The following is a 123,956-nucleotide window of genomic DNA, read 5'->3' as shown; positions in this document are numbered from 1 at the left end:
AATTGGTGCAAAAATTGACATAAAATGAACTTATATACAGATTGATTGCTGTTGTTTAACATGACTCATTATGACTTATATATATATTTTATGAAAATTTGTGACAGAATACTATGTGAGATTTGAAATTTTGTTTACTTTATTGATGGTAAAACAGCATGCAAATTGCTAAAAGGACTTTATTAATTTTAGATTTAAACACCGTTTTTTGTTGGCATTTTGTCTAAATTTGGTGAGGAAGGACCATATGCATTATATCAAAAAACGTTTTATTGCAATATAATTTAACCTTGCAATCCCTTTGTAACACCTTAGATAAAAATTTCTACTTAGGCAAAATTTATTGTCTATTTTTCGCATTTTGTGTCAACCTTTGGCAGGGTTTGCAATAAACTAACTGATTTTAACATATACAATGAGAGAGATTTGTGTTTGACATTGATCAGCTTTTTTGTATATATGTGGCGTTTTGAGTGGTTTAAATTTTATGGGTGAGATGTATGTTGAAATGCTTTTAAAAACTTTTTTCCGAATAATTTTCGCATTTGTCAGATGGTCAGAGCAAGTAATTTTAGTAGATTTAGATTTTAAAAGGCCCCATATATACTGCAGTGGTTGAAAATCTTTAATTTTTTTGGTCATTTATATAATAATGCAGATGTAAGATGCGCACTGCTGTATTGTTTGTTTTTTGATGGACATATATCTGCTACATAAATTAAATGGAATACAGTGGATTCTTCCACGGGAAACAGCTAGTGAGTATTTATTTCTTAAAGTAAAGATGGAAAGGAAATAGTGAAATGCACAGATATTAATATTGCTCTGAAAAAACAATGAACAACAACACCAGAAGTTTTAAAATTTGCTTTTTGTTGTCATTTTGTGAATGAATAGTCAGTGGTAAAATAAGTAGCGACATCGACTGAATTAAAAAAGCATCTAGAATCGTGCTCTTTTCATATTGTTAAGATTCTGAGAAAAATTGTTTAGAAAGATCTTACAAAAAGCCTCTACAATTATTTTGATCCAATTATTTTTTACATTTTATAAACGCAGAAGCAGTACTGATTCTGCACCAAGAGTTATTCCAATGTGAAAAAGACAAGTATTTATTTAATGTTTATATACAAACTAACCATAATGATAGTTCACGACAAAAACATTAGGAGATGATAAAAAAGGTATGAAAAAAAGTTGAGAAAACCAGAGAATAGATAAAAAAAATAAACACAATCCTTTGTGTGAACTTTTAAGTATGTTTAAGAAAAAAGTATTTTAGATAAGTTGAAGTTAAAGTTCTTTGGCGTACTAAAGCAAACGGGATAAATATTAAATAGTACCAGTTATCTTTCTTTACACCGTAAAGCACTTAATTTTCATACAGGTTTACGGCAAAAAAAATTCTATGAAATTCTATTATGAATAAAAGTAAAAAAGTAAATGAGTCATACTTATTACTATGTTTAGAAACAGCATATCGTGATCCAGCTTTTCTGGCATCATCAGTATTGATATAAACGTTTGCCAACATACAAAGTATACCGTTTTGACACTGACAGTCATGGCAAAATCATTTTACCTCTGTCTTTTAAACGCTAATTAAAAAAAACATACAACAAATAAACCAAAATATCAGTTGATAACCAGAGAAGGGCGAAATTCTCTAAGTGTTGGATGGTACACCAAAGATTACAGAAGAAGAAAACCTTTTTGTGTCATCGCAGAATATGTCTTTGAGGAGACAAGCCTTTGACATGGGGATTATCTACAAAAGATCTACAACAGCGAAACGTAAACAACTTCACCAACAAAGATTCGTTGAAATAACATTAAAATTATCTTACAGAAAGCGTCAAATTAAGTTTAAAAAGTTTTGGACATGTCATTGTTTGTTTCTTAAAGTTGTTTTGCTATCTTTGCTATTCTTTTTCATACAACACTTGTTTTAATGAAACCTTATAATATTGTTAGTTTAAGTTTAAATTATTCCTTTTTGACCCCTACACTCCAGTTTTGTAATACCCAAGGATATTATAACAGCAGCAAGGTTTTTATTCTGTAATGGGTGAAAATTTGGACATTCAGACATAGTCTAATTCAAATAATTCACAGGACTGTGTTTTTGATTTATCCTCTCTTTGTTGTAGTAGGAAAAAGTCAGTCTATTCGTGCATTCATCACACGAAGTCGACTCTTGTGCGCATTGTGTTTCGCTCTTGTTTTTCTTTCCGTGGACTCACTCTCCCGATACTTTTTTGTTTGCATTGGCTGGAAAAGTAACGTTTGCTGCGAACCCAGCTTTTGTTTATAAATCAACAGACTTCTTCAGCAAAGAACAATAATGCTGAAACCAGTTAGGCAAAATATTCATACAGCTAGCTAGCAAATGTAATATATACTTTTGACATTGTTAGGAAATGAGTGTAACGTATATATTTTTTAACTACCTGGATATATCTGTGGCTATCCCTAAAGTTAGCCAGCTATGTTTTCGACTTCCCAGTTAGCTATAGATTGGTATAATGCTAATCTTGAAATCAGAAAAGCAGTAAATGCAAACTTGTAAACACAGACAGATCGTGATTGACTAGCTGAAGTGTGTCTGTGTGTGAGGGGAGAAGCAACACTGAAATTTTTTTGGATATAGTCGTTGTTATTATTATTATCGCCGCATAGCAAACCAGTTAAAAGTAAATTCACCGACCTTGATATTTTTCTAAATTCTTTGGCTAGCTGCTTTGTAACTTTTAATGAGCTCTGCATTACATTTATTGAGAGAAATGCAGTACTTGGATAATAATCCATATAATAACTGTTTATTTCGGGCAATACCCTCGAATATTGTGACCTCTGTCACGTACTGCTCTCACAAGCTTGGACAATACTTTGACGTCGGTCAATATTTTCCGGTATTGCTCTCATAAGCAGGGTTAATAGGGTTAATACTAGTGTAATACCGTGCAAAGAATGTTCATAGAGCTTTATTTTTAAATAAATTTTACATGACTAGGTATTAATAAAGCTGACAAGGTGTAATCCATACTGTGGAATATAATGTTTGAACTTTTCAAAAGACAAAAGAAAGGATAACGCTATTTAATCACATGACTCTTGCTCATTGAAGAAGCTCTAGAAGTCTTCTGCAAAAAACGACGTACAAGAAGAAAAATATGGAGTGGACATTGTCTTTTGACACATTTTGAAAAATAAATTTGTGATAATACCAAAGATTCTTCCTGACTTATTATAGCTAAAGAGTTAAAAAAACGTACTTTATGTAATTTTAGGCCATAAAAATTTAGGCCATCGATATTTTAAAATTATTCGTTTTTATCGCATTTAGAATTTCATCAGTGATATGTTTTACTTTGGTGATTTGGTCACAAAAATTGTATATGGTAAATTCGCTTTGTTTTCCTTTTTATTTTCACTTTTCCCTCCAGTATATGTTACAACTAATGTAACTGCATTCCCTAACGCTAACGCAAAAGCCTATTTGTATCATTAATGTTCAAAACATACGGTTAACCTTTGCCTCTGGCTTTGTTACACAAATATTATATCTGAAAGTTGAATTTTGAAATTTAGAAATTGTGAGAAATATTCTGGTTTGTGTCTGGTTATTTATGTCAGCATATACTCTACAGAATACTTGCTTATTTGGCGTGTGACTTTGTGACTTTTGACTCCACCTGTTATTGTTCGACATATGGTAAAGACTTCAAAATCGAAAATACTATAAATCTGGTTAAATAAAAAATGGATTTAAAAAGAAAAAGTGACCAACTATCTCCACTTCCTCGATTTTTACGATTTTAATCAGATATCGAAATACTTAATATTTTCCGGTACTTATTTAATGGTGAAAAACAGAGGTAATTTTTTTAAAAAAATTATAGAATTAAAAATGTGCAATTTTAAGACTCTTAGTTTCACAGCTAATTAAATAACCGCACATTTCTCCTAATTTCAAGGCTTATTGTTTTCCATTGACAAATAAGAAGTAAAGACTTTGACGACATATTCAAAAAATTTAGGGATCGGACTACAAAACAATAAAAACTGCGTGCACGAATATGGCGGATACTAGATTTTATCTGGGATTTTTGGAACATATTATGAAAATACTTTTTGCTTGTGTCAACACTTTTTTGTCGTGACATCATCAAGAGTTGCAATTATTCAACAACTCTGCTTAAAATACAGCTATTTCAGCGTTAAGATTAATTTTGACAATTAGTTTGAATTTTCTAGTAAATACATCGTTGGTTTTGACATATTTTTGAATTTCGTTTTTCTGTATTATCAAATATGCACTACCCTGGAGTTTTCCGTTGTTTAATTCTAATTGCCTTACAGAATTTACTTTAACCTTGCCGCAGCTTAGTCTTTATCGATATGACGTTGTCTAATAAGAAATATTAAGTTACGCAACCAGCAGGTGGCCAATTAGATAAAGATTTTAAATTCCCTTTCTCTTAATTGTAATGGACACAATTCTGATTATTTCACCACTAAATCATGCTTATATATTATTCCTATGGATTTGCACCCTGCTTACGCCATTATACGCCCTTCTTACGTCCAATCACTCAATATTACGTCACAAGGGCGTAAAATACGGTTTTTTATTCATTTTTGATTTTTTGTTATTCATTTTTGATTTTTTAATCCCCTCCATTTTTTTTATAAAATAATAGATGGAACACATCAACTTTTTGGTGAAAAAGTTTAAAAATCTAGACAAAGACATTCTCACTGTTAAATTAATTGTATGTTCACTGAATTAGTCTGTATTTACCCGATAATTTGCCTGTATCATGTAAATAATGCGTGACCGATTAATTACAGGCTTTCCCTGACTGTTAGAGGTCAAGCTACCGCTTGCATAGCTGACTAGTTTAGCTAGGTTTTCAAATTAATATCCTTTCCATTCTTTCCATAAAATAAGTCTTGATAATATTAGCTAGTATTAACCAGATGATTTGAAGGTTGCAGTCAAGCTCTCATTACCAAACCATCTAAAACCTGATGTTGGCTCTAGACAGCCTAGCTACTACAACTACTACCTACTTTCACTCTAAACCATTAAAACATTGTAGCTAAAATATGAATGGAAAAGGATAAAGATAAAACCGAACCGCCAGTCAGCAGGTTCAGAAAATTCATTCCAGCATAAGCCGCAATTTTTTTTTGAATACTTTATACAAGAGTCTTTGGCTTTTCTCATGCTTTCTGCTAAACGCGTGGCCTAAATTGCGCGATACATCTATAAAAAATTTCGATTTTTTCATGATATATTTTCTTTTTAATTAAAGGGATACATAATTCCTTTTCAAAATAATTGTTACGATTTAAAATCATTATGTTCTATTTTTCAAAATTTCTACAGACGTAGCTGACGTGTTGCACGCACGCACAGCCTTTTAGTGGTAACTCGATGCCAAATTAATATAAATATTTCCTGTATGTCCAAACAAAATAATTTATAGCGGACGTGTCCGCTAAATGTCGTTCGATCTTTGTGACTACCCTGAGTGGTTAGCAAAATACGAGGAGATCTTGAACAAGGTGAGTCAGTTGGAGGGGGTTTGGTTCATCAAAACCAGCGTGAAAAAGGGCCGGTACATCAGCACTAAGCTGAAGGAGTGGGAGGGTCAAGTCAGAACCAATTTCTATTCCAAAAAGTACCACGGGAAGGCTGAAAAAATCTCGAGCAATACCTGACAGAGCTCGCTGAAAAGCAGCAACGTGTCGCATATGATGGTGGCCTTATCATTGATTAAGACACGGGAGAAGTACTCGAGATTGTGTAGCCGGCGATCTAGTGTGTTGAACAACACACTAGGGGAGATCTACGAATACGCAGGTGAGGCTTCTAAGTACCGCTGACATACTGTGCAGATTGAAATTTTTCATAAGTTCCTCCTTGGCCTCCTGTCTGCCTTGCGCCACCAGCTGCTGACGTTCTTGCTCATTGATGGAGTCCACGATCTTCTTGATACGTTGTGTGATCTGCTCCTTCAACATCATGTACTTTTGCTTTTCCTGCATGACAAGGCTAAACTCATAATCGCTGATGATGAATCCATTCTCGACAACCCTGCTGATAAGATCGACGACGGAGTTCAACTTAGTCTCTGCCAGCAGCCTGATAGCCTCGTGTTTCTTGGAATTTGCACCCAGTCTTTTCCCAGCGTTTCACAGACCCGCTTGTCCAATTCCCACGGCAATGGTTATACCTCCCATGGCTCCCTCCCAAGCGATCATCCACATCTAACTGAGGGCAAACAAGTCTCAGTCGCTGGTACCAACTGTCGTAGCCTCCCTCGTTAAAGTGCTGTGCCTTCGGGTTATAGGGCAAGCCCACCACCTCCTGCAGCACTCTGTGAATCACGACGACGTATCCCTTTGCCTCGCGGAGTCTACAGATTCCATTTTTTAAAACGAACAGCTTGATCTTGCCTTCTGCTTGAGTATTGATGATCCTTGCGAGATCCTTAGTCCTGTACAGCCTCTTCATGATCTCGATGCGGACTTCCAGAGGTCCTAGCGACTCTGGCGTGGACCCTGCCCTTTATATGGCAAAATTACCGTTTGCGTATAGGTTCAACCACGTAGGTCGAATACTGATGGACATTAGAGCGATCCTCGTTTCCTCCCCTAGGTAGTCCTCGAATGTCGTAGGGTTCTCGATATCTGTGACGTAGAGTTTTCTCATGTTTCTTTAAAAAACGATGAACATTTACTCGTACAACCCGAAGGCAAAGTACGCGCCGAACCACGGGAGATATCTGGAGAGGCTCAAGGGAGATGACCTCTTAGTGCAGGACATCGTTATTGACGCGAAGTGATCCTCGTTCAGTGTGAAATCTCCAGACATCTTTGTCGACTACGAATTCCACTCAGGCACAGCAGTGAAGGAGTGGAACTGCCACCCTTTCAGTCTCTGGTGTACCAAGCTCAATTTTACCGTCTACTGTGCAACTTCTGCTTGTGGCATTACCATGCAGCATTTAACCGCCTCTTTGCCTCTGGTCCGTGCAGTCTACCGCTTCCACGTGTACTTCCAGATCCGCAAAATTCTATCAGAGCTTGACATCTCTCTACCAGGCTCGTCGAGATTTCGATGTTTCAACAAACCCTTCAACAAGCCGAAGTTCCGGCAACTAGCTCGTGAATTTGGGGTAAGTGACAGCGAGCAGGAGTGGAGGAACGAGACTCTCTTCAGCAGCTGGCAAGTTCATCGCTCGGACTACCCTGGTTCAGGCCCTAGCTATCTTGACGAGGATTCTGGGAGTCTCTGGATCATTGAAAAATCCCAGGATCTCACTCGTACAGATCTTGAACAGTTCTCCCAAAGCGTGCGCTTCTATGCTTACCTCATCCTCGAGAGTCAAGTGAACGCAAAATTTGGCATCCTCGGCAACCAAGACAGTGCAATTGATGCTCAAAGCTTGTACCTGACGACCTTTGAGGAGATGATCATTAGACCTAGCGACACGGGCAAGGAGATCGGCAAGTTCCAAGACGTCCTCAAGTACGCGCAGTCCAAGGTCGATTTTAGTGCTGCTCATGGTGTCTATATGATTCCGAGTGACATGAGTCTTCATATCGGAAAAATCTTGAATTTCACGAACAAAATTCTCATCAGCAAGGAGTATTTCAGCATCGGTATAAATCCGAAGATTAACGCCAGCACACGCAGTAGCGAGTCGACGAAACGTCAGCCATCAAGGATAGAAAAGGGTGCAGTCGGCGACTACACCCTTGGAAAGGGTACCATGCGTCAGACGCATGCCCCTGAGAGAGGTAAGCATGATGATCACCTTGCTGCTCAGCATGATGACAACAAAGCTGCCTTGATTACAGCAGGAGTAGGGGTAATCCTCGCCTACATCTAGCTAAAGGGACCCGCGACTTAGTCTAGTGTGTTTTGTCAACATACTAGAGTCTTCGCCACCGCTAGTATCATCGTCTACGATGGTTGCTTCTTCCCCTCCCAACGTACGCGACAACAACAGTAACGACTGCACCGGCAGCCATGTAGAGGTGCTGGACTGCGAATTCAACGACTCTCGCCGCAAATCTAAAGAAGAACAAGACGATCGTGCCGATGATCCCTGGTAACGCTGCACCTGCTTAGCCTGCTAGGTACTCGAGGAACCGTCCGAGGCTTTCTAGCTGCTTCTCTACAAACCCTTTCCCACCTGGGGCACTTCCAGCTGCAGCAGCAGCTTCACCACCTCCCATAACGGCGAGCACGATGGTGGATATGAGTAGGCCAACAGCCGAGATGATGCTCGTTATAGTAATCCCTGCTCTTTAAAGAGAATCTTGAGCTTTTCCACGAGTGACGTGTCATCCCCTGCCATTTTCATCAACGTCTCCTTAATCGCTTTCAGTTGGCTCTGCGTGTTGGATGATAATCAGCCGTGTGCTGTTTGTATGGCATCTTTGTAATCCCGGAGCCGTTCCAGGTCTTCCCAAGCTCGAACCCAGCACCTTTTACCGTGGCGTCGAAAAGGCGCTGGCACAGGCTGGTCACGTGGGCATCAAATGAACCAGATTCTGGTTCATTTTTAATTTATGCAAATTCTGCATATTTATGATTTTGGCGATGGACTGGAAAGATACGTGTTTTCAAGCAGCTGAATGTTTTTGAAAAGTATGAAAAGTTGCCCTCGTTTATTTTGAAACCAAAACAAGTTCAATGTTTCGAGTATTTAGGAGAAGGACACCACGCTATAGCTGTTTTGCCTACAGGGTTTGGTAAATCGTTAATTTATCAACTTTTACCCGACTTTGTTCCAGAACGAAAGGCAGAGGCGATATTGTACTTGTTGTATCTCTTTTAACATCAATTATTCAAGATCAGCTAGTATATTTAACTAAAGTAGGCATTGAATGTGGTTTCTTACAACTCGAAGACCAAGCTAATAGTCAGAAGTACGAACCCTTGTTTGAAGAAGATTTGAATGATGCATCAAATTCTATTTTCAAAATTTCAAAAAGCATTGTTACAGGCAAATGTAAAATTTTATTTGCACATCCAGAGTCTCTGTTATCAGATCAGGGAAGGAAAATATTAAGATCAAAAATTGAGGAAAATGTTGTGGCTTGTGTGATAGGCAAGGCGCATTGTGTGGAATTATGGTAAGTATAGCTAGCTAGCTAGCTAGCAAGCTTTCTTTGTAAACATAACATATCAAAAATCTAGCTACATACATAGCTATTATATATAAAAATAATATGCCTTAAATATAGCAACTAAATATATATAAACAAACTAATAAATATTATATATCCATTTGAAAAAGTTTTACAAACAAAATATGTGTTTATGTATAGCTATAATAATTGAATAATATAAATTTATCACATAATACAGTTAAGCTAAAAAATTGATGAATTACTGTATGTTATATCTAGGGGTGGAGAATTTCGTACAGAATTTCAATACTTATCAGTTTTCCAAGCATTCTTTCCTCACAGTATCATGTTAGCTTTGACTGCAACTGCTTCACCCACAAAATTACGTAATTTTAAAAAAGCTTTGAAAATAGAAAATTGCAAAGTGGTTATGTTCTGCCAAGATTGCGAAAACGGCCTGTTTACAACCTGGACAGCCGGATTATGTACGCATGGTCCAAATATGTTTTTTTGCACTGGTTATGTCTTGATGACCGAATTATGAACGCTGATATAATGGCTGGCCAGGCAGGCTGTGATTGGCATTTTCTTCGAACTTTTGTGAATTAAACATTCTCTGGAAGATAGAACACCCCTAAAAACTAGACATGGCGAAAGAAATAAGTCTCGACGTAATTCTTAGTATAAAGTACTCTTGTAGAAAATACATTTCAACATAATATACATACTTTGAAGCAACTAAATTTCACGGAAGCCACCAGGGCTATTTGCATGTCAGCAGTGATGACGAATGATATAAAAGCGCTCGGCCCGATTATATTTGTTCTATAAGTCTCGAATAATATTTGACTGTCATACATAAGCCGACCGTACTTAATCAGGCCAATGTTCATTATCCGGGCAGAACAGTTATTGCAAATCCAAATCGTAAAAGCATTTTTTTAAAAAACGAAATAAGAATGAGTAATTGCAAAGGTTTAGCAGGATATGAGGATATATTACTACCTATCGCAACAGAGTTAAAGCACAAAAAACAAAACTACCCCTATGACAATTATTTATTTAAATTTAATAAATTTGCAATAAAAATATAGAATATAAAGCATAATAATTTTATTAAACAACTATTTAACAATTTTTATAACTAACCAATGGATGATTATTTGAGAGGAATTTAACCATGGTGTGAAGTTTTTTTGTATTTATTGTTATTAATAGATTTTTAAAATTTGTACGACTTATGTTATTTAATCAATAAATGTATTTTTTACCTGTTTGCTGCAGGCACCTTCAATAATAAGTACTGTATTTATTCTTTGCATTAAGGACAATTCATGCCATCTGTGCTGCATTGAAATTGAGTAAATAAAACACAATTTTATCTGTAGATCATGCTCAATATGTTTTCTGCCTGCTACAGCTGTCAATATGTCTATTAAAAATGGATTATATTGTGTGACTTCTGACCATAAATTACCATCTTTAAAAAACATCATTTCGTCACAATTCTTCAAACAAGTCAAACAAGACAGAGCCACCACTTTTCTTGCACAAGTTTTTTGCATGCAGTGCTTATTTCATCTGTAACAAGTTGCTTAATGGCATCAATTAATTTAGGGCAATTATTTTTTATGGTAGTAATGATAATATCAATTCTCCTTGTTTGTAATGCAGTAATAATTTTATTTTCTTGATCTTCAGTAATGAAGTCGCTTTGAGGTTGTTTTGTTTTGCCAAGTTCTTTAGGAAGTATTTTTGTGTTTGACTTTATGTCTGTTTCATTTGTTATGTTCAGTAAAGGCGTAAATTGACTGGAAACAGTTTTTTTGGGCAGGATAATTTTCATTCTTAATGTTGATTTTTTTTGGTTTTGACTGCTGGTTCGGTGAAAAAGCTGCACATCTTTTTACTGTTGTTTGCTGTTGTAAATGGATTTGTTGTTGTTGAACATTATTCTGGAAGTCAAACATTTTATTGATAAAACTGTCACACTTGGAACAAATAGTTGTAGGCAATGGTTCAAACTCGAAAACGTTTAATCCACATGTTTTGAATATTTTGTGATGTAAGGATTTTTCCTTTCCACTTTTTAAAAAAATTCTGGTCAAGTGATGTGCTGATGTTTCTTCAGCACAAATTCGGCACACTCCTTTGCCACCTTAATAAACTTTTTTAGGCGTAGATGGTAACATCTTCTGCAATGAGAGATGAACAAGAAGAGCACCTGCAACACTTCACTTCTCTCTCAAGCCATATTTATGAATGCATTACCTATGGACTGGCTAGCAACAACACCGACTACGTAAAAAAAAAATATCGTACATTTCAAAGAAATTCTTACTTTAGCTAAGACATCTTAAAAAAGGGGGCGAAAATGAGATTAAAAAGGAGAAATAATGCTTGTAGGCAATGGTTCAAACTCGAAAACGTTTAATCCACATGTTTTGAATATTTTGTGATGTAAGGATTTTTCCTTTCCACTTTTTAAAAAAATTCTGGTCAAGTGATGTGCTGATGTTTCTTCAGCACAAATTCGGCACACTCCTTTGCCACCTTAATAAACTTTTTTAAGCGTAGATGGTAACATCTTCTGCAATGAGAGATGAACAAGAAGAGCACCTGCAACACTTCACTTCTCTCTCAAGCCATATTTATGAATGCATTACCTATGGACTGGCTAGCAACAACACCGACTACGTAAAAAAAAAATATCGTACATTTCAAAGAAATTCTTACTTTAGCTAAGACATCTTAAAAAAGGGGGCGAAAATGAGATTAAAAAGGAAAAATAATGCTTTTTAAGGATTTAAAACCACCACCAACAACGACGCCACATCTTCCGGTGCCATGTTTGTTTATGTATCACTTTTAGGATTTTTGCTGACGCTAGCTAAAAGCGTTGCATAATTAGGGTAATGCCGTGGGCCAATTAGATGCGATACGGTGACCAGCCTGGTTCAGGGCTATTTCGCTAGAACTATCAGAAAGCGCAGCGCCGTTGAGAAGCAAATAGTCCTGGGGACGAGGTTGAGGTCTTCCTTGGCCTTGGCTATATCCCTGTCCTAGATAGCTAGCTGTTCCTCGGATACTCCAGGTGTGTTAGCCTTCTTCTCCTCAAACCCTTCGATCTTTCCTTCTGTTTCGGCTATCTCGCTGTCGTAAAAGATTATTTTGCTTTCCAGCATCTTGAGGTTACCCCTTAGCGTTTGAAGTTCGCGATTGAGGACTCTTCTTTCACGCTCCGTGATCTCATCCCCGCCAAAAGAAGTATCTTCGATAAGGCTCTTCGGGTCATCGAGCACGTTCTGGAGTTGTGGCAACATTTCGATGTCGTCAGCCCTTGCTTCGCGCTGCTTCCAATTGACGAGAATGTTCTGAATCCTCTGGACCAATGCATTGAATTTACCGCCCTTGTTTGGCGTGGTATAGTCGTAGAACAACATGGCTTGCAGGCAGCCCACGTCTAAATCTCTCTGTATCGCTGCAACGGCTCTCAGCTGACCTCTCTTCGTCGTGAGCTTTATTCTATCGTGAAGAAGCTGGTTTCCTTCTGCCTCAAACATTTCGTAATGCCTCTCTTTTGACTTTAGACCCAGCTCCTCACTAAAACGTTCGTAAAGGCTATCAACTTTTGATCTTAGTAGCACCCGCATTGCCTTGCGAGTAGCCTGCCCCGTCGCGGTGCCTTGTGAAGGTGTTATGGGCGTAGTGATGGATCCCGGAATGTCCCCGGTTCTACTAAAAGTTATTCATCATCATTCTGCCCTGGAATATCATCCTCTGACGTAAAGTCGTCGTCGTATGCCGGGTTAATAGACATTTACTGAACAAAAACCAGCTACTAATGAACATGAGTTTTGGAACTAAACTACATCCGCACAAGGAGATTAAAACGATGCTAGCATTGAAGGGTAAGCGACAACGTGTCAAAGTCTCCCATGTCCCTGGTACGATTAACCAGAACGAGGACTTGTATGTCGACGTACTAAACATAGGACAGAAAGATGTTATTTTTCCCAGCTATCTCAAAATCCTCTTCGATCTGGATTTGACTGGAGCAAACACCAAACGCACAATCGTCAGTAACATCGGCAAGGCCCTGGTTAAAAACTTTCGCATCCCTTTGAACGGCCACAAGGTGCAGAACATCTCGGACTACAGAGACCTCTGGCTGCCCAAGTTTGACCGAGAGAACAACCTGGTGCTAGAAAAGATCAACCCCAACGACAGCACCATAAGAGCCCTGCAAGTCAAGGCCAGCGACCATATAGGAAATGATGAGGAAAAGGTGATCGTGGCAGCCTACTAGAAGATTTTGAACTCACCAGAGACTTGCCCTTCTACCAGGCAGACCTACACGACAGGCTGCAGTTCGTACTGCACTTTGCGGCGTACGGTGATCAAAGACCAAGGAACAGCTGCCTCTGAAAGTACCGAAGCTAAACCAGCCGACATTTGCTTGGAATTTGACAAGGTGCACCACGAAGGTCTCCCGAGTGCTATGATGTCGCGCTACCCTACGAGCGGATACTCCGCAGCAAGGTTGTCCCGATGAAAAAAGCCGATACCTCCTATAACCTGCAATTTGATACTCCCGCTAAACCCTTGAAGGGGGGTACTCCTATTGTTCATAGACCCGTCAAAGGTGAAGGCTTATAGTGGCGCCAGTGAGGTGTTCTACAACCCCAAGATAGAGAAGATTTTGATTACGGTGGAAGACGAGCCCAACGAGCTCTACTCACATGCGATGCTGCCGAAAGACCACCTGGAACAGATCGTTGAACTCTTCGGCTCCCACGATAGCGAAGTGACGATCGGCCAGTTTTTCACGGAGCGGTATGTGTTGTTCATCGACTTCCGAGCAACCCCTGACTACACCCTGCACGGTAGTGAGAGACCTCTACAGAGATTGTCAGACGGCATCACGTTGCACATGACTAAAAAAGCTGATGGAAGCGGGGATATCCGCATTTGCTGCAGGATGCCAAATTGAACATTCTGGATCGGTGCTATTATTGCCTCAAATACATGGCAACAATCGGTGTTCTCGTAGCTGGTGCGGCGATTTACGCGCTGGCATTTAGTGGATCTAACTTTCTGTTTAATAAGCTGTCAGGTGATGGAGAAGAGGAGAGGAAGAGGCACGATAAATCGATTGAACAACTTTAAGCAGCTCAGGCCCAGTGGGTGCGTGACAGACAAGCGAAGATAGACTGGTACAATCAGCAGAGAGAGCTTAAACGCCAAGGCGGCGAAAGTTTGAAAGAGCTCGATGAAGGCACGAGAGAGTACTACATTGCGACGATCGAGAAAGGTCCGAAACTCTCCGATTTCTACGTACCCTCGAAGCAACAACAAGACGGCGAGCTAACGTTCATCGTAGGATCCCTGGCCCTCCTTGGTTTTGCAATGTAAGATGGTGGAACGCTTTCCACATATAATAAAACATGTCGAAACATATCGTTACCGAGGAAGAAGCGGAAAAACTAAATCAAATCTATTACACCCCCGAGCAACTCTGGACTGGACGGAAAGCCATCAAACTACTTCCTGAGCAGAGCGGTCTCTCCAAAAAGAAAGTCACTCACTGGATGTCTCGTCAGCTGCTCTGGCTTCGACATATCAAAGGCCCTAAGCGCATCAACTGCACACATTTCACCATCACGAAACCAAACAAAATGAATAAAATTTGACTTGCTGTATATGCCCAATGACAAGCTGTATGGAAACACGTACAAATGCATTTTGACAGGAATCGATATAGCCTCGAGGTATAAAGTGGCGAGACCATTGAGAACCAAAAAGGCTAGCGAAGTCGCGGAGATGGTCAAGGATATATACAAAGCCGGACCTCTCCGATATCCGAAGACCTTCCAGTGCGATAACGGCTCCGAGTTCACGTCGGACGGGACGAAACTGCTAGAGGGCAAGGGGTCGAGATAAAGCGCGCAAATACATAGTACCACCACGGTGTTTGTCGAGAGCTACAACAAGGTGCTCGCTGAGAGACTCTTCAAGCCCCAGGATGCTTAAGAGTTGGTCACTGACGAACAAAGTACCACTTGGGTGAAACACTTGTACATTATCGTCAAGGGGTTGAAGAATACCAAGACCGCCATGAGCGGCATGAAGCCAAGCAAGGCGATCAAGCTAGAGGAGGTCCCACTTATGAAAGGCGAAAAATATCCTGAGGAAAAGCCTCTTCCCGAGGATGGTTCTACCTCTATCTTCTACAACTTGGAGAGGAGCATAGTGACTCTAAAAGACGCGCAACCGACGCCTGGTGGAGCAAAAAGTCGTATAGACTCGATCGTATCGTGACTGGTACCCGTCTCCTGTACTATCTGGCAGGTGGGCCTGATCACAGCTTCGTGTCAGAGGAACTCATGCTTATACCAGAGGATGTTGAACTACCCCTGGAGCATGTAAAACAATGCTAAATTTCTCGGCTTTGTGAGTCACAGGAGTCACAAAGGCTGTGGCGTTCCGCTAGGCGCTGCTGGTTACGCCATGTCGATGTCGAACATTTCCTCGAACAGCTCCTGCGTATCATCGTCGGGTAAACTAAAGTGGTTTCGATGATAATTTTCGGTCCCGAGGGTGTCGTCCCTAAATTGGCACTAGGCATGCACAGCGTTAGGGTCATCGCATGCAGGTTCTCTCACAGTAGTCATCTCAGGATACATGTCCTTTAACGTGCTAAACCTTGTACTAAGCACTCTGCGTTGACAACGTATCATGTAGTGGGGATGTTTACCTTTCTTTCCACGCTCGTTAGGATCGTTCTTGTCAACCACCTGGAGTATCGTATCGTAGAGGTAGCGCTGCGGGACATTTCTTTTTTGCAGCTCACCAATTTTTTCCTCCCTCTCCTGGAGGTCGTCCTCTAGGTTGGCGATGGCCACGTCTTTTTGTTCGAGGTCGTCCTCCAGCACCGCAAGTTGTTGGTACCTGTTTTCGAGGTCATCTTCAAGGAGCGCCAGAGCTTGGTGCTGCTCTTCGATGGCCATGTCCCTGTCTTTGAGTAGTTTGCGCTGCTCCCTGAACTCATATTGCAATTATTCGACGCCTTTTCCGGCCAACCATTTTGTCAAATCTACGGCCCTGGGCTTTCTTGATTTGACGGTAATTTCGAGACTCCCGTCTAAAGTGACGAAGACGTCATGCGGATTTTTCGCCTTGCCAAGGGGTTGGTTACCAATGACCCCTATTTCATGACGCGAAATGGTCGTGATATCTCGATACAACTCCGCAAGTTTCCCAATCCTTAAAAACCTCCCTAGGTCAGCACGCTTGAACATGGGCTGCCCCGGTTGTCTGCCAGGGTCTCGATGGCTCCCGCGGTCACTGCGTTAAATAGGGTAATCGAAGATATTTTCTTGTAGCCTTGGAGCTCAACGAGCATCATCGTCAGCCGGACAATGCCCTCAGGAGGAAGAAATAAAGACCTGGTTCCGTCAGTAGAATTGTGTCTGGTTGTAGGTACTCAGATCCGAGTACCTCTTGGAGATCAGTAATAGCGTGGGTTCTCCGCCTGTGCCTGCCTGATCATGTGTACCTGGTACACCAGATTTGCTGCGTCACTCCAAAATCCTCCAAGACCGAGGGTGCTCAAGTCTGATGCAAAGGCACGCGTGATTGGACTTTATCAGATCAGCTCTGATCGTCTCCAACTCACTGATCAAATTGGTTTCTTCGTCAATCAAGCTCATGCCCGAACGCTCTGATGGGTACCACATGAACAACTGCTTCTTCTGCCTTCTCAGATTCTTCTGCTGGGTCGTGCACGACTGTGTCAATAGCCAAAGACTGTGCTTCTTATGTCTACCTGAAATAGTGAGCTCGAGCAAGGATTGTCGACGCTTGTTGAGAGTCTCGTCGGCTATCATGTCATCGACAATGAAGAGGGTCTCCTCTCCAGTTAGCAATGATCACAGTTTTTTGATCCACTCAAACAGCTGGTCCTTGGGCTCTATCAGGAACACGTACTCATCTTGCCACAGCGAGGATCTCTCGAGGTAGGTTTAGCTCCAACGGATCGTGGGGCAGAGAATGATGATGAAGAGATAGTGGTGCCTGTACTCCTGCTCGAAAAGGTCGAGGATCGCTGAGTCTTGCCGCAGCTTGTCGGCCCGGTGAAGATTGCTTTATGCGGCTCCTTTACAACTAGATCCATTTATCCTTCTTTGTGGAAGGCCGTGATATGTCTAAGAACTTCTTGCCCGTTAGCGCGTAGGCGAACGTGAAGTCAAGATCCACTACGGTCTCGTAGAGCATGCTGAGGAATTCTTTTTGCTGGGGTGTTACGCGCTATAGAGATATCCAGCGCCCCGGAACTTGTGAGTACCTGCGACAGGTTCTTGATCATCTTGTGAAGAACTTTTACCCATGTTCTTCTGTAAGTCGGCCTTGTTCTTGCGATTCCATTCAGCAAGTCTCTTGCCTCGTTTTTCTTGGTTATGACTTGGTTAGTAGACTGGCTCATTTCTTGTAAGTTATGAGACGTACAAAAATCACTTCTTTTTTACATCAAGACGGATAGTTAAGTCCTGGTCCTCAAGGATCTTCAGGGTCTCTTTTATCCATTTGAGTATGGCTTCAGGAGTGTTTAAATCTCTCTCGAACTATCTCAAGAACTCCCTAAACGCCATGGGTTCTTTCTTTGGCGGGGCTATTCCAAGCCTCCTCTCCCTCATCAGCGCCGCTTGTCTGTGCCTCTGGGCAACCCTTCCCGGGTGCTTTTTGTGTACTTCAACAATTTTATCTGTGGCCTCGGGTTGCTGTTGACTGATGATAATACTACACGCGCTGCTCATCTTTTTCTTGCTGTTCATCATCTCGCTTTTCATCTGTATGGGACACATGCTTCACGGAGACGTAGTTAATCGTTTGAGCCGCGACTAACAGAGGAGCTAGAAATTTGCCGAAGGCTGAATAGATAAGTATGCCCATCTCCGCCATGCTTTCCCGGATAATTGGGTCACCCTCTAGGTCTTGTCCTAGACCCTCAGCACTGTCGATTGAAACAAAATTGCCTACGGCCTTGGCGTACATGCTGATCGCGTGTGAGGACAGTGCCTTGGCAGTCTTTTCACCTTTCTCGTGGAGCTCACGTTGAACGTACTCAGCATGTACCTTGTCGATCACCTCAGGTGAGGCCTTGTCAAGGAAGTTCTCGGTGCATTTCTTCGGTAGGAGGTGCTGCTTCCCCTTACGTATCGCGTCTTTCAGGGCTTGACGCTTGTCAACAGCTTCTGCCGGTTTTTGCTCGGGACTTCTGCCGGTGTGTTGACTTCGTTGAATATCTCTGCAATGTCTCGAACCATGTTTATGAGACGTCGGTAACGAAAGAAGCAGAGTAGGATCAAACATATGGTAGTAATATCGCGAGACACAGACATATCTCCATTTTTTTGCTCTCCTTAGCTGCTAGGCGGTAATGGCCTCTAGCGAGTGTTGTGATCTGACCCGGTTGCGCGATCCGTTTGTCGTCTGCTCTGTTTAGTGCCAACATGTTCACGTCCTGAGTGAAGACCTTGTGCCCCTTATTTTGAATACAAACACAGGTCTTGTAGACATCAGCGCCCTCCTCCAGGCAGCGCTGGTAGTCATCGAAGCTGCTGGGTTTCTTCGTAACACACTTGTTCACACCTTTCGCCTTGCGATCCCCACCCTCTGGTGTAAGGCATAAAGTTTTGGTCTCAGGTGTAAAGCATAGAGTTTTGGTCTCAGGGTGATGAACTCGGTCATGATTTTGCCATTTAGTTCATCCTTCATGAGGCCTACTACCTTCTTGTTTTTTCCGATAGGGAGAGGTCTGCCATCACTACAAGCACTCGTATCGAAATGTGCCTCGACATCGTCGGCAATGTCGCGGTAAGAATTCTCTGTTCTGATGTGGTAAACGAAGGCGTCCGTGTCCATGTAGCAGATCTGCAGCTTGCTACCGTACTTGGTCTGCATGTAGTCGTAGTGGAACTTAGACATAACTATATTTCGACATGTCCAAGATGGCCTGACCAATATACACCGGCTTGTTCATCTTCACCTCAGTCTTGCCCATCTCCACGCCCATGAGGTGGCTGCTGATGTAGTTTCCGCCCTTGAAGTTTGGCTTCATGACGAGCTTCGTGTACTTCTCCTCGTTGTTAACCAGCTGGATGTTGTGGTGGTTCCTCAGGTTCTTCATGGTACTGCTAAATACAGACAGGTTCAGGAGCTTATAGAAGTCCTTTTCGAACTCATTTTTGGCGGCGATTCTAAGCCTCATGTTGTGGTCGATGTAGTCTCCTAGCCAGGGCTTTGGGTTAAACTGGATGACTCTGTGCACCTTCTTGAGCTCGCGCCCGTGTTTCAGGGCCTCGTGAAGGGCTCTGATATGCACCACGTACCTACGCTTGTGTTCCAAATTTGGTATCAGTTTCTCGACCTTGTGAACCACGTTGCGCTCCGGTAGGAAGGGTAGCTCGTTATGCTTGTCGTGCAGGCTGGGTAGTCGATGTCAACCTCCAAGATGTACCCGTGCTTGTTGTCAGCGACGACTTTGCGATCCGCTTCTTGGTAAAGGTCTCAACGTTGGACAGCCATTTGAAACCATGCGTGGGCAGGTCTTGACGCATTGCCCAGCCGTACAGATGGTTGGCGTCGAGATACTTCAAGTAGGACGACTCAACCTCCGGATCGTATTAGTCCCCCATGTACTTGTTGTTAGCCTTGGCATACCTGTACACAGCTTGGGTTATGCCTCCTCGGATACTTCTTTCGAACATCACTCCTGATGTCAAGATCCGTGAGGAGCTCCAGCCTGATCTCAGTATACTTCAACGCTCCTTTCCAGGCGAGACCAGGTGCGCTGTAGAAGTTGGCGGGGTCGAGCTTGTAGTTCTCTAGACACACTCTTCGAAAACTCTCGAAGACGTCGGCTAGCAGCAGGACGTCTGTGGTGAGGTACGCATCGTGGTAGTCACCCATGAAAATCTTGGAGAACATTGGTGTGATAAAATTCCAGACTTTTTTCGCGTGCTCGTAGTCGTTGTCGCTAGGCGCCTTCATATTCAACTTGCTGTGGAAGACCTTATTGGGAGGTGGCTCTGTCTCCTTGAATCGTCGCCAGCGATCCATGTATTCATAGGGATAGACGCCTTTTCGAAGAATCAGCCTGAAAAAATCATCCCCGTCGATGAACCATAGATTGCGAAAGGTACCTTGAACTGCTGTTGACCTTGTAGTAGCGCCATTTTTCCCTGTCGCTTGGCATCGTGATCTTGACCCCCTCGTTATCTTTGCAATAGTTATAGTGCTTGTTTCTCGACTCGATTGTTGGAAATGCTTGTAAGCCGTTAAGGCAGATTTGCATTTTTGCCGTATTCTTTGATGTCTCGCTACCCAGGAGCCGTAAGAGATTTTTGACGGCTGTATAATGGGTCTTTTTGTCCTCCGTAAGAAGGAGCAGATTAGCCTGTTTGTCGCATCCATATGTCGATCGGCGCAGGATATTGATCGTCTTCCCCGTCACATTCACCGCAATGTCAGGCTTGTTCTTCTCAAACTTGAAGATATCCTTGATGCTCGTGGGAAACTCGATGTCTTGCCAGTTGTACTGTTCCATGTAGGGTTTCAGCTTACTTATTCTCTGTGGATCTCTGAGTATCTCCTCGTGATGTAGAGCAGCGAAGATGCTCCACTTGCAGCACTTCTTATCCTTGTTTTTCGGGTTAATGATAGCCTTTTGGTGGCTATCCACTTTGGTACTTCGATGTACGAGGAACCCCTCGTCAGCTTGAGCTTGTGATAGTCTACGTCGAGGTGCATGATTCGACTGATCGTACAGCCCCTCTTGGGCAGCGCGGGATTCTCCACATGCGTTTTGATCTGGGCAAACATCGTATTCAGCACCTCGTCCATGATGCTACCCTGGAAGATTGACGTGATGTTGCTATGTAAGACCTTATCTACCTCGATGAACTCGCTGGTGCCCTCCACCGGCTTTTTCTAGAGAATCCAGATGGACCCCATATATCAATCGAGGTCCGTACCTTTTAAGCCGGGGATTCGGAAACTACGGAAGGTCCTGTCGTGAGCTTGCTTGTGCTCTTGTGGTGTGAGGTCTTTCTTTGCCTCTTGTTCAACAGGTTCAGTGCTTTCGGTAGGCTCCTCAGTGTTGTGCCCTTCTTGCGCCTCTTGTTCAGCCTCACCCGTCACGGTCCTCCTAACCCTATCATAAAGAGCAAGGATGCGATTTCTTGCTGATGAGTAGATAGTTTACACCGGCTTTCTAATGCTCTCTGGTACATAGTCCACAAGCCAGTCAGACCACTCTCACATTTTACTCCTGACAACTGGACGAGTCTTTACCATCTCGTTGCGTTCAAAAACATTCATGGTGTCCATTGTGGGGAGCCGAGGCTCAATCTTACTCTTAATAAGACGGGTTTTTGCCATCTCCTAACGCACGAATATATTCAATGCATCTGGTGTAAATGCTTGTGGCCTTGGTCTTGGAGCAGGAACAGGTCGTGTTGGAGCTACGGGTCTTGGGGCAGGAACAGGTAGTGGAGGAGCTACCAGTCTTGGAGCAGGAACAGGTCGTGGTGGTGCCTCCAATAAAGCAACAAGGTCAGCCTTGCGCAGCTTGGAATATCCAGCAAGTCCACGGGTCCTGTTGTAACTGTTTCACGGTGTGTTTATTCATCTTTATTATATGGATTTCTGGTTTCAATCAGCAACATTTCTAGCGCGATCACATCTTTAAGGGAATTCCCCCTACTCAATTGCATTTCTGTTGATGTCAGCAGTTTTTAGTGATGTCATTAGAACCGGGAAATTCCCTCGATAATGCGCATGACTCATTTAAGGGATGATATCAGATTTATCGATTTTTGTCGGAATTGTCGGAATTGCCGGAATTAGGAATTAGGGAATTTCCCTAATTGTCGTTGTCGTCGTCAAATGCGCTAGAACATACATTTTACTATCTCTCTTTTGAATGCTGTTTCGAATTTTGACCTCGAGTGTTAACGAAAGTAATGCTATTGAATTATAGTGTTATAAGAACACTAAACTGAAATTCTTATTTTTTATTTTCATCTAACTTAGATGATTAACAATTACAATGATAACCAATTACCCCGTGCTGTACCAAACATATCGCCCTTAGTCATTGCACTTACATTGGACGAGATTTTGCGGTACAGCCCGGGCTAATCGGTTATTATTGTTTAATAATGAAAATTGGGACCTTGGAATGACGTCTGCTATCGAGTTGTGTCCGCTACAAAGTGTCCTCTACATGGAAGTTTTGTTATGAGAGTTTGACTGTCATTTCATCCGCTCCTGAGAAAAGTGTCCTTTGTAGACATGAAGGATGTAGCCTTTTCAGTTCCTATGCGTACTTCTATCAACGAGGATGCTGCTAAGGGGGTCCCAGCTCCCATTTGAGTTACGAAAATCGTGCAACACAGCAATTAACTAGACAACCGCTTAAGATATTAACCCTATCCTCATGCTGAACGCTAAGCGGAAATTTTTATAGTCCATTGCATGACTCAACTGGAGTTTGAACCCAAGAACTCCCGAACTGGTAACGAATCCTCCACCACAAAGCTAACAGTCGGTACAATGAGTTCATTTGATAGTTCTTTTATATATGGGTGCAATAGCTTTAAAATTTAGCAAGTCTGTATTTATACTTAGGTAGTATTAAACATAAGCAATGTCTATTATTCCACTTCACATTTGCATATGAAATCAAATTATTAAATTGCTTATGTATTGTCATTTTATTGGTCTCGTTATCCTGAGTCTACACTGTAGCAACTCTCGGAACGAACAATTACTTAATCCGCTCCGCCTTCCTTCAAAACTACCGTGAAATTAGAAAGTACTAGTCGTTAGCCCGTTGAAAAATCCACGAGTATGCCTGTCCTTTTTATACCGCATTGCGTACGTCTCGCTACTTACGCAGCTAAGCTACCATATTGCGTGACAGACAGACAGACGTATACAGGTATTATAGTATAGATGATTTGTCGATTAGCCTTTGCCAGACAACTTCTCCCCATTACACAACTTTAATCCCATGATTTAATCTTTCAGTGTTCTTAGATGAGCTCTGACGCGCTTGTGGACATGACTCACACACTCGCCTTTCTTAAGCCAAAAAACTTTTGTATGGGCTATCTGCATAAACTTTGCTATCCCATCCCTCTATGCTTCAAGTAACGCATGCTATTCTAGTTGATAGACCGGTTGAACATCTTCAGCGTACCGGCAGCTTCCATACTACCTGAGCTGCATGTATGATTCATGGAACAGTCACGGATAGATTTCCATTTATTATATTCTGGTGACCCCTTTTTAGGATTCCACCACCGACATGAGCCGCAAACTTTGATCATTATCTTCACATCCACACAATGTACTTGGCAAATGGATGTGATAACACCATTAAGAGATCCTTAACCTCCACGCTGCCATGTTAACTTGTGGTGACTGGTTATACATCATAACTAATGACATGCATTTTCTGTGGAATAGCTTATGTGGCAGCCTTTTTCATAAAATCTTTTGCAATGTCAGAATAACTGTCATGCAGAACAGAATTTGTGGTGCATTTATAACCAAATTTATTCATAGAAGTAAATTTCATAATACCGCAAAAGCATTTTTATCATAATGCGTCCACGACCAATCTCCCGAAAAGCTATTGGAATTCTCATATTTATGTCAAAAGGTTTTCTCTTACTTTCTTGTTTTTGGATTCTTTTACCTTTCTAAACCCTATTATACCTGAGCTTTTTTGGCCATGGTAACCCCGGGGGGCCACAAAGTGCCCGCGGGACATAAATCCTGAACCACTTGTGCTTAAGTGATGAAACTTGTCTCAGTTGGATTATGTCTTAATACAAACTCAATCCAGGTAAGAAAATAATTTGATGACATCATAGGGATTATAAATGACGTCACACATGTGAAAAATGGTCATTCTCTCAATTTTTCAGTACGTTTTAATTTCTCGTGTCTCACTAATGATTCTTGTTGGATTTGTGGATTGAATACCAAAGTATGTGCTTCACATAAAAAAATAATTTTAATGACGTCATTGAGATAAAAAATGACGTCATTTCAGCAAAAAATTTCTTATTTGAACAATGAAGATAAAAAGACTCGTTCTACCAGAAATATTGATGCTCATGTCATTAAACTTGGCAAATATGTAGAACAGGGCATTTAAAGATAATCGAGGCAAGGAAACAATATAATGACGTCATCGGTATCCTAAATGACGCCAATTTGCTAGATCGATATTTCCTTTAAATCTGGTCCGTTTTTTGTCCATAGTAACCATAAATCACCTTAGCAACACCTTGGTAACCACTTAGTAACCAACATACATGTAATAAATATTTATATACCCAATATAACATCTTATGACATTCTTACTTAAAGTCAACGGTTTTCAAAATTCCAAAAAATTTACCTCCGTCCAAAAACCCCCAGTAAAGTTCAAAATTTTTCCAAAAATTTTTTTTATCAGAAGCCCTAATAAAAGATAGGAATAGTCCCAAAATTTTAGCACTTAATAACATGTGTATCCAAAGTTATGCCTAGTTAAAGAGTCCGCGGGGACTTTGTGCACACGCTCGATGGAAAGATTTTGCTCTTCCAACTGATTTACACTGGAGAAACAGTTCGCTCACTCGCAACAGTTGAATTACCAAAAGGTTTTTGCTTGAGCTTCAATTCAAAACATTGGAGCAACGGAGAAGAAACATTTTTTTTGCTAAGAGAAGTAATCGATTCCTATCTTTGTAAAATGAAAGAGGAACTTGGACTGATCAGAAAGCACTTATAATTGGGATGCTGTCAGAGCCCAATCAACTAAAAGAGTATCCAACGAGTTCTAAATATCGTTCAAGTCATGGTGCCCAAAAATATGACTCACCTCCTCCAATCTCTTGATTTAACAACTAATGCATCAATGAAAAAAAATGAAGAAGAAGTCATTTCGCAAGTGTTTACAAACGTTATTATCAAGTAAATCCTTCTAAACCCCGATCGTGACGTGAAAACTATTGAAGTTGATTTTCAACATGCCAAACTCATGAAGAGCATGTACGAGATTTTCCAATTAAAAAAAAGGTCGTAACACTATCACTGGTGGTTGGTAGGCTGCTGGCATAACAGAAACTCTAAAAGCGCCGGAGAAGCAAATAGCCAGATCAACATGGATCCATTTTTGTAAAATTACAAGTTCATATCACACGAAAAAAGTTACTTACTGTTAAAAAAATGTTTTTTCTGCTCAAATTTTTTTTTCTTCTTTTTCTAACATTCGCGTTAATTTAATACATTTTGGAAAATAATCTTGCTCAACTGCGTTGAATTAAATGCCTTTTTCAAAATACTTTCATTAAACCGCGTTAATTTCATGATAGTAAATTTAACTCGCCTTTATTTCATGGAATAAAGTAATTAATTGTGGCTTAACTCGGCGTTTTTACGCCCGGTACTCTGGTTAGTCTGCAATAATACTCGTTGTTCTTTTCGCGGACTCGAAATTCAAAATAATCAGAAAAATATGAAAAACTGTTGTTTTAGGGGGTTGTTTTACCTAACCGCGGTCTGCAGTACAAAGCTCTGTTTAACTTTTAACAAAAAAAACAGCGTCAGATTGGTGTCGGTGATCGGTGGTGGTAACTACTCCATTCGGAGTATTTATTCCACCATCAATATTTTACTCAACCAACAGGCCTATACCGTTCTCAAGCGTAGCTGTTGTTGTTTGAAGGGCACTGTTGCAATAACTTCTGTATGATAGAGACTGCAGGACCATTTTGAAACAGTGCACTCCAATCTTTGATTATTTAACTTTTGATGTGAAGTTTTAATTCAGCATTTTGTATTTCATTGTTTTCTTAACTGTAAAGTAAATATTCAATCACCTTTTTAATTCAAGTATAAATCTTAAACAGATTGGTTTTAAAGTACTGTCAACAAAACATAATGCGAGAAGTATATGATGACGATCTAGCCTTATCAACTTGCTTTGTAAACCTTTTCTTTCTTTGTAATTTTCAATTCTTTTTACTTTAATAATAATAACATTCAACAATCCGATTTTTAACTAAGCTGCACCTTCTGGGTTATTATTAGCTGACTCTGGCTTCAAAGTAAAAGTGGAGAGATTTTTGTTGTAACTAGCTAACCAATTATAAATTAACCACTACCTAGCTACCAAAAATTTCTTAGATGTGTATGAGTTTCTTGTGTTTAAATGTACCTAGCTACCAAAAATCTCTTAAAAAAAAGATTTATTTTTAATTTAACTAAAGTTGACAGAAAGTTATTTTTAAAGGGGAAACTGCATACGCCCGAAAAACACAGATGTGCGACACCGGGTGTCTCTTACGGATATGCTGGTACACTTTTGGTACACTGTTTTTGTTATGACCTGGTTGTAGCCTTTTTTCAGCTAAAGTATGGATATGCGACATGTACTAGAGCGCTCCACCTGGATGTATTACATAATTTACCTGCGCTAAAGCACTCTACCTGTTCTGCAACGCCTGGTCAAGCTGCTAGCAAAGAAATAGACATTCTATCCAAAGCATAGTTCCATGTGTAATAACGTATAATTTCTTAAATAAAAATAAAATAATTTGTTTTTCTTTCTACACAGATTAAATGCAAAAGGAGTTCTTTCCCAAAATGGAATTAAACTTTACGAGAACCAACTAGTTCTGTACTAGCCTTCCAGAAGGCTGGGTATCAAAATCAACTTATAAACACACCGAGGGAAAAGCACAACAATACAAAAATATCTTTTGTTAATAAATATAAATGTTAATATCACTATCAAATATAACTTTTCGTGAACGCCAGAAATGTTGTTAACTGTTGCTGCGCAAAAAAGCATAGTGAATCAGTATCATCTTCCATTTTTTCCTCAGAAAATATACGGTAAAAAAGGTAAAGGTACGGTAAAAAAGTATGAAAAGTTATTGCAAAATTTTACAGACAAATAAGATAAAAAAAAAGGAAAAAATCTGATTGACAGAACTAAGATTCTGGCAAAGTATACCATGTACCTTCTCTCAAGGAGTAAACAAAACACAGCTTCTTTCCCAAGGCTAATTAAGGAGATAAAGTTGAACGAAACACATAATTTGACAAGTTTTGCGTCACTTACATGCCTGTTATTACATTCATGCGAGCGTGTAATTTATATTTATTTTTGTGTTCATAAAATGAGATTACTGTCTTACATTATGCGATTACGGTGCTGCGTTGCTATAGTCGTCAGTGAATTCGAATAATTAAATCAAGAGGTGCTGGGTCATAGGGAAGAAAGTTTGACTTCTTTATTTCCACACATTTTTATTCTTTTTTATTCGCATCAAATTACTTTTAGTAATCTTTTCTACTGAACGTTCGTAGAACACGCTAATACAGTCATTTACAAGTACATAATTTTGAATGATGGTGTTAGAGGCGTCATCTGTTTGAAGAATTATGTAACACTTTGTGAAATATTTAGCGCGGGAAACTAACTAATAACTCAACTCAGTCAGCCCCTAAAATATGTTTTTATTCCGTGTTTTAAGTTGGTCGTTCAAGTTTTTGTATTAAGCACCATAGAATTCGATTACTTTAACTTAGCTGCATTTAAAACAACAATTAAGTCAATAACAAAAACTTTTAAATTGCTCTGCAATTTTTGTTTAATCATCTGTGACGATTCTGTGTTTTTTTTATTTATATGTAAGCTGTGTTATGAGCATGTTAGAAAAAAGATTGAATTAATTTTATGGACGATGACGAGTTTGTGAGAAATATTTCATAACCTTTACTAGAAGTTTATATTTTCCACTATAAGAAAAAGAAAGACGTCGATAGACAGAAAGTGAATTTTTTTTGCAATATGTTTTTTCTGGTATCAGTTAAAGGCTAAGAGATCTAGACATTGGGAGCATGTTTAAGTATAACACCTGTTCAGACAACTGCTCTTTTATTTTATTTAAAGTTTCGTTTCATTACACTTTATTATGCCAGTCTTAGTTGTATTATGTAACGTTTTTAAGGTATTGCCAAGGTAGGTCAGCCATCCATATCGTATTCAAATTATTTTTTATAACCATATTGCTTTTTTATATTTCTGCTGATATGCATTTGAATATAAGGCTGAAAGATGCAAGTTGAAAAATGTACAGTACACTTTTCAACTAGAAATTTGAGAGATCAATTTTAGTCTCGATCGACAATTAAAAATTTTAGAGATATAATATCATTTGCTGCTTTGGAAGTGAAGCACCAACGTACAGATGCGCACGAGGAAATAAATATATTACAGAATTATTAAATTCCAATTAACTCGGACGTTGGACTGACGCAGGGCGTTATAGAGGAGTAGTGTTAAATGAAAAATTTACGGTAAATTTCTAAAAGCAGGGCATAATTTATATTACTGTCACTCTTATGCTAGTGCCAAGCAATAAAAGCTGTGTACCAGTACCTTTTGTTTATAATAAGTTAGAAAGATTAGTATGCAGCATCTGTAACTCTTGACAGGAAAATTTCTTTTAGATGACATAATTAGGAGATAAATTCATTATTAACACCAATAAGATGGCAGATGAGCGGACCCAGACCCATGATGAGCTGACTAAAACACCTTACTTCAAGCTAAGGAAGCGACTCCTGATCGTTGCTTTCTTCTTGAGATTTTTTGTTTGTGGAGCAGAGTACTCAGTCATCCTTCCTACAGCGTTAATATATTTGAAATCATTATCAGCTGGCTATGTCTTTATGGGTTTCGTTGTTGCTGCGTACCCGTTCGCTGCTATGATTTCTTTACCTCTGTTTGGATACCTTTATGACAAAACCAAACGTTTGAAAGAACTGCTTCTTATTTTGAATTCGTTCGAACTTATCGGAAACGTTTTATATGCACTTCCGTACTCAAAATGGCTGCCGGCAGTTGGACGTTTAACAGCTGGAATTGGAGATGGCTTTATTGCATTGACAGTGGGAGAGTTAGCATATCTCTATCCATCCTCTGAGAGGATTGCAATACTGTCGCTTATGGAGTTAGGTCGTGTCTGTGGATTAATATTGGGGCCTGCTGTAAACTTTGCTATCAATAAGAAGACATATATGATCAATGGATGGCTACTGGACAACAAGACTCTGCCTGGAGTTATAATGGCCACGTGTTGGCTTATCATGCAATTTATTACCGTGTGTTGCGTGTTTAATTTAGCGCACGAAATAACAACTAAAAGAAATTTGGAGAAAGAAATGACTGAAAAGGATCTAACAATCTCTGAAGATCAAACGTCAGCTGAATGCAGTGAGGCTACCAGTTTTAAAGACTCATGTATTCCTGATGATAGCCTTCTTTATACTGATAGTTTAGGTGATGCATCTCCAGGCTCTTCGGACGAATCCGATAAAGAGGATAAAGAGCTTCTAAGTCATAATGAATCGTCTGAAAAGAAAGATAGTGATGGTGACAAGAATTCATTATTCAGCGTGTTAAAACAGATTTACGCTTTCGAATTCTTCGTACTATTTTGTGTTGATATTGCATTATGGTATTCGCAAACCATCTTTGAGATTTTATTACCCTACATAACCGAATTCGATTACCATTGGGATCCATTATATACTGGTCTTGTGTACATGGTGGGAGGCGCAGAGCTGATTTTCGTGTTCGGAATTATAATATTTACCTCAAAAAGAGTAAATGACGTCACATGGTTGATATTCGCACTAGTTTTGACTCAACTTTCCATTGGGCTGTTAATATACGAATCAGTATTGACAGATCTTCAGCAGCGTTTCTATTTGTTCATTGGGGTATGCTTTCTAGTATTCGCTACCATACCATTAAATTTAGTGAGCACAAAAAGTCTGCTCACAAAACTTCTTCCGCAAGAAATACAAGGTACTGTACAAGGATTGTACTCGTCAGTATCCAGATTAGCACTAATAGGTGGACCAATTCTTGGCAGTGTTGTGTTTGAAAAGAGAAAACTTTATGGTGCTGTGGCATCTGTTATTTGCTTTTTCACGTTGATCGGACTATTTCTTTCACTGGGAAGGATAGAAAGACGGCGAAAGAATATGGAACGACATTTTTCCAATTCCAAAAACTAATTTTTATTATAAATTATCATTTTTTAATCCATTTTGCGTTTTTATACTTTGTATATGTTACTGATTTAGTTACGGCGATATAAAAACACATAATTTTCTGTCGCAAAATAATTTTACGGTTTGGTATTATTGACTTGTGTTTAAAGCCGGACTTTAACTTAAAAAAAACAACGTATCGTAACGTAACACTTTGGTTTTCAATGATTGGTTCAATAACTAATTCTCAATTTTTCTTAATTATTATAGATCAAGCTTGTCCAATCAAATCAACTGATTACAGCACGATACGCGTATTATTTTTTTAAATTGAAATCCGGCTTAATTTGCGTAATATTTGGGTATTGCTTTTGTGATGTTGTAGTTACAGGGTTAAAGCCTTGATAATAATTGCCCTCCCTTTTAAAATAGAATCCATTACAAGGAAGTTAATAAAGAAATTCGAAATGGTTGTTTATCTGCTGCGTTAATAATTTAGTGCAGCTGATGGAGTTGCATCGAAAGTTTCGCAAAGAAAATGGCAACGTAAAACTCCATTTTTTTCAATCATGCTAACGCTCCTTACAGCATGTTTTTTACCTACATACAAGAGTCCTCCACAAGTTACCCCACTTTTGTTGTTGTAGTGGGCAGCATGAACAAAGAGAGAATGTCCTGAACGTTTGGTAATATTTGTCTACAATTTTAACTGCTTCGTTTTGCAATTTCGCTTTGTAGTAAAAAGGACTACTGAATATAATGAAGATATCAAAATTTTTACTTTGTAATACAAATTTGATGAGAATGGCTCCCAACATATTAAATGCTTTGTTTTTATTGAAATTAGATATGAACACAGAGATGTAAAATAGCCGTTTTGCCGACAGACAGACGTATGTCGATAAAAACTAGTTCATGCTAAACCATGCACGAAATCTTCAAGCAAAAAATAACAAAGAAGATATATTTTTATCGACTGGCGTGCGAATTTCTGCGGATGTTCTCTATTTTTCCTTTTTTTTAATTTTCTGTAGTCTTCTCTATTTTCTCTATGTTAATAGTAGCCATATTTTGTCTGTCTATACTCAAGAAACATGTCGCGCTACGGAACCACGAAATGCGACATTTTATGGGTGGACGAATCCGTGGATTTATCTACGGGCTGCGGAAACACTAAATGCGATATATAAACGACGGACGACCGCGTGGCTTTTTCCACGGGTTGACGACTAGTATATCAATAATACCCGTTGTTTGTTTCTGAGCTATTTTTATAGCCGTAGTGTGTAGGATAACCCGTGAATTTATTACGGGATAACTACTTCTATATAGTAAAAGTATTCGTCCACAAAAAAATCCGTTATGCTTAAACCATGGACGAAATTTCCAAGCTACGTATATAAAATGGGACTTATTTTTATCGAACTTTGCTGAGACGGGCAAATTCCCATGGATTTTAGCACCTTTAGGGCTGTCATACATGTTAGCATATATAAAGGCCCTAAAAACTGTTACTGCTCAGCGCTGGCACACCGTGCTGTCCAGATGGTAGTTGCAGTAAAAAGGGATTGAGTTCCACGACTAGTTTGTAATCGCATTATTTATTGGAAGTAAGGTGGTTAGTATTGTTGAATAACGGTGCAACAATAACCCGATATCGGTACAACAACACATTCACATGACAATCACCTGACGATGAAGAAGTGAGGCGGAGCTAGCTAGCGAGCTAGATATACTATCTTTTGTTATTGACTAACGGCTGCAGTTAAGGGCTTTTTGATGTGGATGGGAAAAGTATTTGGTAATTTTAAATCTAGTTTAACCGTGTTCTTGTATCAAAGCATTTAGGCCTGTAAATTCTGGTAGGTGGTTCGCACAAAGAAACATTTACAGTCGGGTAAACACTTAATTAGGCGACGGTAGGCTAATTAGGGCATACCAACTATTTAGGCGACTCATTGTAGCCTAGTTAGGCCATATGTAACCTAATTAAGACATCACAATATTTAATGGCTTTTCACACATTCCTAAGAAAAAATCGCAAAAAATCTTTGTTTAGAATGGATAGTCTACGCGACCATGATTCCAAAATTGTCACTTGTGCCTCGATATGTTCGCGCAACTAAGAATTTTGTTAAAATGAAATATATAACCTAATTAGGTTAAGTGTCGGCTATTTAGGTAACATTTTCGTCCGCCATATTTATTTTTTCCCTGCGGCGTGAATGGCTGAAATCCATTATTTAAAACAACTAAGACGATAATTGGTCAAAATTATCTGCAAAGTGGACAGATTTGATTCACATAAAAATTGTAGTGCGAAACGAATAATATAATAACGAATTGAATTTATATTGTATAGCTATATCACAAAAAGATTATCGGCGCCATAGATTAGTTGTTATAGCTCTCGTACTCTATGTGCGAGACACATAATATCATGTTTTTGACTATAAACCATCCCTTAGGGGCCGTTGACAAACAGTTTTTGCCTCCGTTAAATAAAATTTTGCCCTCAACTCGTAAAGTGTTTTTTTCCAATGTGAGATCCAATAGAATTATTTCTAAAGCCTATTTTTTGATTGTAAATGGTTGCAATATTTATTTACTTTTCTTAGATGCGCTGGTGGCTGCTTCAAAAATCACCATTATATACAGCATACCTTTTTCTAATGCTCAAAAAACTGAAGCAACATTAAGCTTAGTTTCCAATAGCCTAAATTTTGTTGCACAACATGTTCACAACAGTTGCATAATAGTTACCATTACAGCTTTTTTAAGACACATCTTGTACAACAAAAACGAAACAAGAGATATTGCACAACAAATGTTGTAGAGACATAACAGACAAAAATTATGGATTTTATTTGAAACTTAAAGCAAAGTAACTAAAAAGATTTGCGAAGGAGAGAACGTGTGGCATGTTCAGTTTCATAGTTATTAGGTTTGTTTTGTATTTAATGAATGTTTATTCCCCATACAGATTTTTTGTGTGACTAATTCTTTCAATCTGTGGTCAGTTTTCCTTTTGGTTTCCTTCTGGTTGCGATGGATATTATAAGTGATTATCAGTAGGACTGTCATCAAAATTATGTTATGTTTGAGTCTTCCGAATCTGGCACGGTTTCATTTGGGGACAGTAAAAAACTGTTGAGGCTGTTCAGATCCACATGCTTAATGTGTTGTCCAACTTTCTACTAAACAGACTACTAATGTTAAATAAATTGTCTATTGTTAATTAGTTTTTTAGGTTGATGCTCGCAACTTTAAAGCACTGCCTTCTACAGACATTGCGAACATTAAAAACAATCGATTTAACATGGAAAGGAATTACAGATCAAGTATTGCATAAGCATCCCTTTTAATTGTTTAGAAGAAGTCAACTTGGGTTGAAAAGTCATGCTTTTGAATATGACTTTCATACACTTTAAGGAAAAAATTATTTTATTCTGTTTATTTCTTGCGTCTGCAAATTATTGCCAAAGGGTTTTTGGGTTAATATCAAGAACTGGCCTGTTATTGAAAAAATAATGTGAGGTAGCTTTTAATTTGAGTGATGTAACTGCAAAGAGGCGGATAACTCAAGGCACAGATATTTAAATAGCAATGTGTAAGTGGTGGGCCATCAATATTCTTTAAAATTGATTAAAAATTAAAAGAGAAGGAGCCACCTGTCAGTTGGCTTCTTTATGTTCAATGTAAGGTAACAAATTGCCAAGAACGCCAAAGTAGCTACCCTACCAAACAAGGTCAGGCGTTGCTTCTGTGGTCACAAGTTGATGAAAAATGGTCTTGAAAACCAATAAATTATGCTGTTTCAGTCATAGGAACAAATTTACTAACCAATAATTTGACTGAGTGACTGAATCATTTTTGCAGGGACTTCAGGATGGGAAGATTACATATTTTTGATGACAACCTAGGTGTAGGTCTTTTAAAATAACTTTTTTCAGTATATATATATTAGTTATATATAATATATTAATACTTTGATTTACAATTGTGCTAAACCTTTACACGTCACTTTGAAACTAAAACAGGGTCACCATTATTGTTCACTGAACCCTATTGTTTGACTTGTTTTAAAAGGAGAAATAAACAAACTAGAAAAAAGAAATGTATGTCAAAAGTGATAAATTTTGTTTCTCATGGAGCTAGAAAGTTATTATACGTTATATGATTAGACTTTTACACAACATTGAAAATAAGAATTTTTTTAAGTATATAATTACAATTAATGTGCCTATCATTACAATTAATGTGTCTATCATTACAGTACATACATACTTATTAACATGATATATTATTTGTTAATTTACATATATACAGAATCAAATGGTAAAACTATAGTGATTTAAAAGCAATTGTCCACTCTGGTCTTGCTAAATGTATTGCAGTACATATACCCAACACATATTGTCAATAAAGACAAGTCAGGTAGCTTTCAAGTATGGTTTCAGCCTTCCTACTTATTGATGAAAATAAAAAAGGTTTCTAACTTGAAAAAAAAATTCTGAGGTTTTTTTACCTTTAATAAATGTCTTGCAAGTGGGTCACTATAAATGGTAGTTTTTTGTTAAGATACATTTCACATAAAAATATCACAGAGTACCACATGTTTCTATATTGTGGAAATGCTTATACTGAAAATATCACTTTGAATCTTTTTATTTATGCTATTTCAGCGATTATATAATGGCTTTGATTTTGAGTCGTTACACCTTAAGAAACTGAAAAGTTTATTTCTGTTAGAGATTTAAAAAGAATAAAGCATATGTCTTTAGTTTACACTACATTCCTTTTTTCTTTAAACGTTATATAGATTTAATAAAAAATCGTCATAAAAGTATTTTCCATTATAGCAGTATGTTCCTTCTTATATTGCATTTTTTGTTTATTTTAACTGACTGAATTATTTAATTTTATTTGTAGATACAGAATTAAAAAAAATGAAAATTCAAATTGTTATATTTTTATTTGCCATATGTGCAGAAAGTATTAGTGGTTATGGCAGGAGAACTCCGCTTTTTCCAAAACAGCACAGGAATGTAGAAGCTCCAATTTCATACAAAACGTATTGGTATCCTCAAACTGTAAGTTGTATAAATTTTGTTTACATGTTTTTATACGTAATTTTAACTTGCTTTAAAGTGAATGACAGTAGCATGGAAATAGACCTCTCTGTTAAACTTTATTTTAGCTTGATCACTTCACGTTTTTATATCCTGATCGTCAATTTCCTCAACGATATTTGGTTAATGATCAGTACTTTAAGGAAGGTGCGCCAGTATTTTTTTACACTGGCAATGAAGGGGATATTGCATGGTTTTGCAACAATACAGTAAGTCAGTGCCAAAAAAGACTTTACAGATTTTGTACAATGCTTAAAAATCGATGGCTATTTTTTAAATGAAATGACTCTTCCTAGGGATTTATGTGGGATATTGCTCCGGAATTTAGTGCTATGCTGGTATTCGCAGAACATAGGTATTATGGTGAGTCTCTGCCATTTGGAAAAGATTCATACAAGGTATGTCGTTTGGGTAACTCATATAATAGCCACACGCATTAAGTTCAACAATGTTATTAATTGCAATTTATTACTTGTAGGATTCATTACATCTTGGTTATCTGACTTCTGAGCAAGCGTTGGCTGATTATGCTTCATTGATTGATCACATCAGAGTAAGTCGTCTAATAACTAATAATGCATGTATATAATAGTATTATTCATGCCAACACTTGTATCTAATAAAAACAATAATATCATATCTATTTTTTGCAGAAAACCATCCCAACTACAAAGAGCAGTCCATTTATTGCTTTTGGAGGATCTTATGGAGGTTAGTGTCTGCATTTAATCATTTTATCACAATGTATGCAAACTCTAACAGGATAGGAGATTATAAAAAACTAAGATATAAGAAGATATAAGTGGTATAAGAATTGTTTACTTTATCCAGGTTTTTAAAGCGTTGTACTTCCGTTAATACCTTATTTAGCTGAACTGTAATTTTGCTATCATGCCGTATCGTCAGGTAAAACAAGCTGTGTCCAGACTTTAAGTGTATTATTTTTGTAGGTATGCTGGCAGGTTGGTTTAGAATGAAATATCCTTCAGCTGTTGCTGGGTACGTACGCATCACAGATTTGTGTATTAAAATTGGATCTCGCCATCGCTTCGTTGTCTATCGGTTTTATTAAAGGCTACCATAGTGTTGCGTAATATATTGGTTTTTTGAGTGATTAATTTTAAAAATTTATAGCTAATGCGAAAAATATATAACTTATTTCTTTGCTCGAACCCCCTTTTGTTACTACTGCAGACATGTATTTTAGACACAATTTGAGCTATTTTGAGTTTGAAAAGGGTGGCAAAAATGTAAACAGTAGTTTTTTTGTTGTATAGAGCTATCGCGGCGTCAGCACCTATCTTGGCGTTTCCTGAAATGAATGACTGCGAAGTAAGTCACAAATCTGTGTATTTTGTTGTTGTTTTTGCTTTTCTTTTTGTTGTTGTTGTTATTGTTTTTTGCTATTATATAAAAATTAATATAAATTCCAGGAAAGTAGTTTTAAAAAAATATTTTACCTAAGTTATTCTATCAAATCGCAACTGATGACTTCAAGTTGAGTGGTGGAGAAGCATGTAGTTCTTCTATACGAAAGTCTTGGAATACTATTCTTAATATTGGACAAACTGGTACGTATGCAGTCTCGCAGTTTTTGTGTTAAAAAGTATGCACGAGTTATCTTTTTCTTTTTCTCTTTCATTTTTTGCTTTCAAGACAAAGTTTTCGAATTTTTATTAAATCACGCCTGAGAGTTGATTAATTAGATCTTATTTTATTTCACTTAAATATCATTCTTGCGTAAAAATTGGCATAGTAAACAAACTTACATGCTGAAAATGATAAATTTTTTCCCAATGCAGGCAAAATGGGTAAATATTTTATATTATTATATCCAGTACAATTTTTTGTCCAACTAAGTCAGAAATTAAAGTTAAAGCTCTCTATAATTCGAGTTTTGATAATATTTTTACTTTTTATTTTATTTACAGCTCCTGGTCGAACTGAAATAACAGACTGGTTTAAACTGTGTAAACCCCTGACGAAATTTGACGACGTTTATAAGCTGAATAATTGGCTCAGTGAGGTTTGGGTTAATCTAGCAATGGGTATGTTATGCTGGTTTCTGTTCATTTACCCACATTCTCTATTTACAATTAAACCTCCCCTCGAAACGCGTTTGTTTAATAAAATTTTGTTCTCTGTTTTTTGCGGTCTGTTTTCGAAATCTACAAGTTTTAATATTAAAACTTTCTTTTTGTTCTGTTGCTTTTTAATAATAAAAAGACTTAGTAGAGATCAAATTTTGGTTATTACCATGTGCTATTAAGTCAATAGAAAGTAATCATTGGTTTGTATTATTTATACTTGCCATTTTTAAAACCGATGAAGTCTTTTACTAAAAGTCCACTTTTTTCAAAATATCTCTTTTAATAATTTATACTAATCTTCTAGTTGACTATCCTTACCCCGCAAACTTTCTGGAAGATTTGCCAGCCTGGCCTATCAAGGTAAGTTTTTATACGAAGCGACTTCAACATGCAATCTAGAAAATTTCAATAAATTTGTTTTCGTCCTTTAATAAAATAAGATCAGGTATGATAATAGTTTTTGAAAAATGTTAAATCAAATATTGTGACAGCTGTCATCTCGTAACGAAGCTTTTTCCTCGATCCTTTTTAATGTTTAAGATTTTAATATTTTCGTGAAGCCTGGGATTGATGTATCATATATCAATATAGGTGGTATGCAAACATCTTCAAGATGGAAGTGCGTCAGGAGACCAGCTTGTTCGAAATATAGCAGCTGCAGCAAATGTATACTTTAACTACACTGGTACTGCTACCTGTTTGGATATCAACCAACAAGCTTCTGGAAACCTTGGTGATCAGGGATGGGACTTTCAGGTAATGACTGACATTATTTGCTTAGTTTTAGTTTTGTAAATAATTACTATGTGTTATATTTTCATTGTTATATTTAGGCTTGTACAGAAATGGCGATGCCATTATGTCAAGACGGAGTACGTGATATGTGGTTGCCTTATGAGGTATGTCAAGTCAGCTTTTTATTTGTTTAAAAAATCTCAATTTTGGCTAATAAAACCAGTACCTCGATAATAACAAAACTACCTTGTTTTAACGCAGTGGAATTTTGAGGCATTTGCTGAAGGATGTAAAAAGCAATGGGGTATAACAACACGGAAGTATTGGGCACAGTCTCAATATGGCGGATTTAATATCAACGGTGCAAGCAACATCGTATTCAGGTATAAAGCGGCAATTTAGCTTTTTTACCGTTGCATTTAAAACCATATTCTAAATGAAATTTATAAGTCACTTTCTGATTTAGCAATGGCAAATTAGATCCTTGGTCCGGTTATGGTGTTTTAAATACCACCAATCCACGAATTACAACCGTTTTTATCAAAGACGGAGCACATCATTTGGATCTGAGAAAATTGAATCCACTTGATCCTCAATCGGTCATTGATGCAAGAAATGTGCACAAGAAAAGTATTAGCTCGTGGATTGCCGAATGGCACGAGAGTCACTGAATTACTGAGAAACTTCAACATATTTCACGACTAATCATCACATTCAAATTGTTTTTCATAATAAAAGATCATCCTGAACGAATTTCACATAGCACTTTTTGTAAAAATATCATTATTTAGCTTATATTTATCGCAAATAGTTTTTATTTGTAAATTTTGCAATTTTACGTTAGAAAATAATTTTTGTACTTTTAGCTTCTGTATTTGCATTTAATGAAATCGAATTTTCAATTTGTTCTTGTTTATTTTATGTGTGCAGCAAAACCCTGCGTGTGTTTCGTCTATATAGTAATTATTAGCTGATAAGTGTGGTATATATAATTAAAATTAAAACCTTTGTATCTACACATTTATATTTCTTTTTGACCACTAAACAAATGAAAACCATCTTGTGAGATACCTTAAGTGTACCAATTTTCGCGAGCTAACAAAAATTGCATTACACGAGGATTTAAATTAGCAAATCAATGGTTTTTTGAAAATTTCGCGAGGATTTATTTTCGCGAATTCCCCATTTGGTAATATTTTGCGTGGATTTAATTTCGCGAATTTGGGCGAAATTCGCAAAAATCGCGAAAATTTCTCCTCGCGAAAATTTGTACACTTAGTAGCTTCAGGTTTAAAATGCATCAGGAAAAATTTGAGAGCATTTATCATATAGAAGACCAAAACATGTACTTTCGTCGTAAGGAGAATCTCGACAACAAGTTTGTTGTAATAATCATGGTGAGTAAAATAATATTAACATGACCTTTACATCACGTTACTAAGCTATGAAGGTTTATTCTCGACTATTTAGGAAACCAAACAACTCAAATATGTTTTTTATACATGGTGGTCTATTTTTGGGTTTATACGAATTGACTGTGAATAAAGGAATACGGTGATCTCACGTATCTGATGTTGCGGTAGTAAAAACAGGTTTTTCGTCAATTTTGCGGCAGGAAAAACTTACCACAATCTTTTTTAGATAACTTTATTACTCACATTTATACTGAAAAAAAAATAATAGTAATGAAAAATTAAAATTGGGAATGTTTTAGACCTTTCAATGCCCGATATAAAACGTTTGCAGCAGACAGATTTTGTAAAATTACGCGGTGATTTATTTTCACGGAACGTCAATTTAAATTAATTTGCTGGAATTAAATTTTTAAAATTGTCTGAGAGTAGTGTGTCCTGTGTTTCACTTTTTAAAAGTTGCTGTTGACTTAATGATATTGTCAAAATTTGTTAAGTGAGATTTTATTAATAAATTTGAAAAAAAAAATTGTTTTCAAATCTAATAATTTTGTAAAGTAATAAAATTACCCCTGGGAGAATTTAAAACTCAGAGATTTTCGGTGGAAATGGACAAAAAATGTACTATATTCAAAGATTTAAGAAAAAATGCTACTGTAAGCCATTCTTATCCTAAGAGTTCTGTAAGATTTATCTCAGAGGTCTGGGGATGAGAATGGCTTTGAGTAACATTGCCACAAAGATCATACGTGATCAAAAGAATAAAATCGCATAAAGACCTCTCTATATGAAGCACAAACAAACCTCCCCAGGTCTCATTGTTACAACTGTTTAAGTTGCTAGGTAACAAGTATAATGGCTGATGTAAACGGAGCATCAAATATATTATTACGTACAGTATGTATACACCCGTGAAGCCAATATTTTTTTGTCACATTGAAACATGATAATCGAAATGAGACTCTCTTCATTAAAGATCAGATTATGTCAGATGTGGATAATTAAAGTTAAGAAGGTGAAGAGGATCATAAATAGATTTCTAATTGTCTTGTCTATTTTTTATTTGTTGTATATATCATTGTAATTTTACTTGTCGTTGTAATTCATTACTAATTTTGCAATAACGCATCTCAATTAACTCAAGCCTATTAAATTCAACATGGCGGTTGGTTTTATTGCATAAAAGACTTAAAGGTTGTTAATATTAGAATCTATTGAAATGATCTTTATAATAAATTAATCAACTAAAAATTTGCATTAAAAGTTCTTTTTATATACATTTAGTTGGTTTAATTAAATGCGATTTTTATTTGTGTTGTTAACATGCTGTAAATATATAAACAAATATATTTGTTTGCATTAAATGTAGATGGTGCCTATGAAGTTTTTGTTATTAATTCTGAGATTTAATGAATGGAGGAATTAAAAGTGGTTTGTTTGTTGTTTAAAACATAACAAGTAGATTTCAGACACAAGTTGGCTGAAATAAGTTGTACTTATATGGAAAGCTGTTTATGTTGGTAGAAATATGTTAAAATGGCAAGTATCTACTCCTTCAAGTAAATCTACACCGAAAAGCGACGACTGTGACATTTCGCCATCTGTGACAAATGAAAATTATCGTTTTTCATACGATGCTCGAGATATAGAGAAAATTGTCACGAGTAATCTAAACAACACAAATGATGAAGAAAAAACTCCACGTGGTCGACTGATCTTCCAATTGGAGGACAGCGATGAAGACACATTAGTGGATGAGCAAGAAAAACAGCAACATAACACGCAATTTGATTGGTTAACCGAGAATTTCTTAAACAGTGTTTACCTTGATTGTTCAATTGGAAAGTGCTCTCATGTAGAAAACGCATTAAATGAAGTACGTCAATGGATTCAGGTAATTGTATATGATATACCGCTCTATAATATTAAATTTAAATTGCCTTGCTCCTTCGACAGTGATTCTTATTGGTTAGATCCCGCAATATTACTTCCTGTTTTTCTAGGTCTGCTATAGTATCAGGAATAACAATTGGACGTTACTAAGGCTCTAATATATTGATCCTGTAATCTTGTTTTGCATTATGTGTTACGTTAAAACTAACCGTACTAAAATGTTTACTTTGTAATGTGATAGCAGTCCTGCATGTCTACACCTAAAATCTTATCATGTCACTATATTGTCAACCCCCAAAAAGTCGGACTGTTAAGACGGCTGTTTTCCACTTTACTAAGCAATTAAATGCTTGTTTGGTGTTTTAACAAGACTTGCCATGTCTGTTTCGATTGACTATTTCTTGCTGACTATAAGAATTTCATGGAAATGAAGGATTTTGTTGTTGTTGTTGTTGTTGTTACTTAATAAATAAGTTATCGAAATTTCTGAAACGGTTAGCATTAGTATGGATTGCAGGTTTCACGTACACGTGTAGTATGACAACTCTCACAATATTGGCCAGCTTTCTCCTTGTCAGATCTTTGTCTACCTAAATTGTTGGCCGCAGGAAGAGTCTTTAACACAAACTGTCGCTCCTTATTAACTGACATCAACCTTGAGACGTGCAAAATCAAAACTTTCGAAAACTTCATTCATTTATGAAGCTCATAGAAACCTTTTTTTCGTCTAACATCCGTTACAATACTGTGAGATTACCAGTGATTATAACACCAATTAATACGTTTCAGCATCGTAACATCATTATTGATAAAAAAAATAATGCAAAATATGTGAATAACAAACAGAAAAATTAAATTATTGTGGTAGTGTGGTTTTACACATCAACAAACGGCTCATGTAATCTTCCAGCTGTCATATTTGCTAATGTTTATTCATTTTTGGATTCATGTTTTGTTACATGAGACACCTATAATTATTATTTCGAAAAAAATTGTCATGAAATAATAACTCAGCAAGGGGTGAAAAATATCAAACACCTTTTGAGTTGTCGGTCTCTAGCATAAAAAAGGTATAGGCATTAAAAACAATGTCTAAGTTTTGAATTTTAAAGCTTAATTCCGGATCTGTATTTAAAATTTGCTTTTTGTGCTTTTCTCTTGTACTTCTTTTACCTGTACACTGTGATTATATCTCAATTCATTTTAAGATATTATTGGAGAGCTCAGTATACTTGGAATATTATTACTTTAGTTTGTCTCCATATTGATAAATGCTTGTACTTCCAATCATACACGTGAAGGTGGATCGGGCGGAAATTGTTTCCGAGATATCCAGATATCGAAGTAATCACGTGTAAACAAATTAAACTTTATTGAAAAGAAAGAGAGTGCGAAAAGTGTTTGTAAATTTATATTTCCCCTTTTTTATTAAATTTCCATTTTAATTAAATACTTAATGATTACTTTCCAATGATATAGAAATGAAAAATGTAACAATAATAACGATTTAGGTGTTTTATGTATCATTAATAACAATACAAAAGGAAAAACGATATGCCTCTTTGTTTACATATTTAAGGACATATAAACCTATCCTAATGTAATGGTCAATACTTTTGTGGTTAACCATTTTCTACATCAAGGTTATTTATAGCAATTTTGGTGTTTGTGTTATGAGCAAGACTAAATTGGGTAAGAATAGCATGGATCACAAAGTAACAATAATTGGTTGTCAATTTTATGTAAATATTTTTTTGTGTCGCAGATTTATTTAAAAATATATATATACATTATCAGTTCTTTTTAAAGGCGGACCTAGTGAATTATTCTAAAAGCCATTATACGCCCATTTTAGGTGCATTATTTATAACATCCATCTGTTAAGACTTAGAGGGTTAAGAGTATTAAATTTTGATCCATAGTTAATATCCTAGTATTGCATTCTCTTTTTTACACAATTAACTTATAAAATCCTTTTACAATATTGATTTCTTTAGATGGTTGGTGGTTGTCAGTTTTTAGTTCTGTTTCTGTTTTGTGGTAAAAGTTTTACAACAAAAAATGTCGTTTCGTTTTCATCTTCGCCGGTATGAATTCTGCTTAAGCGTGCAAACATTACATACGGAAACTCATAAAATACATGAGGAAATTTTACTTGTCAAATGTCATCGCTTGAATGGTATTATACAAGTTCTGTGTTTTCGTTTTACTGCGAACTTGACAGTTTGATCAATAACTTCTTTGACGTTTTTGCACTTCTCCAAATCATAATCAAACAGCACGGAGTTTGGTCCGACACTTTCCAGTTTGTGTAAAATCGAACACTGCAAGTATCTTTGAGCTTTAATCTTCTTTGCGAGTCGTTTACTATCACGCACGGGTACGGTCAAATCTCTCTTCAAGAATTTATCTTGAATGGAAATTGTCTCTCGTAGAGGTTTCTTCTCTGTGCCCGACATTTCGTCAATATTAAGCCCCAAAAGAAAATACGGAGTTTTGGGGAAATATTTTTTAATCTCGTCTAAATATTTCGTACGAACGTTATATAAAGTCTTTGAGTTATTCTGATAAAAACACAAGATTATTACGTCAACATCACTCATTCGTCTCTCGTAATCATTGATACGAATTTTATCCATTGGCGATCTGGTCGAGGCAGTTCTTGTAGTTGCGACACGAATGTTTACATCCACTTTTACTTTACTAACAACAGTTGTAACCCCTTTTGTTTCGCATTCCTGTAAAACAAACTTCGTATCTTGTCCTGTTTTAATGTTATAATAAGCACGAACTAAGTGTTCAAAACATAAAGAATGATCACCAAGGATCATAATGGTGACTTCTTCTCTTCTGCCTTCCATGTTAACGAAATGCTCAACAAATGCGATGTGTCTACCACGATCGATTAGCTTCTTGCAATAAACTTTTAATATATTTGTGTACTTAATGAGTTGATGGTTAATCGCCTTGTGCCTTCTATTACTCTCATGCAATCATTTCGGATTAATGTGCTTAGAATAATATGTTGTTTTACCAAGGGTTTATTGAACATACCATACTAATTAAAATGTCACCATAGGTATGCTGCGTCCTAATATTAAGGTATGCTAAACATGTCAGTTTGTCACGAATTCTAACTTCAGTTACGACGTCAGCTAAAATCAGCTTAATTATGATAAACATGATTTTTATACTGATTATTTTACTTACGTCATTTGTAATGTTTTCACAACAATGATAAACCATATCAGGAAGTTTCTTTCTCCTCAGTAAGGGTCACTAAGGGAGTTAGTTTATACAACTTGAGATTTCGTGTTTATATAGTTCCAATCCTAAATAACATTGGGTAAAATCCTTTTATTTAAGTGCGTGGAAACCAGGGGATACGTCAACGATCATATTAGGAATGACAGGCCACATATTTTTTATGTTTTGTACAAATAACGGTTTTATTGGTTGGTGAAGTTACGTCAATATCACGTACTGTGTATCGCCCTTATCAAAATAAAAACCGTTACGAGAATATTCAAAACACTGTCATTTCAACTGTCCTAGAATATTTAATAATAGACAGCTCTAAGCAACAATGACCTGAAAGAACTTTCTGCTGATTCATGCATACCTTGTCGAGGAGTTACTTATTCAATCAAAACAAAAAATTCCCGCTGTTGCTGTTGTTGTTGTTTTACAAGAACACCGAACTTTCCAAAAGCCTTGAGGCGTACATCTGTCTTTCCATGAGCTACAAGACGCTTGCCATTGTGATAAAAAGACTGATCCGAGATTGGCTGCAAACAAACTTTTGTCCGTGCATCAAAGAATAGTTTATTCCAACGAATTAGATCATGCGCTCTATTTATAAACACAATATTCAAATAAGAAATATTTCTCCATTGTTTTCTTTCTTTAAAAGTAAAAAGAAGTCAATATTTTAAAGATTATTAGGGGCAGACCTACAATTTTTGTCACGTTTTGCAATTTTTTCCTCGATGGTCAGACTACACCACAAACTTATGTTAAATTAGGTTTTAACATTGATTTTCTGGATAATAGATTTTCGTATCAAAAAGATTTTTTTGTGAAACTAATTAAGATTGCCGGCACTCCTTTAGAAGAAAAAGTTCGCGTGACGAAAATTATTTATTTGTCGCCCTTTAAGAATGTTTTAATAAAGGTAACTTTAATCCCTTTTTTAAACATTTACTATATTTGGTAACGCAGAAATGTCTTTTTTTAGGGACTTATCTAAAAATACAATGACGGTTAATGCGTGTTAAAGGCTTGTTATCATTTGACTGGATTTTCCGCTATAGCGCATGTACACGAGCTTTTTTAAATGCATACGGTCTTCGATAATTTTTTTTTACAGTGGGCACGTGCTAACAAAAAATATCACAAGCTTTTTGTGTTACAGCGGAAATGGCAGAAAAAAAGAAACGAAGTTTTAGCAATTTTGTCAGCATGTACTGTCAAATTGTCTTAATTTTTTCCGTTTTTATACAAACTGAGAATTGAATTTCACAATTATAAAAATATACTGCAAAAATGGTCACGAGATAACCTTCATATGCAAGTGTATCAATTTGTATATTTTTTAGGTTCTTTAGAAGCTCCCTGAAAGTGACTTCTGTTTCTGCTACTTAAATTAATTTTCAATAAAAATAAAAAGTTGGAAACTGAAAGATAATGGAGTTTCAAGCTTTAATTTATCAACTTAAGAAGCTTTCTTTCCTCTTAGAGAAAACCAAAAATTGGAGTTATTTTGAATTGCTTACTAACTTTAAAATCATTACTTCTTACTGGCTTATTTTTTTCTGAGATAACTCGTCACTACATAAGAATTTATCATATATAACACGTTTGTACTAAAAGCGAAGAAATTTGAATTAGCATGAGCTCTCATACTTAGCCTGAAATGTTTATTATATTGGGCGACATCGATGTTTTCGAAAATCGCTTGTGATTGGTTAGAACTTACGTCCTAGCAACCGTGTTTAAAGTGTAAATATGGTAGCATTAAATGTATAAATAAACACAGAAAAAAGTAAACAAAACGCGAAACAGAAGTGAAACTTAATTTTATCTTTTAAAGAATTTTATGTTGTAGCTACAATAAAAAATGTTTACACGATATTCGATTTAAAAAAAATATTTTTAGTTCGAATGTGCGTTCCATATGGGAATAGTTTCTATAAAGACATGGTTTCTACATCCTGCTTATAATGTTATATTTTTTTGTCGTAAAATGCAGTACCCGGATAATAATCCATCGGGCAATACCTTCGAATATTGACCTCTGTCGCATATTGCCCTCACAAGCTCGGGCAATACTTTGCTTCCGGTCAATATTCTCCAGTATTGCCCTCATAAACAGTTATTATAGAGTTACTGTTAACCGTCGGGATTTTGCAAGCGGGCAATACGGGTTTTTAGGTATTCTGATTGGCTTAGCGCTCCTGACGATGGGTCGTTATGGAGCGTTATTGCTCGTCGTCAAGAAATATGATAGCTTAAATTGTTAACAAGCACAAAAAACAAGTTTCAAAAAGCATTGGAAATGCATAAATCTAACTCCTACAATACATTGATCGATAAAAACATTTTTATAGGATAGAAACAACAAAAATGTTTAACGAAGTTTAACTGTTAAAATAACCAGATTCAGCAACATTCTGTGCTTCTTCAACATGGCTAGTTAATTAGTTACATTGTACATAAAAGAAGATGATTTGACATCCAGTTTTACCAAAAATATTAAATACAGGACGACGAAATTTTAACAAACGATGTCTCCTCTTGTTTTCAGATTCGTTCTTTCGGCTTTTTGGTTATTCAGTCAATTTAAAACTCGATGAAGCACATGTTATTCTTGGCGAGCTAGCTAGCTAGATACTCAAAAACTTTACTTCAATATTCGCTGTAACTAAACTTTAGTTGCACATTCAAATTTACACATTATCGTCACACAACGTAATGTTTTGTTTACAAAATTTTGTTCCATAGGGACTTTTGAATTCTGCATAGAATGTTTGTCTCTAGACAGGACTATTTCGAATTTTGACCTCGAGTGTTAACAAAAGTAGTGCTAGTGAGTTATATTATTATAAGAACACTAAACCAAAATTCTTATTTTTTTATTTATATCTAACTCAGACAATTAACAAATACAATAATAACCGATTACCCCATGCTGTACCAAAAATATCACCCACAATCATAGCACTGACTTCGCAAGCTTGGTCGTCACTTAGACCTTGGGCGATACTTTTCAGGATAGCCCGGGGTGATCGGTTATTATTGTATTATTCTTACATTTTAATCCATTTTATTTTCAGCACCAAGCAAAAAACAAGCATAGGAAAAGGTCAAATTCTGAACAGTAGTTATGGCCACATTCGTTGAAAAAAATCTGTAGATCAAAGGCTTTATCCCTCATAAAAAGCGGCCTTAAAACGTTCAAACTTAACAGATGGTCACTTCTGTCAATAAACATTACTATTAAGGTATTAGCTTTTAATCTGAGTAGCTATCATTATTTTTAGACTGTGTTGGACATTGTTCTTCCAAATGGTGATTTGATAAGTCACCTAAAAGATGGAGTTGTATTGTTACAGTAAGTGTTTTAATGAAAGTATTGATAAATTATTTTTTACTCTGCTATATAAGGTTTGTTGTACTTATTTAGATTTATTAAGAAGATATTTGGAGACAACTATTACACTAGGTTAATGAAGAAAATGCATTTTTCGTCAAAACAGGTATACGATTAGATAACTTCCCTATGTAGGAGTTATCTCCAAAATCTTTAATAGTAGACAAAACAGCATGTTGTACAGTCTCAGATTTTGAGGAAGAATAAGAACAAAGCAAAAACAGCACCAGGCCCAAATGATCGTTTTTAACATTAAAAAACCCGAGATTGAAATTTGAAATAAAATAAGAACAATCCAGAATGTAAATTCTCTAGTAGTTTTCACTCGAACTGCTGACAATTGTTTTTACTTGTGATATCATCTTTTGTCACCTACAATAACTGCTCCAAAATACTCCTCTTAGCTCAATTGAACATAACAAACTATAAAAATAAAATGCTTCACATAAATCTATTAATTTCAGAGAAATTTGAGTAAAAAAGTTTTAACCCTACTTTTCAGAGCCCTAAAAAGTCCAACCTTAATAGGGTTGAATTAGAGCAAAATAAGGCTGAGTTCTGCAGTTGTTTCTTCTTATTAAGAACAAAATAAAAACAAGTGAGCCTGAAAAGAGTCAAAATATAAGAGCAACGAGCCTCAGGTTTACTGGACCTTACAAAAAGAGTTTGTAATGGAGTGATTGATGAAATCAACCTATTTGCAGAAGTTTTATAAATTGAATTCATATTGTAGCATATCCAAACATCTTTACGTTTCGTTTTTTTTTTTTGTGATGCAACGAGCAGTAACGAACTGGAATTAAAACTTTCTATAGGTTATTGAAAAAATGTAGAAGTGTGCTAATCAGCTCAATTTTGATGTGTTTTTTTTTTTAATTGAAACGGTAGTCTAAGAGGCTTAAGTTAAATAAAATTCACATAAGCGCGAACATTAAAATACACATCAGGTTATGTTTTTGTTTTTTTAAACAAATTTTGATTTAAAAGATTCGTGTAGTTTTATTGACAAGAAGTGTTTTCTTATGGTTAACGATGAAAGATACGCTTGTGTGTAGCTATATTAAAAACATTGAATTTTGCATGATATAATCATTGTATTTTATTACTTTTAGCTAGCCTGCAATGTAATCTTTGTGCCTTATTTCTATCTAATTCTTAGAACTTCTTTTTTCCTTCTTTGGTTATTGAAAATAGACTTAGAGTGAAATTACAAGCTTTGTTACACCAGCTCCATGTACTCCGAAGTATTTTAATTAGCAAAGAAAATGATAATGTGCTTCATCATTTTTAACATTTAAGGTTGTAAAATATTCGTTTTTCATAAAAAAAATTATAAATACAAAACCATGTGACGCATATTGAACGTTTTTAACTGGTTCCAAGCATTATGGTTTAATTTCTTTTTTAGTGTGCAGGCTGCTTTCTACCTGGATGTATATGCTCGTTGCCAAATGTAGATTTTGTTTACTTACACCGTATAAGCACTCTCTTGTAGTTGCTTTCAACGTCTGCATATCAGATTACAATGTGTGAAACAATAACACTTTCATTTTTAGGAGAATCTAACAACATTTCGGAAAGTATGCAAGAAAATTGGTTTGACGGAAAATCAACTATTCGATGAAAGCGATTTGGAGTATGTAGCGCGTGTGGTGGAATACAGGTGTTGCACGAATACTAATGTTATTGATTTTTATTTTACTTTGTGTGGATAGATAACGGTGATCTTTGACAGGCCATTAATCATGGATCTTTAATAACTGAGAAGAAGATTCAGAATCAAAATATAAATTTAATACTATTTAAGTTTGCAATTAACGCGCGATAAACGTGTGTCATCCATTATCTTATTTCCAGACGTGAGTTTCAACCAAAACAACTTTATACCGCCACGTGAAAGAACAGTAGCTATTTGAATAATAGATCTAATGATGCTAATTATAAATAGTCCAGCCGACCGGCAACTCCTTGATTGTGGTTTAAAATCTCCTTTCCTCTGTGCGAAAAGAAATAAATTGCTATAATTTGAGAGAAATCAAGTGATAATGAAAAATGAGATATATTACGTAAGAGGAATTAAAATAGGAAACTTGATCAAGCTACATACAAAAATCTTGTGCCTTCAGTAACAGCTCGTCAGTAACCATGTCAGGTAAAATTTATTATCTAGTTACCTTTGAATATTATTTAAATCATCCTTTAACACTTTAAGGTTTAATGAATTCATGTAAATAGTTTGTTATGGGCCGTAAGAAAACACAAGTTGTCACTGTAAAGAGATTACAGGTAAACATGTTCGCGTCAACTAACTGTGGAAGTAAAAACTTGCCTTTACAGAGGTTAAAGATGTATGTTTACTTTGACTCCGAGAAGTTCTATTATATAAATATTATTATTAAATATTATAAATATTATTATTAAATATTATAAATATTATTGATCGTATAGATGATAGAAAATATCTCACACATTTTCTTGTATAGTGTGATCACAGTTGTTAGATTAGTGTTTAATCCTTACACTTAAATATCCTCCTTTTATCAATTTTATGCATCCCGTTTGACTGCAATAAGATGATATGGCCATGCATGATCTGTGTGGGAAAGTGACAATATTGTCCGTGCTGTGATCGAAAGTGTTTACAAAATTTGACTCGATGTGAAGTTAGTGCTTAACTAGATTTTAAAGTTTAAGAAATAATTAGGCATTCAAGGTAATTTGTTAGACAATTTTTAAAACAAAAAAATCATCATATGAAGAGTTTTTATTCTTGCTTGCTTTAGCATTAAAGTTGCTTGTTCACACAAACAGCTAACTGTAAAATCAAGAAGGGATTATCTCACAGACAGATGTATTTACCAGCGAAGTATTAAGTTTTACCAGTAATTGTCTTTAATGGTAACACCTTTAACTTAATAACTTTCTCTATGATGTTTAGTTTATATGAACAAGAATGGAACTTGAGGTTACGTAAGGTAAGTAATAGTCTTCGTGACATTTTTTATAGTTTACAATTAGTTTGTTTCTGCTCTGGAATGCTGTTGTTGTTGTTTTCATTTTTGTTTTGTTTCAAATGTTTTGTAGCTTTTGCTTTAACAAAACCCAAAGACAAAACAAAACCATCCGCTCATATAAGTTATCTTCCTCGTTATAGTGAGTCGTAGACCCAAACTCTGTTCGTTGCTGTGTCACTTTGTTAAAAACTGTTAGGTTCAGTTTTTTTGAATTTTTTTTTTTTTTTTTTGCTAAAAGAAAACCTAAGGGAATTTTAAGCACAGATGACCTTAATAGGTCTTGCTATATAGGTAAGAGCATAAAAAATAGCGTTGATCTTTCCAATGGAAGCATCAGAATATTCTTTACTCGTTCTAAATATGCGATCAAGAAGATTCGTTTGTTTGTAGCGTTTAGTTTTTCAACTGAAGCAATTATTGTGACACACAGGATACTTCAATTCATTTTTAGCTGCATAAAAATTTCCTGATCCAATATTCTCCACTTTCTCGTTCAGGTTGTTATTTTGAAATATATTGAGCATTTAGCCACTTACTTAATTTGTTCTGTTAACATAGTTAAAGTTAGATAGCAACACAAACATTTCCCATCTTTTTCTTTCTGTGTGGAAAAATTGTAGTGCAAACTAATCTTTGTCTAGGTACAAGGCTGATTTTTTTCTTTTTTATATCTATATTGATTTATAATTACATTTTAATGCACTCACATATTGATGCAACCGACTCTCCTCCTTAGAGCTTTTTAATTTGTTTATGAAGGTTTAGAGAATGGAAAGTTTTCCCACGTTTTAGATCCTGCTTGCTTTTTACTGGTTGGCAAAAACATTGAAAGAACTGAAGAAATATGATAGATTCATATCTGGTTTTAATTTTGATTCGTTTTATGGATTGATAAACACAGAAAAACACGAAAATATTATTGTGAGTTCTTTTTATATTAAATATCTTTACACAAATCATGGTTTTGGGCAGAAACTTACCTTTAGATTGGATGTTTGATTCGTTCAGGTCTTAAAGCACAGACACAATTTTATCTTTAAGAGAACTGTGCATGGGATATCACCCTGTCGAATTTCGATTCTGGAATTATAATGAAAGGAACAGTTATTGATATGTTATTTAAGGTTTTCGTGATAAAAGCAACAACAACAACAAACAATTGTGATTTCTATTACTCTCCACCTTTTTTTCTTCAGTGGCTATTATCATGTCATGTAAAATATTGACTAACATAATTGGTACACGGAAAAAGATAGAAATTGTAGCATTTTCAAAGTTCTCTGTAAAGTCAAATATTCGCTTTTTTGCCTAATATGCTTTTATATAATTTTTTTTGTTTTTTTTAGTTTCTTGACGAAAAATCCTTAGAGATGCTTCATAAGCCTTCTCAATACCAAAATTGCTCCTCACTAAAGAAACATAAAAAAGTTGTGAAATTTCATGATCATGTGCTGCAGCATTGTTGTTCTGTTGAAAATATTGCTAAACCGTATTTTCGCATCGTCAGGAAAGATGCTCCACCAAAGGTATTATTTCTTCATCAGTAAAATTTTAAATTATAAAGCAGTTTTATGGCTTTATTATGGATGTACCTTTTAGTCTGAATATAATTGCTTCAAGGAAAAACAACAGAGAGAGGTATTTTTGGAAGAACACATTTAATCTATCTATGCAAAATTAAGAAAAGGAGCGTCTTTTAGCTTGACATTAATTTTAACTATTTGTGGTAACAAAATGATAAGAGTAGAACAGGATTCATTATAAAACCAAGCGTTTTAAGACTACAATCGTGGACAAAAAAATTGACGCAAAATTGTCATTACCCTGCGGCCGACTGGCTGTAAAATCGCTGCGTATACGCGTAGACAAGGTGGATAGCGATCACAGTTTGGTGGTACTCTTTCCGGATTTTCGGGCAATTTTTAGCAATTTTTTAAGCCATCCACGCAAAAACCGGAAAATTTGTTAAATAACTTTTATTTAGCTGTCAGAAACTTCAAACAGAATGCAAAAATTCGCTCTGAACAAAAGTAATTAAATTTTAGGCAGGTAGTGGCATTTTTAAGAAAATTCAAGCTTCTGATGACGTCACAGAAAATGTGCTGACGCAAGCAAAAATTTATTGCTGCCATTTTTTTCCTTTTATGACGTACTATATGTGTGTTAAGTTTGATTCAATTTGAACAACCCTATGAAAAGTTATTGGGGGGGGGGGCGGATTCCCCCCCCCCCCCCGGTCATAGTATGTTCAAGAAAACCCCTGACCGAATAGGGAGAATCCACCGGTATATCAGATAAATTTGTTTGAAATGATTTGAGGACATCATATCGGGTTTGAATTTTATATAATAACCTCATTCAATTACTAATATTTCATTAATGGCCAGGGTCATTTAATTATAGATGAACGAACATCAATAACCAATTATGTGTTGCGTTTTTAGAACACGTTGTCATAGAAATATAACCAAGGTCAGTATTATAGCGGAGAATGCATTAAGTGCCAAAAGTAAATCACGAAACCTTTTGCTAAAATGATTTATTGATAAAAACGAAGAGAAATGGGATAAAAAATCCTCATTTGTAATTAATCCTGCAGCTACGAATGAAAAGGTAATTATGATGATATACAATAGGAATTTATATTGCTTAATTTCTGGCGTTAGTTTCTGAAGGAGGAGAAAGTGATATGTAGCTATGAACAGATAGTTGCGTTAGTGAAGACACGAGCGTAAGAACTGCACATACGCGATGCATATAGAGAAAAATTTCATCGAAAAGTTGTAGCTTTTTTAACCAACAGGTTCGTATTGATTTTGAGGTTTCGCACGTTTATTTTTTGTATTATTATCTGCATTAATGTTTTACAAGAAATAGCCAAGCGATGGGTTTAGTTTTAAATATTTCGTGCACTTCTTAATAAAGTTTAAATTTTAAGGTGTAAGGGATAGATGGGTGTGTCTAATTCAGCATATTCAAAGTTCTATGTATCTAAAATAGCAAAACTATATTTCTGTTTTTTAAAATAAACCTGTTTAATGAGAGTATGGCTTCAGTGTGATCCAAATAGCTACGGATAATTTCTGAGGAATTATCTCTCCTTAAAAAAGAGTCGAGATTAACATTGAAGAAGAGGAGTTAACATGCTAACGTTATTTTGGTAAATTTGAACATTTATTTTTTTGTGTGTCTAACAGGAAAAAATAAAGTATCTTATTCGTAAAAGTTATAATGGCAAGTACTTAATAACTTGCCTCTCTTTGCTTTTAACAAATTCCGGTATTGACCTTATTAAATCTTACAAGATGAATAAAGTACATCGGTCACTCTCCACCGTTGAATACAACTCTTAGCGAATTAGACATCGTGGAAAGTGCATGTTTTAGAAAGCAGTTAAAATGGGAACGGCACCAAACATAAACCATTTCTTTTCTTTAACCAACACTTATAACTCAAGGGTTACCATTTTGAAGAGTGGAGTATTACTTTTTAACTACTCGATAGCCTGTCTCTTACATATCGCATTTCGTGTTTCCGCAATACTACCCAATGTGTTACAAACAGACGGACAACGGGTATTATTAATATAGAAATTCTGCCTGTACTTCTGTCTTTACGTTGTCATAGCAACTGTTGCAGAAGTACTGGTAACTAAGGTTCAAAAAACTCTTCCTATATTTGAATGTTTATACTGTTATAGAGCCATAGTGTTCTTAAATTTAAGGTGATACAGTGCGAAATTCCTTTAAAATCGGCGCCTTATAATCTTAAAAATTTGTATGAAATTTTAACGTGTTTTGTGATTGCTTTTTTAACGAAGGAAAAATAAACGTGCGAATTCTTTGAGTTTATTGAGAAGTATAAATGCTTTCATTCATTTTTTTTATTTCATTTACGCTTTAAAAGAGTATTGCTTTTTAATATCGAATCGATAAGTGTTTGACTGGATTTGAACTTAGTAACATCTAATCTAATGTAGCAGTGTACGAAATGTTATACTAAAGTTGCAGGTTTTATTTTCTGTTTGAACGTATATTTTTTAAATTTTTTAGCTTTGCGTGTTTTAATTTTTATTTGTAAAAACTGCATTTTCTTTGATTGATTGAAATGAAAAAAGATTGTTTACTAACATGTTTAACCTTCACAAATATTTACCATTTCAACATTTTAAATCACCGTTTTACCAATTAACTGCGTTGAATTGGAAATCGCATGAATGAAGATGTGACAAACTACATGAAGTTATAGGCGAATCAAAATTCACAGAGCTTTGCACGATCGTTTTAGTGTCAGCGAAACAGTGTTCATGGATGTGACTTTCCACTCGAAATGTCATCTTATACACAACATTACGAGAATTTTTTTCGCGTTTAGTAATTCAATCCAAGCTTTTAATCACATCTCAAGTCGGAAAGTTATGTGACACATCGTTGTTAGAAAAAATGAGCTATCATGAATCGGTGTTAGGAGGCAAAACATTTAGTTTAGAAGAAAGTGAGCTGTGGTAATGGATGACTCCATAATCATTTTAAAATTAAGTCTAACTAAGTCAAGGAAATCTTAGTTTCAAGGCTCCAAGTTTTGTTGTTAATAAAATCGAGTTAAACGTTCGTTCTAAACTTTGTTGTTTTTGTTTTGTTTTTAAAAGTTGAGTTTTTATAGAATAACATTGTTTTTTTGCCAAATTGTGACGTCAGCTCGGCTTGGGAAGAAGAAATATCATTGAAGATATATGCATCAGATCATCAACATTGACGTTATAATAATAAAAAACTTCACCACGTATTTGCATGCCGTTACTTGTGTTTTTGTTTCATGTTAGATGTGTTTTTGTAGCAGAAATATCTTGAATCTGTTTTTACGCGAGAAAGTAGTTATATATTATATCTCCAAGGCAAAGGCTCTGCCCACCTACCGCAAAGATAATTATATATTCACTTTTTAAGTCAACAAGGAGGAGTTAATTATTAAACCAATCGCTGTGTTCACACATGTTAAAAGATTTAATACACCACCGCAGGGATGTTTGAAGGCATTTATTTTTAGACAGTAATCCTTAAACATGTTCATAGCTTAAGTTTGCTTAACCCAAAGAAATCTGTCTAGATTTGTACGATTATCTGAATTCATTTAAAGATGCTTTATTTACGCTACTTATATTATATTGTGTTATGCTTCTTATATGGTATGCTGAATTAAGTTAATACAATATTTGTCTCTGTGGACTAATAAGAGCATCTTAACATAATTTAATTGTGATTTGGATAAGCAAGCTAATTAACAAGATGTTATTTGTTTGTTTTTGTTCTACATGTTTAGTACAACGAGTTTCTTGCAATGAAGAATGCCACATCACCGACACAGCAGAGCTCTCCACAACGTGTTCAGTTTGTAACATTCTCACCCAGATCTTATCTCTTTCCGGAGAAGGAGGAGGTTAAAGATTTAAACAACAACCACGTGAAAAAGACGCACTTCTTTTCAAGAAGCCCGAAACCTAAAAAAGCAAGTGCCGGCAAGCATATAAACAAAGGTGAATATTTTTAACAACCTTTAAAGTTATCCATGCATTTTAAGACTTTAGTATAAATTTGTAATTAGTCTTCTATGTGTGCCATATACATGATCTCACGCTCAATGTATTTTGTTGTAGGTCACAATCTTCAGTTACCCCTCACACCAGGGGGGACATTAGATGAAGGGTACTCAACGGCAAGTCAAAATGGAGGCACGCCAAGTTCACTGGTGTCACCGACTTTCTCTGTTTCCATAGTACCCTCTCCTAGCACCGCAACATCCCAACACCTATCGCCCAATATCGAGCAATCTTATGAAAACGTGTACGATATAGACCATAGTATTAGCAGGACAGAATCACCTTATTCTACGCTTAGCAGATATGAAGAGAGTAACAATGATCGAGATAAAATGAATAGTATTAACACAAGTAAAATATCATTCCTTGGGCAACATAAAACCGATCGAGACAAAATGAATAATATCAGCACCAGCGCAACATCACTCATCGGCCAACATAAAACTGATCGAAATAAAATGAACAGTGTGAGTAAAAAAGAAATTAAGGAGCTTAATGTTTTGCTGTCGATGTTAGACGAAGAAAAGATTGAAGTCTCAAGTAATACAAGTGATGACAGTTTAGTGCCAGCTTCTCCGATGTCACCTGTCATGCCAGGATTAACTCTGTCTCCTGCTTGTACGCCATTATCCATGACGCCTTTGAAGATCGAAGAAGATCAGTGGAAAAAAGGTTTGTTTGTCTTATAGTTGTCTAAATGTCTTTTCTAAAGTTGGGCCTACTATAAAAGTTGAATTTTTTCATTCGGAATAACACCTTGTAAGGGTTTGACTTAAAGCATGAAAACAACATTTGGCGATTTAAAAAAATAGAGCTTCTCATTTCTACCGTTTGATTGATACATTGTTATCTCTCCTTGGTTACCTCCCTAAAGAGTGTTCATCTTAAAGCTTTTATGCATCAGTTACACAAAGGTATTTATAACTGATTATTGATTCGGCTTCGAGGTTTTCTTTTAAGAATGATTTTGCTACTTGTGCATATTTAAAATAATCATTTTGTTACCTCCTCAATTTTTTTTACAATATTTACATCAGAGATTTTTACTTTAAATCATTGCAAACAATAAACTAAGCTGCAAACTTTCTTTGTAAAAATAAATTTTAAACTACTTAATAGTTTATTTTGATAGCACGTTATTTCAATTGTTTAATGTTTTTCATGCTAAGATGTACAGTATTTGTAAGGTCGTGTTGAAAACATACATTTAAAATGGTAGACATAAGGCGAATGAAACAATTAAAATATCTGTACTTATGTATGCGTAATTATTGTTTGGAAAAGTTTGTTGATTTGTCACCTGGTGGAAGTTACATGTTTCACAAAAGCGTCTCATTCTGGTGCTGTATTTAAGTAATAGTTCCACTATGTATTATTTAAAAAAAAATGTGATAACTTGATTTGATATTGTCTAAAAATGAAACGCGAAATGCAAAATAGTTTTTTTGTGCGGTCAAATTATGATTTCCTTAGCATACTTTATATCGTTTGTTTTTCTTTACTTGTTTTCTATCATATATGATAGAATTTCGGTTGTATTCCTAATCCTTTTCGGAACTGTTGTAGCAGCTTTGTTTCTAACTTCCCTAAAGTTAGCCCGCAGTCAAAAACAAAACTTGCTATCAGCTAGACATAACCAGGAAATAAGGATTTCAAAAAAATCAATTTGAATTTTCTCTTTCCTTTGTAATTTTTCTAATTATTATCAATATACAAGTTCATTAATGCGGAAGGGAGTAGGAAAAGCTTAAGGTGGTGAACGTTCGAGGTAGCAGATACACTTAAGTGGACTGCTAATATAAACAAAAATGTAAGCTTCTTTTACGTTTTAATCAAAATGTAACAGCAATATGATTTGTGTGACTCTGCAAAAGATAAAGGTCCGTCGATACTAAGCGCGTCTCTTTCTCACACATGTTTGGTCATCCTCCGTCACTGGAATATAACCCCTCCACTTATATTCCTATGTAGACGGATCGGAGATGGGTAAATGGGTCTATGCCAATACCCTATTTTTAAAAATTAACTTTAAAAATACTCAAGCTGTTGACATAGCTATCGACTAGTGTAAGCATGCAAGTTTATATTTTGCTGTGTTTTTTCTTGTTTTATTATAAACATAATTTCTTTTCCATTTATCACAGTTGCTCTAAATTAATATAAAATGAAGAATATATTTTTCTGTTTTTTTTTTTTTTTTTACACCTTTACACAAACTACAGGCTAAAAGCTAATATAATCAGCCAAGGACACAAAAAGTTGTAGATATAACTAAAAAAAAGACATAGTTATTTAGTGGAAACTTTAACCAGAATTTTATATTTTTGCTACCGTAAAATAAAGGGCGTAGTTTTTGGGGCACATTTAATAATCGATGTGCTGTATTAAATTTTATTTGCAGAGAGAAAATCTTTGTGCTAGGGCAACTCTCCTCACGCCCAGTCTTCCTCTCTTTCAACTTCACTATCGCCCTTTTTTCTCCTTAAGCTACATAAAGTTACACATTGTAAAACCTTTTCCTTCAATTTGTAAGAAAAAGATCTATGCACTAAAATTAAGCATGAATAGAAAAAAACCGCTGCTACAGCTTTTTCATATAAGTGTCGTGGAAATTCCTATTTACTGCTTTTTGTAAGCTAATAACAGCAATTAAGCCGAATTAGTTTTTTAGTGCCGATATTATAGCCCACTCATTTTGTAATTAAAGATGCTTTATAACGATAGTTAATCTATTGTGGATGTAAATAAATATGTTCTTTTATTCTAGATTCAATTAGTAGTTACTCGACTGGAACGACATTAACAACGAGAAGACGGCGTTCCATTGACTTAGATGACATCGTAAACGAATTACTTTCTGTGGGAAGTGACAAAAACAAGAGTAAAGAGCAGTTTTATGATGCAGAAAAACAATTTAATTTAATCGCAGATAGTACGAACAAGGAAGAAGAGGTATATTTAAAGCCAGCATCTTGTGAAGGTTTAAGCTATACATCGAGCGTTTATTATGAGAGTAGCGAAGAAAGTTGTTCGGGTGATTATGAGATTGTGATTGAAGAAGGCCACGATTCAGGTATTGATGATACCATGCCGGGTATTATGAGAGAAACAGATAAAAAGTCTAAAAAGAAGAAAGAGAAGAACCTAAAACAGGATAAAAAGGAAAATAAAAAACATAAAAACAAAAGTAATGATAAAAATATCGATAAACATAAGCACAAAGAGGAGTCTCGCCGATCAGAATCAGAGTCTAGAACATCTCGTAAACACGACAGAAATGGAGATGCAAGATCTGTGTCTGTTCCAAGAAACAATTATCACCCAAGTCATCATGTCCAGACGAATGGTTCTCGAGATCGGCATCACGAAGAAATTAATGGACGAAACGGTCGAGCAAAGGAGCGCCGGTCTGAACCACCTATGTCTGGCAAACCACCGCTAAATAAAGAAAAACTGGAGAAACGACGATCCGAGCCTATTGTAACTAGTAAATCGAGACGTGGAAATGACATTGATGTTGGCATGGTTGGAGAATATAGAAGACATACAGACGGATCATCAAACTTTAAATATAGCAAAAAAATTGAGAAATTCGTAGAGGGACCAAAAGTTGTTATACCACAACAACAACCAAAATATAATAATGTTCAATTAACACCGAATGAGAATGTTATATTTCAAAGGAATAATTCAGTTCATATTAACCCATCTTCAAAAGAATATGTCTGGGACACGGCAGATGGTAAGCATAGAGTTTATGTCCGATCAAAAGATGAAGATCCAGGACCATTGCCTAGGAAAAAGAAGCTGGAAAAGTATGATCGCAATGTTAGGGACATGGTCAGGGGCGTCAACACAAAGGATCAACTAACAGAACAATTTGGGGTATCACCAGAGATTATAAAAATGCTGCAGGAAGAAGAAAAGTTTTGGCAAAAACAACAAGAACTAAGAAAATGGCGAGAATCGCATGAGAAACAAACAAAGTATCAAAATATGAAATTATCACCAAATAGGGAGAGACGTGAGTATACGCGATTAAAGCAGCATCAATTAAGAACTAGAGAACAACAAAGAGAGGAGGAGGAGAATGAAATGGCAAGAGAAGCAGAAAGATATATGAAAATTAGAGCAGAACAAGAGTTGGTGTTAAAAACATCTCGCGAGAATCTACTACGTGATGACAACGAAGATTACAAACTAAACATAAAGCGTTCAATGCGTGATAAGAATAAAAACCTTTCCGATATCAATACACACTACCAATCACAACATTCACGAAATAGCGACTTTCAACAGCCAAACGTTTCACATAGTATACAGAACACATCTGACATCGATTACCAAAAGACCTTGCATAACCACTCTCCGGTAGATCACAATTCTAACACAAAATACAGAAACGATGGCCAAACGAGATCAAATGATGGTGTTGGATATAAGTATCAACACTCTTACCATTCAGACAATTCAAGATACAACAGCTCTGGTAGTAAGCCAACATCGCCTGAAAGCTTACGTCCAAACAAATGGAGTGGTAGGACTTCATCTCATGAAAGTTCTAGGAACAATAGCATGGGCAGTAAACCACCTTCACTAGACATTACTGATAGTGGCAATGTACACAATGGACGTATGTCAAATGATAAGCGTAATCAAACTTTAAATGTAAATAAAACACATGCAAATAAACCTTCAACAAGACCAGCTTGTTTTTCGGATGATGATGAAGTTTTTTATGAAAGCAGAAGGAAGAGTAACTTCACGCATCAAACTGATCATCGTGGGTACTTCTCAGATCATGAAAGTTTTCGTGATCTTAATTCAGAAAAGACCTATCTAGCACGTCCTCTTATCAGACAAAGAAAAGCTCAGTTACGTTGCACCTCCTGCTGCAAGATGATTAGTGACGAACGCTTAATGCATGTGGACGGACAAAACTTTTACTGGCATTTAAAATGCTTTCTCTGCGTGGTATGCAGAGCTTATTTAAATGATAGACATGCTATACGAGTTCGTATTGTTAATTATGAACTACATTGTCGATTTTGCTTCTCGGCTCAAAACGGTACGTTTTTTTTTTTAATTTTGATGTTTCTTTCTGACTTGAAATTTTTTTATGAAAGCAATTTTTAAACACACAAGTTATAGCTATGTTTATTTTAAGTTTGAATTTGGTCAAGTTTGATTAGAATTCGCCTTGTCTTGCTATTTCTTTTCCACTATAAAGTTAGATGAGGAGGACTACTTAAAAAGTGTTTAGCTCCATCCACATACTATCTATTTCAATTTCTTGAAAAGGCTAGTCCTTCGGCGTGTTAATCCCCTTCATTAATTTTCCTTTTTTTCTTCCATAGGTGAACAGCTCTCCGAGGTATGATGTTGAAGAAAGAAACACTTGAAAATTGTATATATGAAATGTAATATAAAAATAATAGCTTTACTCTAATGTTTTTGTTTGTGTTTAATATTTGTCTCTAAGGTGCTTCACAAGCACGTAATGTCAGTAGTCAGACGTGCTAAAAATTTTTAAGAAAGGAGATCCAAAATGAAGATAAAGGCGTTGTTCAATGCTGTTGTTTCACATACTGTAAAATTTAAATGACAATAAAAAAAGTTGATTCCACTTTCCATAGCTTTTTCTGCCTTGAACTGACCGCATACAAAACTTTCTTAAGGGATAAGGAAGACTTTGAAAATAATTACTTCTACCAATTCGCTGCTAATGGATTCTTGTTTCGTTTCCTGTAAACAAACCTTCGATTAATACTAAAATCATTTTTTTATTTTCCTATAAATTTTATTTGAGAGATATCAATCTTCTAAGTTTGCTTAACGTTTAAGCATCAACATTTTCAAACTCATTAGCTTAAAGCTTGATAATATGAACACTCTCTTTAATGATAACCGTATTCTGTCTGTTAATGCGCTAGGAAAAAAGTCGTGTTTACGCCTGTCTGCCGCCTAAAATGGTACCCAAGTAGCGTAGTTTGAAAAAGACGGGCGAACCCGTGGATTTTCCACGAGTCCTCACTAGCTAGTGTAAAAGGGAAACATAACATTAAGGCTGGCGAAATACTAAAAAAAATCTCTTTTAAATCGAAAGTTGTTAAACATTCCAATATAATTTTGATTTCTTTTTAAGCGCTACAGATCAATTAGTCACGAGCTTAAGCGAAAGCTGAATAAGCAAGACCTAATTAGACTTTCCGCAAAAGATGTTTTCAAAGGAAAACATTAGCTCGCATCCTGAAAACATCTAAGGAGGAGATTATATGTTTTGAATAACCCATAATACTATTTTTACAAATAAATACATACACAATACAGTTGGAATATAAAAATATGTCAAAGTACTAAATACATGAAACCAATATTAAAAACAGAGAAAATTCTAAGCGGTTTCATAATAAGATGTCTGTTCAAGATGCGACAGAGGAGAGACATACCAACAATTATAAGGATACCTCTACACTTTTGCTTGGTAGGGAGGATGACATAAAGCAGAAAGGAAGGTACGAAAAAGAAAGTGTTATACTAAGAACACCTAGTGGAAACAGACTTTATCTTTTCTTTCTCGGTAATTCAAAGAAGGATATATCTGAATACAGCAGTGTAGAAATCTTAGGAGTGGCATGTAAACACGTGTTTTGGGTAGTGTTATGTTCTATTCCAGTTGTCATGTTAATGAGTACCATAGCATTTGCATACTCAAGAATTTCATTTACAAATAATTGCAAAGAAAATACAACATGTTCGTATTATAAATCAGCAGTCTTGTTGTATGGAACTAACGTGTCATGCGCAGTAAGTATTTCAATAAATGTTTGCAAACTTTTGCTGTTGTGTTTTCTTTTTGCGTATTTCATCAAATCTAAGGCAAAGTTCAAACCGTAACATTTGAGAAAAGCTAAAAGTGAATATTTACGCGAAAATTCAATTCAGGTTAATACTGGTAATGGGCGGAATCTCCCCAAATTTTTCTTTTAACTCCAAATAACCCGTAAAATTTTGTATGAGATCCTCATAATCGATAAAATATAATCTTATTTTGCATTATGCTTAGAACTTGTATCTAACAACATAGTCTATTTTATCGAGAGGAATCATCTCTACAACAGCCGGATTTCGTCTTTCTGTTCACGGGAAAAACATCGTGTCACGGAAACACGAAATGCGATATAAAAAGGACGGGCATCCCGTGGATTCTTTCACAGGTGACGGCTAGTTTTATAATTCTTTGGCAAGTGATTAACCTGATTTTCCGATTTTTTCGGATTTTACCTGAAAATCAAGCAAAATGGGCTTTTGGGCATTTTTTAGGCGTACAAATTATGTAAAAACCGAAAGATATGTTAGAGAACTTTTAATTATTAGTCAAACTGTAAACTTCAAACATAAGAAAAACTTCGTCCGAGAGTCAAAGTAATTGGATTTTAAGCAGACAGTGGTTACTTATGATATCACAGAAAAGCGCTGACATAAGCACAAATTACTGCTGTTTTTCTTTCTTTTTATGACATGCTACAACAGTCTATTACAAGTTAAGCAGGGGGGCGCAATCCACCCCTGCTTAGATTTATAGGCCGAAATATTCCAGTATATTCAGGCTAACGCTGACTTTTTGTACAAATCACAGAAAATTGTACATAATAATTTATTAACCTTAGGAAAAATATAAATTATATTGGAGTATTGCAGCAATCAATCCTATTTCCTTGACGGTCATACTTTCGCAAATTCAAAAAAAATTAGCGAACCTTTTTAATCAGATGTCCTCTTTATCCTAAAGTAATCAATTAATTCTTTAAAATAACACTAATTATTCTTAAAGCATTCCGATGTTGTATGTTTTTTTCTCCATATTTCAGCTTATCGACTCTTTAAAGGCAACAGTCTTTGCATCGTGTATTGTTAGAGAAACAGTGGTGTTAAAAAGTAACATTTTAAAGATTATGTTACCAACATTCTTGTTAGTGTTTCTGGCCTATATATTACTATACAACTACTCCATCTCAATTTGGTATTATTATATTGATGTTGGAATCACAGAAACATTATTTTTTACAACCTTTACTCTATCATTTTATCGCATCTCTAAATATCATGATATGAGTTTCTTAAACCTAATAAAAAGGTTTATCGTTCCAATGTTATCTGGAGTTCTTGGAGTTGGGTTTACAGAAATATATTTGAGTAAAAAGTTTGTTGAATCATCAGGATATGAACGTTACGCTATCCGTTTAGTGGTATATCCTTTGCTGGTGGACATCATTTTAAATTTTCAGGAGTATGGAGCACGTCAACTTATGAAAACGGAAGGATTTACTGTTCAAGGATTGGCACATTTTATTTATGGTGCCCAGGTAGCATTTGGTATACTTGGAAGGTATATGACAACGACTTCTGGAAGTTTGACCAACGTTGCTATTGTTTCTGGTCTTATTGCTGTCAAAGACATTATCATGCATCGTGCGTGTCGATTCCAGTGTTGGCTCGGATATTACCTGAGAAGACTGTTTAAATTAAAAGATATAAATGATGATCATGGCACATTTGAAGATTGGTTTTATAATGAAGATTATAGAAATTTTAGATCTTGTATATTAAGCAATGACTTTGTATGTGAATTAGTCAGTAAGTATTTTTAACTTGTAAACACTGTGCGCTTACATCATTACTTGCTAAATACATTCTATGTTGCCATAGCTACGCTAGGTTGGTTAGCTAAAATAAAATGAACCTCGCCTTTATGTGCCCTTTTCCCCTCCTGGGCGGTGCTGAAATCTTGTATACATATTAATCGCGTATTCAGAATGTGTGCTGCACGAAAATTCATCCTACTCATTCAAGCTGGCGCGGTCATAAAAATGCTCATTCCATTTTTAGTAGCTGGCATGACGAATCTAGCTGTTTACCACCAGGAGTTTTTTTCCTGCCTGTTAAATAATTTACCTGCATAAATTAGACAGCATTGGAAAGAGATCATGCTTGTGATCATAATGTTGCAAGTTCAAGTTCCCACTTATGTGTACTTAAAATGTGGTGTTTAACAGCATGTCTAAAGCCATTTATTACTAGTATGCAGCTTGGCATACATCTTGTATGCCAGAAAAGAGCCAATATGTGTATATCTGGCTATAACAAGATTTAGGTTTTGACACAGGATATGATCAAAATGATGGTGTAGGTCATCTGTATCGCTTATGTTATTGATTTTTAGTTTTATAAATTAAGATTTGTGATATTTTATTTTGTAGCTGCGTTTACAGTTCCAGTCCTTGTGGTATCATTCAGACAACATAGAACATTGTTTAATTTTGATTATGACTACCTTGCAGACGATGCAGGGAACATTAACATGGATTTTTTTGTCAAGCAAGAAGCAATACAACTTTTATTCCTGTTTTTGTCATTTATCGCTGTAACATATATCGAAGCAAGATTTAACAGATTGGATTTGAGAATACTTTATCGAAATCATAGCTGGTTGCAAGAAAGTTCGCAATTTGTAATTTACATTTGGGGAGTCTATTTATGTCTGTCATCTGTTCGTTTATTACCAAATTATTTTCAATGCAGCAGCAACGACATATGCCATTGTAATGTCAATATCAACAGAAAACTACACGGCTGTGACGCTTGACGAAAAAAAGTTTCCTAAATAAACAAAAATTAGTAAATATAAGTATAATTATTGTTTTATATTATTCTGTGAATGTGTATTAGCCACTCTTTTAATGCAATATTCATTTAACCTAAAGAATGTTAGAAAGTGATGAAAATTGCCTATGCAAACATTGACCGACAAATAAATAGGCCCACGAAATAAACTCAACAGTTAATCGACTTCAATGAAACGAGTTTTTGTGAAAATAAAATTGTGCAAATTTTTTTACAACAATAACTAGTTGGTCAATTTGAAATTTCCAGAAACTTTGTACCGTCTTCTTTTTTTGGTTTTATCAGCTGACTATCAAGTTTTTCTAAATCAACAAGAAATCGCGGTGATTTGAATATTTCCACCACATAGCGAACGTCCTACTTATTCAGGGTCCGATTAAGCGATTTTTTTTTATTAAAAGGGTTAGCAAGCTGAAGGGACCAGGTAAGAGGGTGCTACTACGGGCATCCTACTTAACAGAGGTCCGAATTAACAAGAGTTTACTGTAGCAGTTATTTAATAAAAAATACGTTGTCGTAGCTATACTTAGCGGCAGTTTAAAGAAAGGCCATAAGATTTTTTGAAAAAAGTGATAAATTTTACTAAAAAAAAAAAAAAAAAATCAATTTATAGGCATGTCAAAAAAATCGCGCTAAGATTGTTGAACTAAATAATAATTGGATAACTATTGACAAGAAAATGTTGACAAGTGATTTCACTAACAAGTTTATAGGTAAAGCTACAATTTACAATCTTCGAAATTTGACCCTCGTTTCTATTATAATACTAGTCAATAAATCCCGTGGAAAAATTGACCTAGGAAGGGGGAAAAATAGAAAGGAGCCATATTTAAATTTGGATGTGGTCAACAGTGTCCCGTTTATATACTTAAAAATTATCCTTAGAATTCTTAACCCATAGCATATATTGTGAGGAGCAGTTGCGGAGATATATACTTTCAAATAATCCACCTACAATACAAAACATTTTTCTTTAGAAATTTTTATACCAGTTTCCTTCATCATATAGATTTTAAATAGCTGATTAAGAAAATGTATAGGATCATATATTTCGCCCCCCCCCCCCTCAATAACTTTTCATAGGATTGTTCAAATTGAATCAAACTTGGCACACTTATAGTACGTCATAAAAGGAACAAAATGGCGGCAATAAATTTTTGCTTGCCTCAGCACATTTTCTGTGACGTTATCAGAAGCTTGAAAATTGTTAAAAATGCCACTATCTGCTTAAAATATAATTACTTTTGTTCTAGAGCGAATTTTTACATTCTGTTTGAAGTTTCTAAAAGCTAAATAAAATGTTTTTAACATATCTTCCGGTTTTTACATGGATCGAATAAAAAAATTGCCAAAAATTGACCGAAAATCCATGTTTTCCCGATTTTCGGGTAAAATTCGACAAAATCGGGAAATCGGATTAGTCACGTGTCAAAATGATTCAAAATGATTCTTCTTGACGAAACAAAGTTGTGTTGCAAGTTTCAAATTCTAAGGATAATCCTAACAGGAGTTATTATATTTTCCCCATTATAGGGATTTCATAGAGATTTTAGGGGTAGTTTCGAGTAATGGCCAATATCAAAGCCTCTGAATGGTATGGGACCTAAAAATTTAGCAATAGATAAATGTTGAAACTCAGTAAGTATCATAGCCATATAAGAAAGCAATCTGGAGTTATTAAAAAAAAGCCGTCAAAGGGGGCGGAATCCGCCCCCCACCCCGGACCGAATAGGGTTAAGTGTAGCTTAAAACCTTAAAAAAAATGATAATTAAGATTTGTATGAAGTTAAGAAAATTGACATAAGCATTAATAAGTTGAAAATTGCGTATACAAGAAGCGAGAGAAAAGTTGCAAAGAGCTGTGAGAGAGATGTTACGGAGTATAGTCATTTAAGAAGCCTGGATACATGAAGCAAAAAAAGCAGTATGGGTACAAAAATACACATTGGTGAACAATAAATGAACACAGGGCCGACGGAAATTTGGCCCACAATGCTTAGGCTGATAAAATAGATTATTGTATTCTTTCAAAAATCATATTAAAGATTCTTTGCAAATCATTTGAAGCAAAATTGAATTTCAATAACAAAGCTATGTATCACATCATATACATTAGCAGATTATTTTCTTATTCACTTTGTTCAACCAAAAATAAGAGCCTTATTGTGTTCGTAATCTCCCAAAGACTTAGGACGCTATTGGAGAAATAAAATTTAGTGAGCGGAGTCATCTTCGGTATTCGTACGTATTTACAATTTACAATTACTCAATATTATGTACTTAATAACATACTCAATATTATCGAGCGCCTGAAGGCGGTCCCACCAGCGGTGGAGGGACTGAAATCTTGACTCACTTCAAACGTCTACCATTTTTTAAATGAGTGGCGAAGAATGATGGAGTTAATTAACCTCATAAAATAAAGCATTATCTCAATCAACTCACGCGTACGCTTGGTCCGATGGAAAAGCGTGTGCAATCACCCTTTTGACCCTTTTTTGCCAAAACCGCGAAATGCAAAATAAGGCTTTCTTCGCGAAAATTGGTAACCGCGAAAGTTTTCAGGTACACAATTTCGCAGAAGAAATTTTCCCGAAATTTCGGGTGTTTGAATATTTAGCACTCGAAAAATCTCGCATATGATAAATGCATACATTCAGAATTTTTTGTACAGCCCGCTGGCGGGTCGCCTACCCACGTGTTTTACACTGCACTAGTATAATTACAACAACAACTCAGGTTAGAACAACAACAATTTTCGTACAGACTTTTCGTCTATACTTCTTAATAATACCACAATTATTCCTAGCTCCTGTACGTTTTTTTAAGTCTTTACTTTGCCGAGATTACACATTTGAGTCTTATACCGATTCCAGGATAAAAACTTCCGGTTATCCCGAGCCAAAGGGGATTGACTTCGTCTATTTCTCCGGAAAAAACCGTATAGATAAGTATAACATTCTATGTCACTCAGCCAGTCATAATATCACTTTTTGAGTAATTTCCTCAATTTATAGGGGAGGGTGGACGGGTCATCTAACCCGTACGAATAGAATTGACTTGTGAGTAAAAATGGGTGGAAAGTTCTGTTTAGGCATGCGCTATCAAGCGCATGTGTATCTTGCCTCGATTACTACGAAAATAAGTTACATAAAGATATATTCCTTAAAGTTCGGAGAATGTGTTGTGTCCTTAATCACCCATAACAGATGATTTTTTTTAGACCACGCTGTGTGAGCAGAGTGAGCTTTTGGTTTCTACATTTAATTGTTATTCGATTTTTTTAACGCGCTTGGTTAGGTTTATGTCTTTAAGCATACTTGGAAACTCGTGCATTTAACCACAAATTTCACACTACATTAACATATGCCTGTTGCTGGAATTTTTTATTGATCAGAATTATATTGAGGGCGTGGTCAAACCCTCTTGGACAGTCAGTTTTTTTCACGCATTGGCACGCTTTAATACGACTTCTTTTGAGCTCTAACTGGACAAAAAACCAAAGAACGGAAAGGTTAGCTACATTTTCTTATGTTCGTTTATAATTTGACTCTGATATTTACTTGCAATTTAACAATTATCGGATTAAGTTCCTATCAATTACCTTATTAGTCGCTAGATAAATTTAACGCAAATGAACTTGGATATAATTAACACCATCTTATTTTTAACTGTGTTCAAATTTCTATTATTGATTTCTATTTCCTGTGGTTTAATCCTTTGTTTCTAGAAAGAACGGTTGTTCTAGCATGTTCTAGCAAGTTTCCATGTGAGGTAACAAATGTCTGAAATTTTTCCCCAGCTACACAACGGCCGGACTTGAGTGCTTTATCGATTGAGCTCCCTATCTTTTTATCCTATTCTCTTCTCATAGCCCTTTGATATAGTTTGTTTAAAAAAGCTCTGAAGACGAGAATCATTTTATCTACAAATCTTATGAGCTTTTAGATCCTAGTTTCCATGTCCTTCCTTAACAATGCGCTATACTTATTGACTTATTTAAAAGTAATTTTTCTAGCTATAAATAGGCCATGAAGTCCTGGGATGACGTTGCTGATTTTAGTTGACGTGTGCGCCACTATCACTCCCTTAGGTTTTGTTTACACGTCGCCAAGAGAAATCATTCCGATATACAGCGTATACGAGGTAAGTAGAAAGACTATTTTAGAAGGTAGTAAGTTATTTCAAGTACGTTAACACATTAAAGTTTGTTTGCATAGTGGTCATTTGATTCAAATCTGCTGCTCACACAATCTCTCAACATTTGAGCGAAATCATTTCGTTTCGTCTATCGAATAGGCTCGGATCCGCGTGAACAAACACCCTATCCAGTACGAAATTGGCTTTGACGTGATCTTGAACAGCAACGTATAAACATGGTCTTAAACGCACTAAAATACGAGGGTTTTTTCGCTTCGCGGAAGAACGCCTAATCGACTTGGTCTCCAAATCTAACTTTAACTAATGTTGACAAAGGAACGATCTCCAAACTAGCCTGATTTTTTATTGTTGTTAAGTTTGTGCTTTCACGCCGTTAAGCTTCTTGTTGTTATTATTATAACTGCACCCACTTTTATCTTTTATCCAGAAGGTAAAAAAAAATAGTCTTATTTTACAACCATTCGTGTTTATTTAAAACTCTGTATTGATAACAATGAAATCACACGCTAGTCTTGCTCTCATCTGAGTCTGTTTTGCTTAAAGTGTGATCAAAGTAACATTCTCCTTGCATGTGATGGGATACTAATTTGCTGTTTAATTGACCTTCATTGTGTCTGTGCAGCTTTAAGGACTGTATAATAAAAAAATTGAACACAAGCTGATAAATAAAAGGCAGTTGTTATCTCTTTCGTTTCTATTACCACAGCTTCAAAATATGGCTTTAATTACATCAACAAAGTCAGGTGATAGAAGGTAAGAACAAAATGGCGACAAAAGCTCTATACATGTTGGTGTATCAACAAATCAAATGATCAAAATGAGGAACATTCGTTCAGACGTTGTTCACTACGAAATACAAACAAACGAGAAGCAGTCTTTCTCTATCCTGCTACTTCATAACAGTCTAAATAAAAAAGAATAAATCGAATAATTTGTCAAATCCTGGAGGCCAAGGGTCAAACATGAATGTTTGGTAGTAATTTAAAAAGTCTGAATGGAAAAGTAGTACACTTGCTGAAGATTATAAATCTTGGAAACGGATTTCTGTTTATTTCTGTTTGTTTCTTGGAGTCTGTTTGTTTCTGTTTGTTTTACTCGTCACTCCTTGATATTATAGAATGCTTACCCAAAATTTTATCTTACCTAAGTAACTCTGAACCCTTTCACAATGTCGTTTATACTTTTTGGTATTTATAATACCCACGTATTTATTGGTCACTTTGTTATGAACTAGTGCCCTTAAGTCTGAATGATGATTTCTGTCATACCAACCTATTTTTTTGTTGTTTTATTTAAATATCCTTTTTCATTAAAGGGCTACTAACAAATTGATTTTTGAACAGGGAAATGGAGTCCTACTTAAAACCATATCAAGAAAATGAGTTAATACTCTCACATTGATTAGCCCCCAATTCTGAAAAAATACATTCGTGGAAATATTTATTACCAACGACAGGCCATGCTTTTGTCTGAAAGGTTTCACGGGCTGAGCGTGAAACATAGCACAAGTAAAGCTTTCCTTCTTACTTAATATTTTCAATATTTTGCTTCTTCATCTCCTATTATCATTAATCCAGATTCTAGAATGTGTGCATCTAGCTGCGGAACATCCCTTACACTGAAAATAATTAAATTTACTTCCTTGAAATAGCTAGGTACACTCTTCAGGACCTATACCGACTAAATATTCTGGTTAGAAATACTTGAGAGCTTTTTAAGAAATTTCAATTTATGTATTTCTTTATTATACAAAAGCAGTACATGAGTTACCTTTTGAAATTCGCAACCTAAACAACTATATGCCAACCAATTAAAATCATGCGTGATGTCCAAATACACAAGTTGTCTTGCCTTCCTTTAAACTCTGGTTTCGCCATCAGTCTGCTTTGTCATGAATCTTCTCCCTTGGGTCCTAAATCCTTCATCTAATGGGCCCTCTGTCCTCCTTTAGGGAACTGGGTCCTTCCTTACGCACCTTGGTTCTAACATCACGAGTTCACGTTTCATTGCATGCAGACTTCCGTATATAAAATTAAGTATGACTTTTTAAGTAGATTACTTCAATTAGAAATAAAATTGGCTAACTGTGTTATTATACGCTCCATAGTAGATTGGTAGATGATATACGAGAAATACATGTAATTTCATTCCAAGGGGATGTGTGGAGAAGATAGCATGCTGTAAACACGTGAATGTATTTCAATAAACGCCGATGTTTGGTTTAAAAACATTAGCAATTTGAGATTGTTAGAAACCTAAACGATAGATTTATTTTTATAAATCTACTGCTTTTTATTTGGGCAAAGGTTATAGGTAGCATAAGTTTGAAACGAGAGAATGTCTGTGCAAGGTGCAACGGAAGAAGAAAACGTACAAAAAGGCAATCATAAAGATAGTTCCACAGTTTTGCTTGGTGGAAAACACGACATAGTTCGAAGGGGCAGGTACGAAAAAGAAAGTATTATACTAAGAACACACAGTGGAAACAGACTTTATCTTTTCTTTCTCGGTAATTCAAAGAAGGATATATCTGAATACAGCAGTGTAGAAATCTTAGGAGTAGCGTTTAAGCACGTGTTTTGGGTAGTGTTATGTTCAATTCCAGTTGTCATGTTAATGAGTACCATAGCATTTGCATACTCAAAAATTTCATTTACAAATAATTGCAAAGAAAATACAACATGTTCGTATTACAAATCAGCAGTCTTGTTGTATGGAACTAACGTGTCATGTGCGGTGAGTGAATTTTGATATTTGCGGAATTCCTTTCATTTTCTACTCTTATATTGTGTTATGAACTTTCGGCTGTAAATCGATCCTAGAAATTGCTTAAAAATCATAATATATTATTTTTTTACTATTATTATCAGTCTTGCTTTTAAGAACCACAGGATAGGAATTACTGTCTCAGGTAATCTTAGATATAAGCACACATTTCCTTGACACTAAAATATTAAGGAAGGTATAGAGTATATATTTATAGAGTGTATACAGATACAGTATATTTCAAAATTACTACGTAGTGGGTTTGCTTTTCCTTTCTAGTTTATTGACTCATTAAAAGCAGTACTTGTGGCATCTTGTATTGTACGAGACATGGTGGTACTGAGAAAGAATATGTTAAAGGTTATGATACCAGTATTTTTATTGGTGCTCCTTCTATACAGCGTATTATATTACTACTCTATATCAATTTGGTATTATTATATTGATGTTGGAATCACAGAAGCATTATTTTTTACAACCTTTACTTTATCTTTTTATCATATCTCTAAATATTACGATATGAGTTTCCTGAACATTGCGAAAAGATTTATTTTTCCAATATTATCTGGTGTGTTAGGAATCGGATTTACAGAAATATATTTAAGTAAGAAATTTGCAGAAGCATCAAGATATGAGAGATATGTCATTCGTTTGGTGATATATCCTTTGCTGGTTGATTTGATTTTAAATTTCCAAGAGTACGGAGCACGTCAATTTTTAAAAACAGAACATTTTACAGTTCATGGGTTATCACACTTCGTTTATGTAGCGCAAGTAGCATTTGGTATACTTGGAAGGTATATGACAACGACTTCTGGAAGTTTGACCAACGTTGCTATTGTTTCTGGTCTTATTGCTGTCAAAGACATTATCATGCATCGTGCGTGTCGATTCCAGTGTTGGCTCGGATATTACCTGAGAAGACTGTTTAAATTGAAAGATATAAATGATGATCATGGCACATTTGAAGATTGGTTTTATAATGAAGATTATAGAAATTTTAGATCTTGTATATTAAACAATGACTTTGTTCATGAATTAATCAGTATGTACTTTATTCGTATATTATCGAAATTACACTTCCCGCGTGCTTCCGGCGTAGTAGTATAAATCAATACCTAGTCTGTTAAAAAATAAGAAGGGAGCAATAAGACTTGCTTAAAAAATCGGCTAATCAAATATCAGCAAATTCTTGTATTTTTAGGTTATCAGACTTTTGTTGCTTTTAATTTGAGAGCTACATATGGTGCTAAAGAACTTAAAGTCCCAAAAAAATAGAAACTAAAAACGATATCATACTAAAACATTTTGCCACTATTCGATAAAATAATGTTAACATAGTCAGCTCTTTAGCAGTGTTAGATAATAAAATGGCCTTCCAATTGGGCTGTTGGTGTAGGCTTTAGTGGCTTGACGAGAGTCGAGCTAATAAGGATTTTAATGTTTATGAAAGCTGAAACAAAAATAATATCTTAATTTTTTTTAAAACAACACTGTCCATCTAAAAAAATTTTTGCACATCGAGACTTGTTTTATATGCAAAATTATTTATTCTTTTAGAGGTATTCACTGCCTTCTTGACGCAAGTAAATACAGAACTTTGTTTTAAATCCAGCCTCTGTATCTTTTCTTGCTTTTTTGTCAAAACAAACGTTCGATTTTACTGATTTTCACAGACTGTTGTTTGTTTAATCATTAAAAAATAAACTGAATAATAAGCGAGGGTTTCATGATTTTAGAAGATTGCAGTTTCGAAGTAGCAAATTTGTATCATTTTTCTTCTTTATCATATCCTTTTAGATGTTTTCTCTATTTTAATGTTGTATGCCAATTGGATATTCTTGTTTAAAATGTCGTGTTAAAAAGTAGAGAACATCGTTATCTTGTGAAAATATATATTTATTTTTAGCTGCATTTACTGTGCCGATGCTTGTGGTATCATTCAGACAACATAGAGCATTGTTTAATTTTGATTACGACTACCTTACGGACGATGCTGGAAATATTAACATGGATTTTTTTTTCAAGCAAGAAGCAATACAACTTTTATTCCTGCTTTTTTCATTTATCGCCATAACATATATCGAAGCAAGATTTAACAGATTGGATTTAAGAATATTGTATCGAGAACGTGATTGGTTGCAAGAAATTTCGCAATTTGTAATATATATATGGGGGATTTACCTGTGTTTGTCATCCGTTCGTTTGCTACCAAATTACTTTCAATGCACCAACAATTATATATGTCATTGTAATGTTGATATTGATAAAAAGACTCGTGGTTGTATTGGATGAATAGTTGACAATTTCTTTTGATGACATTTAACTTGAGTCTTTAGAAAGCTGACATTATGTATTCGCTGCTTTTTTATTGATTCAAATTTTGTAACATTCCAGAAATGTTTTTTCATTTTTTTAGACTTTATTTGATTTAATGAATGGTGAATTAATTTTTTTCTATTTGTTGATAGACATTAAATTTTTGAATGTGTCTGTTTTTCTAGCAGTTCTTATAGAAAAATATATTAACAGAACATAAAGAATTTTTTTTATATTTTTTCTGCACTTTGCTTTTCCAAATTTTGTTAAAAAGGATGTTCCATCCAATAAAAATATTAGGAAGATAAACTACTATTTCCGTTTATTTCATATTAATCCCAAGTTTTTGCCATGTGTGTACATGAACTAAAAAAATAACAGGTTGAATAGAAAGTGGAAAAATTCACTCTATTAAGAGGTTGAACAATGGCTGAGACATATTTGGATAGTCATCAATGATCATTTTGTAAATAATTTTTTTTATGCGTGTGTTTCATGTGTAGCTTAATATAGAAATTATTACTAGGGTTTAAAGGTTTTTTGATGATGTCCTCTGTCCGTCGATTCCGAGCAATTTTGACCCCAGATGGTTCCCAGTTACCCAGGTAGGACTTGAGATCAGTTATGTTTATCTGTTATCTTATATGGCTTCAAGGTTATAAGTGCAATACGCTGAATTCAGTATTGCTTTTTATTTCTTTTTTCAAATCTCGTGAACAAACCTGCATAATTAGGGAGGTGAAAAGCTACGGGGATATATATCTCAATATACAAAAAGATGTTTTTACAAATTTGTTAAGCAGTTTCCTTCACTTTAAAGAGCTTGAAACAAAAACCAAAATATATAGAATCGTATGCATCGGCGATCTTTATTTCGCATCTCGACAGAAGACGATATTTACTAGTTTTTAGGAGGGTTTTTTTTCTCCAACGCGTAGGTAACCAATGACGATGTCTAGTTTTTATAAATAGCCAATCAGCAAGTTTTTCCCGGAATATGAAACATTCTGAAAGCTTTTGTATTCTAAAAGTTTTTTTTATATTTGTTTTTATATGTTTCTACATGTTAAGATAAATACTGTCAGGTTTTTTAGTCCAGTACAAATCTTGAACTAATCTATTTTAATATCTTGGCTACCAACATAGGTTTCGAGAGAGCATTCTAAAAGGTCAACTAGCTAGCTAGCTAACCTTATTATTTAGTTGAGTACAAGAGCCTTTTATTCTAGCCAGCATTATTTATTTTCGTTTTATTTCCACCAGCCTGAGTTTTACTAAGCTGTAGGCTATCTAGCTCTCAACTATCTCTGGATAAAAAGTGAAAGTAGCTACATACAGCTAGCTGCAACACGATTGTCAAATCTTTTTGATACTAAATGCAGTTTGGTACGTACACTTTATACTGTAATATAAAGTATTGGCAAAAGTCTAAAGTTTATTGATTTAATGAGAGAACAGTTTTTGATACTTGGTGTTTATTTTTTATCCGCAATTAATTTGTAACCACATCCTGTAGGATGTGTTTTTATTTACACTGACAACTTTGCAAATGTCACGAAAACTTATTCTGCAAAATAAAAGGCTGTGTTTTTATTTAAACGGAAGTAGCCAAGTTTTTTTAAAAAAAGAGTATTACGCCTATACGCATATGCGACCTGGTTTACCTGTAATGAGCGCTCAGCTCAGTCTCACGATTAATTTTTGAATTTTCCCGAACAATTCTTTCCAAAAATAAAAAAAGTTAGCAAACTGTTTTTGTTAAGACAGGGTCATAGTAAAAACAGTTGGCCAATGTTAAGGGGAAGTTATTTTTTGAAAAATATATTTACCAGAAACTCTAAGGTTATGGGCGCTTCACTTGATTTACGACATACTTCATACCTGTACTAAATTGGTCCACCTGGATATGTGGCACAGTTTACGGATCTTATTAAGTACTCCCCGAGTCGTTTAACGCCGAATCACACAGTTACATGTGGCTTAAGTCGGTGTTTAGATGTCCGGTTCCCCGGCTAGTCCTATATTGATAGCCGTATATTGTCTGTCTATCAAGACAAATTAATTAAATTAAATTGAGATCAGCTTTAACGAAGACTCGCAAATTATAATTGCGGGGGGGGGACTGTTTTAGCTGGATACGTTAAGACAGGATTTGTTTTGTATTTTTATTTAAATCGAAGTAAAGTGATTGCTTTAGATGGACTATGTAATACAAACTGTTGACTGTTCTTTTCTCTTTCAACAGATATAGCAAGGTTTTAAAAAGGGTTACATTCCGTCTGAACTGGCAAAAAATTTTAAGAATCTTTCGCCTGAATGGGCACACTGCATGAGGCACCCAACTATGGCAATAAATTTTTAAACTTTTCTGGGAAATTATTCGAACACAGTATTATTCACAGTAAAGTGTGTTTTTCCTGTTTTCTCTAATGTGTAGATGTTATGGTAAACTGGTACATAAATAGTAGGTTTTAAAAGATTTTTGATGACCTGATGAACCTGTCGAAACGAGAGGTTTGATCCAACTTAGGATAATTGGCCCAATTGTGGTTCCAGGTGCCACCTAGTTAACAAAGTGGGAGTTGATGTCAGTTATTTCTACCTACTTTCAACTTATTATAGTTCAAATTTTTAAGTGCAAAGTCAGGGCTTTAGTTATTTTAAAAACAATCCTAACGTCCAAAGTCATTAAGTAGAAAATCAGACATATTTTGTCGCGTATTTTTAATGTAAAAAAAATATATAAATTTACAAAGCACCTCACAAACACACAGGATTTATTATAGGATGTTCATTACATGGCCTGTGAAGAAATTCACTTAAGCAGAATAATAAGAACAGTTAGCAACGTTAACAACGTTACATACGCAGGTATTTTTTGAGTGATATGGAAGCAATGCTTCTATATAAAGTACTTATCACTAACTTTACCTATGTAAGCAAAAAGAATATTATTACTCTCTAGCCTTCAATAATCGCGGGAGTTGGAATAGCAATACATTATTTCAAAATATTTAAATAGTATAGTTTCAGATTAAAAAAGGACGGATGCTGGAATAGCTGGGAAATTGTTGGAAAAGAACACTATTTTAGATATCTACCCAAAAATATTTTTTTTAAAAAAACGACAATAGAAGAGTGCTATTATCTCGAAATACTGCACTTGAAGCTAAAGAAGGGTTTTTCTCGCCTACAAGGTTATTCAAACTTAACTGTAGTAACGTTAGACGTGAGACATTAGTTATTTTTTTCTTGTTTAGTTTGTGAGAGGTGATTAAGGGAGTACGTAAGCGGACGTTTTCTAAAGGGTATAGTTGCACTCATTTTAAAAGGGTTACCATTCCGACTAACAAACTTCTAAGAAGCAAATGATTTTTCGGCTTTTGCAGGAAGACAAGAAAAGAAAAAAACAAAAAAAATATGTTTTTTTAAATTTTGCAGTTTTTTTCCTAATAAAGGAAGATGGACAACTTTTTTTTGAATTGCTAGCTGTTTATTTTGCACGCTAAATCTAACCTTGGAGAAAGGTTATAATCCTTATTTTATAAGGAAGTTTTTCATTTTGCAAAGTGAAAAAAAATATATTAACTTAGACAACTGGTGTGCTGTTATTCTAAACTTTGGTTCGCTTGAAATATCCTTAACAATTAGCTAGTTTACCCTCAAAGAACGATTTAATGAAATATACTTTGGATGTGCTATTCAACCAAAAATTTAATTTCAAAGTTTATTTAGAGTTTTATATATGTATCAAAACCATCGGTATCAATTACATTACCTGGCATCCAATCTGAAAAACGAACTCTTGCGAAGTAACAAAAGGAAAGTTCCAAAAGAAAAATTATATATTAGATTTTTAAACTTTTGAAATAAGCCTTTTTCAATTTTATGATTAGTCGTAATAGCGGAAAATCAAAAGATTGCATTAAAACGAGGTAATCTTAGATAAAGTTCAGGACACCTATAAAGAGATGTACGTATTACAAAAATTGTATATTTTTACCCATATTAATAATGTATTTATGGCAACTTTAGTATTGGCTAACTAGCAAATACAAGTACCTTCCAGGGGCGGATCTAGGAATTTTTTTTGGTTAGGCAAAATTTCATAGATTTTTTGGCAAAGTAATGTCAAGGGTTGTGGTGTTGTACGAGGTAAATCGGCCGTTTTGTGTTTTTGCTGTAAAAGGAACTAAAATTTTCCCAAAAGTAAGGTTTTTAGTTATTAAGAATCCTTCTAGATTAGAAACGAAAGTTTCTTTATAGCCAAACAAATAACAGTAACCCCCGTAGTTTTACCACTTTATCCTTGTTAAAACATGTGGATGGAAAATGCGTCCGGTTAGCAAATTCGATTTGAAACAGGGTTAGCGTTTCCATAATTTCTTTGAATCACATACTGGTATTAAGTATTTTAGCATCTTTTTTCGTTTTACGCACATAATACGAGAACAAGTAATAAGTTGGGGATTTGCTTCATTTCAAAACATGCAATAAGTCTAATAACTAACAATACAACAAAAAATTACATTACAAGACAATTTTAGGAATAGATAGTCAACAGTAGTGCAACGTAGAAATATTGTTTGGAAAATTATAGTCTGTGTTAAGAACCTGCAAATGCACAAAGAAAACCAGCATATAAAAGAATGAAAGATTTCCAGTTAGACTTACAGTGTAAGATCGCAACATATAATAAACGTGTACAAAAAGTATATAGTAATCACCTCTTCATGAAGTTAATACAGTTTAGCATTAGGGTTACTGGTGTAGTTTTGCACCAATTTCTATTAAGCATTAATTTTAATGCTATGAAATTCCCACAAGAGAAAGGCAGTTTATTAAGCCAGAAAAGAGTTAGAAATTAGAAAAATAACATCAAAACATTTAACATGTCTCATATTATTTACCCTTACATGTCCCTGTCAACTATGTTTAAAAAATATTTTAATACTGTAAAATCTTTAAGAAAGTTTTAGTAACTATAAGCCAATTATGAAGATTCTCATATAAAAAGCAACATATATACAAATCCTACTCATACCCATAAGTTGACATGACATTTGTTAGTTTACAGTCTGTAACAGAACGTTTTTTAACATGCAATTCTTGTTTCGATCTGTATATGTTTTACGTGAAAATCATTTCTATGATTTACTTGAATATTCACAAGTTATTTTGATTGATTTTTTTCACCAACTTTGTGGATTATACCAGATATATATCCATTGTTTACAGTTTTCCAATATTATAAGGATTCAGAACAAATCTTCTGTGTTATTTACTTGAATATTCATCATAGGTACCAGGGTGACATCAAAATACAAGTTATTTTGATTGATTTTTTTCACCTTCTTAGTTCCTCTTATGAAACACAACTTTGTGGATTATACCAGATATATATCTATTGTTTACAGTTTTCCAATATTATAAGGATTCAGAACAAATCTTCTGTGTTATTTACTTGAATATTCATCATAGGTACCAGGGTGACATCAAAATACAAGTTATTTTGATTGATTTTTTTCACCTTCTTAGTTCCTCTTATGAAACACAACTTTGTGGATTATACCAGATATATATCCATTGTTTACAGTTTTCCAATATTATAAGGATTAACAAATCTGTGTTCTTTTAATTGATGGTGATTTTCGTTGTTAGAAGAATATTCATCTTAGGTACCAGGGTGACATCAAAATATCTTATCCTAAAACAAAATTATATACGTTGTATTGCTCAGCAAGATGAGAATAAGAAATATTATAAAACAAACTTGGACTATTCTTAGATTAGGTATTGCTTCATTCTTTTGTTTTTAGCAATTTTATTACAATTAAAAGTAACATGGGAAAGTCAAAGAGATCTTCTCGTGTTCTTAAAAGTTTTAAAATGAGCAGTGGGATGTTGCATATAAAATGCACTGTTTAAAAGTTCCCACAAAGTCAAAGTTCTTAGGGACAATCACAATAAAAAAGTATATGCTAAGCGTATAAATTTGGCGGTGGGACGAGGTAGAATCCTTTGCCGTTTAATTATATCTCATACTGTATACATCGATTTCTTAGAGAACAGAAAGTATTAATAACTTTTAGTGTCTACCTGCTTAGCAGGGACACATGGCCGAGTGCTTATGGTTTCAAGGACTGACAACATTCAAAGATTACCTTTTCTGATTTGATGTTTAGGGGAGGGAAAGGGGATCTGCAGATCTATTAACATTTAGCTTGGACTTTTGCGTTCATGAAAGAGCTGTCCCTTAGTTATCTTACAAGAATGTATTCTCTCCCTAACAGAAACAAAGATACACAGTTGCATAAACGGCTACACAAAGCCTACACGAAGCCAGTGACCCTTAAGACGTTAAAGGAAAAAAACTAACAAAATTCCAACTAATACACATACAGGTAGCTAGTAATACTCTATACCGAATTTAACATACACATCAAAACATCTCTCGACCGCCAAGACAGTGTTGACATAAATTGGCTCAGTTAGCTATCTCGTTTAGCATTGGGCTTTTATGTTTATAAACAATGCATTTGATCAAGGCCAAGTTAAAACCTTTTGTTTTGATAAGAAAAAGATTTAAATTACACGTTTTGTAAGAACATCTGGTGGTTTACCACTTTTAAGAATAGTTCTTGACACAAAAGTGCCTAAAATTCAGGAGCAGCTAAAACTAAAATATTTCAAGTATTACTGAATTTATTGTCTCTTGCAGAGGAAGATAAAGGTTTGGTTTGAGACAACAACACGGCACACGTGGCCAAAATACTTCTCTCCAGCATTTCCAATCCTTTCAATATCTGAAAAGGTTTCCAAATTCAAAACTTCTTTATTTAACTTAGGTGGCATACAATTGCTTTAATATTCTAGACATTTGAAGTGCTCCCTGCAATTGGACCTGATCCAGGTAAACCATGTTGAAAAAGAAACATCCACTCCATGTAACCGTACCCGTGGTCGTTTTAGGCGTTTAAACTTTAAAACCCACGGACGTTTTAGGCGTTTTTTCTTCACATTCCAGAATTTCATTCATTGGAACTTGAAAACCCGCGGACGTTTTAGGCGTTTTTTCTTCCATCTGTGATTTTCATTCATTCGGAACTTTAAAACCCGCGGACGTTTTAGGCGAATAGACATTTTGCCTAAAGATCGCCCCGGGTTTGCTTATTTGAGTAAAATAAAACACGCACGCCGCGCATCGTCATAGTCGAAATCGGCGGATGCCAAAAATAAATTGATAAAAATAATTTAGTTTTTTTTATAGATTATTCTATCTATAGAGAATTTTTTTTCTAGTTCACAAAACTAGGCTTAGGCAATTGCCTAGGCTGCCTAACCCTAGATCCGCCCCTGCCTTCCCTATTCTTCCAAAAATGCTTGCACTTTTTCAGTATAGTTTACTGAATCTGCGACGGAGTTACGTAAAAAAAAAGTTTCACTGCGCATGCCTGACTCAGGGTAAAACCTTTTCTCGTCTTCCCACCGACGCGAAAATGCACATTTTGAGGTTGTGTGTAGAAAGTCTTTGCAATGGAGAAAATAGAAAAGAAAAAACGACAGTAACTTCTTAGATACTTTAAATTTTGTATATTAATTCACACTATTATTCTACCAGTATCTCGAAATGTTTTAGCAGCGTTTTCTCAAGTCTGAGAAGATATTGTTTTTCAAAAAGTTTGTTTTGTGTTTTTATATTTTTCCTCACCAAAAGCAAGCAAACGTGTCCTTAGCCCAGCTTATACCTAGCCAGCTACCAATTTTATTGCTTAAATATATAGTTAAAAAAAATTCATTCAAATTTGTTCTGATCATGCCTCCACAAAAACACTGTATCAAGCTTATTTTTTGTTTTGACTACCAGCTCTATATACTCCATGTTTGAGTCATAAAGCAAGATACGTATGTTTTATTATTTTAGGCCATCAATGACATGGACCCCAGAGCACGATGAGCTCTTGATTCGAGAAATTCTAACTGTGTAGCCTTACAAATATAAACATGATACGCCAAAGCGTGGCAATGTCTGGCACCAAATAGCAGATATATTAAATGATATCGATGATCCCAAATTCAGAGTAAATCAACGAGCTGTCAGGGATAGGTACTCGGCATTAGAGAAGGCATTTAAAAAAAAATTGGCAAGGAGAAAATGCTAGTGGAATTTCACCACCTGAGTTGACAGATCTGGAAATTGCAATTCAAGATATTATCGATAAGTTTAATGATTTATCTATCTAAATTACTGGTTCAGAAAATGCTGATAGTGGAAGAAAATCTGCTGAAGAAATGCGTCAAGTTTAGAAACCTTCACCGAAACGAAAATATGAAATGCTACTTCTGACGATGAAAGCCCAAAAGGAGCATTAAAGCGCCGAGCAAATGCTACTGAAACAATAAGTTTTTTAAAAATAAAATACAGGAGCTTGCAGGACAACGACAACTTATGGCAGATCAGCTAAAGGTATTAACTTTATAAACCAAATTAAAAATTGTCAAAAAGCTGGCTGTATCTGTCTAGTTGTAGTTTTTGTTAGCTAGGGCTCACACTCGCAACTGGGTCATTCATATATATCGTAGCCTTATTCATACAGTAATCAGATTTATAGGTGGGCAAGTGCCCAGATGCTAAAAATAGGATCATAAAAACTCATTTCTAATATCACTCAACTTCAAAAAACATCAAACAGCGCAGTTCGAACACCAACTTAACCTTAAAAATTGCTACGCCTCAATTTTGCATGGGAATAATTTTAATCTTTAAAGTAAAGCTGTGAAAAATAAAATAAAATAATATACTGCGGTTAAAAAAAAACAAATTTAATGGAAAATAACTTTTAAACAAATTTAGTGACTTTAACTGTTTTCGTCAAATATTTTCGGTTAACAATTTTTTCTTATTTCAATGTACCAAAATTACTATGCTATCACAAAATTGTAAAAGTGGACCTTGCCTAAATTTATTCTTGCATTTTACCAAAATTAAGAACACAGTAATACGTGTAACATGCTATTATATATATATATCCCTTCCTAGCTAGTTATTGATTTCCGTCGCCGCTATGCGAAAAGGAATCTTTAAAATCGCCTGATGGGAGATAGATATAATTTTAGATAGAGCGAGACAGCACAGAGCCCGGACTCTGTTAAGTTTTTGTCCAGGCTAAACGCTCGGAAAATTCCATTTTTTCGAAAGCCAATGAAGATGCTTTATTTTAATCTCTGTCAATTAAATGACCAATCTGAACAGATAGTGTACTCTTCGTGTGGCCAGAACATTCCGTGTGCGTCCATGACTAAAAGTGCTTACATTTTGCTGGTCGCCCCTTACTGGTCTTTTTGGTTTGGTCGTATATATGTATATATATTCTATATTATTTTGTCTATTATTTCCAGGAAAGGTCATAGCTTAGATAGGCAGTCCTAGTCCAGGGCTATGGTAGCATTCACTCACCAATATTGAATTGCCGCCAAGGGGAATCGAACCCTGTTCTCCCGCACAAAGTGCCAGAGTTATAACCGCCGAGCTATGGCGCCAATATTACAATAGAGACAATATTTAAACAACCTGGTTTTAATGCAGTTTATGGTAAAATTGTATTCATGTTTCTTATTTTTAAAACGTACTTTCTTTTTCAGGTCAGCTGTTATCAAACCATGCACCACCAGCATTTTCAAAAAATTTTCAACTAGAGAGTAAATTTTGAAGGCCTTAAATACTGAAATGCTAATATGTATTTATTGCTGAATTAATAAACATGAACTACTTCATCATTCAAATTGAGCTCGTTCAGAAGTTATTATATTCGAATCGTCAAGTTTTTACGTAGCAAGATTATTGTATTCTGGAATTTCCAAAATTTTCCCTGTTCACATTTAAAAATATCCAGTTAAAGTTTTAACTGTTATTTTAGAATACTTCATATAGCTATGTAAAATTTTATTTTTTATTTATTGAATTGTATTTTTAAATAGTTGAGAATCGTGATACTCGTGATTTGTTTACCCCATAATTCTCCGTTTTCAACGTCTATTTTAAATTTCAAAATCTTTCAGGCTAATGACGGAAATCTTAAAGCCGCAGGGCTTCTTGTTAATATTTATATACAATAATTTCTAACGAAAAGTCAAAGCCAGTCATTATAATGTTGAAGTGTGTATTTTATTTTCAATCGATTTCATCTGTACTCTTTTTTAAGTAGCTATAGTTAGCTATACTTTGCAAATAGATCCTTTATTAAATGCTCTTCCACGTTAATCCATGTCAAACTTGCAGATCCATATATAGCTAGCTAAGCTATAGATGACTTGCTTAGGTGAATTTTTCTGTTTTTACTTTTTTGGCAGGCAAAATAAAGCAATTCAATTGGCTAATAATTCTTTTTAGAAGATCTGATTGGTTAAAAAACTATTTGCCTGCCGAAAATAATGTAAACAAAGCTTATAACAAGTCATCTATAGCTTACTGTAAAAAAACTTCATTTAAGTCTTTCTATAGCGAGCTGTAATTTTTACTTCTTCTTGCCAAAGTGCACTGATAATAATAGAATAGTGTTTCTTTTTAACCATTACTTTATTCCTCACAACACAAAATGTATGGTATATGTAGCTAGCTTGCAACAGGAAGCTAACCCCTAAAACCAACATCAACAATATGTCCTCTCTATAAAAGTCAGTAATTTAATTTTTCTTCGATTCCAACATCTTACCCATGTCAATATACCACAAAGAGGGTTAGCAACACCATTTAAACGTGTTATTAAAAAGCAAAACGTCAGTTAAATATTAGTTAAAGAAACATCAGGCAGGATTTTGCATTTCTGCCTCTTTTTGCAGCACTAACCAGAATAGTTGTGAAAAACTGACCATGAAAATTATTTGGGCCATCAAGACAAATGAAAACAAGCGAAAAATTTGTCCCTACAAAGCGTTCACTAGCGCCCAGACCTGCGCGGTATGAAACTCCGTAATTGATAATGACACAATTACAATTCCAACAACAACAGTCACAACTGTTTGCAGCTTTAGTAGATAAATTGACAAAATAAACATTAAAAAAATAACTTTATTTTTGCTTTATATTCATGTACAGTGTTTAAAAAGTTATTTATAAACATTGCTATAGTCAAATGATTGTTTCTTTCCTTCACTGAAAATAGTTGAATATGTCAGGAGGGTCAATGACAAAGAAATTTGAGGTAGTGTTTTTGTACAGACAACTATGAGCATTTTTCATCAATGCACAACATATATACATTTTTCCAATGGAGCGAAGACCAATTTTCAGATTCTTTTTGTATTCCAAAAAAGCAAAGTAGTTTATAATACCACCGAACACCCATTCCACAGAAACGCGCACTTGACTCATTGCTTTGTTGTATAATTTTTGGTTCTGATTAAGACCTGTATTACGTCTAAATAGGGCTTGAAGATGAACTCTCAAGGGATATGCAGGGTCCCCAAAAATGCAAAGTGTATTTCCAGCAGGCGAGAAGCTATAAATTTGTGATTGATTAAGCAAGCCTGACTTTGCAAGCATACCAGCGTCTCGTATGGACCAGATAAGTTTGCTATGATTTCATGAGGAGCCACAACTGACTGGAACTTTATAGCGTGAATTCGCTTGTGACCATTATACATAACTCTTTGGTTCTCTTGTGGTCCACATATAGGTCGAACAGTGCCATCCACAAAACCCCAACAGTTTTGAAGTGGTGCACCTTTTCTATGTATGCTATCTGCAAATTTTGAGAGTTCTGTATTTGAGAGCCACGGTTGATTTAATGTAGTGACGAGATGTTAGAAATTTTGACACACATGATCAACAATAAAATTAAATATCACTGAAAGTTGAGGTGTTGGGCGACCAAATCTATTCATGATATCACTATATCTGCATGGGTATGCAAACCTCTTCAAAAAAACACAGAGAGCTTCCATCCAGACACCTTGAGCCCATTGTAACATTTTATTTCGTTGGGTATTTGAAGAGCTTCTGTCAAAATATACAAGTCATTCTTCCAAAATCTAAACTCAGTTCTACATTCATCATCGCTCATAGAATGTAAGTCGAATCGTTCGTAATTCCAGTACGGAAGGTCATAGTTTTTTGTTCTGTTCATATCATATAGTAAAATGCACGTATCTTCATCAATTAAGTTATCACTGTAAGCAAATAAAATAGCTTCACGAACATTTCTCAAGGGAGCCATATTTGTTTACATTATTCCCGCCGTTGTTCGAATTTCAGGATCGTAATGACCGTCAACTAATGCGGAACCGTTATCCCCCAAGACCCTCGATCATTTAATAATCATGTATTTGGTTCCATTATTTACAAATGGTTCTTCTCCATAAAAAAAAAAAAAAAAAGAGAAAAGGTTAAAAGTTATTTGCAAATAAGTTATGATAAATTTATACATATAATAAAATTAATAAAATACTATAAAATCCTACACTTAAGATAAGTCAAGACACATGGTAATTGGAACAGAACGCTGAGAAAAGGCTGAAAACAGGGAGACAAAAGAAAATTAGAACGTGGAAAAAGTAGAAGACAAAAGTGCATAAGTTCGCCAATTAAATTGTAGCTTAAATAAATTGAATAAAATAGACATAAGTAGGCACATGTTGCTAAGTAAATTGGGGTAGTATACACCAGGACGCTAAACCACAAAAGATATATGTAAAATATGATGAAAATTATTCACTTGCTAAAAGTTAACTTGCTGAAATCGATTGAAGAGTTGAAGTACCATTCAACTGATCTCAGCAAGTCGTTAAAGATGAAAATAAAATAGTTATACGTAAGAAAAAGTATCACAATGACAGAAGCCTCGCTAGACCTTTGTCTTTGAAATACTCTTTCGCATCTGTTTTAAACCTGTAAAAATTTTCACAAACTCTTATTTTACGTGGTAGGTCATTATATATGTTAGCTTGTTCAGAAAACGTTTTTGCTTCACCATGTTGTAATGTCATTTCATTACCCAAACGTGGATTAAATGTGTTCATATGTAATGGAAGATAGTCTGGCCATGTATCAGTGTGTAAAGCTTTATGTACCAGTTTAACAGTCGCGAAATCAATGTTTTCTCTAACTGGCAACCACCCAAGATCGATAACGTCTGTTGTTTTCACATATCTTCCAAGAACATAAGATGCTGCTGTGTTCTGCACTCTCTGAAGTCTATTTAATAGGTACTTTGGTAATTGGCCAAATACTACATTACTATAATTAAGTTTGGATAGAATGAGTGTTTCAGCGAGGTTCTTTCTCACATGATACGGAGTAAATCGTTTCCATTGTTTAAGTGCTCGAATTACTGCATAGGAAGATTGTGTAACTTTGGTAATATGATTTTTCCAATTCAGATTTTCGTCAAAATGTATTCCCAGTATTTTTGAGATTGAGTTACGTTCGATTGAGCAACCATTGTGAATAATGTTACAGTCATTGGTTGTTTCAAGATGATGATAGGAACTCATTTTGTTTGTTGAGAATAACATTTGTTTCGTTTTGCCATCATTAAATAGAAGGTTCTGATTGGTTGACCAACCAGATAAACTATTCAGATCGTCCTCAAGTGTTTTTGCACATGTTTTCAAATTTTTCATTTTGCAGTGTTGGTATAATACAGTGTCATCAGCATACTGTGTTGTGTTAGATGACACATTCTGAGACAGATCCATGACATACAAGTTAAATAATACTGGGCCCAGAATGCTTCCTTGAGGTACCCCAAAATAGATAGGTTGCGTGTTTGATGTTTTATCATCCACTTGAACAAACTGCTTTCGTTCGGAAAGATAGTCATGGATTATCAATAAGCTTTCTTTTGTGAAATTCATTTGATGTAATTTGAGAAGTAAAGTTTCATAATGTACAGTGTCAAACGCTTTCGAGTAGTCAATTAAAACAGCCAGGGTTACCTCGCTTTTATTCATAGCTTTTCGAATATCATCTCTTAGTTTTAATAATATCGTTGTTGTCGAGTGTCCCTTCCGGTAACCTGATTGTGTTTCATTCATTAAAGACTGTTTATCTATATAGTCACAAAGCTGTTGTAATATGACACGTTCGTATACCTTAGACAAAACTGGTAACACGGAAATTGGTCTATAATCTGCAATTTGAGTAGGGTTTTCGATTTTTGGAACAGGACAAATTCTCGCCACTTTCCACGCACCTGGAAAAACTGTTTTATCAATACTTGTGTTAATTATATGTACAAGTGGCGAAGTGACGAAATCAACAACTGGTTTCAGATATTTTACTGGAATACTATCAAAACCAGTAGAGCAATCATTCTTTAAACTCAGTAAAATATTTCTAACTTCGTTGTAATTAGTGTGTTGTATTTTGAAAGAGTTTTCACTGTTATTGATTGGTAGGTTTTCTATGAATTCGGCATTAACGGTGTTAGTGTTTTCTTTGTTGGTCAGTTCACTCGCCAAAGTACAAAAGTACTGGTTGATATCAGTTGGGCTGTGTCTAATTCGTTTGTGTTGTTGTTTAAGAATTTGATTAACTGTCCTCCACACTTCCTTTGGTTGCTTTAAAGAAAGTGCTTTTCTTAGAAACGTCTGTCTTGTTTCTTTGATGGTTCGTTTCAACTTTGACTTTGATTCATTGTAGCTTTCTCGATCGCTTACTAGTTGACTCAATTTGGATTTCATTCGTAATATCTCTGTGTGATTTTGTAACGAGCTTATTTTGATCATTTGATCATTTTGTTACGCCGTCGCAGAACTTACCGCCGTCAATTTCGTAAGGTGCCTATTATAGTTGCTTCCTCTCATAACAATCATTTCGCTTAACTTCGCACTTGTAGGGAATGTTTTTTGTATACGTTCTGGAATAAAGTAAACGTGACTAACTAGCTAATTAAGAAACAAAACTTCAAAAAGTTTAGTAGGTATGAATAAACCCTTTCACAACAACTACTATCAGCTATTTTGATATGGCTGCGGTAAACATGACTTTTTTATTTGGATTACCAAGTTAGAGTATGAAACAATGTGTACTGATCAGCTTAAATAGCCACAACTTGGTTATTGAAGTGTCTTGGTCTACCATTTTCTTAGCATTTAAATTTTCAAAAAATCGCTTACAAAAAGTGATCCACGAACCAAACCAATCCTCGCGATTTTTCATACTTTCTGTGCATTAGTTAAGAGTAGCGATTGCTAAACAAAAACGGAAGATGAGTGACTGCTTTTTTGTTGCTTTTTACTAGTTTTCAAAACCCGTGGAAGTATCTGCTTGAAAACTTTTTTAAATTTATTGTGCTTATCGCAAGACCAACTGCTGTTAATTTTATTAAATAGACTGCAAACGAAACGTTTTAAACGAAATCGACAACAACAATGACAATGTTTAATTGTCTCTAACTTTGCTTGTACATTCATTTATAGCAAAGCATTTTACATTTCCTGCGGTTTTTAAACCGTCACGGTAATTTTGAATTTGCATACAATGTAATCCCAGCAAAAGACTCGCTTTATTCTGTCACATGATTTCTTTTACTCCATTAAAAGTGTAAACAGGATGTTTTATAGAGGCTTTGAAGGAAAATTGTAAAAAATATAATTAACTTTCTTTAAGACTGACGAAAACACAAGCAATTTCTGTATTATTCCAAGAAATTGTCACTTTCCGAATTTTTTCAAACTTTCGCTTTATGAATTTTATTCTCATACTAGTCGTTAGCCCGTGGAAAATCCACGGGTTCGCCCGTCCTTTTTATACCGCATTGTGTGCTTCTCGCTATTGCGCAGCTAAGCTACCATTTTGCGTGACAGATAGACGGACGGACGGACGGACGGACGGACGGACGGACGGACGGACGGACGGACGGACGGACGGACGGACGGACGGACGGGCAGACGTATACGGGCATTATAATATAGATCTTTAAATTCAGTATAGCCAGTCGTTTTATTGCATTTTTATTACAATTAAACGTTTCCTAATTTTTGAGTTCTCTTAATACCCTTTTAAATTTTAGCCAAGAATTTTAAATATTTTCTTCATTTTTCAAAAAAGCAGCGCCACATCAAAGGAAGTGAATGAAATAAATTTGGGGAGTGTCTATTATTTTCCAATTTAGAAACTAAAATTTAGACAAAAATTTAGTCAAATTTAGGCTAAATTTTAGTCTCTAAATTTTAATCCGCGTGAAGACTTCAACCATCTCCGATATGTGACATTTTACGAGCAATACTTCATATAAATATGCTATGCTAAATATGCTCTGAAACATTTATCCTTGTTACAATGTCGAAAAAGTTGTTTTTTTCTCCTTAAGTAAATGTAGACCTTTGTAATAAACAATATAAACTCACTAAAGAGAAAAAACATTGCGTAGGAACTTAATCAAAGATCGATGTTTGTTTTTAATATTATGCACGCGCCGAAGCTACTAATCCATCTTTATTATACCAATATTCTTCTTAAAAACATGCGTCAATTTCTTTCTAACAATTGGGTGACAAAAAGTGACAACAACTTTATTTCAATGTGTCATAAGAATATAATGTTAAATCCACTGAAATATGATGATTCACGCAAAACAAATACATTTCGGTTTTCACACAATACTTGATATTTGTGTGGGGATCGAATACATGAAAGAAATTTTGAGAGAGTGTGATGTTTAAGAGGTTGAAATAAATAATCTTCCGACTCTTAAAAATGTCAATAGTGACATTAATATGTTTTAATCTTGATTTCATCGAATAATGATGCAATATACCGTCATTTTATGCCCATTGTTAGTGATGGCTGTCACGTGTGTGTAACGCTGTGTAAACAACCAAAACATATAAATACAGCATGCTAAAATTCATTTTTCCACTTAAAACTTCAATCAAAGGCGCACAGCTAGCTCTACTTTCTAAAGGTAAGAAGTTTTTTTAGTTCTTTGCTGAATGTTACAATCTTTTTACGTTTAAACAAAAAAAGATTGTAACAAAAAATCTCTTTATTGTCAATCGGATAAGAAAGCTCGTGTTGCTCTTCGCAACACTTTTTTGAAAGAATTTTATTAGCAAAGTATATTAAAAATAAAGAAAATCAGTATAGGCCTGTAACTTAAATATTCATCTAACAATAAGGGGGTAGGGGTAGTATAACTTTGATGCTCTTTTTACAGCATAATGCTTCTTTCTATGTAAAAGGCGTTTACTAGCTACCTATGTGCATAGACATTTAATGAAATTTACTATTTTCTTATAGACTTTACGAATACCAAAGATGCAGAATCGACTAGTCTTTATCGCTGTCTTCATCTTCACCTGTTATCAATGCAATGCCCTATTTAACAAGTGTACTCGAAAATGCGAAGAAAATTTCTATCAGTGCATTTCAAGCTCGGACGGTACAAAAAAGTTTTTCACATGTAATGCGCAAAAATCAACCTGTTTTCAATCGTGCGTGGATTCTTCAAAGCGTGTCCCCCGCAGCCTTGAAGTGGTACAAGCTTCGAACTTTAAGCATTGTGCTAAGTCATGCACAACGTTATTTGATGCTTGTTTTACAATGAAAGATCTCTCTGAAAGAAAAGTATGTAAAAGACAAGCGTATCAGACGTGTCTCAAAGAGTGTGTATACAAAAGAATAGCTTAAATGACCTTGAAAGAATCAAACTTCGACTGATGTTGGAATATCAGGACACTTTAGATTTAAATTGATATATTTAAAATATTTGTTTTAACTATTATTTATTAGGAATATAACCTTTTATTGTGTAAGCATAACCCGACGTTTGAATGAAATGAACTCTGTGCTTCCCTAATGTGAAAAATACTCATAAAGTATTATAAAAAGATATATATTTATTTATACGAATTTATGACTTATGGAAGATATTTAAAGAAATAAATATTGTTTTTTAATTTGTTTGCACGCTACCTAAACCTTTCTTTAGCTTCCCGCAAAATGAGAATCGGCAATTCTTGGCTTGAACTTTTTCTTTCGATACCTTTGATAACGTCATAAAGCAATTTGCTTTTTTTGATTTAGTCATCCCTTAATGATAATTTAAGAATGTACTAATTCAACTCTATTATATTTATACCGGAGGAGGGGACGTAAAGTGTCTGCCACTTTTTTGTATTGGGCAAGTGATACTGAAAGTTTGTGACTCTTCCTAACTTTAAAAATTTAAATTACTTAAAGTTAATTTAAAAACTAAATTATTTTGAATTTGCACAACTGCGGACTTCCATGTAAGGGTTTATAAAATATTGCATTCGTAATATAAATAATTACCACATTTTTATTTCTTTTATTTTCAAATGGTTACCAAGTTGTTGCTAAGATAATTAAGGGTACTAGGTATAGAATACAGACCAGATATTCAGTGGATATTAATTTAGCAAACTGACGTCATTCCTGATCCTACTTACGTCATGCGTTGTTTTTTCCTTACTTCAGTCTTCTTAAAGTGTCATATTTTAACTAGGTACAAAGTTAACAATTAAATGAATGAAATAAATATAATGAAATCAATTTTTTAAGCATTCCGTCCACATGTCTACCGGGAATCCAGACCATAGCGTCAGGAACATGTGAGAAATTATAAATACATTATAAAATCAGAAGAATTGCTTTCTTTTCGCATTTCTGTTCCCTATTATGTCGCAAAATTAATTATTCTCCTGTTATGCGTTTGTATTAAACATTTTTAGGTGCGTTTTATGACTTAATAATTCGGGATCTATGGTTCCGGACACTTTTCAGCAGTGATTAATGAAACATATCACACACATTTTCCTTGATAAAGAGAAGTAGGCAGTAGTTCGGGGTTTTTTTCAAAATATAGAATATGCACTGAATGTCATCTGTTTCCTTCTATGATGTGATAACAGAAATTTAACGTGGTCTTAGAGTTTTACATCTTGGCATAGCCACTATAGCAACATCATTTTTGCTGCCCAAATGTCAGTAGCAAACACAAAAGTGCGCAACAGCGAAAAAGGAATGACCTACAAATAAACAAAACTTTGAAAGTAAAGAATGTCCGAAGATTTTTCTATTGCCAGTTGTTTTTAACAAAAAACAGCTATTCTAACCAGTTTCTATTTGCTGTCTGTAGGCTATAATAAACTACAATGGTAAAATGCAACTTAAGTACATATTTGCTATGCAGTGTTGCAATGCTAGCAAACATTTAAACAAGTATTTACACAGAATTACATTACTATTTCCGTCTTAAAAAAAACACTATTTTTCCAGCTGACATACATTATTCTTTTATTTTTATTCCTGGAGAGATGCCCTGTTTGCATATTGTTTCTTTAAGGTGAAATGGCCTCGTTAAATTTATTAAAAGCCAAATGGTGTTAATTAATTGAAACAATTTCACTACTAGCTGATGACCCTCTTTGTTGAAAAGGAGCAAAGGGAAAAAAATTTCTTTACATTTCAATAGATGCAATTATAGCCCATAAATGTTATTCATTTTAAATTGCACCCTTTTGTCGCTCGAGATCGTCATATTACGACACGAAAGCGTAAAATATGCCCTTACTGTTTGATTTTGCTCTATTTCTTTAGTTTTAAAAAGGTTGTAACAGCGTGAAGATATATGTCTTTATGTTCCAGCATTTCGAGGCAATATATTCTATAAAAGGGATTCTTATTTTTTTCCTATTTTGGTGTAAAACTTTGTTGATTAACTTTAAGTAGAAATATGTTTATCGTGACGCGCTGATATGATAAAAACTCTAAAGTCCTGGTAACAGTAATTTGACACAATTTTTGTCTTTATAGCTTTCCAGAAAAGTTCATTTTGCAACTAGTAATAATTCGACATTTTTGGGAACTGTTGAGCATTTTTATTTTTCTGTGACCCAAAGATATTATGTGCGAGTATTGGCGGGCAAATTTCTATAGAATTTCCAACGAGTGAATTTACGAGGATTATTCCACGGGTTAGCGACTACTTTAATTAAAGAAACTTTCGCAAGAGAAACTTTTGCAAATTCGAGATTTTTCGCCATTTTTGCGAAAGTTTATCTTGCGAAAGTTTCTGAATTTCTTCATTCGCGAAAGTTTATCCAAAAAATTTCGTGATTTTTTTTTTTTGCGTAAGTTTCTCTCGCGAAAGTTTCTCATTAAAGTAGCTATCATCACTTTTCAATTTTAAATGAATTTATCTCTTCTTGATTTAATTAACCAATACCCCCTTAAGCATTTGCAAAATCGCCTACATAAAAAATCTTAAAACATAACGTCGATAGTTATAAGTTTATTTTGCACTTTCAGTGACCCAGTAATTTTTTTAGCATGCTGCGAATAAGTGTTCTAGGTACACATTCTATATATTTAACTTTATATTATTTCCCAATTGGCGTCTATGCGGCATTGGTAATGTTTCTGATCTCCTTTTTGCCTGTTTAAATAAAATTTTAACGTTAATTAAGTGGAAGAACATTTTGCTATTCTCTTTCATTTCAAGTTTACATGTCAAAGCATACGAACAAAGGAACAATTTGTAGATACAAAACTACTTTTCGTGCGATGTTATTAATTATCATGGCGACGTTTCATCATTTTTGCCATTGTATTCTCTTCTTCTCTGTAATCCATCTCTGATAAACAAATCTAATCGTTTAGCTCAACATCAATTGTTGACTTTGGCCATTGTGAATAAACATATTTGTTTGTTAATAATTCACGTACCGAAACAATTGAGCAAATAACTTTCGATTGATTTGTTCTTCACGAGCGTCAAATCCTGTTTTTGTATTTGAGTGTAATATTGTGACGACATATTTCGCGTAAAATTCGGAAACAATGACAAAAAATTATGATTTATTACAAACGAGTTAACTGCTATACAGAAGTTATGTGTTATCTGGGAGGATAGAAAGAAAGGGATAGAGGATAGAACTTCTTCTAAATTTTATGTGTGTGTAGGGAGTAAGAAGAGAAGCTCGTTCTATTTGATATTTTGGTTGTTCGGAAAACCTTATTGTGCAAGAGACATATTTATACACTTGCGTTTACTTTCCCACGCGCACCATAAATATTATATTTAGTTTATATGTACCAACAGAATTAGTGGACAGGAACAGAAAAGAATTATTCCCTTAACAAGTAACAAGGAATTTGTCCGAAATCACACCTTGTACTTTTTTATGTGCTCTATTACGTAAACTCTAACTTCTTAAACTAATAATTAAAATGACGAATAATTCAAACACATAATGTTGTAATAGAGTGAACATTGTGGGTGGTAGCACGAACACAGGGAGTTGCAAGCAATCATAAAAATAAATAGTAGTATAAATGGATGAAAAAGCGTCAGCAATTTAAAAAAGCAGTTAGGATAAAATAGAGAGTAGGTGGTCGGAATAAGTGAGTTTGTAATCTTCATTGATTGGGTTTAAAGAAATAAAAGTGTACACTTATTAGAAACAAGTCATTAATGGTTTAAATAGGATATGTGAGTTTGTTACGTGACATATACTACAATTTCATTTCCCAACCCCAAGTTAGTTTAACGGTGCTCCTCTTACGTCCCTTGATGGCATTGTTTTTTTAATATTAAAGCTCCAACACCCTTGACACACACTCAAAACTTTGCTATTTAAGTGTGTTGTTTTTTGTTTGTTTGTTTTTTCGCCTTAGCAACAACAAAAGCAATCGAAGGACAAAGAATGATTTCGGAATATAGGTTTATTCTTTACTTAACAAATATAATAAATAAGTGTACAATAGGCACACTAGTTGTAGTTGGCATTGTGTCTGACATTCAAAACTTATGACTTGACGTAAAGGATACATAAAAAGCGGTTGATGACGCTTCATGTAACAAGAAAACGAGGCACATTTTTTCCTAAAAAATTATTATTTTAGTCATCATTTTTTTAAGAGAATATGCCATACAATTTCTACTTGTTTCGCACAATCCACTTTTGATATGACGCAAGTAAATTAAACAAACTACCTGTAGCTAATTCGCGTGGATAAGCAACTTGGGCGAACTGACAGTTCTGATTGTGTCAGAAATTACCAAAAAATATTTTTTCAGAATATTCTCTCAGCATTTGCTTGTATAAGAAAAAACTCTAAACCCTGTTTAAAACAGATAAATTCGTCAAGTTTGGAGAAATTTCACGTATCTTGTTTTTACGTTTCCCATTGCGTTTGTTGTCATCTCACTACCCTAGAAAAGATAACAATATGGTAATTTTATTTAGTGTATTGACAGGGGCGGTTTAGCTATGGTGTATTGGTGTAAATACACCAGTAAAAAATTGTCTCCAAAAAGTTAAAGTGTATCTCTGTGAGCCTGTAGTTTTTTAATTTTGGCGCCCTAGGTCTGAACACAGCGTGGGCGCACGCCCTCGGCATATATAACTGGTTTTCGGAGTCTCCACTTTCCGCGCCCGGGTTCGATGGTCTTGTTTCTGTCAGGAAATACAAATCGCCGCTCTTTCGTCCTGCAAAATATTTTATTTTCAATGTAGCTGCCGACTTTACCATTTACACCAGTTCTGCTGGTGTAAGCTGCCCATCTGGCTGGGCAAGAATTTCTCTGTTGTATTTCTCTGGTGTAAGCAACTGGTGTAAAATGCAAACTGTACGGCAGAACGATCCAGGACTTAACATGCAGGTGAGAATTGCGTAGACTTCAAAACAAAGCGGCTTTTATTACCTCCATTAAAGAACAGCGTAATCTTAGACCATGTCCACACGTCTCGGATTGCTTTTCATTCCGAAATAGTTACATTCCGGATTGAGTTGTCCACACATGTACGCGGTATTCCGTATTGGGCTGTTCATATGTTCCGCATAGACGTCGTCAGATTTTTTATTAAAGCATGCAACCTTTTCTGTCTTTGCATATGGTATTTTAAAATTGCAATACTTGCATACCAAAGCTGAAAGAAATGGCTTATTTGAGAAAATAATAAAATTGTGACTTGCTTACATTTGTCGTCCGCCATTTTTAAAATTAAATTTTATTGTTTTCCGGCGTCTTGATGTGTTTACACTTATCGGCTTGCTGTTCCGAGCGAAATCGTTTCAAGATCTAATCTGTAGCTAGTCACGTATCTTGAATTAAAAAGATCCTTTGGGTTCAGCTAAGCGAAGGTAACAAAGATAAGATTAAAAAAGAAAATTGTTTTTTACTAAGATGGAAATACCTAAACCAAGGTATGGCCCACTATCACGAGGAGTTATTGATTAGTGCATGCTCGGACGGGGCTGAAAACTTCGATGATGGTAGAAATCAACTGACGATCTCATTATTCAGTTAGTTTTAAATAATTAATGAACCAAAGAGCCTACTGTAACACTATGTTCGCTCGTAACAGAACAATTGGTTTTTAAAATATGCTAGGGAACTGATATTGTGTTGCAATCGAATTACAATTCAACAGCTGAATAGATTGTTCAACACACGATATGGAAAACGAGAGGAAATAACATACTGACTTCTATAAAAACATGGTCCTAGTGAAGCTTGTTAATCGTCGTAGCAAACTTTTAAAATTGTTTGGTATACGTTTGTTTACATTGTTTTGCAATATTGTTATATCGTATTTTTACATCGCAAGTTGGATTTTGTTATTGTATATTCCAAAGTGCATTGCAGTAAGGCATAATGAAAGAAAACAGATATAGAAAAAAAGATAAAGAAAACAGATATACATGAGAACAAGAAAAGCAATATTCAGTTAATTCTGTTGCGAATTATCTATATGGAAATTCAGGTTGCTACTTTCTTTGTTTAGGTAATTTCTAAAGTTTTTCTTTATAACTACTGTCCACAAACCTTCTACCAAAATGGTTAAAATTTTTACAGGCTGAAAATTCTCGTTTAGTTTCTTTACATCTTTCATACCGAATGCGTTAAGCAAATTATTTGTTTTTGTTATCTTTATAATTTTTAGTGATTTTAGCTTTCAATTAAATTGACTTTAGTTTTCAAATACGGTTTACTTCACCTCACATCTCGATTACAAAGTTTGTTGTGATTTTGAAATAACCTGATTGGTTTAAATTCTTATAAAATCAAGCTGATTGGTTTAAAAACAATGTAGTAGCAGAATTAACTGTGACTAATTTGATAAACACTGCCTTTTTTTTGTTCTTCGATTTCGCATTTTTGAAAATGCCGCAAACGCTTGTAGGTTACATTCAGAAATGGTTTCATTTTTTAGCTGCAACGACAAAACTTGAGTACAGTGGTATCAAATATACATCTACCATACCTGTCGCTGAAGAAACTTAATTAAGTCCAAGATTTTATGTAATATTTAAGACGTAAATGTAAAACAAAATAATTTGATGCTTGTATATTTCTTGCTCAAAGTTCTACAAAGTAGAATTTAGACTCGCCGCTCAGAGGTTGATTCTAAGCTGTTTTGACCATCAGAGGGCGTGAAAGGGCGGTAACCCCGTTTGAAGGCTTAAAACGCCCTCCAAACCCTGAGTTGTTTATGAACACCCTCACAAGCAATTAAACCTCTTTGAGGCTATTTTGCACCAGGTAAAAAAATCCTAAACCTGCCCCTGATTGACGCCTGTCTAATGCATTGACGTCATGGCATACCGTCAAATTTCATTTCATTCTACACAGATTAAAACCCAGCTACTGTTAGTTTAAAGTGAATTCTGCAAGATAAAAAGTTGCAAACTTTTTTTTACTTGATCTCCAATTTGAACAGAGTTAAAGGAAAATGATTACATTACTTCGTCTATCACAGATACTCACACGCGAAGTAAAACGAGAAAAAGGTCAACTCCACCCTGATTATCCTTGTTATAAGCACAAGAAACCTTCCTTGTTGCTGCAGTATTAAATCGGAGATTTGCATCATCTATGTTATGGAAAAATATCAAAAGTAACAAGTTATCATTAGCAACAAGAATATCTCAAGTATGATTGGCGAAGACATGATTTTAAGGTCTCATATTTTACATGTAAAACACTATGGCTGAGAAAAATCTCTTCCCCCGAAAGTTATATACAAAGTGTCCTGACCTTAATTCGCCTCGTGAAATAATATTTTACCTCAAGTAAATAAATTTTGTTATTTAACGAATGGGCACGCAATATCTAATTATTGTCATACACCTATACACCAAACGAATAATTTCAGATGCCCCATATCGAATATTTGATATTACATTAAACTTTGCCAAATATTTGTTTAGTATTCAATATGCGGTTGCACCGACGGGTGTAAATTGTAAATAATATCATCATTTACGCTTTGCACTGGTATTTAAACCTCGAAGGCTATTCAAATCCATAGTTTTAAGCTATTTCCAGGGGACACTTAATGTTTCGTTTGCCAGACAAGTGTATGGCTTTTAATCCAATCAGTAAATTTCATATAAGAACTTGGGTCATTTATCTTTGTAGTAAACTTCAACACTATTGCATTTTAAAAAAGCTGACTTCCGTCGTTCGTAAATAAGGGAATAGGCTTGGCCAATTAAGTTACATTGAAAATATTGAATATTTTTAAAGATATTTTCGAATTTTTTAAAATGTCAGCGGCAAATTCAGATTTCAATAACTGCCTTAATTTTTATGAAACATTGAACTTTTATTATCTTTATCACTGGAATCCTTTCCGAAGATTTCGATGACGTCACAACATATTAGACATTGCTCAAAACGACCATTATAAACTCTCTATAATAGAAAATGCTTCACCTTATCAAAACAAAAAAAACAAAAATACTGAAACAAAAGGTGTTAGTTACATTTTTAGGTTTAGAATTAAATATTCGACCATGTTTAAAGGTAATTGAAGGATCTATTATTCTTTATTGATCTCGGTTTTCTCAATCTTATTCCTTTTTTCGTTCAAATTGTAAACACATACAAGCAAAAGATAAAAATAATAAAGACACGTTTCCATAAGAAATTAAAAATGGTTTTTTCAGAAAATGAAGTATTATCTTGTAACCCTTTGATGATCGTTTAATTACTTTGGCTTAGAATCAATCATAATTCATTTTCTTTCCTAAAAAACCAGAAACCCCTGGAGTGTAATGTTTTTCAGAAGGTAAAGAATACTGTTGAGGGTGTAATAGAACTTCCGCAAGGTGTTCTCGTGATTTAGTGTGCACTGGAACACTCTTCAGTCTTTCGTAGAGGCGATTAAAAGGATTCCTAGAAATGCTCTACAACACCTTTAAGTGTTTTCTGCGATCCTACTACATAACTCCTAAGTTATAATAGAGCTTCTCAAAGTAAAAACACCCTAACTAAAGTTCTACACCTCATGCGCTCTCAGTGTAAATAAGAAAAGCCTCAATCTGCCAAGTTAAAATTTGACCAAATTTCGATAATATTTAGAAAAATGACTAACTGGCAATACTTACAACAAACCGTGTGTAGATGAGCTGGCAAATTTGATTTTTTTTTTTTTAATTAATTCACAGGATAGAATTACTTTTCGTGTTGACAATCACGCGCTATAAAATCGACTTTCATAAGGTTTAAAATAACACTTTTAAAACAATCAATCGACCCGGATATAGCAACCAGTGCACTGTAATCCGGAGATAGTAAACTGTAGAATTCTTACAAAAGCGCATTGCAACTATCTTTGTTCCTTGTGACTTGTTACTATTAATCATATTTCTGCATTTCTAGGTTGATATCGTTCACTGAAGGTCTTGCTAAAACTTGTACAAACAAAAATTTTCCAGACTATGAATTATCCATATTATTAAAGGAGAGGCGAACAAAGAACTTTTTTGTGGCAGTAACAAAATAAATTTTAAGCGAGGAAGCAAAAATTAAGGAAGTTCTATATCCTTAAATCTAACAAAATAACTACTATATCCACGCACAAATAACTATGTTTCATAGATAAATATCCATATTCCTTACAAGCAACATTTTTACAAAGTTTTTATGGCTGTGTGGGTAAAAAAGAAGCAAATTTGAGATGTACTTACCAATAAACATTAAAAATAAGATCTTTAACTGAAAATAACCCAGAATATTTACATACAATCGTAGTTCCAGCATTTTATAACCTTCCTTAATATTTCTTGGAACTTTATAAACATCTGTCATGGCCAATAATAACATTTTTTTCGTAACTTGGTTCGCTTTTTCACAACATACTTCCAGCTTCCAACGATGAAGTTTGTTGTGATCAAAGGGCGCCAAATTCGATAAATACACAGACCAGAAACTTTCAACAACAAATCGAACATTCAACGGTTTTAGCTTTGTTTACAAATCTTTATTTTCTTTATATTTTACTCATGAATTAGTTCAGTAATAAAAATAAAAATATTTTGGTCGTGTTATTCAACTAATAGCATTTTTGTTATTCTGATCTTTAACTTCTGTATTGTTTTTAATAAAACAGTGTGATCATCGACGCGTGGCCATCACAATACAGAAAGATCTAATATTATTTCTGAATATAACCACCAGTTTGCCAAGTGTGTAAAAATATAAACTACTAGTCGTTAGCCCGTGGAAAATCCACGGGTTTGTCCTTTTTATACTGCATTGCGTGCTTCTCACTTTTGCGCAGCTAAGCTACCATTTTGCGTGACAGACAGACAGACAGACAGACAGACAGACAGACAGACAGACAGACAGACAGACAGACAGACAGACAGACAGACAGACAGACAGACAGACAGACAGACAGACAGACAGACAGACAGACAGACAGACAGACAGACAGACAGACAGACAGACAGACAGACAGACAGACAGACAGACAGACAGACAGACAGACAGACAGACAGACAGACAGACAGACAGACAGACAGACAGACAGACAGACAGACAGACAGACAGACAGACAGACAGACAGACAGACAGACAGACAGACAGACAGACAGACAGACAGACAGACAGACAGACAGACAGACAGACAGACAGACAGACAGACAGACAGACAGACAGACAGACAGACAGACAGACAGACAGACAGACAGACAGACAGACAGACAGACAGACAGACAGACAGACAGACAGACAGACAGACAGACAGACAGACAGACAGACAGACAGACAGACAGACAGACAGACAGACAGACAGACAGACAGACAGACAGACAGACAGACAGACAGACAGACAGACAGACAGACAGACAGACAGACAGACAGACAGACAGACAGACAGACAGACAGACAGACAGACAGACAGACAGACAGACAGACAGACAGACAGACTCCTTTTAAGTTTAAAAACAAGAGAATATAGAAATAGCTTAGTTAAATTTAGATATTAAAAGTAAGTTTCTCTCATATAAAAGCTGATACGCAAGCGAATGTGTCAGAGCAATTCTTAAAGCAAGCCCTTAATTAAAATCAGTCAAAAAGTATAATGCTAGCGTGACCACATCTTACCCTCTTAAATATTTATGTTTGTTTCGCTTAAAGCAATAAAAAAAGGATTTCCCAAAAATGATGACGTTAGCAAAGAACAGTAAAACTATCCAATCAAAAAGCGCGTTTCGTATTTTTATCGCTAAAAGTTTGTTTGCAACACAGCATAATCTTCGCCAGATTAATAAATCCTAAAAACTACTAAGATAACTACTATTACCATTATTATTATTATTCCGAATATTTATACAGGATATAGACACTTCAGTGTTGGTAACACTGTTATCAACGTGGGTCCTGTGTTCTAAATATATACCTTAGGTATACACCGGGATTGCCTACTCCATTTCCCATCACATGGCATGGGTTGACCTGTAGTTGTGGTGAAGACATTCGCTAAACATTTCAGCGCTGTGGCCCGAACTACGGATCTTGTGATTGCGAAACAAACTCCATAGCCACTAGGTCACACGCCACCAATAAACATCAAAAATAAGATTTTTGACTCGAAATAACCAAGAATATTTTACGTATGGCAACAGCATTTTATAACCTTCGTTTAAACTTGTTGGAACTTAAAAAATATCTGTCAAGACCAACACCGATATTTTGTCATGTTTTGAGTCCTTTTTCCACAACATACTACGAGATTCTAACGATAAAAATTTGTTGTGATGAGATTGCGCCAAATTTAATAAATATACAGACCGGAAACATTCAACAACAAATCAAACGCGCAATATGGTGGTTTTATCTTTAATGGCGTCTCTTTGCTTTATCTTTACCCACAAGTTTGTTTACAAAAGGGGGAACCCGTGGAAAAATCCACGGGTTCCCCCTTCTTTTAATTACACGCTATTTCGTGTGCCCGCTGCACGTCGTTTTTCCCGCAGACAGACAGACAAAATACAGCTATTAAAATTATTCTCCACATGTTATTCCACATTTTTGCTATTTTGATCTTTAACTTTTTTTATTTAATTATGTGTATAGACCCGTGTAAACAAAACTGGTATTTTAACAAACTGATTTTTTAGGTCTACTGTGTTGTTATTCTGTAAAGTTTTTAGGTGAATTTTCACAGTTTGTTATTTAAAAAACAAAAAATTAATATTACTTTGTGAAATTTGCAAAATAACTTTACCCGTCATGATGGCGCTTGTATGTAAAATAAAATGATATGGGGCAGACAAAGCCAGTCGATTTGGCCTTCAAATTAACACTGGTATCATGAACATTTATTCGGCAGCCGTGCCGCAGCGCAGTTCGCCTCTCCTTCAACTATTCAGATTCCCGGTAGTAAGAAAAATTATACTGGGTCTCACAGCTAGTATGGAAGCAGATAAAATCAATCAAGAAAATCCGAATAGTGACCTATAATTAGAGTAAAAGGTCGTTAAAATGATCAGCGTAGAAGTGTAACCAGAGTACAAATGCTGCACAAAGAAGTTTCCAAAAAATAAACATCATATATCTATCAAAGTAATGTTTATTTAGATACAAGATGACATTGTCTGCTCAATGTCACATTAATTTGGAGCGGAAGCAGACCAAACGCTGCTATCTCTAAGCCAGCAGAACTAACCAGGTACAAAACCATACTTAAATAATTTTTCTTGATTCTATGTTAGTATTGTGAGACCTCAATTAGAGCTATTTATTTTGTTTGTTTTCAAATGTTTTTTGTGACAGATAGTTTATAATTTTTCCATACCTTAATTCTTTAAGGAGAAGGAATTTTTGAGGTACGGAGAAGTTCTTGATTTAAACTCTTTCGAGAAGATTAACTTGATAGTTTGTTTTGTTGTATATTAGGTAGGTTTTTGGTCTCACATCGTAAGATATTGGATACACCGATAAATTTATATTGGTGAATTTGAAACAATAATTTGTTGCGATGGATTTGTACCTTCATTTTTAAGAGAAATCCTTAAACTTCACTCCAGGGTATATCTAACATAATTACTAACATTAAGAAGCGAACAGTTTCGTTTATGTTAGTCGAAAGTTTGGGTTGAAATGATTTTTTAGGTGATACATATAATTCAACGAAATCTTTTGTAGTAAGTCAGTACAGGTTACACCTACCTACTTGATTTAACAAGAAGTGATTTTTCTATTAAGCTGATAAAAATGTAAAAGATATAATGATAGTATTAGGTGTGGTAAGATCTACGTGACAGCCAACTTCTCAAAAAACATAATTTTCTGTTTAACTTGACGTAATAGTAAATATTTTATTTCAACATGCACTTTACCTGATAACAGTCGACTTATTTGATTGGCTAAAACAAATGTTAAGGGTGTTTTCTTGCTTATACCAAATGCAACTCCTATTGTCTATTATTAATAATTGTCTATTGTCTATGGTAAACGTTATCATCCAACTGACGTAAACGGAAGTCACCATTTCTACCATGGTGATACTTTTATTAATCACAAAGATTACTACTGGTAGCATATTTCTTTTTTTTTATTGAATATGCAATGAGTGAAGAAATGTATTTTCTACTTTTAAAATAAGCGCTCCAGTTTATTATTGTTTAACGAACATGAAACACCCTAGAAAGTAAATTATCCAAATTCTTAGCATGCTTATCTTTTATTGTTGGGATTTATGTTAACCTTTTTGAATTGTATTGCCCAATATGAGGAGTGAGTTTTTATTTGCGCGATTTTTAGGCTATATATTACTGTAAGTATGAGTAATAAGTAATCATCGAATAGGAATGATAGTTCATTAGTTGTACGGCCCGTGAAAAAAGTTAGTTGCAAGGATATGACAAGAAAAAAGTATTTTCGTTTGACTTTTTACATGTGTTTCACAGCTATGATAGAATCATAGCTGTGAAACACATTCTTTTATAATTGGTATTTCGGCATCCTTTTAATAGATAGATGCGTGTAATACAATCTATTTTCACATCTTAAATTATTTATCAATTTTATATATATTTATATATATTTATAGGAAATAAAGCACCTAAAAAAGAAATTATTAATAAACTAGCCGAATTCCCGTGAAAGAATCCTCTGAATCTCTCATTAAGTCCACATGAGAGGTGCCAAATAAAAACACTGAACACAGTAATATGAATACTTAAAAGTCACAATTTCATTACTCTATATCTATAACCGCTGAAACAAAACGCCGAAAAAATAAGCATGTGCAGCAATAAAAAAATAAATAAAAGAGATAAAAAGCCCTGGGATTGAGGTTGCTCACAATCTGCATCTGTTTAAAAATATAAGCAGGTCCAACAAAAAATTGAAAATAAAATAAAATAAAAATGCAAAAGGTTTATTAAAATCCAAGGTGGCCAACAACGGTTATGTAAAAATCTAAATCTGCTAAAACTATATACTTGCTTCACGATGCCAGAAGTACACCAGGGAAAATGGTATACAAGACATTAGAAAAAATCGTTAATTCACACACAAAAGGTTATTGCAAAATTTCCACAACGTACAGTTTCTAATGCATCATACCAAATTAGCTATTTAGTCTATTGCATACAGAAACCCTTCCAATGCGCAAACGTGACATGCATGATAACAATGCAGTGTTTTCGAATTTAAGAATCGAATAATGTTTCAAACGGTAACGTAGCAGATGTAAACATTGATTTAACTTTGTTTACATTAAGGTTTATTATAACGACATCAACCACTTCGTAGCGTTGAAAACAGTAACAACGGAAAAACCTTTTACATAAATTATTCTCTAGGATATACACACTGTATTTTATAAGAATTGGGTTGTTTTTTTCGTTTCAGCGTTCATGTTCATCTTTCTTGATTAATCCTATCCTCATTATTCTTAATATTTTCTTAGCATGACTATGTCCTCAAAATACATAATGCCTTAAAAAAAATTCAGTTATAAGTTTCTACAGCTAGCTAATGGGTTAAGGTTATGGTTAGGATTAGGGTTAGGGTTAGGGTTAGGGTTACAACAACTAACTTAATATTTAAAGAAAATTTAGTTCTGAGAGAAACGGCTAAAAAATCGTTATGCACCCAAATTCATTTCTCTACTAAAGAATCTAAACAACAACACCTGCTTTTTCTTTCGGTTTCTCATTAGGCTGCTCTAGCTAGCGTTCTCTGGATAAAATTCCAATCAATTTTTTATTTCGGTTACTAAACTTCGCTTCATCCCGAAGAAAACAAATTGAAAATGTATGAAAATGTAAGATATATTTCCAATCATTTCTCTTTTTGAAGTTATATCATCGTACGTTTTTCTTCTTTATAACAAATATTTCTGACCACAACATAATTTCTTTTTATTCCCTCTCTGCAACAACAGTTTTGTTTTGTACATTTGAGATTCGAATTACATTCATATTCGAATGCGATACAACTTCGGTCCCAGAACAAATAAATGGAAAATATAAAAGAAACAAATCAGCTTTAATCTAACCTCATGATGAGTAAACATTGTTTAAAAAAACTTTTTTTAGGCTTAATTTGAAAAAAAGACAACCTTCTTTGCTTCAAGATTAAAAGAATATTGACGTTACAGTAGTATTATTGACGTCGCACCGTAACGTCATAAAATTTAACAAATAAGACATGCATTTTTCAGCTACATCAAAGGAAAATGAACACATCTGCTTTGCCTTGGACAGACACACAGACACACTTAGCGTATTATTATAAGAGAATAGTCGATAAAGCCCATGGAAAAATCCACTGAGGCAGAATAAAAATTATAAAGAAGCGTCATTTGAATTTTGATGACGTCAGCAACCAATCTACAAAAAATCAATTAGAACCTTGTTTTTACATTGCCTCTATTGCGTAGAGCTTAAACTGTTGATCAAGAAAATATATATGACCATGTGCTTTAGATGAGCGGTTAATGAGATATAAGGGTATAGATATTTTGCTGACGTCAGCAATGGCCCGTCAAGCCTAAAAAAAATTTGTATACCTGTTGCTTTTATTGTATAGATCTTGAAACGTTGATCAAGGAAATGTATAGGATTATGTACTTTTGACAAACGGTTGCAGAGATATTGGGGTTTAAAGGGTTGGTGACGTCATTAACCAACCCATTCCGAAACGGATTTGGGTACCCAGGTTTGGGAAAACTACCCAAATTGGTCCTAGGTGATCCCTAGGTACCCATGCAGTGGAAAATCATTGACGTCACCACTTCGTTTCACCGTTATTTAGCCTCAAAATTTTAGGTGCACTGTAATGTCTTCATTAATTTATAACATAGGATATTGACGTTAAAGTAGTGTTAGTGACATCGTGCCGTAACGTCAAAAAACTTACCATATTAGACATGTACTTTTCGGCAACATCAAAGGAAAATGAGCATATCCACTTTGCCTGTCACAGACAGACAGACACACTTAGCGTATTATTATATAAACTAGTCAATAAAGCCCGTGGAATAATCCACTGAGGCAGGATAAAAATGAAAAAGAAGCGTCATTTGAAAAAATACAAAAAATTAGAACCTTGTTTTTACATTGCCTCTATTGTATAGAGCTTAAACTGCTGATCAAGAAAATATATATAATGATGTGCTTTTGATGAACGGTTAATGAGAGTCAGAAAAGACTAAAATTATTTTTGTAGAAATTTGCATACCCGTTGCCTTTATCGTATAGATCTTGAAACGCTGATCAAGAAAATGTATATGATCATGTATCTTTGACAAACGGTTGCAGAGATATCAAGGTTTAAAGGTTTTTTGATGACGTCATAAAACCGTCCATTCCGAAACGGATTCGGGGACCCAGGTTTGGAAAACTTACCCAAATTTGTCCCAGGTTGTCCCTAGTTACCCACGCGGTGAAAAAGCATTGACGTCACCACCTCATTTCCAAGTTATTTGGCCTCAAAGTTTTAAGTGCATTGTAATGGCTTTACTAATCTTAATTAATTTTCCTTTGACGTCAATACTATTTTATCGGTAAAGTTTGGTAAATTACAGAACAATTTTATAGGCGATGTTTTATAGATTTTGTTAAAGAAAATTTTGAAGAATGTAATCCACTTTGCAAAAGTGACAGACAGACACACGGAACTGGCGTATTATTATTCCAAGTTATTTGGCCTCAAAGTTTTAAGTGCATTGTAATGGCTTTACTAATCTTAATTAACTTTCCTTTGACGTCAATACTATTTTATCGGTAAAGTTTGGTAAATTACAGAACAATTTTATAGGCGATGTTTTATGGATTTTGTTAAAGAAAATTTTGAAGAATGTAATCCACCTTGCAAAAGTGACAGACAGACACACGGAACTGGCGTATTATTATATAGACTAGCCGATAAGGCCCGTGGAAAAGTCCAGTGAGGCAGGATAAAAATGAAAAAGAAGCGTCATTTGAATTTTTATGACGTCAGAAACCTATCCACAAAAAAATTAGAACCTTGTTTTCACGTTGCCTCTATTGTGTAGAGCTTAAATTGCTGATCAAGAAAATGTATATGATCGTGTGGTTTTGATGACCGGTCAATGAGATATAAGGGTTAAATTTTTTTTTTTTTAGAAATTTGTATACTTGTTGCCTTCATCGTATAGATTTTGAAACGCTGATCAAAAAAATGTATAGGATCGTGTACTTTTGATAAACGGTTGCAGAGATATTAGGGTTTGTGAAGGTTTTTTGATGAAGTCATCAACCCGTCCGTTCCGAAACGGATTCGAGGACCCAGGTTTGGGAAAATTACCCAAATTGGTCCTAGGTGGTCCCTAGTTATCCACGCGGTGAGAAATCATTGACGTCACCACTTCGTTTCCACGTTATTTGGCCTTTAAGTTTTAAGTGGAGTGTAATGGCTTCATTAATTTAATATAGGATATTGACGTTAAAGTAGTGTTATTGACGTTGCGTCGTAACGTCAGAAAATTTGACATATTAGACATGCATTTTTCGGTAAGTTCAAAAAATTTCGGTAAGATCAAAGGAAAACGAACATATCCACTTTGCCTGTTACAGACACACGGAACTGGCGTATTATTATATAAGATAACTTAATAAAAATGCTGACGCCAGCACATAATAATGGTGACATGTACGAGCGTGACATGTAGAAAAAAGTAATACAGAATTCATGTTTGTAAATGTGCTTTGTTCTCAATTATTTTGCTTCTCCTTTTAAAAGTTCCCTACGAATTCTGTATAAAATTAGCTATAGATCAAAACAAATTTATCATTGGGGCACTAAACTACCATCTCTTATATCGCAATTAAAGTAAGTACCTCCTCATTTTCATTTTTTTATTCAACATTTTGCACAGTTAACCTAAATTCCTAAATCTTTCGTAAGTAATTGGTTGTGTGTACGACCTTTTAAAAATCGTGGGTAATGTCATTTTAGTTTTACCCTTGTTGCTTTGTTAAAGATACACAAGTCTTTATTTTTTGTCAAATTTTTTGATTTTTAGAGCTCTCGAACTGTGTCAAAAGCTCAGTAAAAAAAAAATTTAAGATTTTATGACAATGTAAAAGTAACAAAGTACAACGGAGGGGAACATGAAGCAACTTTGTGATATAAATTCGGAGGTAAACCTTAAAAAGAAAACCTAAGACAAGGATTTAGTTCTTAAGTAGAGTAAATTTGAATACCGTGATTTAGAGTCGGCAAATTTAAAACAGGTGTTCGATAATGTTTTAAGTCTTCCTAAGTTATTATTTTCAGGCAAAAAATAACACTGTTCAATAAGAATTTATTTGGCTTTTAGAAAATATATACTTTTAAATACTTTTATTTTGCAGTTCAGGAAATAAAGACAGTATTGTTAAACACTGATTAACTTTTGTAAGAAGTTAAAAGGAGTCTTAATTGTTCTCTGGTAGCTCATTTAATGTATTGATATGGAACCAGTAATCCTGGGTTAATTTTTTTACCGTCAATAAAGTATTTTGCAACAAGGTTAAAAAATTGAGAAAACAAAACATGTGTATTTTTAGGTACACGTTTGGCATTCCACCGATTAGGGAAGTGAAGTGTAAACGAGCTGAATATCAATACATGTACTTCAGTAAAAAAGAAAGAATGTTTCTGTGAATTTTAAATTTTAGCATGCCAGACAATGGTTGAACATACTGATTGACTAAAATAATCGTAACCTACCTAGGGTATTATAATCCTTTTCCTTAGCCACACTTCTATTATATTGTCCGCTATTACACATCACAGCCTAGCTGACGTATGTAAATGTTGACATAAAATGGCACCATGGTGACTTCTTTTTATAAGAAGTCGATCATTAACAGTATGTTTCCTCTCATCATATCAACTAAACATTTGGAGAAGTTAAATATTTTTCCTGTTTTCGTAGGGATACCTCAAGCTGTACTGTTGATATGTTTAAGTAAGGTTGTAGCCCTGTTAGTAATTGTTGTCACGGACATGTCAACACGTAGGATCAAATACATTCTTCAAATTCCTGCTTTAGCATAATTTTTCCTTTATTGTGAAGTTTATGAAAGCGGACAAATATTATAATGACAAGCACTTTTTCCTTCCTTTATTCTTTTTTTAAAATTGCATTGTCCAGAAGAAAATAATCTCGTGAGCAACCAAAGGGGCGATACCATTGTGTCAGTTGCTTATATATTGCAGCTTGTGAGTGAGTCAAACCAGAAAGCCTTATACACGAGAAGAAGTGACAGATAAACAGCAAGAAGAAAAGCAAAAATATAATAATGGCAAGTAAGATCAACTTTTGCATGCTTATTTTGCTCTTGGCTATATTTCACGAACACTGCGAAGCAAGAGCTGTTACACCTTTAAGAGGACTAAAAGATCAAATTGGTAAATCAACGAGTCAAGACCTAAATAACTCCAGTCAATGTAAAAGAAATTGCGAAGGCAAATTTGATTTATGTGACACTGTGGCAAAAAATATTGACGAACAGATAGTATGCTTGAATTCAAAAATAACGTGTCGACTTCAATGTGTCGATGAACAAGACAAAGTAGAAGATGAAAAGATTAAAATTGATGAAAGTAATATTGGAGATGATATAATTATAAATTAGCCTATAATTTATTAATAATACTAAAAAAAAGAGAGAAAGAAAATAAGTTTGACGCTGGTACGTTTACTGGTATAGCAACATATTTGAAAATTAATATATTATGTTTTACTAAATTCTATTTATTTATCACCTTAAATTATTTGACTGTTGTAGTAGCCATATGTATTTATAAAAAAAGATTTAACAAAGAATTGATTGATTTTTTATTTTATGAGTTAGTTCAAACTCTCTTCACGTAAATTATAATTAAAATTTTTACTTTTCATGTCCGCCTAAGCAGAACAAAAAAAAATCAGCTTGGAAAAAATTCTTGAATATTATTTGCTAAGTAAAAAAACAAAAACGTAATGTGTGAAACCGTGACTTTTGAAAAATATATTTTTCATGCTTCATAATCACCAATGCTAAAAATTAAGACGTCATAATAAAAATCTCGTGTTGTGTTCTTGAAGATACCTCTCGATTTTTCATAAGTTGTTGCGACAATTATTTTTAACAACATTTTATATTTTACAGACAATCTGCATGGTCCCGACATTCACCGGGGTATTGGATATTAATTGTCAAGAATAATGAAAATGTGATTCTACTAAATTATGCTGATAATTTTTCTTATCAGTTTCAATGACATTCAGAAGCATCAAGTTTCTCTCAATAAAAACACACATCTCTTTTAAGAAGGGATTTGCCCTAAGAACATAAAAAGTCTCAACCAAATTTTTAACTGGAATTTACGAAGTGTCTCTTTATGACAGCATGTGCATATGCGTACAGTAAAGAATGTGTACACAAGTAGGAAAACCCAAAGGTTTGGACTTAGATAAATGAACTTTGAGTAGCGTTTTTTACGTTGGGGAAGATTGCTCAGTTAATAAAGAAATGGTTGGAAGAAACTTTTACTAGTTGTAGAAGTGTAAAAATTGAACATTGAAATTTCTTCATATATGAAGCTATATTTAAAACTTTTTAACGTTGTGATGGTGCAGGTTTCTTACACAAAAATAAAAATTGTAAAAAAAATTATTTTTGAAGCTAACGTTTTTTTAAAAAATATCTGTAACTGTAAGCAAACATTAGCTTTGTCTGTAATGGTTATATACATATCATACATTCATTGTATGAATATAAAAAGTGTAATAATTTGAGTAGAAAATGGCTGTTGACCTTAAAAGTTGTCATGGATGACTTTTAGATCATCATAAAAAAATAACATAAGAAGTAATTTTGCATTAGCCATACATCTTGAGTTTTAGATTTTATCAATACTTCTATGCTTGTTTACCTTCTAATGTGCCAAGCTACAAATATACTCACTACAGGTGCGTATATTGACTGGCTGCTCCCAGAACTACTTCCTTGCACTAGCCACGTATCAGAAAATGAAAAGTAGATGGCCTACTTGCTACTGGCTCCCGAGTTTCCGCAATTTTACAGACGGTGATTTAGACAACCCCGCAAACATAACGCAGATATGAAAGAAAGCGCGACTGGCTCATTTTAACCATGTTTTTACAAAGCTTTTTTGGTAGCATGAGAATTAGTAGAAGCGCATCTTCTCCTGCACGAAGAAAACTGGTTTTATTCTATGAGTTTAAGTTCTTGGTTTTAGAAAGCTAATGAGCACAACGGAAAACATTTCTAATACTCATCTTAAAAATATGATAAAAAATTCTAATTTAAAAAATGTCCAACATAATTTAACTTTGTCACAGAGGAAATAAAACTTTCAGGTAAAAAAATAATTCCATGTCGCACCAAAGGTGAAAAAATTCGTAGAGTTTTTGCTATATTACTCATTTGTTATGCTATTCAGCTATGAATCATTCATAGCTGAAAAAATCCCAATTATGTTCTATATGCGTGGTGCTCTCAATAACTAGTAGCTAGTTTTGTCTCGATTACTTTGCGCTTTTGGTTTAATGTAGGGTATTAGATGCGTTAGTATATTACGAAAATGCATCGTGTTCTTCTAATCATAACAATAAAAAGAAGGTTAATTATAAGACCTGAAAAAGATTAAAAGATTTATTTTGCTGACCAAGACAGGATTTTACCCAAATCTTAATTTTGCCATGTTCATACACAATGGAGGTCATATAAAGCTGCATCACCATATCAACACCCAATTTTCTCATATGAAGACATAAATTTTAAAGAAGGTTGAGAAAAAAACTATAAAATGAGGTTAAATTCTGTAGTTTTGTTCTTCCTATTAAAATAAAAACAAGTCTGGATGAAAAGGCTTCAAAAAACAACGTAAAGCTTCAGGTCAGACTATATAAGTTCTTCTTAAAGCCTGTACCTGTAATTTAAGGTACAAACACTAGCAAATACTAGAGTATCGTTTATTCGCCGGTTTTCTTACTGTACCTGTAACACAAGAACCTTAATCAGGTGAAAATCTTTCAAACAATATGTTGGTATTTAAATGACATCTCAAAATTTTATATTAGGCAACTGACATTGCATATTGAATGTCAATATTTGATGTCAAAGAAAAAATTTTGCATGAAGGTGTGCTTTCATACGAACGATGTGACGAAAAATAATGTGTCAAAAACATCACTGTGTAAAAATCAGAAAATTCACAGCCTAGGTTAACATGCTTCGTTACTAAAGTATGCCTTCTTTTTGGTTTTTTATGTGTTTTTCTGTCATTTTCATTAAGTTTACAGACAAAATACAGTACTAGGGCCATGGACCTTGTTTTGAAACATAATTATGGTGGCTTTGTTGGGATTTGATGCAAGAATTAGGATAGCTTTAATTATACGGTTGTTGTGAACAATCAACTGGAAGAAACATCTTGACTTGTGCGGCATAACATGTAAGAAGCAAGCGACAAATAAATTTCATCACTCTTTTGTTGGACTCTTTCTGGACAATTTTGGAAATAGAGTTGCAGCTATTTTTGTGAAAAAAGCGTGACAAAGTTATTTGTCACTGACCCTAACAATGTAGCACCCTCAAGACAGTGAGTAGAAGGCTGTTAAACTTCTCTGTTGACTGTACTTGAAAGACTGATCAGCCAATCAGAAGAGTTAATTACATTAGCGCACAATAACATAACTTTAAGAACGGTTTCGAATGCGATAGAATACTTGTTAACATGCTAAATTATAAAATGATCCACTTCAGGTTCCACAAGTGCCAAAATTTTGACGTCAGCAACAGTTAGCACAACAAATAGCCGAATTCCTCTGTAAAACATTAACAATCGAACTTTAAAAAATTCAAATTCCACATCTACTATAGAAATATCCGAAATTACTACTATTAAGAACGGCATTTGCGGTCACGTGCCAACATATTTTTTTACTGATTGTAGTTATATATATGAGAGAGAAATGCCGATATCTTTTACAGGCAAATAATAACATTAATCTTTGATCCAAGTAAATGATTAAAACATGTTTCTTGTTTCGTTTATCTTCTGTGGATATTAATAGTTGCTATTAGTAATGCAATAGGTTGATCTTTGGACTTTTATATAAAAGAATTTATAACATGGTTAAGAATTACTAAGGCTACTTAGCGCTAGGACTGGGGTGAAAAAAAAACAGGAAATGCTTTTTTTGAAAACTATTTTTGTTTCAAGTTTGTTTATTTCATGATTAATGGGATCTAATTAAGGCTGCTTTTGTTACGAAAAATACCTCAGCCATGACAAATTGATAGAAAACAAAATTCCTTGCATTTTCCTGCAAGACTTGCTGTGTATCGCTTCGCAAATGTCTTGTGTGATGAACTAATATGACCAATATAAAGAAGTAATACAGCGTAAAGAAATAATTGAAATTCCAGAGATACATTTCTGTTGTTTTTTTAAATGCCATCTCGTCATCCTTGGATACCTGAACAAAATGACACGCGTTGCAAATATTTAGTATCGCATCATAAACAAATAAGCCGGATGAAAATCCAAAAGGAATAATTTTTGTAAGATCCGGGAATTTATTATATATTGACTGATCGAGAAAGTGATTTCACATGAAAGTATCAACCGCAGAAGAGAAAAACCGAAGGCACAAAGAAACAATAAAGATATGCTACACCTTAACGTCAAGCGTTTGTTTATTTTATTAGTGGTATTGGGTATTACTTTTAGACACAGTGAAGCAAAAGCGATCAAAACATTGCGCGGTATTGGAAACAAAATAGGACATGAAACAAATCAACAACAATATAATGAGTTAACTTGTCGAAGAAATTGTCAAGGCAGTTTTGATCTATGTGATAGTATAACGACCAATTTTGATGAACAGATGGTATGCCTAAAAGCAAAGCTACTGTGCCGACTTAAATGTGTCAATAAACAAGACAAAATAGATGAGGGAGATATTAAATTTGACGAAAGTAATATTGGAATTATTGTGATACGATAGAACTTTATGAAACACAATCCAGAGACAAGAAAAAGATTTTTACAAATATATTTATTTTTAATATTTATTTATTTATTTCTTAATGTATTAATACATGACAAATAATTTATAGGTGTAGATGTTGTTGCAGTGAGAGAAAGCTGCTATCAGTTAACACCAATTAAAATTTTATCTTCAAAGTTAATGAGAATGTTATTCCTTCGTCACCCTGATTATTATGTATCTACAGAGTATAATCGCTCTAATACTTATCTACTTTAATGCACAAAGGTTAAAATAATGTGATTGTTGAACACTGGGAATAAGCCCACAATCTGTTCATCAAATTGCTCTTCTCTATTTCATCAAGGAATTCGCTTGAAGTTAATTCTGGTCTACTGATTTGAGCAGGTGTAAAGTTTTTTGAACTCCTTTCTTTACAATTTTAAGAGTTGCGTTGAGTGTGAAGCATAGGGTTAGTCCCATTTTGGTGTTGCAATTTTTTTTGCAGTTTGTTTATTTCTTGAGACGATTGACTTTGAAAGCGTTGTTTTGCGAACTGACCCTTTGATATCATGTCAAAGTGTTTAAAAAGCAGGTCATAGATCAATTTTAACATCCTGAGTATGACAAAATATTTGTTTTTGAGAATTAATCTGACAAGCACTTAAGAAAAGATCAGGCTTATTATTAAGGCTATTATCAAATCAGCGAGAGATGTTTTTGTTTTATTCTAGTTGTCATTGGCTACCGCGCTCTTGAGGACTGTGTTTGATTCTATCAATTAAGTTTCAAGTGGTTACGTATTAAAGCTTCTATGATTTCCCGCCATTTTATAACATTGTGTTGTTCTACGTTGTTAACTAAACTTTTTCGCGCCACTGAATATAGCAATTAGGCGACAGATTATACATTAGCTATTAGTCTCGTCACAGAGATTCATTTTGCTGTGATGAACAATCTACAACAGCGAAACAACGGCACTGTCCTTCTGACCTTTTATTTCAAAACTCAGAAAATAAATCAGTGGACTTTTATTCTCTTCACATGAAGAGAATAAAAGTTTCTGTTTGGGGAGTGGGGTTTTATCAGGGAAGCAATAAAATTAGCAAAAAATTGCGGGATTATACGCGGAGTAATAATTCACGAAAAATATCTTTCAATAACTACAAAATAAAAATGTCTTCGGTCAAAAGGTGTGTCTTTAAAGATATATTTATATGTAACCATGAGCGAGAAATCTGCATAGCCACAAGTCAATAAAAGTTCTTTTGGTTATAGAGAGAACAAAACAATTGGACATGTCCCGGGTGCCCTATCAAAAGTGCTTGTGCAATAATTGATATCCTGATCGAAAATTGTTTTTAAAATATAGATCCAGAGGGGTGAGGATGGTTTATTATCGAAGTGAAACATAAAATGGAAAATTGGTTGTCATATTATCAGGGCATGGCTGCTTATTAACAGTTCATTCTAAAGACCTGGTGTGTCAGTTATACTTTGTATCACGATATTAAATTTACTGAAAATAATAAATTATAAATAATAAAAAAATAAATTATATACATAAATATGTGTAACGTGTGTCCTTAAGTTTTATTGCATCTGATATACAACTTTAAAGGATAACTTTTCAAATAGATGGAATAACTGATAATTTTTCCCATGCAGACAACTAGGAACAGCCTAGGAGTAAATTAGGCGAATTCTACAAAACTGACGTTGCTTAACCACGTAAAAGGCATCATACTGATGTCAATACAAGGTAATTGAAGCTACTGAATTCAACTTTTCTTTTCTTGGCATCAAAAACATATTTCGGTTATGGCAAACTAGCCAGTAAAAACTTTTACAATAAAACATGTAATTCAACAAGAGACATTAAATGTGGAAAGATAACAATACATCGAAAAGTTTTACGGAACAAGAAAACAGTTTTACGGAACAAGAAAGCGTGTAACATTGGCCATCGACTCACTGACGACAGCATTGTCTCCTTTTGATCTTGCCAAACTATTGACCGACTGCAACGTATACAGTTGAATGGAATTACTTACAGAAAAATAGATTTTTTTAAGCAGCAGGCTATCAAAAAATATCTCTGTTTTCTTTTCTGGGCATTCAACTCAAGTAATCGTTTAAATAAATGTCTGCATGTCTGCATTCACTACTCATACCACCAGCTGCAGCGAAAATAAGCAAAGTGAAGCTACCATGGTCAGCAAGCGCTCATTGTACATTCTTTTTTCTTCTCATTCATCTCATAGCAATTTGGAATTTTCTTATGTACATAACTGTTGGCGTTTTGGTTGAACAATTTGACCGGTACACCACAAACCAAGAGCACTAACATCGCACCTTGCCTCATTGCAGTTTGCTGTTCTCCAATCGAAAGTTTCGCTCGTTTCACACAATATTAAATACGAGGGAGATCATAAAACTGTTGCTTAATTAACATTTATCTTTTGAAGGCAACGTTGTCAACCGGATTGATGCCCCGCTTATACATTTGTGTCATTTAAACGTTTCTTTTCTTTATCCAAACTTTCTCTCATCTCTGACACCCCTTCATTTCTTTTTTCTTTTTCTGACCTGATCTTTGCTTTCCTAGCAGGAATAATTTCAAGTGATACTTTGCGAATCTGTTCTATAATGGCGGACGCTTTGCACCACAATATATCTCCGTGGTTAATTGGAATATTTCGACTAGTCTTTTTATTAACAACAGCTAGGTGGTTTAGAACAGGGTTACTACAGATCAGCAATTGTTCCTACGAGATCTTACAAATTTCAAAACTGTGAAACATGCGCATTAGTAAGCCTTCGTTAGAATTTTTCTGTTTCTTGTTGTTACCCGTGCCCTATGTCAATCTTGGTCTGTATTACACTTTACTACAAAAGTTAATTGACCATGAGAACGCAGAGAAATGTTTCATGGACAGGCTACGACTGCGCAGCCAAGGAAACATTGAGGAATAATGCGAGCGTGCAGGAGCGTCTTGATTTCAGAATTTAAAATCTCTACTTATACAGTTATATTCTAGGTGTTTAAGTAACTCTCAACGCCATGGAAGAATACATGGAATTTTCGAGTTTAAGAATTGCTGGTGAACTTTCTCCCCCGAAAGTTCAGCGAATACTGTTGAATCAATTTAATATCTACCATAGCTATATCTACATTGAGAATGTTTGTATTTCTTGCAAGACTTGCTGCGACTGTGACGAACCTTTCAATTGCATCGACAGCTACGTTTGGAGGATCCAATTTTCAAATAAAGGAATAAGTATGAGCAGAAAATCGAACTTCTAAGCCTACTCTTATAGCGTAGTATTTTATCTTTCATCAAAGAAAACTTCAACTCTATGTGGAAAAAACTGCGCTACATAAACAGGATTAAAATCTTACATCTTTCATAGTAGCTCAACTTCTTCTTTAGATAAAGTCACACCATTAAGTTTTGACAAAACTCTTTTCACCGAAGGTCTGCCGAAGAAAGTGTTAAAAATGTTGGGCAACCTATCTGCCTGATTATAGCGAGTACCCCTAGCTGAATTTTTTCCAATATGCTGGAGATCCTTAGATTATGCTGTTCAAAGAGGTGTAGTCTAAATCAGCAAAAATCAAGAATTCTACAGTTATTGTGAAAAGTTTTTAATCACCATGCCTGCAGTAACATTGGAAGGTGTTAATTTGACTAGGTTAATTTGCGGCAGAACAAAATGAGAAAAAAAATATATAATTAGAATTAGTTGTGAATATACGCATATGATTTAACAACCGTTGATTTAGATACACTTGACAGTAAAGATCACAAATATTATAAAATCTTCAACATAAACACCCTCAAGTTGAGCTATTCATGTAGCACAAACATCCGAAACATCATAAAGGGACATAATAAAAAAGTTCTCACTTCTGAAGAAAGGCAAAAACAACGACCTTGCAATTGCCGGGATAAGTCCCAGTGTCCACTGAATGGTGACTGTTTAGCTGCATGCATCATATACAAAGCGGAAGTCAAATACGTAGACAAAAAGGAATTTTACTACGGATTATGCGAAGGCGAATTTAAAGAAAGGTTTAACAACCACAAAAAGTCCTTTCGACACGAGAAATACAGAAACGAAACCGAATTGTCGAAATTAATTTGGAGATTAAAAGACGACGGAACAGACTTTGAAATCTTATGGAGTATTGAAAAACGTGCAATGCCGTATAAGACAGGATCGCGCACGTGTGACTTGTGCCTAACAGAAAAAATAGCAATTGTACGAGCTGAACCGAAGGGACTGTTACAGTAGAGTCTCCATAACTCGAACAGCCACGGGGAAAAGGAAATCGTTCGAGTTATGGAGACATTCGAGTTGTAGAGGTTCGAGTTATCTCTTCGATGTTTGCCCGTTGTTAAACTGCTTGTAAATCTTTTCTTTATTTTTTTTCCAAGTTGACAGGGTGCTTGGAGGAATTTTGAACTCTTTTGCCACATCCTTTGGCGCAGTACCCTTTTCCAACGCTTTAAGAGCTTTGTACTTGATTTTGCACGACTTATTGTCAATTCGACGCTTTGATCCTGCCACAGACGACATTGTTATGAGAGTGTCTTTCTTTTGAAATTCTCTAGATTTTCTCGAAAACGTTCGAAAAAGACGTTCGAAAGGTTTGGATGACGCATCATTAATCATTCGAATTAATAATAAGATCGCAAAACACGTATTAACAAGATTTTTAGACCCAGTTTATCAGGAAAATTGTTCGAATTTTGATTATGATGTCAGAAAATTCGAGTTATAGAGAGAAAAGTCTCCAAGGGACAAAAAAATTTGTTCGAGTTAAGGGAAGATTCGAGTTATGGAGGTTCGAGTTGTAGAGGTTTTTTTATAAGAGTTTATTAGGAAATTTTCACGGTGCCAACGAATTTGTTCGAGTTAAGGAGAGATTCGAGTTATAGAGGTTCGAGTTATGGAGACTCTACTGTATATATATATATATATATATATTATATATATATATATATATGGGGCTCTAAGTTATCCCGTAAGGCTTTCACCGTGGACTAGAATCAACCTATGTGGACTTGACATATTTCTAGTCAGAAATTTAGAACTCAGTCAGTCTTGGGTCTAAGTTATCCCGTGAGGTTTTCACCGTGGACTACAATCAACCTATGTAGGCCTAATTTATTTTTAGTCAGACAGCCTTGAACAAATCTGTTAAAATAGTTTATGTATTGATATAAAGGCTTTTAGGTGTTTTGGTATAAAGTAAGTAAGTAATGTGTATTTCTCGTTTTAGCTTCCAAAAGTTACAGTTTTTGATAAACTGGTTTCAAATAAATATAATAAAAATAACAATAAATGTTAATATGTTACATGGATAAAAAATCTACGGCTTTAATATAATATAAATCTTGTTAGAAAAAATGTACAAATGGGTAATATTTAAAACCTTAATAACAAATAAATAATTTTTTAGATCTCATTGAGGCTTTGGAGTTAAAAACGAAGGAATTCCATAGGGATAGTAAAGCTAGTGGATCTACTGTTACCTTTAAAACAAAAACAAAAGAACAAGAAAAACAATCAAACAAAAAGGAATAAAAAAGTAACTTTAACAGGAAGGTTGTAATTGACAGTGTCTCAGAATGGCAAGAAAGGAAAGATTTTCATTAGAAGAGGCAGAGATAGGAAAGATAAGAGAAGAAAGAGAGAAAAGAAACATTTTTGGATTAGTTTTTGTAAAGCTATTATGTATTATTGTCAGTGAAAAATATTTTTAATTTTTTTTGAAAGTTTTGATGGATACTTTTTTTGATAAAAGATTACTAATTTGTGGGATAGTTTTATTCCAGGAGATAGGAATTTGTGTACACACGGCGTAGGTGCCGTAGGTTATGGTATTAGTTCTTGGGATGTGGAATTTTATGTTAGATAGTTTAGTGTGATGAGAATGTATTTGATTCACAGGTATAAGAAAGTCTTTACATACAATGGGTAACCTTTGTGTGTGGTATGAGTAGGCAATAAGGGTGTTTAAATATTGAATATGCTGCTGAAATTTTAGAATTTTTGTTTCAAGATACAAAGGGTGAACTGTGTCCCGATTTAATTTAAAATTAATAATTCTTAAAGCTTTACTTTGTGTACGAGTGATGTAACAGTCTGACTCCATATCAGTGATGCATATGTAAGATGGGAGTGAAAGATGGCATAGTATATGTTTAGTAGGGTATCCCTGGATACAATGTCCCTTAACTTGGCTAGGACTCCATTTGCCCTATTTAATTTTGGAAGTCATTAATGTGATGATCCCAAATTAGATTTTCGTCGATTCTCCAATGTATTTTTTTTAGACTAGTTGCAGTTTTTGTCCACTAAGGCGGAAATTTAGATGTTTTTTAACTTCTCTAATGTGCTTAGGACGAAACAATTTAATGTCTGTTTTATTAACATTTAGACTAATTTTGTTTGCTCGTAGCCGTATGTT

General features: G+C 34.7%; 6 protein-coding genes and 1 long non-coding RNA gene across 8 annotated transcripts; all 7 read left to right on the top strand.

Annotated features, from left to right (window-relative positions):
* Window positions 1–28,711: 28,711 nt before the first annotated feature.
* On the top strand, window positions 28,712–31,108 carry LOC130655233 (uncharacterized). The gene has a single exon (XM_057457962.1). The coding sequence runs from the start codon at window positions 28,783–28,785 to the stop codon at window positions 30,313–30,315; it is 1,533 nt and encodes a 510-aa protein (XP_057313945.1). The 5' UTR covers window positions 28,712–28,782; the 3' UTR covers window positions 30,316–31,108.
* A 4,094-nt stretch (window positions 31,109–35,202) lies between these two features.
* On the top strand, window positions 35,203–39,150 carry LOC130655094 (lysosomal Pro-X carboxypeptidase-like). Its single transcript, XM_057457795.1, has 14 exons — window positions 35,203–35,384; window positions 35,492–35,632; window positions 35,720–35,821; window positions 35,902–35,976; window positions 36,077–36,134; window positions 36,374–36,422; window positions 36,701–36,755; window positions 36,889–36,994; window positions 37,355–37,471; window positions 37,818–37,873; window positions 38,105–38,269; window positions 38,347–38,412; window positions 38,510–38,631; window positions 38,715–39,150. Exons 1-14 carry the CDS (start codon window positions 35,241–35,243, stop codon window positions 38,917–38,919), a joined length of 1,461 nt encoding a protein of 486 aa, XP_057313778.1. The 5' UTR covers window positions 35,203–35,240; the 3' UTR covers window positions 38,920–39,150.
* Window positions 39,151–41,004: 1,854 nt separating this feature from the next.
* LOC130654357 (uncharacterized) lies at window positions 41,005–62,268 on the top strand. Its single transcript, XM_057456920.1, has 11 exons — window positions 41,005–41,554; window positions 48,096–48,166; window positions 48,239–48,311; window positions 49,762–49,868; window positions 51,144–51,180; window positions 52,012–52,140; window positions 52,566–52,745; window positions 56,539–56,752; window positions 56,873–57,487; window positions 59,583–61,883; window positions 62,173–62,268. Exons 1-11 carry the CDS (start codon window positions 41,189–41,191, stop codon window positions 62,193–62,195), a joined length of 4,116 nt encoding a protein of 1,371 aa, XP_057312903.1. The 5' UTR covers window positions 41,005–41,188; the 3' UTR covers window positions 62,196–62,268.
* An 821-nt stretch (window positions 62,269–63,089) lies between these two features.
* On the top strand, window positions 63,090–66,590 carry LOC130654358 (uncharacterized). Its single transcript, XM_057456921.1, has 3 exons — window positions 63,090–63,622; window positions 64,687–65,452; window positions 66,076–66,590. Exons 1-3 carry the CDS (start codon window positions 63,230–63,232, stop codon window positions 66,459–66,461), a joined length of 1,545 nt encoding a protein of 514 aa, XP_057312904.1. The 5' UTR covers window positions 63,090–63,229; the 3' UTR covers window positions 66,462–66,590.
* Window positions 66,591–72,816: 6,226 nt separating this feature from the next.
* On the top strand, window positions 72,817–75,822 carry LOC130655309 (uncharacterized). Of its 2 annotated transcripts, XM_057458047.1 has the most exons (4): window positions 72,817–73,396; window positions 73,706–74,471; window positions 74,987–75,012; window positions 75,336–75,653. In XM_057458047.1, the coding sequence occupies exons 1-4, from the start codon at window positions 72,998–73,000 to the stop codon at window positions 75,501–75,503; spliced, it is 1,359 nt and encodes a 452-aa protein (XP_057314030.1). In that variant the 5' UTR covers window positions 72,817–72,997; the 3' UTR covers window positions 75,504–75,653. The 2 variants fall into 2 exon arrangements, with proteins under 2 accessions (XP_057314030.1, XP_057314029.1); XM_057458046.1 differs by lacking the exon at window positions 74,987–75,012 and having other exon boundaries at window positions 72,837–73,396; window positions 75,336–75,822.
* Window positions 75,823–92,491: 16,669 nt separating this feature from the next.
* On the top strand, window positions 92,492–93,633 carry LOC130654846 (uncharacterized). The gene is made up of 2 exons (XM_057457488.1): window positions 92,492–92,652; window positions 92,988–93,633. The coding sequence occupies exon 2, from the start codon at window positions 93,006–93,008 to the stop codon at window positions 93,375–93,377; it is 372 nt and encodes a 123-aa protein (XP_057313471.1). The 5' UTR covers window positions 92,492–92,652; window positions 92,988–93,005; the 3' UTR covers window positions 93,378–93,633.
* Window positions 93,634–98,951: 5,318 nt separating this feature from the next.
* Window positions 98,952–100,059, top strand: LOC130655213 (uncharacterized). Its single transcript, XR_008984594.1, has 2 exons — window positions 98,952–99,502; window positions 99,932–100,059. It is a non-coding gene; the product is annotated as an uncharacterized LOC130655213 (long non-coding RNA).
* Window positions 100,060–123,956: the final 23,897 nt, after the last annotated feature.

This window comes from Hydractinia symbiolongicarpus, chromosome 8, assembly GCF_029227915.1.
Source record: "Hydractinia symbiolongicarpus strain clone_291-10 chromosome 8, HSymV2.1, whole genome shotgun sequence".
NCBI lineage: Eukaryota > Metazoa > Cnidaria > Hydrozoa > Anthoathecata > Hydractiniidae > Hydractinia > Hydractinia symbiolongicarpus.
Note: the sequence above shows the minus strand (reverse complement) of the source record. Positions and strands in the feature narration are given on the sequence as shown.

Coding starts and splice junctions, on each gene's coding strand:
- LOC130655233 (XM_057457962.1), top strand. CDS start 28,783: ATGGCAGATGAGCGGACCCAGACCCATGATGAGCTGACTAAAACACCT.
- LOC130654846 (XM_057457488.1), top strand. CDS start 93,006: ATGCAGAATCGACTAGTCTTTATCGCTGTCTTCATCTTCACCTGTTAT.
- LOC130654358 (XM_057456921.1), top strand. CDS start 63,230: ATGTCTGTTCAAGATGCGACAGAGGAGAGACATACCAACAATTATAAG. Junction 63,623..64,686: donor GAACTAACGTGTCATGCGCA/GTAAGTATTTCA, acceptor TCCATATTTCAG/CTTATCGACTCTTTAAAGGC. Junction 65,453..66,075: donor CTTTGTATGTGAATTAGTCA/GTAAGTATTTTT, acceptor TTTATTTTGTAG/CTGCGTTTACAGTTCCAGTC.
- LOC130655094 (XM_057457795.1), top strand. CDS start 35,241: ATGAAAATTCAAATTGTTATATTTTTATTTGCCATATGTGCAGAAAGT. Junction 36,135..36,373: donor TTTTGGAGGATCTTATGGAG/GTTAGTGTCTGC, acceptor TTATTTTTGTAG/GTATGCTGGCAGGTTGGTTT. Junction 38,632..38,714: donor GCAAGCAACATCGTATTCAG/GTATAAAGCGGC, acceptor TTTCTGATTTAG/CAATGGCAAATTAGATCCTT.
- LOC130655309 (XM_057458046.1), top strand. CDS start 72,998: ATGTCTGTGCAAGGTGCAACGGAAGAAGAAAACGTACAAAAAGGCAAT. Junction 73,397..73,705: donor GAACTAACGTGTCATGTGCG/GTGAGTGAATTT, acceptor TTTCCTTTCTAG/TTTATTGACTCATTAAAAGC. Junction 74,472..75,335: donor CTTTGTTCATGAATTAATCA/GTATGTACTTTA, acceptor ATTTATTTTTAG/CTGCATTTACTGTGCCGATG.
- LOC130654357 (XM_057456920.1), top strand. CDS start 41,189: ATGTTAAAATGGCAAGTATCTACTCCTTCAAGTAAATCTACACCGAAA. Junction 41,555..48,095: donor AAGTACGTCAATGGATTCAG/GTAATTGTATAT, acceptor CATTATTTTTAG/ACTGTGTTGGACATTGTTCT. Junction 48,312..49,761: donor TGCATTTTTCGTCAAAACAG/GTATACGATTAG, acceptor TTTCATTTTTAG/GAGAATCTAACAACATTTCG.